At 39.2% G+C, this 117,621-nt stretch overlaps 6 protein-coding genes and 1 non-coding gene across 23 annotated transcripts in view; 2 read left to right on the top strand and 5 right to left on the bottom strand.

Moving 5' to 3' along the window:
• The window catches only part of LOC119897847 (carboxypeptidase Q-like), a 28,707-nt gene extending 28,381 nt beyond the window's left edge, over window positions 1-326 (bottom strand). Inside the window, exons 1-2 of one of the 4 annotated variants that reach the window (XM_038711839.1) lie at window positions 231-305; window positions 16-74 (exon numbers count right to left, since the gene is read on the bottom strand). The gene's annotated coding sequence lies outside the window, so the exon portion shown is untranslated. Of the gene's footprint in view, window positions 1-15; window positions 75-184 lie in introns of all 4 variants that reach the window. The other 3 variants (XM_038711838.1, XM_038711840.1, XM_038711842.1) reach the window with 3 other exon arrangements.
• A 1,742-nt stretch (window positions 327-2,068) lies between these two features.
• On the bottom strand, window positions 2,069-13,461 carry LOC119897849 (syndecan-2-like). Its single transcript, XM_038711843.1, has 5 exons — window positions 13,205-13,461; window positions 7,229-7,367; window positions 5,957-6,174; window positions 5,543-5,816; window positions 2,069-5,297 (listed from the first exon to the last, which is right to left on the bottom strand). Exons 1-5 carry the CDS (start codon window positions 13,262-13,264, stop codon window positions 5,134-5,136), a joined length of 855 nt encoding a protein of 284 aa, XP_038567771.1. The 5' UTR covers window positions 13,265-13,461; the 3' UTR covers window positions 2,069-5,133.
• A 3,263-nt stretch (window positions 13,462-16,724) lies between these two features.
• Window positions 16,725-26,194, bottom strand: LOC119897850 (magnesium transporter MRS2 homolog, mitochondrial-like). 2 transcript variants are annotated; one of them, XM_038711845.1, is made up of 13 exons: window positions 26,068-26,191; window positions 25,249-25,343; window positions 24,000-24,064; window positions 23,683-23,719; window positions 23,289-23,401; window positions 21,204-21,365; window positions 20,933-21,063; window positions 20,527-20,643; window positions 18,657-18,726; window positions 18,366-18,448; window positions 17,992-18,109; window positions 17,480-17,593; window positions 16,725-17,268 (listed from the first exon to the last, which is right to left on the bottom strand). In XM_038711845.1, the coding sequence occupies exons 4-13, from the start codon at window positions 23,717-23,719 to the stop codon at window positions 17,209-17,211; spliced, it is 1,005 nt and encodes a 334-aa protein (XP_038567773.1). In that variant the 5' UTR covers window positions 24,000-24,064; window positions 25,249-25,343; window positions 26,068-26,191; the 3' UTR covers window positions 16,725-17,208. The 2 variants fall into 2 exon arrangements, with proteins under 2 accessions (XP_038567773.1, XP_038567772.1); XM_038711844.1 differs by having other exon boundaries at window positions 25,249-26,194.
• On the top strand, window positions 19,926-19,998 carry trnar-ucg. Its single transcript has one exon. It is a non-coding gene; the product is annotated as a tRNA-Arg (tRNA).
• A 641-nt stretch (window positions 26,195-26,835) lies between the features above and the next one.
• On the top strand, window positions 26,836-33,261 carry LOC119897853 (cleft lip and palate transmembrane protein 1-like protein). The gene is made up of 17 exons (XM_038711860.1): window positions 26,836-27,250; window positions 27,765-27,856; window positions 28,116-28,293; window positions 28,408-28,535; window positions 29,028-29,106; window positions 29,211-29,328; window positions 30,034-30,128; window positions 30,317-30,401; window positions 30,601-30,701; window positions 30,786-30,845; window positions 30,949-30,999; window positions 31,089-31,171; window positions 31,521-31,555; window positions 31,710-31,765; window positions 31,935-31,979; window positions 32,271-32,404; window positions 32,612-33,261. The coding sequence occupies exons 1-17, from the start codon at window positions 27,050-27,052 to the stop codon at window positions 32,676-32,678; spliced, it is 1,608 nt and encodes a 535-aa protein (XP_038567788.1). The 5' UTR covers window positions 26,836-27,049; the 3' UTR covers window positions 32,679-33,261.
• A 4,130-nt stretch (window positions 33,262-37,391) lies between these two features.
• Window positions 37,392-102,364, bottom strand: LOC119897851 (focal adhesion kinase 1-like). 13 transcript variants are annotated; one of them, XM_038711857.1, is made up of 36 exons: window positions 88,533-89,330; window positions 81,423-81,709; window positions 81,162-81,328; window positions 77,122-77,209; window positions 76,728-76,807; window positions 76,472-76,534; window positions 76,304-76,358; window positions 75,748-75,888; window positions 75,431-75,508; window positions 74,614-74,721; window positions 73,757-73,874; window positions 73,399-73,429; window positions 72,837-72,907; window positions 72,417-72,434; window positions 71,666-71,722; window positions 70,037-70,057; window positions 68,230-68,327; window positions 67,890-67,974; window positions 67,648-67,748; window positions 66,731-66,846; window positions 66,152-66,252; window positions 65,922-66,011; window positions 65,524-65,728; window positions 57,823-57,934; window positions 55,626-56,522; window positions 52,263-52,340; window positions 51,438-51,626; window positions 50,881-51,006; window positions 48,204-48,266; window positions 46,241-46,280; window positions 45,279-45,382; window positions 44,996-45,004; window positions 43,425-43,580; window positions 42,778-42,858; window positions 42,509-42,594; window positions 37,392-42,172 (listed from the first exon to the last, which is right to left on the bottom strand). In XM_038711857.1, exons 1-36 carry the CDS (start codon window positions 88,603-88,605, stop codon window positions 42,046-42,048), a joined length of 4,320 nt encoding a protein of 1,439 aa, XP_038567785.1. In that variant the 5' UTR covers window positions 88,606-89,330; the 3' UTR covers window positions 37,392-42,045. The 13 variants fall into 13 exon arrangements, with proteins under 13 accessions (XP_038567785.1, XP_038567778.1, XP_038567776.1 ...); XM_038711850.1 differs by lacking the exon at window positions 55,626-56,522 and having other exon boundaries at window positions 50,893-51,006; window positions 88,533-88,605; XM_038711848.1 differs by lacking the exon at window positions 55,626-56,522 and having other exon boundaries at window positions 88,533-88,605.
• A 620-nt stretch (window positions 102,365-102,984) lies between these two features.
• On the bottom strand, window positions 102,985-110,571 carry LOC119897854 (protein NDRG1-A-like). Its single transcript, XM_038711861.1, has 10 exons — window positions 110,184-110,571; window positions 109,997-110,059; window positions 109,786-109,846; window positions 109,172-109,258; window positions 108,875-108,931; window positions 108,570-108,736; window positions 108,164-108,263; window positions 108,031-108,066; window positions 107,876-107,927; window positions 102,985-107,463 (listed from the first exon to the last, which is right to left on the bottom strand). Exons 1-10 carry the CDS (start codon window positions 110,399-110,401, stop codon window positions 107,231-107,233), a joined length of 1,074 nt encoding a protein of 357 aa, XP_038567789.1. The 5' UTR covers window positions 110,402-110,571; the 3' UTR covers window positions 102,985-107,230.
• Window positions 110,572-117,621: the final 7,050 nt, after the last annotated feature.

Genomic DNA, 117,621 nt, shown 5'->3' on the forward strand with positions numbered 1-117,621 from the left:
CAAATTCAAACTCACCGGGCTTTATCTTTTATTGACAACAAAACGCTCGACAGTCAGATTTTATTGCAGACAAACTGTGGAGAGAAACGTTACTATAGTTGAACCGTCTGAGAGTAACGTTAACAGTGAGCATAAAACTTAATTTTAAACGCTACATATACATAAACATAACACAAAAACAAACCCTTCAGGCCAAGTTAGTCGCTTTGTTATCGTTGATGTTACAATACCTCTTACTGTAATCATGGATGTATACATGAATACCGGAATACAAACACCGTTTCCGCGCTCGTGATTTCAGCGTGTCCAAGTAAAGGAAACTTCCGGTACGACTGTCACAATAAAAGCGCCATCTCTACAAATCTATTGCAGTAAAATAAAGAGTAAATGAATAAATTAACCTATTCAACAGATCAATGATGGAACCACAAATACTGACTTTTTACATGGTAAAATTTGTTTTGATCAGTTTGTTTCATTTAACCATAGAAGTACTATAATAACACACTGCTATTATGCATTTCGTTACTATACTACTACTCATTTCTATAATCATGCGAGCCAGTATTAGCAAAACACACAATGATTTAGCCCAAGGTAGTTTAGGGAAAACCATGACAGACTCTCAAAGCCAGATCTTTAACATTGATTATTATCTACTCATTTCACATTAGTCATTTGATGATTAGAATGAAGGTTCATACATGACACTCTTTTCAGCTGTTGTTTCATAAATAGATCATCCCTACCTTTAACTTAAATGCAGACAAATAACTAAATATAAAGGGCTAAATGTAATCGCAGCTCTAACATTTTTGTTATTTTTATTGAACTAGTCTGTGAAGATGTGATTTTACAAATGGAAGGAAACAACACAGCTGGAAATATGAACTGTATTAATTGCACTTTGAACATTACATTGCAGAAATGAACTCCCTATCAATGCTGCTTTTATTCTCAAATTATAGACAACAAATTATAGTGTTTGATGCGACACTATTATAGAACGTGTCTTCTTCTGACATTTCCATATTTCCTTGTCAACAACATTAGTTGCCAAAAAGGTGTCCTGTGCTTAAACTTTTGTGTATCTACGCTGTAGAAAACACAGCACTTCTCTGGCCACATCCCTATCCGTGGTTTCCATCCTCCATCCTTCTCTACCACTAATCTTCTGCGTTCCTCTGCAGTCATTGGCATTCACTGCCCCACCCTGTGAGGATGGTTACATTAATGTTTACTTATACTTTTCTTACACTCTACTACTACTTTAGTATATTACTTTTTTAAAACAGATTATGAATGTTCAGGCGTTAACACCTCTTTACTTTTACTATTTGCCTTTAACATAATGATATATAAGACATTCAGTATCTTTCTATCTTTCCCCAGTTTCTTTTTTCTTCTGCCATTTGTTTTCTCTTCTCTGCATCATCAGGTTTTGGAAAACCTGACCATTTGGCTCCATTCACATGGTGCTGGCTTGGTTTAACACAGCGGTATGAAAATATTTGTTTTCTGGCACCTACGTTTGTAAGAGGATGTTTGTTGAGGCTGGGAGGACGTTTTGCTGTGCTACTTTGCAAACAAGTGGAACAAAAACTTCAAATGAGTGCTTCTACCTGCAGCTCACCTTTCAAAATTGGCACATTTAAATGGCCTAACCAGTAGCTCGTTTTAAGTGTATCCAGTCAGAGCTTTCATCTATTGACACAGTGAATATCTGTAGCACAATTAGAAGACTTGCTAAATATTATAGTATTGGTCTTACACAACACTGACTACAAAACCGCATTTACAACACAGAGGTTGGAAAAATAAAATTATTGCCTCAGCAGCCAATAAGTAGACTACACATAGTTTGTGTTTGGGTCAGAGGAAAATGGATAGAAAGGAGGGGGGGGGAGAAAAAGGTCAATAAAAGGTCAGGACAGGGTGCTGTTGCTGTTGATTGAATACATCTGTCTTGTTGTGATGTCTGTGGATGTGTGTATGAGTGAAGAAAGAATGTATGCTGATATACTCCAACCAATCCCCAAAACCAAAAAAATGACAGACAATTTTAGAATTGCATTAAAGCCACATCTTTTACTCAGCAGTGAACCCACAGATACACCATTTCATGACACAGTTCTCTATTGGCCACCCCATATGCTTATGTCACCATTTTATCTCTAAGTTGGTTTTTGGTTGTCCCTTCCCCCATGTAGTCAATTCATATTCAAATATGATCAAAATGAAAATTAAAGCTGCAATATATTTACAAGGAACTTATTACTTACTTTCATTAAATGCATTCATATGAAAATGTATTTTAAAAAGGCTGGACAACCGATAATGAAATTGAATTAAACCAAGGCTTGTCAAATACACTAAAAACATAAATATCAAAACAAACTGAGAAGTAGGCACAAACAGGCTTTGACCATGAGTAAATACTGTACACTCCAAGTTTATCGCGGACATTGGATTATAGTATAAGCAAGTATAAATTACTACATATAAATTATAGTATCATCAACATACTGTATAAACCTACGGAGATCCTAGAAGAGAAAGGTTGTGGTGTGTCATCACCTGTTGGATTGCCAACAAGTGTTAACCCGTTGTCTTAACCCTCTATGGTTATGGTCTGTGTTGGACATTTGTCCAAATGTCAGTTTTTCCTAGCCCTGTCTAGCCCAGAACTATTACAGTTGTGTTTTTGTATAGCTTGATGGTCAAAACATGACACAGACACTGAAAGAGCACTGTAAATGAATGTATACGATGTTTTGTAAGGCACTGAAGAAGTGCCCAACAAATTTCCAACAAATCAACAGTAAGTCACAGTGTGTTAGTGATAAGATTGTCCTGTTTATTCTAGCCATAGCAAATAGGTAGTTTGCATTCAGATAATCTAGAATAGCTTTAAAATTATTTTCTATAATAGCAGAGAAAAGTATATCAAGTAAACACTATTAATTTGCTTCGATTAAAGGACAAAAGATAAATGCAGCCCCACAACTTTCACTGACTTCACGTTGCCTCATGAAGGGAATCAAACTGTTAACAGACAAAAAACTGTTTTGCAACAGATTTTTGAAGCAGATAGGGACAGTGCCCTTTGACACAGGATGAAACAGACAGAAATAGCCATTACAAATCTATACCAATTTAACGTTTGTTATGAGACATTAAACTCAAAGTCAAGAAAGTCAGAGCAAAAAAAAACCAAATAAACCAAATGAGACCAATGTAATTTCAATGAGAATGTGTAGACAGGGGGTAGGTCTACTCACAGTTTAACCACTTAACCCCACCTCTCTGTGTGTATCAATCACTGATCCCAGTTATCTTGATAACCAAAGCTCGTTAAAAAAAAAAAAAAAAAGACCTTTTCATAAAGATTGTAAGGCCATCAATAGATCTGCTTAAAGACAACATTCCCCCCATTTCAGTAAGAGGCTGATGTGAAAAACATTGTTCTTTGACATATAATAAGTTGGTAGCTAAAATTCATCAGACACCATCTAAAAAGACTATCTACATAGATAGTCATATATATATATATATAGTTTAAATCCCCAATATTTGCACAAAAATATAAATTTAACAGGGTGTATAAAAGTAAAATCCAATCAAAAGTGAATACTGCCCTATTGTCGTTGCTGCCTCCTGTATCCTTACTGAAACTCTAAGCCCCCAAAGGCTCCTTTGTTTGGCTGGTCGAGGTAAAGACTGATAGGAAACACTTTTAAAACCTGACATGCTTATGCTTTGATTAGCATTGTAACAAATTAAAAAGAATTTGCAATTAGTAAGTAAATTACTGATTTGGGATAATTCAGTCAGTCACATTGCTTATTACAGTTGACAGATAAACAGACATCTATAATTGATTGTATTTTTAACTTTCCAACCCTGCTGTGTGAACAAGCCCCAACTCTATAAATCTTAAGAAACACTAAATGCTTTCACTGTCCCTTATATTCAAACCCGTTATTACAGTTGACAGTCAGAAAAGAATGTGCTTTGGCTGTCGTCAGAAAGCGTTGGTCACTTTTCACTTTGGTTTCTGAATTATAGATGTTAGACTTGGCTCTACCTTAGCAAACCTGTCCTATGCTTGCTGCACACATTCACCAAATAAAATAGTCCTGAAAATATTACTAATGTTGGACCGATGCAAGGTTGAGGGACTACCACTGTATGAATACAATGAAATGACCAAAATCTCTTTTTAAAAATGGCTATAATCTCTTGACATCAAAACACATCAAAACAAAAAGCTTCAAAAAATAATTTTCCAAAAGACATCTAAAGCACATTTACATTTTGGTCAGTTATATAAGTGTGAAATATCTTTGAGAAAACAACAAAAACATGTACCTGCAGAGTAACAAAATCTCTCATATCAATACTGGACAGCAAGACAAAACATTAATTCCTCAAAACAACAAGAAAATCTTCAATTCAGCAAAGAAAGCGTACAAGAAATGAAATGTAACAATGACAAATGTTTACAAACAGCAAATTTTACCTCAAAGAAAAAAGGGTCTACATTTGTAATACTAATCCCATATGTGGTAACATTCCTATTGACAGCATTCAAAATGCGTTAAGGCTATTCATGTTTCTGTGAACTTCCTCAGTGTTGTTAAGATGAGCTGGGACAGTTCAGGCTGTAGCTCTGCTAAATGGGACAATCGATTTGTCTAAAGCAGCCCAAAGTCCAGTGTGTGGTTCACCTTAGAAAAAAGTAATGTGGGTGAAAAGGCACAGTGATATCAACCTGGACTAGAACAGTTCAGCTCTAGAAAAGATTCCTCTCTTAAAATGTAGGACGTGTATTTCATGTCTAACTCCTTCTGCAGAATGGAATGAGACAAATGTATTTTAATAGTCTTATTTGTTCTCGTATGACCTCTTCCTCACAAACACTGAACATTATATACAGAGATGTTAATGGGTAGCAGAGGAGGAAGGTAGAACAGAGAAAAAGAAAGGGAAAAAATGTAAGGAGCATTGCAGAAGAACAGAGGTGCTTGACTTCAGACTTCATTCAGAAGAATCATCTTCAGTTGTTTATCAATCGATTCTCAATTCTGATTGTGAGGAATCGATTTCCGTTCAAAGTCCCTTTCGGTCAGTTCAGGCATAGAACTCCTTGGTAGGCGCTTTGTGATAGATTGTTGAGGAAAGTTTGGTGTCTCCCAGGTCATAGCTACCTTCATCCTTTTTCTTCATACGGTAGACGAGGAGGAGGAGGAGGAAAACGGCGCAGAGAAATCCCACCACTCCACACGCTATCACCGCTGGAGAGGGCATAATGAAATATTAAAATATGTTTTCTTGATACTTGCTGCAAAAATTGAGACAAAAATAAAATTCCTGAAATTAAAATCTTAATATAACTCAAGAAATGTATGCTTCATCATAAAACCTTTGTGTTTAGTCTTCAGATACTGTTAATTGTCAAAATCTCAGTGAATTACCCCATTAAACCAGGCATGTGGGAACAATAAACATGCAGAAAAGCCTTGTAGAAATCTGTCCTTACCTGCCAGCACTTCCGTCCTCTCCCACAAGTTCTCCGAGGTCACCTCTTTGGGAGAGTCCATCTCATACATTCTGCTGCCTTGGCCATCTTTGGCCAGAATTTCATTTTCAAACTCTTTGATCTGGATGTCATCTCTGCCTTCTGTGGTCGCCGAGACATCCCACATATCCAGACTGTTGTCCTTGTCTGCATCTTTGGACACAATGATGTCTTTGCCGAATTTGGTTGCAGTAGTTTCACTGGGAGGCAAGCTGGTGGAGCGGAGGCCGGTACTCTGTGAAAATATTATTATTATTATTATTATTATTATATGTTGCAGGAAAAAAAGAATAGATCATTTTTAGGAGTCTCAATTCTTGCAAGGGCTTTGGTTCATGGCATAAGGATTTGTAGAAAAGGAAAAGCATAATCCACCTCCTCATCCTCTTTGTCCCCACCAGGGAGTATGAATGGTGTTGTCTCGGTGTCCTTCACTGTGGTTGATGGATCCTTGCTATCTGCTGCTGTGGTTGCTGGGTTGTCCCGAGAGTCTGCTGTGGGTTGAGGTTGACTTGGAACCATTTCTTTGGAGACTGTGGTCCTAGAGAAGTTGGAAATCCTCCTGAGCATGTTGTCTGTGAAGTCGTTGAAAGCTGAGATAGAGGAAACAATCAGCACACATTTGACCCGATTGCCCTTTCAACCTAGCACTATTTTAGACTTCATTTTTAAAACGGAGGTCAAAGAAATCTCAGATTTTGTTATTTTGATCCCCCCCCCAGATAAAATGGAGGATTAATTTTCACTTTATGGGTGGAAAATATTCTCCTACTTCATAAGATTAATCCATGAATATAAAAATGTATTTGATTATCTGAAAATCAAATTGTCACAGAGCTAAAAACAGGTCTGTTCTTCTCAGACATTTTGGAGATACATGTCTTTATGGGAAAGAAAAGAAAATGCTCTCAGCAGGTTTATCCGTTCCTTTTACGTACAGGAGGGATGCAACCTGTGAGTTTTACTACGTGGTGAAATGTCCCTAACCACATCATAGTTTAAACTGTGAGTGAATGTTCTGAATGAGCTAAATGTTCCAGCACATTATTCACTGCGGGCATAAAGGTGAGTCACTGACAATAAAAGCAGTCAGAGCGTGATCTGACATCTGCGCGCTCACCTGGTTAACTCCATATCACCTCAGGACAAACATCTGGTACACTGTGAGTGAGCGCTTCTGTGTCTGAATATACAAATACGTGTGTCTGCAGTGCACATATTGCTCATGTGTCTGACATGAGATGAGATGCATGTTTTGTCAAACTAACTGCCTGTAAGGACATTTTGAAGACATGATTGGAGATTACAGTACAGATGTACAGTAACTATACAAAGATTTGGGCCCATTTTCTCAAAAGCAGACGATCTCTGTCCCATTGTTAGTCTACAGATGCTTTCGGGAAACTGGGAATGGCAGAAATGGAAAACACATGATTTGAAAAATAAAAATCACAGTCCACATGATTATTATATACTGTTTGTTAATTTTACCCAACAAAAATAACAATGTATTTTTTTAAACCCCTCCATTTGTATCTTTTTTTAAACAGCTAAAACAAGTAATGTGAAGTTGCTATCAAAACCATATCCATTAATAAAAAATAACAGAGCAAAACAATTAGAAAACAAAGACGGCGGCCTCCTTACCGTAGTTTCCGGATCCAGAGCCTGAACCCTCGTCTTCACCATCATCATCATCATCATCTATAGGGAGGTTACCTGATGCTTGGCCCTCTAGGTACAGGTCATCTGCTGTGGAAAAGGATGGCTGGGAGGAGACCAAGAGCTGGAAGAGAGGAACAGATACTATTATTAAAGCAGAAGGGAAATACCATAGACAGTATATTACTTGACGAAGCCACCCCATTAGTTTGATTGGAGAGCAGTGAAACGCTACTATACGGCTACTTCCTGTTGGCACAAGTGTCTACTGCGCGTGATCGCTCAGCATAACTGTGGTTTAATGACAGAGAAACGGCAGAAACACCGTAATTCTGGTAGCTGCACAAACAAAAAGTTTCTTGGCTCAGTGCGTTTGTCTGACTTGGATCGTCACTGTTTAATCCGCCCACCTACGTGGCTCACCTGCCAAACACCAACGCATCGTCACTGATGGCCGAATAGTTGTTTTACATTCACTGAGAGTTTATAATCTAAGCAATACGGTTACATCTCATGTGCGACGGGATGTCACAGGATTTTGACGTCATTTTTGGGCCTACTAAGGACCGTCCATGCAGGCCTCACTGTTTCAACTGTGGCTTACCCCCTTGGGAAATACGAACAGACAGAGGAAGGGAGGATTTCTCCAACTAATTGAAAACATGTGAATGTCTCAGTTTGGGAGTAAGACAATACTTCTCACAACTGATGACCTATGGTGGCCAAATATGCCAGAGTGCTCACTGGTGTCCGTGAGTTTAACCAGAGCGTGTCTTGCATCCATACTGTAACATGGATAGTCAGATGGAGGCTGGCTTCTTGTTCATTTTACGTGTTGTGGCAGTAATTTGTGATGCTTCACAGAGCCAGACAGCAGAGATCTAAGTGTGTTTATGAGGAGGAGGGAGAGATAGAGCAGCTTCAAAGCCAAGTGGACACACACATTGAAGAAAAAAGAAATAAAAACAGGACAAACCTCTCATTAACCCAAACACTATGCAGGGGAGAGTGATGAAAACCAAAACCCAGCTTTGCTGGTCACCTGAAGCCTAGTCTAATTAAAAAAAAAAATCAATAAAATAAAAAATACTAGCCATAGAGACAAGGTACACCTGAGATTAAGTTAATCACTTGAAATATGACCGTCTCTATGTTTGAAGCGGAACAAAACAATAAAACAAACGCTGAGGCAGATTAGAAAACACACATGAATCAAAGACAGCAAGCTGATAATGAGTCAGAAATTCAAAAAGAAAGGAAAGGCTTAGCAGATGTTAGTGGTTGCGATGAGACACACAGACATGGATGAATATGGCCCATTGAGACCTGAAGTATGTCTGGTATGTATACTATGCTTCCACTAACACAGGTGCTGAGAGAGGAAGGAGGGAGACTGGAAAAGGGAAGGAATAGAAGGAGAGAGACAGGGACAGCACTGTATGTTTCTGGTAAAAACGGGTGCTGGTGAGATAGGAGAAGATGGGTGAGGAGGTGTATCTTTTAGTGCAATAAATATTCACACTTGAGGGATGTAAAGGTAGAAATCAAGTCTTAAAGTGTAAGTCTTCTCTACCAACACTAGCCTTTCATTTGGTAGTGTGCCTTTGTTTATCAGTAGGCAAGAAAGTTCCCTTTAAAAGGCAACAAACCAAGCCAAATCATGTTGATGGTAACTGCTTTGATTGATCAGGTTTTCTGCAAATGATGAACATAATGAGAGAGTCAAATAAGACATCAGAAATGATAAAGTGGTGTCCCGGAATATATTTTTTAATAATACATATGTATACCTATTTTTGTTATCAATAAACTTCTGTAGATGAAGGGCTAGGACAAATGTTTCAGCTCAATTTCCATGGTGACTTCTGGAGATATCAGATTTTGTTCAAGCTAACTGAGATGTAACAAGAGAAACCCCCAGTGTGAGATAAACCAGATGTTGTGTTCACATTCTGGGGAAAAAGGCCAAACAGAAAATCATTTACATTCATTTTCAAAAGACAGAAGAGTCTCACAGTGTCAGGGCTGACTAAAATAGCAGAAGGGACAGCCTTCAACCAGGGATTACAAAAGCAGATGCCGTGCTTGTCAAAACGAAACGCACACACACAAAAACATGGAACAGCAGCAGACATACAAATGTGATGTTCATAACGGCTTTGCTGTACATTTTGCTAATACTTTGTCTTTAATTTTTTTTTTTATTCAAGTGGATGACCAAAGAAGGTTTTTGGGCTTTCACTGGTCTTGGTGGTCTGGCCTCTTTGATAGCTTTGAAAAAGTCTCAGAACTGTACAAACTGAATTGTCCCAGTGAAGGAGAAACACAGTGTACACACTGAAAATGAGCAGGATTCCCATTTAAGGCCTCAACTAGCCCTACTGTGACCTCAGGTGCTGCTGAACTGATGGCTTGCAAAACACACCACCTCCACCTACCTTATACAAAATCACTCACATACATTGATATAGGCATTATGGTTGAGATCCATATCTCCATTAATAAAGATATATTCCTATATCAATAAATACAACAATATGGCAGATGGATACACAATCACATTAGGGCTGGGCAATAAATCAATAATGATAATTATTGCAATATAATTTTTCTCAATAACAATATAACAAAAGGTTCAATATATTGTCAATAAATGTTTAATTTAATTCATTTGAATCACGAACAAATTAGCAATTATTTTTTCTATTAAGATATTTATTTTGTTGAGAAAAAGGGACTGAAAAAAGATTTTCTAAATTTTACTCAAGTATATAATTAAAAAAAGGATTTTTATCTTCATTGTTTTGAATGTTCTTCTAACCATTAGATTTCTTCAAAAATCAGCCTTTTAACTTGACAGAAATAATAATTTGACATTTATCGTGATAATTATCGATATCAAATGGTATGAAATTTTTTAACGTGATAAAAGTTTTAGCCATATTGCCCAGCCCCAAATCACATCAAATAATCAACTGATGTTCAAAGCAAATAACTGTGATTCAATGATCTACATTACATCAGATGACACTCTGCAGAACTCTAACATAAATTTGTACAAAAGGACAAAAATTATCATATTTTCATTACACTCCCCTGAAGGTCTATGATCATATTGATCATAATTGAACTATTGCCCAGGGTTAGGGTTAGGCACTACTGTGATATGAGCATAATGAATCATTTAGTTAATAAAGTTTCAGGAAATACAGTCCAGAACCTGAACACATTCAGTTTACTATGAAAAAACAAACAGAGAAACACAGCAAATCCTCCAATATGAGAAGCTGCAAACAGAGAAAGTTTGACATTTAAATGACTTAAAAGAGGAATTAACTGTCTGAATCTGTTTTTCAAACACATGTACAGACAATGTAACATACTAAATCAGCTCATCACTTTCTCCCCGCTTGCCAGGAAGAAGTTATGCATGAGGCTTTTACTGGAAGACTTCCATCATTTGAGAGGTTACACACATCTGCAAAACATATATATGTGCATAGGTCACACACATACACACAGACCTTATATAACCATCTGTTGTCCCAGTGCTTTCTCAGAGTGAAGACAGCTCTCTGGAAACAACAAGGTTGCAGTGATAAAAACACTATAAACAGGCAGTAGGGGAAGGTGTATGAGTTTGTTTGTCGGAGTATTATGATTAAATCGTTTGATCAACAAATCCACATTTTGCGTGTCCTCTGGATTAACAGTTATTAAAGTAAGATATTTCCCCCAGTGAGCTGGAAGTCAACGATAATGAGAGAGCAGTTGGGCCAAGAGTGAGGTTGTGTAACAGCCAAAAGTACACAGCGGGCCTGTCATCACCATCTAGATAGCAGTAGCGGCGGCACAAAACGCTGTGTTTGAGTGGGCGTATGTTTGACCAAGGCTACGAGTCATAAAATGCCTGACCCCTCATCGTCGAATGTATCCGTTTAGTTGTTTAACAGCAGTTATAGTCTCCTACGGCTTCACAGAGGCAAACATTTATCTGACAGACAAAAGAAAAAAGAGCCAATTCAAGGTAAATAGAAATATTACAATTTTGTTTGGTAGGATTGTCCAAAAAGACAGTGGTATAAAAGATTTTTTTTCCCCAAATTCCTAAATGTGATACTAACATCCAGAAAGAGACACAATATACACTTTTGTCTACACATAGAGAGTATTATGATGCCCTTAATTCAGATACGTATCACAGTTATTTGAACTGCTGACCCCAACACTAAAAAGGTCTTAGTATACACTATTTGGCAAAAGATAAGATTTTAATCAGCTCTGTGGTGGAGCAAAGAGCAGCACAAAAGAGACTCCCCATCACCACCAATGTGTGTTTCAGAAGCACTGTGAGAATAATCAATAATAACGAGAGCAGGTGTCAAACTCTTCCTCCTTCTTACTCTGGTTGGGTGGAAAACTGCGTGCATCCCACGCACTTACATGCTTGTCAGGACTAGCCCGGTAGGACTCACCGTGAGTCACCATGCCAGATAATGACACTACTACCGGCTCACAAGCTGTCACACCGAAAGCCTGTTTCAACATTCATCTTTCAGATCTGTGCGACATCACCAACTGACTAACCAGTAATTCTACAGCCACACTCAGAGAAAGAGACAGTTTGAATATACACCGTAAACCATCACGCCCAGCAATTTAGGACTGAGGTCTGTGTATTAGTAGCATGAAGTAAAGTGGAATCAAAGGCTGTGTAGAGCAGAGTATGACCCACATTACAAGATGACAATCTTAAAAATGTTCTTTTTCAGTAATCACATCTGTTTATAATAGATCTTGTTCTCAGATTAAAACTCACAGGGCCTTACATGGTAAAGAAATTACAGTAAAGTGTAATTATTCCCTCTCTGTCTCCACAACTCTTTCAGTATTTAGTATAGATGCTGCCTTGCCAGTTCCTGCTACACATAACCTGCGGCACAGTCTCTGTTTCGGCTCTCTCCCTTTCACAATATACACTCAATAAATCATAAATATCACGATTTTCTGAAGAGGTGGCAAAATTCTCTGGCTCTCATTTGGGACTTTTTGCAGCCAATAAATCATGCAACTGGGATATTTTGACACTTGTGACAATGTACAGAGCTCTGCTTTAGCCTGTCATTTCCAGGTGTTATCCAGCTTTACAACAGACCGCACACACATGAGAGGAGGGGAGAGACTGTCATGGGATCAGGATGAGATTTTTCTAATTAGGGACAAGTTGGACTTGTCAGGTCAGGAAGAAGGATTGTGTCATTCTTACCATTTTCATCCCTGTTAAATATTCATTATTTTCTGATGCAACATTTCATTTTGCAAACTTGACCCAAGCCCTGTGTGGGAGAGAAATTCAGGTCAGGTCTGGAGGTTTGGGCTGAAATGTTAAAAGCTCTGAGGGAGAGGCTAAACAGACTTTGGCCCAGTGTGAACTCGAGACCGACTAGACCCGAACTTGGCTTGAATCCACAGTGTATGGATGAATATAGTAAATCCCGCATTAGTCCGCCAATGTACTTATCTCAAATGCTGTTGCTTTCTAGAAGATAAGATTCCCTTGTGCTTAAAAAACAGCTATGCTCCTTTTCACGTTGATCAATTTTAGCAACGACCAACATTAAATAAAGAGTCCAGGCTGAGCAATTAGGGATGTTGTGTTAAAAAAATAAACACTGAACAAGCTAGGAAATTATAACATTATATGTAACTTAGGGCATTTAAAAATACAATCCCGTTGATTTTAAGGGAACACAAACGGAGAGAAGGGGCAACTGAACAAAATTAAACAATGCGGAGGGTTGACTCTTCTAAACGTATCTTAACGGCTAATTAACGTTAGTGAATTTTCTCGAGATAAAAGAAAGACACATGGTCGACGTTATTGAGTCAAATAGCATTCAAGTTTCACATGCCGTTGGTTGCTCGATGCTTTAAATAAAACCGCAATTAAAAGCCACTTACTTTTTCGCTGATGAATCCAGCCGCCAGCCCGACGAGGAACAACAACCGCAGATTCCTCATCTTAACTTCAATAGCCTATAAGATGATAGTTTTAAGGGGGGGGGGGGACAAAATAAAAGGTGAGAAAACAAAATAAATTACTAAAAAGCCAGATTATGTCGTTCCGCTTATTCCTCGTCACGTTTTCGGCTACTTTGTTAAATCTCAGCACTTCGGTGAACGACGCGTTGCGATGTGGAGCTCCTCTGGAAAAGTTGTTTGGACTGGCAATCAGCGTGGATACGGGATGACGTCAGCACGGCGTGACGTTCACTGAGGGGCGTTTAGACAAACACACATACACACACACCTTACAGGGGTGTGACCTATATCAAAGGGAAGGGAAATAAAAAACATTTTAGGGGGAAAACCATGGGACTTTTATTTCGCTGCAAACCAAAAATAAGAAGATAATTTGACATGTTAAAGAGTCAAAGACATGTCTTGACAGGTTTTAAACCACTATCACCTCAAAAACTTATAAATGACTGATAAATATCATCTGTACTTTTTGTGGAGAATTAAACAAAATGCTGGTCCATTTATTTTGCCCTCACACCAAGAAACCTTGGAACAGATTGTCACATTTTGTTCCTGTCCACATTTACTCTCAATTTGCCATATGAGGAGATGAACTCTGCTAGGGCTGTTTACCCTTTGCTATACCAGGGGCATAGCACAATATTCTGGACCCTGTACATAGGCATTCTCTATGGGCCCCTCCCCGCATTTACAGCTATTAATTCCTAGTTCTAGTATCTTGTGGGTCCTCCTCACATGAGGGCCAAGCATACTCTGTCCCCTTCATCCCACCAGTCCTGCACCCCTGGCCCTTAACTACAGACAATTACCTGCCTTACTGTAGGTTACATTACTCTGAAAATGATGGGCGGATATTTCATGTCACTGTTGGTGGGGACAACAAAAACATCGCCCTCCAGTAGACCTTTAAAAACAAAGGACTGATCAAGGTAGGCCACGGACCAAACCACTGTGAGACTTACAAAACTTTAAAAAATCTTCGGATTTATAGTAGAGAATGAGAGTAACTGTTTATATACCAAATGCATTGACCAGACGCCAACAGAGGCCTACAGTTTTTTTTGGGCCGATTAGCAGAAAAAAGGAAAATAAAATCCCCCGAGCACTAACATGGCAAATTTTAACGTCTTAAGATGACAGAAAATAGCGTGTTAAAACCTCCATTTTGGGTGCTTTCTCTTCATTGTTCATCTTCTGGATAGGAATGAGAAACTGTAGAGGATGTAAAGTACAGCAGTTCTTAAGAGTACTTGAGGGTTTTTTGCCCCTTGAACTTTACTAAACTCTGAAATAATGTAAAGATGTTACATTATATTATAAAATTAACTCATTTTGCAGCACATAGATTAGATTTATTTGAAAAATAACAAGTGAGAACATTCTGACCCCACTTTCTCTTTCCCTCCAGAGTGGCTACTTTATACGGTAGGACTGCAGGATTATCATATAGACCTTGCCCAATTCTTGATTTTAGAATTGCGATTGTAATTTGATTTATAGAACAGCTATATACTTATTACATATTTAGTGCAGGCCTTTTTTTTACTCGGTGTGGACATTAAAAATCACCTACAGGATATCTAGTCTACCGAATTAATTTGATCAAAGGCGGATTTTTCATGTCAATGTTGGTGGGGACAATAACATCATCCCCAGCGGGAAATTTTTAAAGTCACTGAGGGTCTAAAAAAGGACTGAAACACTTTGGAAATTAAAAGTTGATAACCTACATAAAACTGTAAGCAGCAACTGTAAGCCAGTCATTTTTAAATACATACAATTCAATAACCTTTTTAGTATCCCATACGGTTTTTATTGTACTTTTTAAAGTAGGGAACTAAGGAGTGGGCTTCCACTGAAGTGTATAAGATAATTTTTTAACTATATGACAATATGACTCCCTCTAGTGCAAAAGAGCGGTTATGACAAAAAGTACACACAGCTCTACTGTTAAGTCACTTTGACACATAAACTGAAATATTAAAACAAAATAACTCTCTTTTGTACCAAACAGATTTACCGTGATGAAAGTTTCCTTTTTTAAAGTACTTTTCCATGAAAAAAAAAATAAAATATTAAAATATTCCACATCTATGAGAGAAAATGTCACTTTTCTTTGCTGCTTTTTGACATCATCTACTAACATCATTGATTCTATCCAGGCAGTCAGCACAAACGCACATTTTAGTGATCACTTGTTAATCAATAAAGAAATAAGATAGACATCAGCTGCTAGAACGGTTATGTAGTTCTTAATGATACGTTCAAAAAGTCCCCATCACAAATGAAACATATACTATAAACACTGATGATCTGGAATCTGAACATACATCACAGTTTAGGCTCTAATCATTGTGTATGTGACAATGATATATGTTTTTAGTTTTTATTCACAACCAAGTGGATGTAATTACACACTTGAAGACTCTTAAATGTCAAAGCTGAAACTGACAAAGGTGCCTTGAAACCACAGACTGTATAAAAAAGCCTGAAACGGGTGGATTCTTATAATAAAAAATAAAATAAAATTATAAATATTGGAAATAAAATATGTATGACTATAAATTATATTTGTACTAATTTGTTTTCATTTTGACACTTAAGAGCTTTTTGTAGTTTTGCAGTGTTAGAAAAGCTCAATAAAGAATGGAATATTCCACAAATATTTTTTATAGGCAATAAATAAAACACAGAGATACAACAAAAGTTTAAGTATTTGGCTGTGTTTGTTAGATAAAATACACAGTTCTATAATGCAGTGCTTTCCAACATTTTGGCTTGTGACCCCTGAAGAGAGCCAAATCTTCTGGTGATCCCTCGTCACTTGTTGCGTAAGTCTATCAGCTTCGACCAGTTCAACCAAAGACCCCTCCAATTTATTTGGCAATCTTGAGGATATCATGAAACCCAGTTTGGAAACCACTGCTGTAAGGCATATGTTGAATAGTACTTGCAGTAGTTTGCTGTGGTTTAAAGTACCCCAGAATGAAACAGAGTTTTCCTTTTAGTTTAAGTTTTAAGTCCTTTAAGTTTTTACATGTTGTCATTGAGTTTTGCCTTTAAGATTTAGAAAACTAATAGCTTTTTAACAATAGAAACGGGAGAAAGTCATTCAGACATATTTTTGAAAGTTCTTTATGAATAAAGACACTTAAATTTTGGGGCAAATGAATTTGAGACAATCAGTAAAGTTTAAACAAAACAAAACAACTGGCAACAAGTTTTTTTCAGACTAAGGAATAACTGCTGATGCAGCTCACCCATTGTTTTGCTAGAAATGCCTGAAAGTTATGTTGACAATCACATCAGATACCAGATTATCATCTGATAAATCCTTGTTTTTAAGAGCAGTAAATGTTTCAAGAGTTTAGACAATGTCCTCATTGTCTAACTGGTGTTACAATGTTGCTGTAAAACTCAGCTTAGCAAAGGCAGACATACTGGTGATAGAGGAAATAACGTGTCATAAACCTTAACAATAGACTTAATTTGGTTCACATTTATTTAAATCAAATTAATATGATGTAATCCTTTAAACACACTTTTTTAACCTATGAAATGAGGGAACATAACTGCATGTAAGGTGTTTATCATATTATTAGGGATATCTGTTTCACTCGCCCATATATCCATCCACTGCTTGAAAATCAGTGATGACAGAGCAGTACTCTGTGCCCACATGTTTTATCCACCAACACAGTAGAAGAAATGACGGGGACACAGAAGAACACATAACACATTGTTGTCTCCAGACATTTGGATGCAGTCTCAGCCTCTACTGTAAGCATGGGGGAGTAAAACAATGAGGTGTTTTTCCCACCTAAATACAGAATTCAGGATGTCCAGTGTGGTAAATCAATCGTTTTTAAAGCTGAAGAGAGAGTCTGTAGGTCTGTGGCTTTTTACAGAGCAGATGTATAGTTTCATCTGACTCCCGCCTTGATGTCTGATGCTTTGATGCTTCTCTTCCAAACTGGAGGGATCTGTATCACATTCAAAAGAAACGACACTTAGCATATTACACAATCTTTAACCACTGTTTCATCTGGCGTAATTAAAGAAAATGATGTCCAGTAATTTATATCAGCAATTTGAGGTAAGGAGTGGCCTTATAGAGATTAAAGACTGGTATTCACCATGTGAGGTGCCATGGTACCATATTAAGAATCTAATAAAAACCAAAATTTGTATTACTAGCGGGGGTACTGAAGGCTCTAGATGTCGTCCCAAGAATGACAGCAGTCGTCTCCATATCAGCCCGCTGCCCAAGAACATGAAGCCTGTTACCAGCCAGAAAACACGAGGGTCCTGATGGTAAACACAAACAGGCAAACACATTAAGGAAAAGTATAAAAACTCAGACGACACTGCAGCAACACTGGAAGGCTACAGAACAACAAAAGAGACAAGCACGTCTGCATGCACGTCCACAAACAAAATGTAATGATTTTAAATTTCTTTGAAATTCACACTGACATAACAATCAACCATTTTTAATTAAATCAATTTATTTTTTTTCTGTAAAATAAAATGACAAATGCTTATTAGAAACTATACGAAGCCAAAGTTTTGTTTTTCAGATGTCTGATTTTTAACAGTCCAAAACACACAAAGGCAAAGGCTTACGGGAATAAAAAAAAATTAAGGCAAGTTTTTAACGGCAAACTCTAGATGTGATGCAATTCTTTAGCAAGAAGCTGTCTCACCTCTTCGAAACACGACGTCAAATTCATTCCAAAGGCCACCCCTATCAGACCAAACAAGGAAAGGGAGAAGGAACCCATCGTCAGCTGCAGATTCAGGCGCATCATCACGTTACGATGGCTGGAAGAAAATAAAACCTTAAGAGACTTAAAATATATGTCTGTCATGGGTCAGCTTAAAGGACAGGTTCAGTTGTTCCAAGAAAAAAGTTAGGTGCTCATTTATACATTAAACATTTTGTTCACCTTAATCAGATTTAAATACACTTTTAAATCCAAATGAGGAACGTGTATATTGGCCCCCATCCCTGTCATTGAAAGTACATTAGGAAGCGATCGTTACTGTATATCCAGTATATGTGTGAGTTTGTGTGTACCTGTCCAGATTAATGAAAATGACACTTTCAGAGTCGTCTATCAGCCCTTTCAGCTCCCTGGTCTTGTTCCCCAGCTCCTCAGCCTGTATGGAGCAGTTCACAGTATGAACAGTCAACACAATCAACAGAACCACTCACTGTAAAAGGTACAGATAAGTGTAAATATTTACAAAAAGGTGTTTTCAGGTCTTGATATACAGACTAGTTTTTCTAATAATTAATAAGGAAAAGTGAAACATTTTTATATCTAACAGTTAGTCAACGGTTGGGGCTTTCCATACATAGCACTACCTGCATATAGTAATTTTCCAGTAACAGTTCCATCTCCTCAGCGTGGTCAATACCCAAACTGCTCTCCTCACTAGAAAGGCAGACAGACAGATATGAGAAAATTAAAAATACAAAAAATTGACCATTTTGTATTTTGGAACTACTCTAAAACTTTACCCCCTTCAAACATAAAAACAAAAAATACAACTGCATCTTTCTGCAGAACAAAAATGTTTTTATGCCATATACCATTTTAATACCTCAAATCACATGAACAAGTTTTAGTTGTCACACAGCAACAGTCCTCTTGAGCACCCAGACAATAAATATCAGTCCGAAAAAAATCCCCCAAATCATCAGACCTCATGCAAGAATATTTTCATATTGCCATCCTAAATCTCTCATGCTTTTTCCTCTAAAGTTTGCTTATGGGAGTATTTCAAACTGGGATTGACCACACACTTAAAAGCAGGAGCACTGGTCGTGAATTGCTCTTTGTAACCCGATACCACCTGCTGTTCTTGGGTCAGAGAGCAAAGGTGAGATTTGATCTATAGTGTCAGTTGAAATCAGAATGTGACCCAAGAGTGAAAAAAACAACAAAACACAACAAAAAAAGATGGGACACTCGTAAAAGCCTTGCTGAATCAGCTGATCGAAAACGTACAGAAAAAACTAAAACAACTGTATGCGACTATATATTACGGATCCCTTTTCCTTTTTATATATATAAAAAGGGCTTGACGTGAAGTTAGACGCCTAAAGACGTCTTGATATTCAAAGCGATACACAAATGCTTAGATGGGAGGCGTTAAAAGGCGATGTACAGTCACAAATATGGACGAGAGAATAATAATAGGTAATATCACACTCGGGTGTTACAACAGATGATGTTCACTCTGACAAAAGCTGCCATTTCAGGCCTTGATGCAGCTGAATGAGTTGACATGGTAAAAAGAAGTTGTCGGACCTTTCCGTAAAAGGCCGTGGCGGAGACGATGTTACGATGAACAGCGTATTCAAATAGTTTTATTATAACGTTAGTTATTTATTTGCATTTTAGTAAAGAAATTTAGATTTAGGCTAAACTATATTTGTACCTGCAAAGAAAGACTCGTGCAACTGGTCTGAACCGCTCGTAAATTATAAATACGAGGAAATGGCTGTTGTTAAATGACTCATGCGAGCCATTTCACAACAGACCTATTCACAAAATTAGTTCCGGGAAGAGGCCCATTGTGTGCGCATCCCATGCAACGCACGTGTACTTGTCTTACAAATATCTTATCTGACCGCGTGGCCTAATGGATAAGGCGTCTGACTTCGGATCAGAAGATTGAGGGTTCGAGTCCCTTCGTGGTCGTAAGTTTTTCACGTCTCCCTCATGTTCTATTTGGGGTGCTGCACACATTGCCTTGCTTTATCATCTCCACACTTAATGACTTTTCCTGATTCAATAGCTTATTGACATGATATTGAAATCATAAAATGTTTCATAAGTCTACAGAAAATTACATAAATGCTTGATATTTGTCACTTCTTAATCTGTAAAAGACTTTTCGGCAAACAAAAGGTTTAGTTTTTTAGAGGGAGAAAAATGGGAGGGTTGCATTCTTTGTTTTATAATTGGGTTTTAATGAGATCAGAAAAAATGGAAAGGAGTATTTAAATGGAAAAAATTCTGCTAACCAGTTACATCTGCGACGCCAAACCATAATCAGTTATTGAGGACAATGGGTACAAAAACACTATTTGTAGAGGGAAAAGATTTTGACACCTTGCGGGTCAGCAACATCTCAGACTTTCTTTTATTTTACTGCAGCCACTGACTGGGAGCTTTCACCTGCATTTAGCATTCATGTATGTGTATATGCGTGCACGTGAAACATACAAAACTCTTGGGTCCGTCCACTTCGTCAGACAGAGTTCTTCCATGAGCTCGTCCTCATCCAAAATTTTCAGCAAGGATTCCTTAAAAACCTTTATGTCCGTCTCCAACTCTGATAAGCTGTCAAGAGGAACAAGAGACAAGAAGGGAACTGAGAGAGATAGATGAAACTAAATATGTGAATATGATCGTTGAATGTTTAGGTCTAACACTGCCACAATGAGCCTTGAGGCATCCCACACGTGACTAATTAAGCTTTATAAAAGTAATCATCTAAACCAGTCCAGTCGCAGAGATGCTCACCCAGTTCCTCATATCCATAATTTAGAAAAGCATTGAAATCCTGATGCTATCTAACCTTATTTATAGTAGCATTTACAAATGATGTCAGTGTGGTTGTGTGCTTTACCTCTTGCTGTTCTGCAGCAGTACATGTAGTTTACTTCTATCAGCAGAAAGGATTTTAGGATCCACTAGGGATTCCAATGTGTCCAATATTACTGGCTCGACATCATTCAGCTGAGCTTGTAGAGTGTTTACCTGTTGACACAGACCCATTTATACAACACAAGCATGCTTCACCTCAACAGAGCCTCGTGGATGTCCTCAATTTACAGGCAGGTTTTTATCTTGGTGAGAACATGCTTAAATACACACAGTGTTTCTCTAATCTGTCTCACTTTGTGTTGCAGTATGGCCTCCAGTGCTCTGAACTCGAAGGGCAGGGTGTGCGTCTGTGATGCTAGCTGAGGGGCCAGGTCCAGTACCAACCAACGTTCCAATCCAAAGCCACGGAAATCCAACACCAACAGGGACTGAGGGGTCACGATGGCTTTCAAATACTGTGGAGAAACAGAGGGGTGTGGGTATATATATAAAAACAATGATGTAGATCATTAAAGTATAATTTATTTCTTTAATATTTTTTGGGGGACAGGTAAAAAGCCACAAAGTACAGATATTTTATTTTGCCAAATGTTTCCAACAAATTTCAATCTGTGATTTGTTGGATTTTTTTGGTCAATGTATTTTTGATATCCATGATTTTACAGAAGGTAACGGTGTGTTTCATTTGGTCGTCTGTCACTGGTGTCACATTCCCTTTGCATATGTATCAGCATTGTGGTTGTCTGCCAGAAGCTTTCATGAATTGATTCTTCCCTATCCAGTGTTAAGCTACAATTATACGATACATGTGTTTAGTCATGGGAAGTTATCAGAGACATAAGCTGAGAAAACATTAGCGCCAGCGTCCTATGTCCGCCGAAAATCATGGGAGAAACAGTGATTTTTAACATGAAACTGCTTTACTCAGTGTTTTAACCAGTTTTAATCACCGGGTCCATTTGTTTTGGAGAGGAGGAGACCTCTGCGGATAATTCAGGTCATGGTAAAAAACCTCCAGAACGAGGAACACTTAAGGAATCAACTTCCATGATCCCAAACTACTTCATATGACATACTATTTTTATGAAGAACTATGCCTAAAAGAAAAACTGTTCTTATTATCAATGGTTTCACTTTGACTTATGGTAACAAAACAATTCCTAATCAACAGCCAGATCAAAGGTGATATAGATTTGATTTAGAAGAGAAATGTGTCATTAATTACAAATTACTTAAAAGCAGTGTTGGGCAGTAACGCGTTACTGAATAATAATATTACAGTAACCCGTTACTTTTCCCAGTAACTAGTAGTAGTACTAGTAGTAACTAATTACTCTTCTAAAACAGTAATATTATTACTAGTTACTAACGCTGCGTTACTCGTTACTGAACGCACCATCCTTGATGTGAATCCACGACTGTGAGGCAGCTCAGCGGCACCAGACTTTGTTGTTCATGTCCACTGATAGCCAAAACTGAAGGAAGAAAGGAGAACGAGGGAGGAAAGGTGTTCTTTCCACAGCTGGAAGTAACTGCTGCCATTATTGTGTACAGTCTAAGATGGAAAGAACGTTGTCATCTATTGTAGATGAACAAAAAGCAAAAAGCTTTCAATAGTGAACATTTCTACATCTGATTTATTGACGCATCTGCTGAAGCAGCACAGCAACGTGAAACTTACAGCAAGAAACTCTGGCAGCTACTGTCACTGATGCTTGGACTCGTCGGGAGAGAGTGGTGTTGACATAAAAAAACGTTTTGTAACTACTCAATACTGCTCTTATAAACAGGCTACATGTGCAGTAAAACAGCTGTTTAAAAGTCGGGATTTACTTGCTTTATTTTTTTTATTTCAGCCGGTGGTGTTAAGAAACATTAGGCCTAGGCTATATGCTTTGTAACAACCACACTCCTTGCTGCTGTTATGAATATGATATTAGTTAATAAAGTAGGGGGAGAGAGGCTTTGTTTGGGGGTGAAGGGGGGTGGTAGTGAAAGCAGTGTTTCCCATAATTAGCCAATAATTAGGATAAATGTAAGTGCTGACCACCACATACTGATTTTAAAATTTTTTTACGAGCCGTATTTAAAATCATATTTGATTGAGGAGCATATATTCGTGTAGCACCTCCTTGCTCGCTCCCTCTCTCCTGAACACCGCTGCACAAACCTGTCCAAAGTTCGAATACACCCCCCACCCCACCCCCAAGGAAAGTAATATTGTAACATAACGAGTAACGTAACTAGTTGCTTTTATCACCCAGTAATAAGTAAAGTAATAATATCACTTTTTTAAGGAGTAATAAGTAACTAGTAATATATTACAATTTCTGAGTAACTTGCCCAACACTGCTTATAAGAGAGAAAGACAGCATTACCTCCATTCGTATGATAATGCAGTTATTTCTAGTAGTTAGGCTGGTACTGTGCTGAAAGCGAAGGTCTCTGGCCTGAAGACTTAACTCCTGGCAAAGCTCTGTTTTCTTCTTCTCTGTAAGAGAAAAATAAATGAGATGTAATAATATGGACATGACTGAATACTTAAACCAAAGGCAGAGGTGTAATACAAGATCTAGTGCTTTCAGCATCCGCCTCAGCATTGGTGGACGGTCACACCACAGGTCACAGCAATGGTGAGCAACACAGTGTTGATTACTGTACGTCCAAGTGTATATATTCAAAATAAGTAATCATTCATCTCAGTCACCACCTTAATTTTGCTCCTAAAATAAAAGACGGCAGGCAAGTTAATAAAAGATTAATAACACTTACCAAATGATGTCACATTCCCCTCTTGGTCAAACTTCATCTATGAAATAAATAAACACGAAACTGATTACTTACCTGTAGCAATCACAGTTATCAATGTATTTCAATAAATAACGTATGACAGTAGATTGGAGGTTGTTTGATAAGACATGTGGGAAAATCTGTATTAAATCCATCAGATAAAAGCTCTGAAATCAAACAGTCTGCATCTCCAAAAACATCTTGCCATTAGTTACATTTGACTTAGATCTGATAGTAGTAACTACTGCTCAGTAACCACAAAAAGGTTTCTGGCCGCCTGCCCTTGGTGGATCTCTTACCACCACAAAACTCGAAGGCACACTGGAAACAGGGGCGTCTGTCACTTTGTTGCGGATGAAGGACACTGTTCAAAGAAAACACTAAGTTAAACCACATGTAAAGGACATAATTCAAACATGAAGGCGGATAAAACTGAAACTACAGAATTTAAATATAGTCAGCTCTATAATTGTTGGGACCAGTGTTATTTCTATGGCTTGATACTCATCGTTGTAAAAGTTACATCGCTATGGTAATCAGCTACAATTTCAGAGGATTTTCAGGGATACTAGATTCAGTAGAAACCTACACATCCTGTGTACTTACTGCCCCATTTCAATGTGCCACAAGCATTTGGACAAATTAACATTTACAGAAGAGTAGCTTTTAAAAAAACGGCAAATTAACTGTATGATGAAAAAAACAATCCTGCAGTGGAACAACTTTTATTATCTTTATTATCTCTAGAAACACATATGCAGATGTCCTAATTACATATTTAACATGACTGATTCACTGATGAAGGTTAACATTTGATATGAGCTTCTGTTATTAACTGTTCTTCTAGGGTCTAATACTCTTCTCAGTTAGCTGAATGATTTTTGAGGCCGACAGAAATATCAATATTTTAGTGTTTAAAAAACTAATGAGACTTTGTTACTGATATTTTTTTTACATTAATATGACATAAAAACATGTTCGGTTATTTCAGAGTTGTGACCAAGTAAGGTATTACAGTTATATATTGTACACTAAAAGGAATAAATTTGTCAGTGCTCTCTGTTTTAGATAATCTCCAAATTATTGGCAAGTCTGTATAGAAAATTCCTGTTACTTATCCACCAACACTTACATCGATACCAATATATCTGTGATAAGCTAATAGCAGTCGATAAAATTGGCCTATAATAATGTAAACATGTATTTCAGAATCAGAAACACTTTTAATGGCCAGGTATGTGTACACATACGAGGAATTTGACTCCGGTGTTGTATTGTTCTCAATGTACATCCACAGAACAACAAGCTAGACACAAACCACAGTGTACAGTACACACACATACACACACACACAACCATAAAGAAAACAACATTTGTAGACGGCAAGATGTATGAAAAACATATCAAGAACTGCAATCAGGATAAATTGGTGTTTGGTTACGAAAAGACTGCCAAAAGTGAACAATGTAAAAGCGGCATATAACCCCAAAATATGAATTCAGCAGAGAAAGAAAGCATGTGTGCATACTGACAATCTTTCCTTCTTACCGGGCCATGTTGCACCTCCTTGCAGCAGGTTCTCCTTCCTCACCGCTGTAGCATGAGATGTTCTGGGTTGACATCTGGACACAGGCAGTGTTTGACTGCAGAGAGCATTTGAATCAGCATCACTGTGGCTCCTGCTGTACAATCCCACGTTTCTATTTCCAGGTGGAACAGTGTACTTCAGTGGGTAGCGCACTCTACGAGCACTACAGAGGAGGAGGGTTCGAGTCCCACCCATCGTGGAGACAAAGGGACTAAGACAACTGAAAAGGCGCTTTGGATAAACGTTCCCACCAAATGGCTGATACATCCCAGAGCAGTTCATACATCCAGCCAGCAGCAGCCTGTGTAGTGTCACCTCCACACCACCACAACACACAGCCCTCACACAGACTGCCATACTGGGTTTAGGTTTGGAGGGCGGATTTTTACCACTGCAGTAGCACGGAGATCATAACACATACAACAGCAGGTGGATAAAAGGAAGGCAAGACGTTGCCTCCATAAGAAATGACAGATGAAATTGTGTTTAATCCTTGGGTCATGTCATTGGTGGCCTCTCAGTGCCCTCGAGGTTACTGAGACAGTCCAGATCCGCAGGTACAACACGAATGAAAATATTATAACCACTTAACACTACACAAATACTGGTTAACGTAGCCTCAAATAACTTACAGCTCGGCTAATATTACTTACTAACTTTCTGTGCATGTTATGCTAGTTAACTTAGCATCGGGGGCAGCTTGAGCTCTCAGTAAATTTACGTTTAAAATTCGCAGTGACAGTAAACAAAGTCACAAGTAACACAAGTCAGTTACCTACCGCTAACTACAGACTTTTCCGAATCAACACATTATGCTCTGTTTAAGTCCGAAAACTACACAGGTGTCCGGGTTAGCATGAAGGAACTAGCAAACAGGAGGAGGACAGGGGCAAGAGCGCTGCGCCGGACCATGATGCACCGCGGCCACAAGGGCCAAAGATCGTCTCCAGGAAAGTAAATCACTCGGACCGCAAAATGAAAATTTGAGCTTAATTTAAGAAAGTCTCTAGCATTTTATTTAATGTATTCCTGTAGCGGTTCAATAACATTTTTCTCCCATGGAAAGTCCTTTAGAAATCAGCAAACAGATTACTATAAACTAAAGACAACAAATAAAATCCTGATTTAAAAAGCCTAATTGTGCCTCTAATAATAGGCCACAATTCACTGCAAGCAGCATTTCAATCTGACGTTGTTCTTCTTTATTTCCTTTTAGTTTATTTGAATTTGATGTTAACCGAGTAGGCTATAGGCTTAATTCCTTTTATTGATGTGTACTGGTGTAGCCTAGTATTGTGTAGGCTATTTGGATACACAATGGTATATATCCAAAGGGCTGTGTGTGTTGTGTTTTTGGAAAGCACTTTGGGTCAACTCTTGTTGTTTTTAAATGTTCCATACAGGCTAAATAAAGGGACTTGACTTGAGTCTGTGGATGTTATTAACAATAGGCTATTTCGGGCTTTTGTGGCACCCGGAACAAACCGTGATAGGATGCGTATTGATGTGGACTTGATGCTGTGGCTTGGCTAGGACACCGGGTTGGTGGAAACGGTGTAGGCGCAGCCGCGGAGGTGTTGTCAGCATCAGCATCTGTCCGCTGGATGCAGATAACCGGAAGGATGCTGATGCAGCGAGGAAGCGTGGGGATTTTATTGTGTTGACGCTGTCTCCGATTATAAACAGTTCCGTCGTCAAACCAGACCACGTCCATTTTTTATTTTATTCTTTCGCTGTTGTTTTTCTGTATCAGTAGCTGCCATGTTCCCATCGTGTTACACCAAACCCACGGACAGCGGCGGTAAAAGGAGCTCCATGGCTAAGTTGCTGCTCGGGGTTTTTGTGGTTTATTTGTTCCACACCGTCTGGCTGCTGTACGGCTTCCTCAACACTAAACCCTGTGATGGAGGCTCAGGGGAGCTCTGCATCACATCCTACCTGGCGGCGAGACCCAGACTACAGGTTAGCACAGGCCTTGTATCTTGATTCCTCACCCCTCATGGCAGATCAACAAATCTGGGACATCGAAACTCAGTTTCTGTGAGATCCAGCACAAGCCACCCCTTCATGGGCCTGATAATTTAGTTTGGGAGTAACTAAACCGAGTGCACCTTTTCATTTTAATGGAGATACTGCTCAGTATAATCCCCTGGCATGTGTTGTGTGCATGACAGTCAGTCAAGTAAAATAATGAGTTTTTTCAGATGAAAAGAGTTTAGAGCTCATTTATTTACATATAAAGAGATAGGTTAGTGTTTGTGTGCCTGAACAGTTAAATGTTCTGGTGATTTATTGGTCTGAACATGACCATGAATGAATGATGAATCATTTCTGAGATTTCATAATGTAGGTCTACTGTAGTCATGGTTTCCCTTTCATTTCTGCTGTTGCATTCAATTTGGAATTGGACTCAAAGCTTTTCTAAAAATGGAAAAGGCTGCATTGAATCTCTTCTTTTCTTCTTCTTTTTCCCCAGATGAGTGTCTTCACCTGCCTCCTGCCAGACAACAGCCAACTCAACCTTGCTGTAAAAATAGACCCGTTTGACCCACATTCTACATTTGAGAGGTGAGTTTTCACTTGTTGATACAGCTGGTAATCATGCACATTTTAATTAAGACTTCTTCCTCATTGCCAAGAGAAATCTTCATGGCATGAAATGTTGTTTTACATACCGGTAGCAGGTTGTTATATGGAAAATAAGTCATACATGTTTGTTAAATGTTTATTGAAAAGGAATTGTACATTACCAGACAACTGGTTGTTTTAACTTACTGTCTCTCTGTCTTTTGTCATTTATACATTACTGTCTCTCTCCTATATATAGAAAGGTGAATGTTTCTCTGCCACAGGAGACTCGAGCTAATGGCACTCTGTATGCAATCGTGTATGTTCACAAAGCCGGTGTTTCACCTCTGGAGGACCGCAGAGAAGTCCACCACGCAGCTCAGCTCACTACCTACATCCCTCCCACTCACACCGAGGGGCAGAGAGACACGCAGAAGGTGAAATGTAATTCAGTATCTGTCAGGGCCCACCGATCATATTTCAGCCACTGTTGCAGCAGATTTAGACATGTGGCCTTTGCTGCAAATGAGTTATTTTTGTGGCTCCATCAGAGGCTGAGTCCCAGATCAGAGAATCCTGTATCCCACTGGAGACCTCACCTGTCAATCACTATGATGTCAGAGGACTTCACCTTCAACAAGGCGGGGCTTCCTAGTGATGTGCGGCGCTACATGAGAGTGTAAGTTAGTCACATGAAGCTTTGGAGGTCACACAGCCCGGTGATCTATCAGAGTGCTGCTGACTCCTGCTTTATTGCTGCTTTTCTCTGCAGTACACTCAAGTTCTGGAGTGGGTGGACAGCGAACATACACAGACATTTTTTTCTGCTCTTTTTGAATACAGTTTACTAAAAATAGGAAATGTGTAAGTGGTTTTCTTAAGTAATATGAAAATATATAAAATGATGATACATGATATATGATATATAACATCAGCAAAAACATCTACAGTCACCAATCTGTGCAATATTAATTTCTCAAGGAAAGTTTTCAGCCAGAGATCTTCTTAAGGCATCTATACTATTTGTATACCCTTATCAGTGTTTAGGCAAATCTAGATCTTAAAGTAATATTTGTTTAGCTCCCTGCAGCTCCACAAGGTGTAAATAATGAATCTGCCCTGAGCCATTGTGTGTGTTAAAATGAAACTGTCGTCCTGTCTCTCCTTGTAGCTCTCAGGATGGCCGACAGATGGTCTACCTCCCTCTGCTGCTGGTTAATGAGCTCAGCTTCAGAGTCAGAGACCTCATGGTAGGACAATTTTACTCACTTTGTAAAAGCTAAGTCTAATAAATTCTGGGCTTTGAGTGAAATGACCAGCATGGCTGTACATGTGTCTGTCCACATATTCACAGGAGATCAGCAGCAGCACCGTTCAGCTCCCTCTGACTGTATCCTATGAGGGGATCTCTTTAAGGGGATTTCGGTTCTGGGTGCATCTGCAGGACGTGGTTTACTCCCTGCGACAGTTTGGTGAGCTAATGAGATGAGAACAGATATGTAATGATTTAAAGAGTTATGCTTTTTTAAAGGTATTAAATGGGTTCTCCTGCAGGATGTGGTGTCTACTCTGCAATATTATGGTGTATTAAGAAGTCTTTTGTAATAGTTCTGAGGTCAAATGAAAACTTTGTTTTTATTGTTGTAGAACCTCAATATGTTAGACCTAAATAACTAGCATGCAAATCAGCCTTTTACTTTTTATATCACATAGTCAAGAGATCAAACTAAACTAAGTCCTTTGATTGCATCTTTTGTCATAATGCAAGAACTTAAGGACTCAAAGCAGACTCGGAACAGTTTGAAGGGGTAACAAAGGGTTTTATTGAAAAGTGCAACGGAAGACTGGGTGGTAGGTTCCAACAGGGCAGAATGGAGAACACGGAGGAGGGGAGTTTGTCCAGGCAAGATGTGAGCAGAGTTCCCGGAGGTAGTGTGATCCACATGTGGTTAACTGATAATCTGGCAAAGAATGTGAGGAGGACTGGGGTTGAAATACTGCAGGAGCTTGATTAGTGGAATGAGGACCAGGTGCGCCGCTGGAGCCAGAGAGTGTAGCCACGCCCAGACAAACACAGACAGGGAGGACAGACAGAAAACACAGGGAAGGGGGGGAACGAAAGAACACAAGGTAGTGGGGAGATTCTGCAGTACCACAACATCTTTGTGTTTATCCAGGTTTCACAGAAGAGAACGTAGATGAGATTAAAGAAATTTTGGTGGGCTCCAACCTCTACCTGCTAGTGTTGACTGCTCTCATCACAGCTCTGCAAGTAAGATTATACACACCACAGAAAATACCGTACATATTAGAATCCACCAGATTCATAGTCTTATGAATTGTGAAATATTTTAACAATCCCATTCTCTGTATGTAGCACAGTGTGTCAGGCATAATGCAAGCATTGTAAAATTGAAAGTATGTTTTTTTCTCTCTCTCCACGTCTATCGTTTTCTACAGCTCATCTGTGAATTCTTGGCTCTTAAAAATGACATCAGCTCATGGAGAAAAAAGAAGACCATGGTGGGAATGTCCAGAAAGTCGGGTAAGAAAATCATCACATTATACAAGCGTGGCGTTTTAAACTAGTTTGCAGTACTAAAGGTTTTTTTGCACAGGGCTTACCAGCAATCATGAACAACATTTAATTATAGTTTTTCTGTAAATAATAAGACAGTACGGCCGTGCCTTGAAAACAGTTAGGGCCCAACTGTTCCTTCTGTCTCTCCCCTCTCTCTTTGTAGTACTGTGGCGTAGTCTGAGTACTTTGCTGATTTTCCTCCATCTGCTAGAGGAGACCAGTCTACTGGTGCTGCTTCCTGTTGGACTGGGAGCATGTGTAGAGGTATTTAGTATAATTACTCTCCTCTGACAGAAAGTCTCAAATATCAAAACTAAAAACACAAAACCATATCTGTCATCCCGTCAGGTATGGAAGGTGTTTAAAGTGTTTAACATCCAGTGGCAGTGGAAGAGCTCTAAGCTCCATGTAAGTACAGCGCCATTAAGCCACAGCAGTTTTAACATGTGATATAATTTGATTCTATAATATGTTTTTCTAACTTATGACAGCCTCCCCTCTTGCTGTGTAGGTAAATAAGCTGGATGAAGAAGAAAGGAAGACCGTGGAGTTTGATACACAGGTATCAGGAAAGTTCTATCTTGTTTGAATTTATATTCTGCCACTGGCTTGCCTTCATTTTAATATTTTGTCTGTGGGTCTGTGTGTCAGGCGTCCAGATACTTGTCCTACTTGGTCTATCCGCTGTGTATCAGTGGAACTATTTTCTCACTGGCCTACTTTCGCCAAAAGAGGTGAGCTCACCACTGCTTTCAATTCAGTTGTCTGCTCTGTCACGAATAGTTCAAATAACGTCTCATTACACTGCTGATAAATGTCACACACTCTTTTGCCCAGTCAACTTGTAACATTTCAATACAAACTCTTTCCTGGTGACATTGTAGTTCCTTTCCATGCATTGTACTGAAGTGTTTTAAGCAGTCAGATTCCATCAGATCAGAATGTTTCTTGAATAAAAGTAAGATTTTGTTTTTGGCTGTCACTATATACACTTGGCAGCAACTACACGTATATTACAAAGCTAGATACTAAATATGCACTTCTGATTATTAGATCAACATTAAAACTGTGTTATGTTGACAGTTACTACTCCTGGTTGATCAACAGCCTGGTGACTGGTGAGTTCACTTACATCCATTTGTACGAGTGAAACAAGCTCATCTGTACAATTCATCATTTAATTTATTAGGCTTTTCTTGAAATGATGCCTCAACTTTAATATTGACCCGTAGTGTGCTGTGTGTATTGACACTTTAACTGTTGTCCTCTCAGGAGTGTATGCCTTCGGCTTCCTGTCCATGGCCCCGCAGCTCTTCATTAACCACAAGGTCTGTCCTGCAACTTCACAAGAGGCATCAAAACCAATAACAAGTGTATTAATTAACTAGAGTGCTGAGTGAAATTAAATCATTTAAATACTGATATACTATGTGAACTGTCCTCTGCTGTCTGTGACACTCCCTCTTTGTGTTTCTCCACCCGCCCTCTCTGGATCAGTTAAAGTCTGTGAGCCACCTGCAGGGGACAGTGTTGATGTACAGAGTGAGTGTGACCATCTCTCCGGCTGAGACTTTGTACAACCAAGAGCAGATTAGCTTTGTGCTTTGGTTCTCAAACTTTGTCAAATCTTTGTATGAAAATGCTTCTACTTTGACTGTTGTTAATCCTCCTCTATTTTACAGTGAATTCATTGTTTTACTGTTGTCATATAACAGTTGGAAAACCTTTTTTAATTCCACTGGAATTGACTGCAAAAGCTGGCTAGAGTCTCTAGCTAGCTTTTGCCAGTCAATGAGTTAATTTCCTATTTTCTCCGTCCCCTCTCTCCACCAGGGAGTGAACACACTGATCTCAGATCTGTGCTCCTGTGCCTCCTTTTTCTCCTCTTCTGGATACTTCTCCTCCTCTCATCAACTTTCCTGCTTCAGAGATGAGCTCCTCTTCATCCTCTACCTCTACCAGCGAAGGTAGGACACTCAATGTTAACATACACTTTTACACAGAACATGTAAATACCATGGGACTCTGGTACCTGATAGTGTTTTCAGTCCCTCCACTTGTGTTGTTTTCTATTCACCGTCCACCTGAATGTCTGGATTTGTCTGGTTTAAAGTTGCTGAAATACCAACAACTGATTCTGATACAGTCCTACTTTTATCTCATATCTCCACCAGGCGTTACGCCCCCAAGGCCAGAAGGCGAGAGTCTGGGACCCACAGCAAGAAACTAAAGACTCAATGAGGAGAAGGCAAATTCTCCTCCTTCCTTTTTTCGGAAAGTGAATGCACAAACACACTAAAAGTCATCTTTGAAACAACACTGACGATGTGAAAGGGAGACTCAGGCAGGACACTCGGCCATGTGTGCCGCACAGCAGCTTCCAAATGATCCAAGATGAGCTGTTCTGCTTCTGGCTCTTCACTGCTCTACACTCCTGATGCTGCTGCTTTTTGTTTGGCATCAATGAATCTTCCCCTTTACTGCTACAGTGATTGAGCTCATCCATGTACAGACACTTTCGGCTGCACGTCACGCCGGCTACCTTTTAAGAAGAATATCGACAGCATCATATCAGCCACGTCGTAATGTGCATTTGCTTGATTCTGCTCGCAAACATAAGGGGGGGGGGGTGATGTATAAAGATATGGCTCATAAGCTTGAACCCTTTAAAATGTACTTTCAGAAAAAACATTTTAAGGATTTTTTGTACAGATTTATACACATACAGTATATTCTGTACTGTATGCTTGTTCCAGCATTTCTCTGAAGCTGGAACGCTCCCTAATAAAGGCATAAAATGCCCAATAAACAAGAAAAATAAGCATTTCAGTGAAGCTATATGAAACTTTATGTAACTAAAATATTACCAGAGACAACATCATTTTTACAGTTGCACCATTAGATTCACTGAAAAATAGTCTGGGAATTTAACATAATGTCCCGTGGTCTGAACATTGCATGGCTTTGCAACACAAGTGTGTGATGACAGAAACACAGGTGGGTCCTGCAGGGTTGTAGATAAGCAAGATGGCTGTGACGGGCGATGTAAACAAAGGGAAAGAGCACCCAGATTCAAGCCCTGGTCTACAGGGTACCAAAACATGCAACTTTACCTCAACGCCAAAGAGCCAGGCTCGTCAGTATGACAGTAAGAGTCATACTCAACTCTAGTGATGGTACTTACACTGTTCATCCATCTCTGGGGTCCCTCACACACAGGGGTTCACCTCATATATTTCCCACACTGGGCACGTCTCCGATGGCCTCACGGCAAGCCGCCCCACTTCTGACACCATGGGCCTTTCCGAAACAAGACCTTCACCACTTCCACTCCGTCACAGAGTGTACTCTGGTTCAACTTTCGGATGAACTTTCCTCTCCCTAGCGGAAATTGGATCTGACATTCACTCTCTACAATCACTACAATTTGAGAATTGATGTTGAGGAAAAGTGTTTTGCAACAACGAAACTGAAACCATTTGTCATTTATTTTATGATTGTTTATGTACCAATTTGTTTTGGTTAGATTTAGAATATTGCTTTTAGATGTTGACTGGTTCAGCTATAAATTTATGAAAAATACCTATTTATACATATATTATTTTGTGACAAGATTGGTTGTAAAACACCATATCGAACCTCTTTATATTATATGGAAAATATTACATGAACAAATGCAAATGGTCTAAAAAGAAACCACAAATACAATTTCAAAATAAAAATCAAACAATATATTCAAATGGTAAATTAAAACAGTTAAAATGTGTAAAGATGTAACTATGTTTCTTAAATGCTTTTGTTGCTTGTTAGGTGATCCCCCTACGTATCTAGTTGTGTCGTGTTCTATTATTCTTTCTGTGCATACTCAAATCTTCCTGAAGGGGAGGGCAGTGTGATGGAGTACCATCACTACTGTTGACTATGCGTTCTTCAGTGTTGCGGTCAAGTTGCATGTTTGGTACCCTGTAGACCCAGGTTTGAATCTGGGTGGGTAACTCTCTCCTTCGTTACATAGCACCAGACAGCAATGAGAAGTTGTTGCTCTTGATCCACCTGTTGTGTAGATTTAATGTTAGTCTTGTATATCTAAAATGTCAGTAGATAGTATTTTTTGTCATCCTTAATGTTCACCCTCATGTTTTACATACTGAGCTATCTCCACTGTCAATGTACTGTACTCCACTGCTAATTACTGTGTAATTATTTGACTGACTTCCAATGTTAACATTTAAATAGACAGTACTATTTTGCCAGCAAGTGGTCAGCTTACTGCAAATATCCTGATGGCCTGTGTCTATGATCTATCCCTGCAATGCATTTTGACTTACAGCATACAGTATAGCTGTTCATTTGAAGTATCAGTCTGTTCCCTTTCACTCTGCACACACAAATGCATCAGTTAGTATGAAAAACATTTATCTACGGAAGGCATAAACATGAAACTGTGAATGAACTTTCCAAATCTTATCAAGCCGTTTATTGTGCTTGTATTACATTGACCTCTGCACTAATTTCTGCTTCTTTGCTGAGTGAACTGCTTGAGCTAGAGAATAATTTACAAACTTAAAATGTTTAATTTTAAATTATTTAATTTTTTATTGTTTTGGCAATGCACCCTGCTTGTTGCATTTTTTAATGATATGGAATAGAAATAAAATTGTAACTGGCTTTAAGGTTTATGCAAATGGGATTTAAGGATTTATATATGTGCCAGTGTGTCTATCAGCATGTGCAATCGAGAGACAAATCATCACAGACACAACAAACTGGTAATTATGGCTTGACTGGTTTCTGTCCTGGAAGTTTCATACTTTGCTCACATGCTGTGTGTTTGTGTGTGTGTATGTTTTGTTGTTTTAGCCTTCTACTTAAGGACTCAATATCCTCACTGTGTGATATAAAGGTTCGGGTTTGGTGTCAGGAAATAAATGTCCATTGACAGAAGATCCAGTGGCAAAGAACTTACATTGTACCAAGCCATTTAATTCACTGGGAATGGTGTTTCCCTGATATGACTCAAATCTGTAGCTTTTCTCAATTAATCCTGCAGGCAAACTCTTCAGTTGCATTTTTAAATGGATTTTTTAAGCATTAGGCTACGTGCCAATATCACATTGTCATAATATATTACAAGTAGCCCTAAATAAAATATGTGCTAGTAACCACATTTAATTATTGGTCTCCAAACAGGTGGATTTTGGGCCCTTAGGCAAACCCAGGCACTTTTATGCTTATAAAGCACCACATGACCCAGCCACCAATAGTATGCAAAAAACATCTGTACCAGTATGTGTTCAGTATCAAACAGGTCAAACTAAATTTTAGTAAGTAGAGGAAATAAAATGATGACTATAATTAAATAAAACTGAGTGTATCTCATCAGTAAGTTATCCCTGCTGCAAAATGTTGCCTAACCCAAGCAATTCACACAGGAGAGAGAGAGAGGATCATTTACATTTACTCATTTAGCTGACGCTTTTATTCAAAGTGACTTACAATTGCTATATATGTCAGAGGTTGCACACCTCTGGAGCAACTAGGGGTTAAGTGCCTTGCTGTGGACATATGGGTGCGGGGGATGCGTCACAGTGGGAATCAAACCTAGGTCTCTTATCCACTGCTCCACTTGAACAGGATTAGTCATCTATAAGCTTGTCTGATGACCTTAGATTGAATGCACCTTTTAGTCAGCAGCCATTTACCACATGACCGGTATGTATTTCTTCTGCTGTTCTCAGGTTTCTTGCAAAATACATTTAGATCTCAATGAGACTACCTGATTAAACAGGGCTTTAACAGATTTTGGCCTCCCTATTCAGCACTGCCACCATGTGGACACACAAAGAGGTTGTTAAACAGTGGAAGCAAATCCTCCAAGGGCAATGTAGTTTGCCATTGAGAGCCTGAACAGATTATTGATATCTGTAACACAGGTTACAGTCAGAGATACATAACACCTGGAAATCTGTCTGTCTGTATTTTAGCTGTCTGTTCAGTGGTTGCTCCTCATCTAAACTTAGAGGGCTGTGACTAGGTGCGCCCTGCATGCGTAATAACATCTGCTGATCCTTCAGATTGGTAGATTTTGTTTTGTACCCATAAAACCTTTATCCCATAGAAATGTGCTCTGCTATATGTGATATTTTTGTGTATTTCTAGATTTAGTTTTTAGCATTTTTTCCCCAGTAAAATATTTATAAAAAGGAAGGAACGCATGTGACACACAATATCTATATTCACGCATGAATAGAACAACATTATAAATGATTGTTGCCTATAGAAGAATAACTTATTTTATATGCCAGATACTGATGACTGCAAAATATTGCTTAGCTGATTATAAAATCACTAATAATAGTTCCAACAGGAGTCTGGAGATTTTATTTATTAATTTCATTGTTAACCTGCTTTGATTTTGTTTGGGTCTGTTTTAATAGTAATAATTGGACCCTAAAGCCAGCGATTAAAAAAATCCCATCCCAGCTCATTTCCCCTGTTTTCACCCTACAACCTGTAATGGATTTAAACTGAGACATGCGATTACCCCAAACTCTATAAAAAACAAGACATGCCTAGGATAAAAGTTCAAAACACAGGATACAACCTGCAAGTAGGATTTGAGCAGAACAAGATATCATATATTGTTGGTTGCCACTGAGAGCCTGAACTAAACGGATTTTTAGGCTGTGATTCATTTGAATTGTATTATTCAGCTTTTATTCCATATGCTCTCCACTGCGCTACTTTGGAGTTATGGGGACACATTGGTATGTTTTGCATTTGAGAAGGACAGTTGTGTTGGACACCGAAATATTGTGTATATTTTATTAAATCTAATTATTTTGTATAGGCCTAGGCATTTCGGATTTTCATTAGCTCCTTTCTCTCTCTCTCTTCCGGGTTTTCTGCAACCACGGTGCATCCTGAATGTATGATGGTTTTACACTCCAAACGTGACGTCCTGAATTTATTGCTCTCTTTTATATCAGATGTGACAAAGGAACGCTGAGATTCAAAATGTGACATCACTTCCCCACATAACTTAAACACAGAATGTCAAAAAAAAGCTTCTTGTGAATGAGTTCATTAAGACAGCTGAATAGATATTGCACTTGATTTCAGTGGATATATTTAACCCTCAGATATGGGATCAGCAATAGCTAAACACCTAGAGGAAGAGAACCAGCGAAATAGAGATTTTCAGATAAGAAAAAATGACTATGTTTGACACTCATGTGGCTACATGATAGAGAAGCTGGGAGAGGGACGTTTTGGGAAAGCGGCCCAGTGCCGAAAACTGCACCTGGACGAGGAGAAGGTGGTCATTAAGACCAACATATTCCGGTATGGTAGACATGAGCTGGCCATGCTTAAAAAACTCGATGAGCTTGACCAAGACAAGACCAACCTGATCAGGTTAAACAGGCATTTTAAACATAGAGGTCACATTTGTCTGGAATTTCAACTGCTGGTTCAAGTCTGTCCGACTTCATGAAGCTGAGGCAATTCAGGCCATTGTGTTTGTTTGAGATCAGAGAAATCACACAGCAGCTGCTAGTGGCTCTGAATGTGCTCAAGAGCATTGGTCTGGCACATTCAGACATCAAGCCAGACAATTTAATGCTTGTAAATCATCAGCTGATGCCCTTCAAGGTGAAACTGATTGATTTTAGTTCAGCCACTCGTTTCCAGATTGCAGCGTGGCACCAACTGTCTGGTCATTGGTTACAGGGCCCCACAGGCCATCTTGGGCCTCCCAATGAACGATATGTGGGGGGGCTTGGTTTCACTTTCATGCACCTGGGACAGCACCTGTATCCAACAGAATCTGAATTTGAGGTCATGAGAGCCATCGTGCAGATGCAGGTTCAGCCTGATGATCACCTTCTGAAGCGTGGAAAAATGAAAAAAATATTTCACCTTTGAAAGTCGTCGTATAGTCTGAAGACATGAGATGAACACGACACAACAGCCGCAACACCCATTGCTCTACGGGTATTTTCAACCTCTTTACCAGTCTCAATGACATGGCGAAGACCCACCCAGAAGTGGAGAATTGTGTTGATCATAACACACAAGCCTTTTTAAGCCTCATCAAACAGATGCTGCAAGTGGATCCTGAAGAAAGAATCACCCCAGAGATACTTTAGGGCACCGTTTTGTCACAATGAAGCACTTTCGCAGTGGCACTAACAACCCTATTGTGACATCCGCCTGTTTGGCCATGAAAGACTGGAGCAGCCATCAGATGACTTCAAACCCACTGTAACATCCAGCGAAGTGACGACTTCGCGAATGGAATGGATCGTCCATTACTAGTTTTCAGCTGATGAAGAAACCACTTCTGGCACCGATAATCAACCCCTAACCACAGCTGCCTTACATGACTCCAACACTGCTGGGACAGATGACAGACCACCTGCCACAAATCTGGCAGCTTCACCTGCCTCTAGAAACACACACTTCGTTGAAGTCAAATGCTGGAAGAAGTGGCTCAAGAGTTTCCAGCAGTTAAGCTGCTGCACAGATGTTTCTGAATAAAGACAGTGGTTACCGCTGTTACTGCATAGAAGGCTCTTGTTTCAAACTTGATTTTTTTGTGTAGAGTTTACATTTTCTCCCTGTGTCTATGTGGGTTTACTCTGGGGTTACGGGTTTCTTCCCACGGTCCAAAGCAGTTTACATTAAATGACAGATTTAAAATTAAAAACACAGGACAGATAGACAGTTTAGCTGCAACACAGCACGAAGTCCGGGGGTTTGGACTCTGTTTGGATTTAGTTTTGTTTAATAGATTATAACCTTTGTTATAACTATCTGCCTGCATGCTAGAGTTTCTGTTAAAATAAGGGTTTCACTCTCATTGAATACAGATTTTTCAGCACTATTCTAGCACTTACATATCCTTTAAAATTCAGGAGTCCCATCCTTAGCTCTAAAATTCATACTGTACTGTGCTTGATTATTCAAATTCTAATTAAACTAGAACCCACTTTAGATGGTCTAAATGTATTTTAATATATATAGCAGTATGCCGTGCCTATATACACCTTTACATTTGTCAATGCGCTGAATTTTGTGGGAAGGCTGGTTCCAGTCGTCTCCCTCTTAAATCCTACACCTGCTAACACAATCATTGGACAACTAAAAACACTTAAAATAATTAACCTCAAATCATTTATATACCAGACACAACAGTAGTACTTTAAACCAGGAAAACAAAATTCTGACATTGTTATGTTTTTCAAATCTGTGCAACTCTTTTGAAAACAATAATAATTTAGCTCACAGATGAAAGTACTTGGCAGGAGGAGTAACACCTGGCAGGATTTTAATGAAGTGTCATTTTGTGTTCTGTATGTTTTTAAAACCAAATTAAAATGTATATGGACCCCAGCAGGCAGCCCCCACACAAACATTAAACAAACAAAAAAAAAAACTCTGTAACTCCAGATACCAGAGATTTAAATTGATGTATCTTCATCGTGGATAAGAATGTGGACGGCCTGATTTCCATTTCGTCATGATTTTATTTCATTGTTTTTTTCCTCTCCTATTTGACAAGATTTTGGGCTGATTAAGCCCAGAAGACAAAATAAAAACCAGTGTTTACTATTACGAGTTCTGTACAATTCACCAGTGATACACACCAGTATAGCTTACAATATACCAACATGAGCAGATTTACGCAACAACAAGGAGATAAAATAGACTGTGGGGTTTTTTGTGTTTGTTTTTTTTTTTTTTTACATTTTTATCCCTATAAAACCCAGAAGTGTGAAATTGTTGTTGCTGGCTAAACATGGAAATCCCATCTGGGTGAAATAGGGTTAAAAAAGTTAATTTTTTTGGTGCTGTGCAAATATGCTCTTCTCCATACCAGTATATCATGCTATACCAGTACAGTCACCAGTATACAGTATTTCATATAGCAGTATGTCATACTCCATGTGGGGTCAGTATTAACAAAGACACGCGTGATCTGCTGTATTTTCAGTTCAGTGTTTTGTGTCTGCAAGACAAGTACCAGTCATGTGGCTCCACATTTCATGTGTGTTTGTTTCCCCGTTGTTAGTAGGGACCTAATTAAAGAGTTACACCTGACAGGAACTGGGACTCAAAGCACAAAGATTCCAGTTTTGAGGTTCGTTTGTATGTCCAGTAAAAACACTGGTGGGTGAGGGGACAATTACAGGTGTGACACCAGTCTCATATGAGGAACAACTGAATAATATTGGGACTGTAAATGAGGAAAAAACATGGAGACGCTGTCCCCACAGAAATAGGTTATAAATCAAGCTCAGTGACCAGTCTGAGACATGACGTCCTCCTTGTCCTCCTTGACATATAGGAAGTATCCAGTCACTCAGACTGGATCCTCAAAATTCACTTTGTTTTTTTTCCTTTTTCCATTTTTGCTCATCAGAGTCAATGCTGGGATAGAATATCAGTTTAGAGGAAGAAGACTGTGAAAACAACACAAAAAAACATGGAGCCAGCCGATAAAAAAAGAGTAAACTAAACTGAGTGCGAGGAGGGAGTTTCCTGTCTGCGCCGTTTACCCAAACAGATTTGGATTCTTCACATTTGGAGTCTTTAAAACCTGCACAGAGACGAGCTGAGGAAGACATCAGGAAGGAGAGGAACAGTTAGGACAAAAGCAAAGAAAAGTGAGTGAAACACAGATGAAAGAGTAGGATAGTGTGTTCTTTGTTTAGACAGTAGACAGACGCTAGACTGTACTCAAGTTCTAATATCTTTTTCCCGTCTCTCCCTCCGTCTCCTCCTCTGCAATTTCTGTGTCTATAAATAAAACCTGGTGAGACGGAGGGAAGCCGGAAATGGATGGAAGAGAGAAACGGGAGGAGCAATTGAAGGTAGGAGGCTGTTTCTCCAAACCAAACTGAGACTGTGAATATCTTTGTCGAAGCATCCACTGAAAGCATTGCAACTGGAAACATCTGGTTTGATCTGCCCATTCAAACAAAGCCATGGTTACGTGGAGGTATTTCAGCTGAGGAGAAAGTTCACATCCAGGGGTCAAAACACATGAAATCAACAAATGCACTGACAAGTCCATTCCCACAGGGGGCAATTCATGCAGATATATCGCAGATCAAATGCAGTCCCATCAGGTTCTAAAGGCTTTGCTTGAGAGTTTTATTCCACTAAGAATAATCCACCAGATATTAGCGGTTCCAGACCAAATTGCGCCCATGACAGTGTTTGTCAGGTTTTTAAACCTGGGACCCCAGGAATCAGGCTCATCTCAGGTCCAGACCCCCAGGCGCACACAGTCACCCCTCTTCCTCCTCACTTTTCCTCCTCTCATCATTACTTGAAGCTGCCAAGTCCCTGATTCAGGAAGTGTTTCTGCTCTGTTCTTGTGTTAAGAAAGTCACAGTGGTGGAGAGTTTAATCCCAGATGATCTGATGATCTGACGACCTCAGCTTACACAGGGTCCAACATCTATTGATTCTTCACGGACTGTCAAATTATCAGAGCCATTGTTGATGTAAAGCAGTCAGCTCCAGGAGCTCTCCCATATCGTGATTGACGTCATTAATCCAGTAGTCTTTAGATCCCCGCTGCTCGGCTGACACGGGGCTAGTGTGGGCGGGAGTGGGCCATCATCTTGAGCCGTGACTGGTCGATGACATCCAGCAAGTTCTTGGCGTCAACTGCAAGAGCGTGAGCCGCTGTCAACATCTGCTTCTTATAATCCTGCTGGAGACTGGGACAGAGCAAAAACACAACACACATACATTACACAGATTGGTACTATTGAGTGAGATAAATAGTACAATATTAAAGCAACTATTCATACAATTTGTAAAAAAATGTTGGTTACAGTAACATTTTTCAGACACGGACTAAATTTCTTAGTCTTTAACCGAATGTATTAAGTGTCCTTAAATGTAAGAATGACTGACCACTAAATACAAGAAACTGTAATAAAATTGAGTGAAGAAGGCAGATGCCTCTTACATGGAAATTTCACAATGTCTTCCAACTTAAAGGAACTGAAATTAGATTCTTTATACATCGTAAAGTTAATATTTGAACCTACCTGGTCATCACATATTGTTGGGCTAACTTCATCTTCCCAATCAGCTCTGCCAAGTCAGAGTTTAAAAGTTTTTGTGCCATCTCTATCTGTTGAAGAAAACCAGAGCATTAAATATCAATCTGATACAAACCAACTCTACTGCAAATGTGGGACCTCTGATTTCAAATCAACATTTAATAGTATTAAGAATATGTGAGTAAAAGTCCACACTATTCAAGAAAGACGAGTGTGTGAGTATATGTTTGTGGTCAGTGAGTGTGTGTTGTTACCTCTCTGTGTGTACTGGCTGGAAGCTGTGGTAGAGTCTCATCCACTGTGGCCAATAACGTCCTCAGTGCCAGACCCACATCCTGAAACACACAGACAAAGAACATGAGGCTCAGAATAGTTTCAAAATTATACAAAACAGAAAGAAAATTAGGAACTAAATTTACAGTGTTTAAAACATATACTTCATGCTGTATATACATGTAGGTTTATAAAAAAAAAAAAGTAAAAGATAAACAGTGTGGGGGAATAAAGTAAAATAAAATGTTCTAACTTTAGCGAGTATTAGCCAAAAGGATTCATTAGCAGACTTCAATTCAATTAAAATCAATATCTAGCGAGGTTAAAAGGTCAGCTCTGTAGAGTCTGGTTAAGACATGAATCAGAAATTATTCATCTGGAAGTAGGAGTATTAAAATTCAGCCCTCTGTAGAGCTGCTCATTTAATTAAACAGCATGTCAGAGTGGTCAAGGCAAGATAACATAAAACTGTATAAAACAGGCCAGCGCTAATCTTTGTAATGCTTTCAAGTTATAAGGTCAAGGCTTGCTGCTCAAGAGAGAAAAAGTGAACATTCAGTGAGCCTAGAAAAAACAACGATGAGCTTAAAAGCTAAAGAAGAGAGAGATAAATTTGTGCTCCGGTTACCTTGACCATGGGAACGTATTCCTCTGGAGGAGCTGGCTGAATCTTGCTAGACATCTCGATCACAGCTTTGACCAATCCTGTCACGTTCTCGTACACCTTATCATTGGAGCGGTCCAGATTGGCGGTGGGCGGCGGGCTTATCTCTTGGGGCTGTAGCTGAACCACAGGAGCACAAAAATGAGTGATGAGCTGACTGAATAAACAAAGACCCACGGGTCAGTGTGGGGGCTGGGGCAGTGAGAATGATACACAGAGAACAAGGTGAGACAATGTCGAGGAAAAATAGGAGCCTTCTAGAATCAAAACATTTAAATAATTGTTCATGGTTCAGTGTACAAATCCTGTATAATTATAGAGATGTACATGAATCATGCCTTTGCTTAACTAAGGGCCCTCTGCACATCTGCTGGTAGAAAGTGAAATCAATTCAATTTATAAAACACTGCTTTTTTAATAGTTAAATAGATTAATAGTTTGAGATGAAGAAGAGTGCTGTAACTTTACAAAGAACAATCATTCATACGGGTCAATTAGTAGATTTATGAGTGAAAGAATAAAAAAATGAATGGAAGTAGGTTATTTAGATATATGACATGCTTTGAATGAAAAAAACCTAAATGTTGTTACATGTAGTTCTCTATTCTGGCCACTAGATGGCAGTAACATATCTTTACAACCAGATATAAACAATCATGTCAACTGAATCAAAAAACTGATACATCAGAAGTGATTTATCATAAAAATATCTTGTTCATCCCACAGTATATTTCTCATCTTAATCTACTCTCTACTAATTTAGCTTTTTAGCACTACAAAATGTAATCCTATGTACGTAACAGCATGAGTTTCTACATAGTTTAATCTCCTCTCAATCACCATCTACACACACCTCCCTGCATTGGGAAATCACACCAGTCACAGACACCCCCTGCTGTCAAATCAGTCTGAACACTTTACAGCAGCAAATGTTTTGTCTAAAAATAAATAAAAAACCTGATTCTTCTGACTGCAGGCCGAATGTGTTTGATATGTAAAATGTCAAAAGGAAGTCATCATAAAGACGAGGAAAAACTACCCCCAAAGCCCTTAAAGAGCAACAGGGAAGCGACCCCTCTTCTATGTATCAAATGTGGTTTGCACTCCATCCTCTGATCATATTCAGACGATAAAGAAAAACACCCTGGTCCCCTAGTTTTTCATTATAGCCCAGAAAACTTCATGATTAGTGCACAATTAGTTCAAAATGCTGTCTAGTTTGATTAAAGAAAAATAATTCTGAAGGATTTCCAGTGTGACAGACTGTTATATATTGTTACAACAAGAAAGCAAACACAACTATGTAGAGTTGGATGTTAGTTTGGAGGGGAAAAGACAGTAGAAAACGGAAACCTGACTGGAATCTGAACAACAAAGGGATTAAAATTGTTTATATGTTTATAGGACGACACTTTGATTTGTTGGATAGAGAAATCAAAATACAGATGGAAAAAAAAAGAAGAAAAATGAATCAGAGTGTGATCAGATAGCAGACAAGACGCACAGTAAACACACACAGACAGTGTGCTGCTTACCCGCCAGGGCTAGGGGTCAACAGTAAGGCAGAGTAGAGGAGGAGGAAGAGGAGGGGAGGGAGAGAGGGAGCAGCCAAATGGAAAAGAAGATAAAAAAGGAAAATATTAACGCTCTAAGCATTAAAAAAAACATGCAACCTGTATATTTGGTGAATGTATCTTGCCAGTTCTTGTAGGTGTTGGTTGTTATATTTTAAGTTTTCTTTTTTATTAGTATGTCTCTATGGTTAAGTGTAAGTATTTTTGTTTTGGTTTCTGTGTGTTACTGTATGTGTGTGTGTACCTTGACTCCATCGTTGTAACTGTCTCCAGTATTTAGACATGCCAGACTGCCCACTTGGCTCTGGGCCCCGGGCCGAGGGGGTTTCTTTGGGGGTGCTGCGTGCTCTGCAGGACACAACATGTAAAAGTGAAAATGATTTCCACACACACACACACACACACACACACACACACACACACACACACACACACACACACACACACACCCACCCACACCACCCACCCACACCCACACAACCACACACACCCCTTTAATGTACATCAGCAACTGATGTGGCAGTTCACACAGTGTGTACATCAGAATAGCGTTCCAGCTAAAGGTTATTTTAACTGATTAATCATTTAGTCTGAGAAAAAAGGTGACCTTATTTTAGTCTTGTTTTGTCTGTCCAACAGCCAACAACCCAAATATATTTCATTCAAAATTATATGAAACACAGAAAAGTTGCAACATTTTTGCATGATTAAACATCTGAAACAATTAGTTTATTATCAAAACATATCGCTATTTTCTCTAGATTGACTCATCTACTGTTAGTTTTCAGCTCTGCATGAGAATAAACAATTCAATGATGAAAACAGAAGGTTTTGAGTACACTGTGCTGTCTGTATTGGGCTGCTTGCAGGGTGGGCATATTCACGCTCTGAACACAGAACATACTGAACTTGATATGACTTGACATGTAAACGGGTTGGCTTGACGGCTGCAGAGTTCACAATCAGATTGGTCATATTGTGGCAACAGACTGTACACGCTGCAAGCAGACACTGACACACACAGACTGAGACTCTATCTGCTGGTAGTGGGAGATACAGAATCTGTACAAAGAGGGAGGGTGAAGCACTAAACAGAGCTATGAAATGCTGCATGCGTGAGCTACATACTTTGGGAGCTTAAGAGACAGAAAGAGAGAAATAAAACAATAGTGGTTGTGTAGCTTTAATTAAAGGCCAGTCCATTACCTGTTTTGCCAACGGGTTGGTAAATGTGCTGGTTTCCTGTCTGCACAAACAAACAACAACAAAGCATTGGATTAGCAAGTGCTCTGTCACACACATAACCAGGAGCTTCGCAGGAAATTAGAACTTCACAGGCAGAAACCACCAGCTGGTTGGTAAAAAAACGTTGGGAATCCAACTGAGTTTCCCCGTCACACGACACAGCGTCTCGATTTGTTCTTATAAAACAAAGCGAGTTCACAGTCGTCTCCACTCGAGGAGCTGTTTCTGTTTTCTGTGGTGTGTGGTCTAGTATTGTGTTACTTATGTTAACAAAAATAATCTGTCTGGCTACAAGGGGATAAAGCATTTCCTTTGTTAGTGCTACCCTTGAAAACCAGGGGAAAAAAATCCTGCAGCATGTCTTTATGATTTGATGGTTGTGAGCATAAAGTGATGCCACAAAACTCTCTAGTGGTGCCAGGCATGTTAGATATTTACTTTGTTGTATTATTACTAGAATCTTTGTTGTTTTCTTGGTGTGAAAAACAGTACAGAGGGCCTAGAAAAGCCTCTGTGCCATCAGTGTTGTGGTCTGACAACCACAAACACCCAAAAATACTACAGCATTTCTCACTCACACACGCACACACGGCAGAGATTTTCCCACCACAAACCATAGCCATTCAAATGGGAGGAGGACAAGCAGAGAGCTGAATTACAGAGACAGAAATATCACAGTGAGTGTTACAGCAACTTTCTTCTGCTGGTGTCAAGAACACAACAGACAACAACTTACAACTCTATGTTCAGCTCTTGAGATTCCAAATTTGGCATGAAGTTACACAAACGTTCTGATCAATATCATCATTTAGTTTCAGGAGAAGAAATTTAATTACAGAGAGGCTTCAAGAAAAACACGACGACCACAGTTTCTAGTGAAAAAACAACAACATTGCAGTAGGGAAAAAGTGATGAAGTTACCTTTTAATAATGAATAATATCTTTGTTAATAATGTGTGAGGTTTCGACAACATAAAACCACAGTTATTGTTTGCTAAGTGAAAATGTGCATCTGTCTCTGTGCAAATCATTTCGGAGTTACATCACAGCACGCAAATTAAAAAATGATGGGGTTAGCTCTCATAAATCACAAATCTAAAAAGCCGAGAATGATGTCCTCTTTCACAAACACTAATATTGCAGCATGATTGTACATATAGGGCAGCAGCCAATGATAATTTTCATTATCAATTTATCTGCTGATTAATTTCTCGATTAAATAGTTAATGGTTTGGTCTCTTAAACAGCAGGAGATGTTTAAAATTCCTGTTACAATGTCCTAAAAACCCAAGGTGAAGCTTCAAATTGCTTGTTTTGTCCGAAATCCAAAGATATTCAGTTTAAATGGCCCATAACTGTCAATGACAACACAGCCACCTTATTCTCCTCTCATGGTGCTTTTGACACTCTAAAGTGTGTAATTACTGATGGACAGACTTGAGCAGAGCACAGAGAACACAGTGAGTTACTGTGGGCAATACTGGGACATAGAGATAAATAACGATGGCCGCTTGTGTTCTTGTAATAGCGTTTCATTAGTAACTGGTGATGTTGTGGGAATCCACTGACCCCTCATTGCTGACCCAACCCCCCCAACAGGTCACTTCCTGTCCATGGTTCAATCCCCTCAGCTCTAATCAAAACAAACACGCACTGCAGCCAATTGCTGTGAGCCCAACCAGAATGTGGACTTCCGTCAACATTCATCTTAATCGTCCTCTCTTACAAACACAAACAGGTCAAGAAAATAACTTCCCCTTTTCTTATGCGGTGGGAGTGACAAATGGTCATGATTTTGACTGTGGAAATTAGAAAGAGACTACTGTAAGTGAAGTAGAGTTCATTTGGGAGAAATGCATCCACAGATCAACTTTCTGCGTGCATGAATAACACCAACTAACAGTGAGACGAGAACGTAACTTACCGGTGGTTGGAGTCCACCTTCTTCTCTGTCCAGACTCCCTCTAGAGCTTCTAGAGTCTGGTTTCTAAACACACACAAATAAACATAAAAAATATATCTCCATACACAGCATTTAAGTTCAAGGCTGGTTTTAAGTTTAATTTTGCTGTTAATTAGACTGGGACTGTTAAGACGTTCTGTATTTATTTAGTTATGCAAATGGTTTGTTTTTCCAATGAACACTAAGTTCATTGCTTTTCTGTCGTTGACTTTACAAGCAGTATTGGATTTTCATTCCCGAGATGTTCTCTGTTATGACTTGCTGTCAGCTCTTTATCCCATGCTGTTGTTAGACTGGTGCATTATATGTGTATACATGGTTACTAAAACTAGCAGACTTAATGATTCATTAAAGATGTACTGATCTGGCTAAGGTGAAATTCAAGTTTAATCTTAAGTCTTACAATGATCATGTGAATGAAGAAATGAATGAGTGAGTGAAGCTCACAGTGAAAAAAACTTGCATCAAACATGAGTCTCCTTGCACGAGACTTCAAATAAAAACAGGACCACACTGCACAAAGCTGCAAGATACAAAAGCGCAGGTCCTCCTACACACAAACAAACTTTTCTCAGCTTAAGCACAACTTTTGCGATTGACATTTAGCCACCCCGAAACACCCACAAACAAAGCCAAAATAAAGCCACATACAGACACCTCTAAGAAAACTAACTATCGCATCCCTCACACCCATCCTTTCCTACCAGTTTTCCAAGACAGGACTTGAAGACCAGCATTGCCAATGAGTTCATCAAAGTTGTCTGATGAACCGTTTGTGTCCGAGCTCAGGTGTTGAGTCTGCGTCGCTATCTGGTTCTGATCTTTTTGTATCTCTCTCTATACCTCTGTCTGCTCCTGTGAATGTTTTCCTGTCTGTCTGCCTGCCTGTTTCCTTGTCTGAACCAGCAGTTTCATCAAGACAAGAATTCAGATTCAACTCCGGCTTCCTGCCTCCGGCTCACTTATATCGGACTCTGACGTACGGAGAGAGGGAGGGATAGGAGGGAGGAGGGATGGAGCACACTGCCAACGAGCCATCAGTGTGCGAGCATGTCTAACCGTCTTTCCCAAACCATTCTCCCCCCCCTCTCGTCCCTCACTGAAGTGTGTTATACAAACCAGCCAGCGTACAACACACACACACACACACACACACACACACACACACACACACACACACACCTTTTCAGGAATCTTGTGTGTTGTCAGCTAGTGGTTGTGGGTCAAAGACAGACTGTTGACTGGGCTGTCAGATTCTCTAAGACTATCATTAGCCTGGAATTCAAACAGTCCACACTTGCCTACAAACTCTCTCTCAAACACACACGGAACAAACCCAAAACAGCTCCTTCAATCTGTGTTCGCAGAAATATGCATCCTATATAAAATCATCTCCCGTCTCTCCACACTGTCTTTGTAGTCAGAGGGTCTCTCCATCAGAAGAAAGTAAGTTTCTGACAGTGACAGACACTGCATTCATGTGTGTGTGTGGAAGTTGTACTGCCATAGTAAGTCAGTCATAATGAATTAACTGTTCAATAACCAGTTAGTAGTCCACTGCAACAATTAGCAGGAGAGATGGCAATGGTAGCCTGAAATAAATTCCCTAACAGAAAGTACATTCATTATTTAAAAATGACCAAAAAAAACAGTCACAAAAGGGCATTTTTCTTCATGACAGTATGTATTCAGCATACTGTACACTATGTTAAAAAGTCAAGGGAGAAACGCTATTGCTATTCAGAGCTAAAATCAAGTGTATTGAAACTCCCAATTCAATTTAAGAGTTTTTTTTTTTTTTTACAGTTTAACCAAATGTAGTTGATCTCTGTGGTCGCTAATTACCGAGTTGCTATGGCTCCAGTAGGAATTGAATGCTTCAGCTTAGGAGAAATTTGAAGCTGGTAAAAGCAGAGAAAGCAACTAGCTAAGCTAACAAGATTTAGATACTGTGCATAAAAGTGATTGACTTTGATCAAATCCAGTCGATGAAATAAAATAACTAACCCTAAGGTGATTTTAAAAACTAACTAATATTCTCAACTTTGTGGTTATTAAATTCCAAAAATGTTGTTTGTAAGAGACCGTTTCATTCATCATTAAAGGTCACCATGACAGTTGTTAATATCTTGCTCTAGTACACCTCAACAGGCTCCAAATATCATATGTTTCCCCAAAAGTATTGGTATCAGTTTGCTTCCCAAATACTGCAGCTAAGGGGGAATATCAGCATTGCTGCTTTCGCAAAACCAAATTATTTGAAAATATATATATTTTTACTTGTCCTTCATGAGAATGTGATAAATGTCAGAGAGCCCATTAACACATTTACAAAAAACACAACAACATGCATCATAGAACAAATAAATCCACACAACTGACAAGTCAAAGATGGCAAATAAACAAGAAAACTTTGCATTACAGGTGACGATAACACACTGTACCATGCACATCACACAATAAAACTGACTCTGGGGTCTAAAAATGTCATTCCCAGAATACAGAAGCAAAACCGCACTGCTAACAGAGTACAATATGTCAAATGAAATAAGTGAAATAATAAGTTAAATCTACTCTTGTATCCTTACGTCCTATTAACTGTGAGTGTATTTTCCAATGTGTGCGCTGTGTGTGTTACCAGCAGCCTTTCCTCCTCCTCCAGCCACCTCTGGTCCTCCTCCATCTGCTGTTGTTGTATCATCAGCTGTTCCTCCATTAACAGGCATTGCTGGCCTATACACTGCTGCATGTCTACTGCCCTGTCCTACACACACACACACACACACACACACAAATACAAACATGCAGCAAAAGACAAACATAGCAACAGACATACACACCAACACAGATGAAGAGAAACAAGCACACATACACAGGACAGACACATACACCAGACTGATGAGAGGCTGAACTTAGATGATGGAAACAAACTAAAAATAATGGGTGTCAATGGGCCGTTGATTTGTACCATTTCAACATTTGGATATTTAAGTAAATTTGGGGACTGGACTCATTATGCAGGTGGTACTTTTTTGTTCACAATACTTCTTCTCAGAGTGATCAGTCTCTTCAGCATGCCAGGCAACAAATGCTTTAACATACTGGCAGCATATGTGTTTCAGTTGACAGTCCTGTCTTGACTTAACCAAGTGTGCATATGTGTGTGAGCGTATGTATGTTAAACTGGTCTCCTACCTCCATCGCAGAGCCCCATAGTGCCATGTCGTGTCCATGTGGCTGAGGAAGAAGCTGTGCGTGAGAGTGTGTGTGGACGTGGTGGCGGGGGTGTGTATGCGCATGATGTGTGTCCAGCATGGCGGCCTGTGGGGGGTACAGGGCGCTGGGCACCGAGGGGAGGGTGTGAGGGCCGGGGTACCCTGCCATCTGAGCCAGGCAGGGAGGAGAGAGAGAAAGACACATTGTTAGTCTTTTATCAGTTCTCTTTTGATTACTACCCTTTAAGGTTGGGCGATATGACGGTAAAAACCGTGCAATGGTAGAGATTTGAACAGTTTCCACCGTCGGAGCTATCCCTTAGTGTCTATATATTCGGTGCAGGCTCTGTAGCATGTCAGGACTGGATTCTCACGTGATCTCACAAATCCAGTGGCCTCATGACTTAGGCAGAAGAACTGCTTACCATGTTCTCACGTGAAGTGAGAGAAATAGTTTGTGGCAGTAATGCACCTCTAAGCTGGTTTGTCAGCTTGACACAGTGACGTGGAAAAGGAGAGTTGAATTGTAAATAGAGCAGGAGGAGTTGTTTTTGTTTATATGGAAGTTTCAAATAAAAGAAAAAAATCCAATGCATTGAAGCACGGTACGGTATGGATATTTTAAACAATTTCTTAATTATAATTTACACAACAATTACTATAAACATTACATAATATAAAATTACATATATCGTGATAGAAGATTTTGGCCATATCGCCTACCCCTAAGGGGATAAGGATAAGATTACATCTTTACCTAGCAGTCGCAAAAGAGGATTTAGTCTTGTGCAGTTTGTCTGCATACCTGGTAGTGTCCAGGATGTTGGGTATTGGGGTAAAAACCTTCACTCGAGCGAGGACTGGGATAGCCTGGTCTACTTGGCTACAGATAAAGAGAGAGAGAGGGAGAGGGAGAGGGGGGGGATAAAGAGAATAAAGGATAAAAACACAGTTACAATGTATATTCATCTTTTTCCCAAACTGAAAGTTAGAAGACGGGACACCGGTTCATTCAGACAATTCAACACACAAACCCCTAGGAGCTGTTTGTGTGGCTGGGTTAGCTGTCAGTCAAAACAGGGAACACCCACTGGGCTGCAAGTCCAGCAAGCTGTTAGTTAGTGGTTACAAACATCAACACCCATGGAGTACCGGTATGAACTGTTATAGTCACGGACTAATGACCAGTAGAATCTCTGGTTAGATTTGATGCGGATGTGTATAGTCAAGTGTTACGGCTGCACGTTCACCAAAGACCTCTCTTTAAACCACTGGCCTTTTTTTATTTGGGAAAAAAAAGCATACTGCAGCTGAAAAGGTTAAAAGAAGTGTGGTGCAAAATATTTTCAACCTGCATACAAAAGGGAGTTTCTTCTGAGACTGTCTGATCCAAACCTCCGAATGAACACTGCTGGCTAAAGAAACAGAGCAGTGACTCCGCTTCTCGTCTCTATTCTATTCTTCTCTTTTCATTAGGTGGGCACCAGTAGCTAAAAACAGAAGTTCTTGGTGAACCCACAGCCTTGTTCCTTCTGTTGGTTTCTGGTGATTTGTTATGATGAAGCTGTTGAAAGTGTATGTTTCCCATCTTAGAATGACTGGAGACATTTTTCTTCATGATTTAAACTTCTCTAACACAGAGCTCATTTCGAGCACAACAGTGGTGTAACCTCTACCTTCCACAGCCTCTCATAGTAGCTTTCTCTGGACCACATCTCCGACAGCAAGACAGACACAAAGACACACAGGAAGGGGATACAGAGAGCAATGAAAGACGGGGAGGGACGGAGAGAGGGAGACAAGGAAGGAAAAAAGTAAAAGAAGAAGGACAAAGAGAAGCAGACAAGACAAAGAAACTGAGGACAAGACAAACAGGAGCTTACGAACTCTCAACAGGCAGACAGAGAGGGAAACATACAGCGTGTTGTGAACAAAATGAAATCTTGTGAGAAAATTTTACATCTGCCTCAAAACAGATTCATAGTCCTGTGGTAGTCAATCCATGTAGAGGGAGGTTTCCCTGAGAATACCCAGTTTAAAGATAGAAAAATAAACAGAGAGACAACAGACAGAAAGATTGGAAGGTGAGGTTAATGTGACAGGATAGTCACAGAAATTGGTTATAATCCGGAAACATTTGGATGAATATTTAAGAACAAACGACCACATAAATAGATATAGATCATCAAATTTCAGAGCTACGGTGCCAGGAGTTTCAGTCTAAGCTGCACTTACAGATGTGCTAATGTCCGTCATCTACTGGCAAGGTAAACAAGCTGAAGCAATTTTAACACTTGTGCCACCTGCAGGCCATTAGCATTACAACGGTTTGTGCTTTTTTTTTTTTTAGAGCTCTGTTTGGGCTCACACTAGTCGGAGAATCTGCAATCTCTTAAAAATAAATGTGCAAATCCATGGCTACAATCTACATTCATCAGGTGTTTTGCATCTGATATGTACACATGTATGGCTACACGTTAAAAAATTCTCAAGCCAAAAAGGTATTGTATTAGAAACATGAATCTTGAAAAACCTTCCAAAAAAACTGTAACTATACAGCTCAACTATATTGTGTATCTGTCATGTTTCCATTACTGATTTCTCACTTGTGCCACAAGTATCTCTGATAGTAGTAGCATTTCTTATATTCAAACGGAACTACACATCTCATGTTTTAAATACTTTCCCAGCATTGAAAGAGGTCGGGTGATGATACAGCTCAGCAGGAGGACTGAATATTCACTCCAAAAACAGGGTCACCTACCAAAACATGCTCATGTGTGGTACTACTGGCCAGCACTCAACAGTTAGGTCAAGGTGACAGAGAGCCAGCTGTGTATAAACAGGCTTAAGTAGAGACAGACCTTTGAGCTAGCTCTTTATGTATTTATAGTAACTGTCTCAATCCCAGGCTTCATACCATCTCACAAGCTTTAGTAGTAAATGCAGTAAATCAGTAAGACAGAATTCAGTACAGAATACCAGAGCGTATACCACAGCATTATATTGAATTATACTATATGTTGCAGTCGAAGCTCTTTCCTCTTGGACACGGCTGAGACCCAGAGCTGGGAGTGGAAAAGTTGTTGCATTGCATGGCAGTATTAGTTGTGGACTTTGGGTTCCACCTAGTGTAAAAATATTTTAACATTCGTTTTAAGCTTATTCCACTTCATTGAATTCCAGTGAAATTTGAAAACTGGCTGCAAGATTTAGTTTTTTTTCCAATTGTGAATATTACCTTTTCTGGCTTATCTGTGATATTCTGTATTTAAGTTCCACATCTGTCAATGAATTTAGGATATATGACAGGCATCCTAAACAGGCTAAAAATAGGGTGCAATAATCAGAGGACACATCGACACAATGCCTGCTGCAAACACATATATCTGTACTACATTCAATCATGACAGAGGTCATTCAACAGCATGTACAACATAGATCAAGCATGCCAATGGCCGAGGCATAAACATGCTAATTTACAGGCACTGGTGTTGGTAAGCATTGTATTAAAAATCACTGCACTCAGTTATAATCAGACTCAAAGATTAGAGTTTAGTCCTACATAATATTAAACCATACATCAAGAAACGTTGCAGCGTTGTTTTCTGAGGCAGTAAGTTGAATGTCATTGCTGGAAATAAACATGAATGTCATGTGCCAGAATTACTTCTTTTTTGAAAATTAAATTTTTGGTGAAAATTAGAACCACATCCGTTAATGTGTGGATGACACTGGGCTTATTTAACTTTGACTGTCATGAGGTGGACATTCAGAAAGAAAAGGGGTGCGAGTGTGAGTAAAGTCAAGGTATTGAATTCAGTGTTTTCTTATTACCATGACCGGCCACATGCAAACAACATGAGAACAAAATAAAACTAAAGTCGAAAACTTAAATTTTTTTTGTGGTTTTAGTGTCATTAGTCCGAGTCACCACTTTTACTACCAATGTTCAAAAATCACGCAGGTACAAAAGAGGCAGAAATACATCCACCATCACTAGCCTCAATAGATCAAGATTTAATTTAGTTATTTTTTGTGCAAGAGGTCTGACTGACCTTATCAGGTACCTTTTAAACCTCCTAGGACATTTATCAAAGAGGCTACACTTCTGAACATTGCAAATTTTTTTGATAAAAACAGTGCAGTTTAAAAGAACACCACCTGCCTTCAAGGGTCTGGACAGGGCTCTTTCAGAACAGGGGATGGGAAAGGGCGTGAGTGTAGTTACAGGGAGACCTGGTGTTCGACTGGATGGATGGGGGTTAATGGAAAACAGAGTGCAAGTACACGGTACTGGGAAGTTTCTTTCTGAGTGCGGAAGACTGAGGGGGGCAGGAGAGACCAGCGGGGGCCCCCCACATGACTGCCCAGGAGGGAGTTGTTGCTGGGGGTCAGAGTCCGGTTGTAGTGGGGTACTGGGATTAGTGTGGCGGCCAGGGTGAAAGCTGGGCAACAGCAGGGTATCAAGATAAGAATTTGGCTTGGGCTGGATGTTTTGGAGGGTGTGGGGACAATCATTTGATACACAGCGGGGCAGAGAGTTAAGTTTAGGACTGGATGGGGAAAGAAGAGGGGAGAAGTGCCTGGGATGGGAGTGTGAGTTGTATGACTTTGGCTGGGATGAACAGAGCAGGGGATTAAGGGGATTTGTCTTTTGGGAGCAGCTGCCATTGGACAGACTATCTGAAGTGGTGTCAGGCAAAGAACAGAAGTAAGCATGAGATTGTAGCAACAAGCTGGAATGAGCTCTTGATTCAGGATTCAATTTGGTGTTGTGCTCAGAGACTGAGTGACTGTGGTAAGTGGTGTTTTGAAGAGGTGACTGGGACGGAGGGTCAGGAGAGGAGGAAAAGTGATGGGGAAATGACGAGTAGAATGGAGGAGTGGGAAGTGGGAGGAGTGGGTGGTGAGAAGAGGTGCAAGGAGATGAAGGATGAGGGTTTCCAAGGCAGAGGGAAAGCTGTGAGGCAAAGCGCTGGTTTGGATGACAATAGTGGTGGGGAGAAGGAGCAGACAGATAATCCAGACTGAAGGTGGGCTGCAGGGAGGGACGACAGCTGGGCTGCAAACAGAAAGACAAAGGTAGAGGAGGGACAAATGGAAATAAAAAAAATATCGTACAGAGACAGAGACATGTAGGGACAGGTGAGACAGATAGGGATGAACCGAAGCACAGGCAGAAATATGCAAGACTGAAACCAAAGCCATACAGGACCTGAAGGAAATAAGATGTTTTTAAAACCTCACCGAAATAATTTTAATTCCTTTTGTTGTTAAGTGAAATTAAACAAATGCAGCAGCCACTAAATCCTGCAACAAAATTTAGATTGGGGAAAAGACAACTTTCACTAAAGTGTTATTTCAATCTTATGAACTACAGTTCAAGACATAAGGCTGTAGCTGAAACCAAAAGAAGCAGTTAACAGATGCTACACAGCAGGGGCATGGGGGCAGCCAGCAGCTGGGACAACAAGCTGCGAGGTGGGAGAGTACAAGTGGAGGTGGGTGTAGGGGGTTAATTATTCAGCAATTATTCAGTGTGGGGAGGAGGAGGAGGAACAAAATCGTTCTAATCATACATCTTGTTCCAGTTCTTGATAATTTTCAATAGCTTAATTAGCTGTGGTCAAGTGCTTTTATGTGCACATTACACAAACCCAGCAAGTGTCCTTTGCTATAATCTATGAGACTGTAATATCAACTTTAACCCACCCACACAGGATGATTTAGAGTATGTAAAAACAAGCTGCTTTTCAGACACAAAAAATAATTTATTACATATTGCGCTAAAGCTGACAGAAAGTGTGAAAATGTAACAAAGGTCACAGGGTCAGTGGTCTTTCTTGCCACTGTTTGTACAGTTTTGCCTCTGAAGAGCCTCTTCTTTTTGTGTGAGGGGATTTTTTTCCTGTAATATGGGACTTAAGTAAACACACCTGACACTTGAAAAGCCTGGATTCAAGAGCTCAAACCCATTCACCTTGATTATCACAGTGAGAAAACCCCACTTGACAACTGACTTCAGCAGCAGTTTTTATTAAGCATGTCACCAAGGTCCTGCAGAAACCTTGTTTGTTCAAACTGTCAAACTTGTACAAATACAGGAGACATTAAATAAAATGAGTTACGGGATGAATTATTTCAATGCCTTAATATTTAATGCTGGAATCATGTGTGATGCAACAACAGAAAATATGACACTAAGCATAGAGGCTGTAATCCCTAACTAAAGAGTGTATGGGACTTGCAGTGATAAGAGTGTCTCACTGCAAACAGCACAAACAGATACCCGTTATTGTTACACCTGTTGCACTCAGACAAACACACAAAAACAGACAGAGACACATATAGTGTAGTAATACCTTTGGTGGTGCGTCGTCAGACCCTCCGGAGTCCCAAGAAACTGTGACCTGTCTCCTCATCTCCATCCTGCTCCTCTCCTTCTGCTGGAGCTTCTCCTCCTCTAATATAGTGCTGTAAACAAGGGGAGAAAACAAGATGATGTAACACAAAAGGGTACTGGTGTTTTTATTTGTCTCTGCTGGACTTTTAATCCAGCACTGGAAAGTGGCAAAAAGGAATGTGACAGGTGATATTAGATTAGATAGATATTGCAGCTTTGGCAATATTGTTGCTATACATTCTTGCCAATAAAGCTAATTTGAATTTGAAATTACAAATTAAAGTATGAGATTAAACACTTAACACTTAAGTTATTATCAAATACACTATTGTGATACAGCAATTCCTGGTATGTTGTTAGGCCAGGTATAAAGTGAATGAAAGCTGAAGTCAACCAGCCAGATGAGAAACTTCCTTGTCCTTATCCTGATTTTAGAACAGGTGCTAAATGTCTGCTTAACATCTAAGCACATAGTATAATGCTACTCCCAAGCCCAACAACCACATATCCCACTTGCTATAGAGAATATGAGATACTAGGTTTTGCATTTAGTACTTTAAAATTTGAGCTCCTAATATATACATGTAGGTAAACTCATGCAAACACGTGTACCTACGCATACGTACACTCAGCAACGCTTTCCTCAACAGAGAAATCATTCGTCAGCTTAAGTGTTTTTCTACCTCCTGCTGGAAATATGATAACTCATTGGCAAACCCATAAAACACACACAAACACACATCAGAGCTGTAACACCCACACACTCAGTGCAATGCATACAGAGCATTCCTCATAATGTCTGTACGGAGCATCAAAACACAAACTACTATAGTCATAAGAAAACTAATTCCATTTTGTTATGAAATTGCTCAGCCTCTTGCTACCATTACAAGACATCCCAGAATGCTCAAGTAACTCCCCATAATATTCAGAGAGTCAATACAGTAATACAATTTAAGCCAATGTCAACAACTTGAGCTTCAGATATTTTGGAAACCAACATTTGAATCTCCCTGCTTTGCATTAGTGCTGGTCAGCAGTTACAAAGCCACATCAAGTTCAGTTTCAATTTGATGTCTTAAGAGAGACTACATTTGGTCAAAAAGTTAATGTTTCAACTTTTATCCTTCATTGTAAATTCACACCAACTACTGAAGCCATCTCTTTGCTGTGTCAGCAATGCAATAAATCACTTGGAGGCTGAGCAATGTCCCACGCCCCAAACCCAAAATTTTTTTAGGTCTAATGCAGCCAAAAATACCACACTGAATTTACCCGCTAAAATTATCCTCACTGACCTGTTCCCTGGGAAACTGCTGCTAAACCAAACGCAGATTCCCAGAGGAAGGAGCTGCGGCTGAAGAGTTGATGGTTCCACAAAACTGCAAACTGAATGAACAATCCAACACACAGTCCCACACTATTTCTACCCTCCTTTCCTCAACAGGGGTAAGAGCTATTTCTAGTACACCATTGCCCTCCTGTGCTGTTGTCTCCTGCCGTGTGTGTGTGTCCTTGCACCTGTCGAGGTCAGTCTCCTGTCAGGTCCCATCCTTCTTTTTCATCATAACACTCATTCACACACATTTGTACAACAATATTAGTACTGAAATAACAGTTTTCTATTAAGCTGTAAAAACAGATCCAATTCACTGAACAAACACTGGTTTAAATGCCTAAAAAAAGATGTATCAAATTTCATCACTTCTGGAGGGATTCATTTGCATTACAGAAGGCCGTCGTTCAATATTTGTAATTATTAACAATATGATTTTTTTTTTTTTTTTACGTGTTCCTGAATTGCTCTGTAGAGAAACCATTGGCGGGTATTAGTAGTAGAGTGTGTGTTTTATGTTTATATCATTATAAACTGTATGGACAACACTGTAATCTAATGGTTGTAAGTACTACGAGTACACTCAGCCTCACAGTGATGATAAAAAAGTCAGAAATTTATTTTGTAATATATCAGTTTTGAAGTTCTGTTTATTCTTCCAGTTTAGCTACACATTTTTAAATAACGTTTTTTAGCTCACTTTAGTTTCTTTGTCTTGATTAGACCAGTTACACAGATCCTATAAATGTGTTTCTCTCCTTTTTTAAATAATGTAATCCTTAAAAACAGGTAGTCTCATTACAATCATTATATCTTTTCCAAGATAGGCCTGTGTAAAAAAATAAACACATACTGTTTCTCTTAAATGTTGCTGTCTACAGGAACACCTTTTGTTTTTATGCTGAACAACAGATCTGATGAGTTAAACAAAGGAATACAACATTTACAAGAACACAAGTAACAAGAAGAGCCTCTAACTGCTTGTAAATGCCTTTTCTACCAGGAGCAGTGTTTTAACAACTGCATTGTAACTTTGTGTCCTTAGCCTTTTTATTTAATATCAATTTAACAGTAACTGGAAAGTCATCTAAATGTAGTAAGTCGATCATTAAACCTGCCAACCTTGCCTCACAGTTCAACAGTAAATGACATCACGTATGAATAAGTGTGATGACGATTACATCAGCACCTGGCAACATCCACACCGACTGTCTCCTCCCCGACCTACACCACATGACCACCTGGAACAACAAGGCCGGTGTAGTTTATTTACTCAGGCTGGACTGACTGCACAATCTTGGACTTTTCAGCAACGCCCCGATTTACTCTCACGTACTTCTCACCTGAGAGCTGCCCGCTACTGATGGAAAGTGAGGAGCAGGATTTAGGTCCCTGGGTTTAAGTGCACTGAGATGAAAACCGGACACCTTGGGACTAATAATTTCTCTCACTTGTACGCTAAAGCTGTTCACTGTTTATGATAAACAGAACAATGTTGTTTTTAGTGTTTAGCGTTCATCAAAATCTCACCAGTAATGCCAGAATGACTGAAGCCGATTCCTTGTCCATCCTCTCTGATTTCATGAAGGGACAACAAAAAAAGTTTTGTCACTGCTGAAAGCAACTTGAATTTTGTCTCTTACCAAGTTTGACATGAAGAAAGATTATCTATTAGTTTGTTTTTTCAAAAGGATGCACAAAATATAATTTTCAATCCTCCACAATTGTGAAATAATGGACCAATAGTTGGCGCAAATGTATGCATGTCTTCAAAAATAAAAATATCTGCATCTAAAATATGTATAAAAGATGCAACTGAAAAACTGACACACAAACATTTCATGTTTACAACTAAAGATGGCAGCAAGCAGCTACCTTGCTGACGTGATCATGAGCAAGACATTAAATTCCTCCAAACTACAGATCTCAGGCATCCTTGTTAAAGGATAAAGGATTTCTTATTTGTGTAACCACGGCCACACTGTAACAAGGAAACACTGAGTGGCAAAACTTTAATTTTGGAAGATCCCCACTTTATTTGTCTAATTAAAATAGATGAAAGCTCATTTAAGCTTCAGCTGAACTTCAGAAAGCATTTTACCTATGCTTTAAGTAGGACATGCAAAGAAACAGATTTCTTCCACAGGATAAGTGGAGGACACGCAAATAAGCCACAATGAATCATATTTAAGAGGCACTGTACCATCCACTGAAAGCAGCACAACATTTAGAAAACCTGAAGAGACAATACTTTACCTTAAGAACAGGCCAATCCAATAGCACTGGAGGATATCCAGTTAAGCCCTTCTAAAGAAAAATGTAGCCACTAAAATGCTGATGGGCCACTGGCAGGCAGCACTGTCATGTTACAGAGGGTCAACATGAATAAGTGCAAAGATCCCAAGGACAAAACCTACTACTCCTGGCAGGATGAATCAAAAATGCTCCTTTCAGCTGAACAAACCCCCCCTAGACTACCGCCCAAAGTCCTCCACCACAGATACACTTCACTATCAGAAGAGTTAAAAGCCTTAGTCTGTTAACTTTAACCAGAGGCATACAGAGCTGCAGTAGTTCTGCTTGCGTTTTTCCTTCCTTCTTTCATTCTTCTTTTCTGTTCTTTGGAAAGCTGTATGTCCTGGCAGCTGCCCACTGTGTAAATACACACACACACACAGACACACACACACACACATACACGGTCTAGGAAAACTATAGTAGTAGCTGAGAGCTGCATATTTGGCAGGAGAGACCTATAATTGATATTAAGATATAAAAGCCAGCTAGACTGAAAGTAAACCAAATTGTGTAACCTTATATGGCATGATTTTCCCCTATTAATAGCCAGTGACCACAGTTAACATGGTCAATATTGACTTGGTTTCCAAGTTACTGCATGAGTACTTTGAAGGTCCCTCTTATGCCAGCACACACACAGTCAATTAAAATAAATGTTCTTAATTTTGTCAGACTAGCACTCTAATGCAGTTCACATGTACTTTTCCACACTGGGCCCATTTAAAAACATACAGCCATAAACATACTGTACATGTGTCAGACTAATGAACGGACCTCCACAATTTGGGGGCCAGCACTCGTTTTGGGGCCAAAATAACAAAGTGAGAAGAGGAAAAAAGGAGGAAAAGGGAGCGTAAAAGGATAAGGTGGCGAGAGAGGAAAGCTGACGTGGAGAGAATTGGAAGTGTAATCGAGGGGGGAATTTAAGGTGTGAGTCATGCTGGTTTTAAGCAAACTCATAAAACCACAGGAGATAAAAATGCACTCTTGTTTTCCCGTTTCTGTGTGATTGAGAGAAAAAGAGAATGGGCATGTTGGAGGAAACGATGATGGCATCTTGCGGTGCTGCTGAAACTTGCATTGTTCTACATGCATGTATGAGTAGAAAATGTTTCACTAACACTAACAATATGATATAAAATGTAAAAACACAAATCACATACATCTTGTTTTGTCCAGGTGAATTCAGTTTTGAGTGATAAAACAAGATTTTACCAAATCATGATATCCTGCACAACATTAAAACTTCTGGCATGTAGATGATGAGCGTTCTAACATTTAGCCCTTGTCATTAATTCGTGTAAAATCTGCGTTACAAATAAGCTTCATCAGTTATTTCTACTGTAGAGTTTCAGTTTGCACTCTGCTAGATGTACTTCTACAGCAACTCATAGTTTTTTTATTACCATGAGTAATCCTACTGTTATTACAAACTATCCATCAGAAGCGATACTGAAACATCACTTCCGAAAAACTACAGGTCTGTTCATGTCTGAATGATTATGAAACGTAGAGTCATGGTGACCGGGAAGAGCTCTATTCATACTCTACCCCTACCAGCTCCTGCTGTATGCCATAAGAAAGAAAGGAAATGAGCCTTGAAATAGTAGTACTCATTCAATTCTCTCTTTGAGAATTGCTTTACCCACTTAAGTTTTGCTGGTTGTCGGAAGGGTCTTAATTTTAAGAGGATACTGTGTATCTGTCCCAGCGGTCCAAATTCCGTTACACAAAGCAGAGCAAAAAGTTTTATCAAGCATTACAGTGCTTGAACATATCTTTAATAGCTTGCTCGTGTGCCTGTTTTTATGCATGTGTGCAAGAACAAACTTGTGATCAAGTGCTGGTGATTAGCACCTACTATGGAGTCAATCTCTTTCTTTATTCGCTTAGTGATAGCATCTTGATTTCCTCCCTTCTTGGCACCCAATGACGACTGACAACGTGCCAAATGTTATTAGAAATTACAAATGGTTAACTCTCTTTCCCAGTTACTAGTATAGTAGACATTATATGACTTAATTATAGGTTTGAACCGTTCTTGTAATAAGGGAAATATCACAGCAATGATGTACACTGAGGATTACTCGGCCAGTTTTGAAACTGCGTCCAGTGTTGTCTAGCTCTGGCTTATCTGATCACAACATGCCCGGGATATTGTCTCTTGAAAGATAAGACCTGTAACAAGACAGTGATGTATCATTTAACAAGAAGGCAAGGCGTGACCAAGAATTCTCATTTAATCTACCTCTGTCATTATCACATCACTCTTACCATTGCAATCATGCTGTCATCAGCCCAAACAGGATGTAAGGTGCAGTCTGTCTAGAATTTGGAGAGTTTTTCTTTGGCTCTGTACTCCCCCACATTGGATTTGAAAATTTGAAAACAATCACTATGAGATTAAAGTGCGGACTTTCAGTTTAATTTCAGGGTGTTGAACCACCATCCTTTACACACACTACGGGAGAAACAATTAGCTAGGAAACCTATATTATTTGTCCACTATGGATGTGTATAAAACCAAACACCATTGAATGTGATTAAAGTTTAGTTCCAGAGTGCTGCAATAGAGCAAAACAATGAAAATCTCAGCACTTTATAGTGCAGGGCGGCACTGTATATGGGTGCATTCACTGCATATGTTATGCACTGCATAATACTTCACATCAGTAACTGTTGTCAGAGTCAAAAATCCGCTTCATGTTTGGGATATTAATAATATGTGTATATTATAATATTATTATAATATCCCGCTTTTACCAGAGTTTGTAGCATGGACAATCTGCATTTACAGTGACGACTGTATCTAAGGAATAAGGGTTAGAGTCCCTAAGTGTAAAAAAGAAAGGGGGGATAGATTGGGAGATGGGGAATCAAAGGTGTAAATAAGCAAAAGTGAGAGACCTGCCTGTTTTTATTTTCTATTGAACTTTTAAAACTTTTTATATTTCCCTGTAGCTTTTATGTTTTATGTAAAGCACTTTGAATTACCTTATTGTTGAAATGTGCTATACAAATAAACTTGCCTTGCCTTAAAATTACAATTATACATTGTTATCCATATAATTGAGATCCTTTTGAGATTGAGATTGAGATTTCCCTGTTGCCTCAAAGTCTGTTAATTTTTTTTTTAATGAATGTGGTATTTTAAACTGGATCACATCAGTGCAGACAAAAAGCACCTCCCTGCCAAGACATTGACATGGTCAATTCTGCCACCTCAATGAACATAAAATGCATGTAAATGTGACTTCAGATGTCTTCTGCTTACCCGTACCTGTATTCACTGTCCACATAAATTTCATCTGCTTGCATGTGCATCTTCAATTGTTCATTCTGGTGTGATGTTTAACTAGCTGCCAAAGAAAAAAGCCAATGTATGTTGCTGAACCTTTAAAGTTGTAATATTTGCTGTAGCTCATTGTCTGTATTAATCAAGGTAATCTAACAAGATGAATGGACCAGACAGACAGTGACACCTGCTGTTAGGAAAGTGTAAGGAAAGACTTCTGGAAAATCTAATTTACTTTCATAATTTACATTCCTTTAACTACCACTGAGAAGAAATAGAAAACAACAACATGCAGATGTACTGAAAGGCTATATATCTAAAAATATTTTTAAATTTTTAATTCGATACATGTAATGTAATAAAAGTGTCACTCGTTCTTTTTCCACAATTCATATTCTTCGAGCTTCTTTTACTCAATGCATTACTTCCAAAGCCTACAATGCGGGACAAAGCATGCCTGGTACAGATGGACAAAGAGTAGAGCAACAATACCAGCAGATATTAACTCCTAACACTTGGAACATACATGTTATGGATCTTCAGCTGAGGTAAAGCATATATAGAAAGGATAATTTAACATTCTTGGACGCTCAAAAAGTAGGGTGTTGATGGTTTGATCCTCAGCCCCTCCTGTCTAAATTTCAGATTTTTCTTGACACTGACACTGAACCCCAAACGGCTCACGCAAAGAGACTTGTGTACACACTCTCAAACCATACTCCATTAAGTACCTCAGTTGTGTTTTGAGTTCAGTGAAGCGTGGCCTCTTGCTGGGATCATACGACCAACACTTTGTCATCAAGCTGTAGAGTGTAGGAGGGCACTGAGGGGGCATAGCCAGCCGCTCGCCGTTCTCTATCCTGCCGATGACATCATTGTTCTTCACACCCTGGAAAGGCTTGATGCCGAACATTAGTATCTCCCACATACAGACGCCTATGGAAAGACAACAAAACAAGAAAACTCACTCACAATGAGACAGCCACCTTCTGGCTCTTCAATGTTGCAAAGGCAGAGACTGAAGAGTAAAACAGTAAAAGCTAAAACCCTGCTGCTACAGCACAAAACATCAGGACAAAACTGACACAGAAATGAAGAAAGGTAGAAAACAACGCAGACTTAAACTTACCAAACATCCAGACGTCACTAGCTGTGGTAAATCGTCTGAAGTTGATGGATTCTGGAGCCATCCATTTAATAGGCAGTTTACCCTTAGATGCTGAAAAACAGGGAGCAGGAGATGTGTTGCACTACGAATAATAATGGTGTTTTCCTCCACGTGTTATGACAGACCAAAGAAGGTTTAAAGGAGACGGTGAATTGTGCATTTATGCGAACGCTTTGCGAGGTGTTATTTACCTTTGTAATAAGAGCTATCTTCCATGTATCGTGACAAACCAAAGTCCCCCAGCTTTACACAGTCGACTGTGGACACCAACACGTTCCGCGCTGCAATGTCCCTGAGGTAGACCAAACCAAAATTAGAGGAAGTCCTAGATACTTTGGCATTCATTCTGTAAATCTACTTTAACTGGACCCTTTTAACAAAAGGTAATCATTTACATATCTCATGTAGCTTTTGGAAAAAACAACATGATAAGATGCTTAGCATCCCTAACTCAGCCCTTCAGATCAGCCAGCATGTTTAGGAAATGTTTTGAGCATCCACATGCAGGGAAGTTAGTGAGAATATTTTTTACCATGTCACAAAATGTCTCCTCCCCCCCACATATATTTTTTTTTATTGTAACGCCTCCAGTAGGTGGCAACCCTAGACTGCAGTTTACAGAAAATGTTATTTGCCATAAAATAATATTCTTTCCCATCCGACTGATCAACATATACAATCATTTTAAAACAATAATATTATTTTGCTCAGTCCACTTAGCACTACTAATTATTATGCAGTGGAAGATGAAAAATAATAATACTGCATACCTGTGTACAAACCGCTTGCTCTCCAGATATGCCAGTGCTGTGCTGAGCTGGTATGAGTACAAGATGAGACTGGCCAAGTCCAGACTGTACTTCCTCACCTGGAGAAATGACCGTAACTGTGGAGAACAGAGAGAGAAAAAAAAACACAGATAAAGGGATATGAGAGAGAGTGAGAAAGCAACAAGTTTGAGAAATGGTGAGAGAAATCAGAAAAGGCAGAGGAGGTAGAAAGAGATATGAGTGAGACAAGGAGAAAGAGTGAGAGAGAGGAACAGAGTGTGAAAATAACTATAGTTACTTAAAATGGTTTTCAAAACAAGCTGTGCCATTACAACAGAAAGACAGAAATTATGTGAGGAGAAATGAACAAGGAAATATTCATTCTATGTGCGACGTAAAGCATGCATGTAGGTATATTTAACTTAGGGAGTAGATGGCTAGTTATCTACTATTCTGCTGCCTTACATACATGTACTGTATGTGCTGCATTTTCAGTTCAGATAACCAAGTGCTTTGAAAAAACAATATCACCAACCAAAGCAAACACAATACTTGTACAATAATAAATTATTTCAAACCAAAGTCAATGCAATTTATTACTAAGTAAGGGTTTAAAGTATCATAGATTCAGATTTATCTCCTGGATTTTTGTCCCCATGGATCCAAACGTTGTGTTTCAAGCTACAAAAAGATAAGGTTTTACCAAGTTTACAGTCAACACAGATCTGAATGCTTCACTAATACATAATGAGCTACTGATTATGTGCCGTGCAAAAAGCAAACAGTTAGTGTTTTTATCTGATTTATAGCCACTCCTATTTCCACATACTGTAAAATAGTCCCCGTGATGACTTTGATAACCTTTTTAACACATGTACTTGTACTTACACTTATACAAATTCTTATTAGTGTCCTACCTCTCCGAGTGTGCAGAGCTCCATGATGATCCAGACCGGATTCTCAGTGATGACTCCCATCAACTTCACAATGTGTGGGTGATCAAACTGACGCATGGTCACTGCAGGGAAAGAAGAGGAATGCAAATGTCAGTTCACAAACAGCTTGCAAATTTTTCCTATACTTAAAGGGCAGGTCTGCAATGTCCTGAGAACAAATCATTGTTAGCAGGTAACATTTGAGAAACCCACGAGGAACTTACATGCTTCTTGGAGAAACTTTTCCCTAACGCTGTCTGACGTTGAGTTCTTACAAGTCTTCACTGCCACAGACAGGGCTGGGTTTTCCTGCGAGAAACAGAACCAGGCAAATAACCTAATCAGCATTACAGAAGCATCTACATTCAGCACGTTCACTGACTGGCAGCCAGCACAGTGAGTGAATGGTTTAATGCTACAAAATGTGCATGGACTGTCATTGCCTTATAGGTAAAGGACCATGTACAGTAGGATATATTAATCAAATTATTCAGATCAAAAGCTTTTATAAATCAACAGCTACAGATATTAAAAGCTCCCGTGTGCAAGATAGAGATTACATACCGAGCTGATGTAGACTCCTTGGTGGACGTCTCCAAACTGACCCTCACCTATGCAGCGTCCCAACTCAATGCAATCCCGCTGAATCTCATAGTCCCGTGCTAGATACACAATATACACACACATGAACACACAGGTACGGACACACAAAAGAGGACAAACGCACAGATTCAGATCAAGCACACACATCAGTGCCCACACATACACTTCTCCTCTTAGTCAGGCCTTTCATTTACCAAGCTTGTCAGAGTGCTTTACAGTGTGTAGGGGTTTGTTTAAATCTGCCTTTAATAGCAGAAAATGACTGGTTCAACGTCAAATAACTGTTAAAACAATTCTTTCGGAAAATTTATTTTAAAAAAGTAACACAGTAACTATTAAAGGAGATGGCGTTATAGACACATTTTAGACCCGACCACAGCGTGTAAAACAAACTCATGTGCAACGTTATGTGCTGCCATCTTTACTATAATATATAAGTATTCAAAGGAAATTATCCTGAATTTCTTAATTAATAAAGTACATCTACTTTCCTATTCTGACAAGCTTAGCTTTATAGCAATCAGCATTATCTCAATGTCAACAGCATGCAACAACAGCACCAGCAAACCACAGCCAGACATGCCATGTAACACAGACGAACAACAGCCAGCAACACTCAATGTATATATGAACATGAATTTCTTCATTAAATCAAATTTTATATGGATAAAGTCAGGCTGATTGTATAATAATGACACAACTTGAAGGAATTCAAAGATTACAGGCTGATATAAGGCCACTGTTTTGCACATTTTCTCATTTTCTTGTCTAAAAGGAATTTGTATCTGTAGCTATTAGTCAGTCAGTTTTCTTCTGTATTTATTGTCAAGTGAGGCTACTGAAAATGCACCATTTTTATATAGCTTTTTTTTAAGAAAATAGGAATCAAAAAGTCTGTGAAACGTTGGCTGTTGAGAGGCTGGTGGTTTGCTTTGCCTGACAGGCATGGCACTGTTGACCTGACTTTGTCCATGTAATCAGCATCTAAATACAGCATACATGGCGCACACAGGTTTTGAAAAAAACTCTGACTTCTCTTTCATACTGTTCACGGTTGTGAAATGGCCAGCATATGTGAGATATTTAGAGCCAACTTTTAGAAAATGCCTGTAGTGGAGATGTTACTAAATGTGGAAAAGGGCTGCAATGTACATTAACAAAAATTACAATTGCCCATAATTAATGCATGTGTGCTCTGCCTCTAAATGTCACCCATGTAACCTGATCTTAAAGAAGTAAATCATTATGGTTAAACAATGGAGTGGGACTACGCTGTTTATTAGTGGTTTGGGTTTAAAATGTTACAGTAACCCTTCGCTCACACTGCACTTCCTCCTCCAGGCCAAATTTGTAACTAGGAACAAGCTCTGAGTCAGCTTGTTTGGTTAAATAATATATAAAATATTTTTGAACTGCTGCCAAGTAGTCGTTACCCCGAGCAGTAAATGGGTTAAACAGTTTGCAATTATTCTGGAAGTTAAATGGTATTGATCTCATCAATCATGTAACTGAGCAGCTAAAATACACAACATGATGCATTGTCCAACACCTGGGACTCAGTTCTGAAGATACCGTCAATTTAGCCCAAAGCTGGCAGCACAACAAACATCAACACAGGGGGTTCAACTCAACAGGGTACAGGGTAGAGAAATGTATTCGGAAATTTTATTTTACAGTTGCAAGCAAACGTAAAATAAGGGTCACAACAACCACCAAACCAAAGTGCCATCACAATAAAACCAGACTTATGGTATGTTCCAATCGTTACCTTGATCTAGTCCATAGTATTCTGGGAAAATGGGTTAGTGATAGGAGACAGAAATAACTAGCTGTGAGTACAGATATCCATAATTGTTACTGCAGTCTTCACTATATTCACTATATATGTCAATGTTACTTTATTTGCCATGATTGTGGGTGTGACTGTGATGCAGCCAAGTTACAGACACTGTGTGTTAAAGACTAGGCTATGTATCACCAAGTCTATATAAGTCTAAATATCTTGTTTTGGGATATTTAGAGCCTTTTGCTGTGTTTTGTCTGACAAAGGTTATTTTTTTGTTGTGTACACACAAAGAGCAAAAGAAAGAAACAAGCACATACACCTTTGGTCACCACTAGCTGGCACAAACAATTCGTAAAAGGTGTGTTTTAAACAGCAAAAACAACTTGTACACTAAAATGGACCCCTATGATTTGCTTGGACACCCGCTGTTTAAAAAAAAACAAAAGAGACGCTGAAACTGCTCAGACACAAACAGCTACGTGTGACCTTGGCTGGCACATGTCAGTGTATTCATCTGACTAGATAACTTCTAACTAAATCTGTCATTTACATCTTAGAAAGTTGTGCAACACGTTTTACAGACTAGTAAATAGCATGGATACAGCAATGACATTTCATTTTGGTAATTTACTGGACAGTGTGGACATCTAGCGATCTCTGTATGCGGTTTGACTTGCTTGTTCTCTTTGTTTGTGCTTGTGTCCTTACAAACGTCCACTGGCCTATGGGGAAAGCTATAATTTATGAATGGTCAAAAAGCGAAGCTTTGTTGATTGACTGAATGGAACAACATGTGCTTATGACCCCCGGACAACATTTTGAGGCTGTTTAAATGGGTCATTTTGTCAGTAAAAAATATTTCACTTAACGTCCTGGCTCCATTGCCCATCATACGTTAAGGAGATATCACCCATGTCAACTGCCTCTAAATGTTGCATAGCATCTCTGCTTATTGTAGCAGCAGGCACTACTCAGCAGCACAGGAGGCCCCTCTACATGTTTACAGGTAATAACGCAGAGACATCCTACAGGTCAGATAACAATTACATGAATGTAGAGGTTTAAGATAAACACTCATCAAAATGGTGATCAGCAGCAAAAATGTTTACTGTAATATAAACATTGTGGCGAGATAATGTTTTAAAGCAGCCCCAGGAAGCGCCAATTCTCATTAAATCTTGTGACAACCCTCTAAAGCGACTATAAATTGCAGGCCTATTAATATTCAGGCAGGATGTGGTTCAAGTGTCTGAATTTATGGAACAGTTCTGGTTTTGAGCTTAAAATTGATGTCAGAAAGAAAATAGTTATAAAATCTTTTTTAAAATGTGAATCCGGTTTTGCATGTGACTTTATTAAGATTATCTATTATCTGGTAGACCAAAGACCATAGATAAGACTACGGCAGATCAGAACAAAGTCAAATATTATAATATAACAGGAGTCTCCTCACTCTGAATTGAACCTAACTTAACTCCAAGGACACAAAAATTATCTATAGTTAAGTCTCCTTAAGATCTTCAATCTTCTCTCCATCACACCTTCCCACCTGAGCACATACAAAACCTACAATGTTTGAGTGCATGTGTGTGTCTGCAGGCGTCTACTTACTTGAAGGCATGGTATAGGTGTCCTCCTCGTCTATAATCTCAGCATAGTCGTCCGTTTCTGCCGAGCCACAGCCAAGTAGGGAGGGGAAAAAGAGCCAAGAAACATTATTAAGTCTCAGTTGGTGACACAAAAGAAAGACAAATGAAAGTTACTTAGAAGTTAAGTTTCTTTGACATAACACAAATCAAAAGTTCACACAAAATTATTGGTATAATCTGGATTTGTTGTTTTTTTAAATGCAGCAATCATTACCCTTGTCACTGTTAAACACTTAGATACACAATGACCAATACAAGAATTACACAAATAAAATCACTGCGTGCAATTTAAGAAGTTCTGTGAACACACCCGCAGGCAAAAAAAGAAAAGGAGCAACAGAAACACACCATCATCAGACAGATGTACCTTTCCAAAAGACCATCACCATATCCGATTCCAAACACATGCACAACAATTTAAATTTTCATGTACTACAACAGCTCACACACGCACCAGAGGAATTTAAGACAGAAGAGTACAATAGAGAGACAGAAAAAGAGAGACAGAGAAGAGAGGAAAGGGGAGGGATGGAAAGGTTCGTTCTTTCCACAGAAACAAGTTAAAAAAATAACGGGTTGAGTCACAGATAAGACCGAAACAGTTACAGGCAGATACAAAGAGAGATACTGTACACACATACGGTATCGCTAAAACAGCAGGAATTCCACTGAGGTACTAATTTAGGACGGTTAATAGAAAGAATGTTGTTTACCATCGCCACTAGTTTGACCTGCAGAAGCCACATGCAGCATGAAACACACACGCAGAGTGGGAAAGAAGGATTAGTTTAACTATTATATGTTTAACAAATATTTAATGTCTTGATACTATATTCACGGGTCATTTTCATTTAATTCTGTGTGAGTTAGTCAGAGGTTAGTAGACAGTCAGGGCAGAGGCATAGTGACAGTGACTAAAGCTCTCCATAGAGACATCTGGCAAGACAAGGACTCTTCACTGCATACACAGATGACACTTTATAGGGGAAAGAGAGTACGCACAAATATCTATGAACCCTTTATCTAACTCTTAGCAGTCATTCATTGACAATTAGAGCACCAGACAGAGAGGCACATAAGGAGGGGAGAAACAGACCAACAAGGCAAAGAGAAAGTGAGACAGGGATTTATACCTGAGACACAAACAGCTCTGGCCCGTACTCCGTCCATCCGTTTTTCCATCCGCCTCTCATGATTTGAAACTCTGGGCCAGAGACGAGACGAGAAAATGATTTTTGGCTCACGTTAACCTAAATCAATGTATTCTGAAGGAGCTTCCAATTGCAGCTATAAAGAGATTCATTCCACATCTTGTCACGTGTGCTGCTTTACAATGCGGAACATTATAGAATTAGGAACACAGTGAGTGTCTACATCTTATAAAGAATATTATATTCTCTATATGGGCAATTCAAGAACTTTTCTATCATCAAAATCAAGATGTTGCTCTGGATTCAAGCTGTGGAATAAAAAAATTACTTACACAAAATTCTCTTTTAAATGAGTTAAACCACTAAATAATTTTTTTTATGTCAACAAACAAAGTTGTGCTGCAAAAAGGGAAGAAACTGGATTTTTTTAATGCATCACTAGAACCTTGGCTATGGTCTTCTTCTTCTGTGTCTCACAGGGAAATGACACCTTGCTTTTACTTGATAAAGCAACTAATGAGGCAAAACGAGCCTGTAGACTTACTTGGGGATGGAAGGCAGAGCTCTGTCCCCCTCTGCGGAGATGAAATGAACACATGAATTAGACACAGACCAGCCTGGCCTCATGTTAGAGCTACATCACTATTGCCTTGTCTTTGTAGCAATAGTTATTTTTAGAGAAGACTAGCTAAACACAGGCTGGTTATTCAAAGTGACAAGCTTAAAGCCTCATCAGCCATGATCAGACTTGACTACTGTTTGAAAGATGGCTGAAAGCAATTTCAACCCTGAGTGCTATTAATAGTGTAAGAACATTCATGACCAAATCATTCAGCTGTATTTAACTACACACAATGCTATAGTGAACACAAAATAAATATAAGAGTAGTTGTGCGTCCTACCTTTTTGGACTCTGACAATAAAGGAGTGAGTAGCCGAGGAGACGAGCCGACAGTAACCGTCAATCAAGTCAGCCATGTTTTCTGCCGTAGTCAGCAATGCTGTGGTGACTGTGAGGGGCTACACACACACACACACACACACACACACACACACACACACACACAACAACGATTAGTGTAACAGTGGGACAGAGAGTTGATTCACAGTAACACAATGAGGGCTTTATTAGGGATAACGTCTTCTACCAGTGCACCAATACCACATTCAATCCTCCACACACACACCCCCACACCGCTACACAGATACTCCAGCGCTGATGCACACATGCTTTTTCCACTAGTAAGGCCTGCTGCGGACACACACCCACTCTCGACAGACTACACTCATGCTGACACACCAGTGCAGATGGCAACACCCACGTTCATCCTCCCGTGTGCCGATTCCCTCTTTCTCTACATCATTATATTTTGAGTTATAGTAACATAAAGTCTGCAGGAAAAACAGGCAATGTTCAACAAGCAGAAGCTTTTTCATGTGTGGATGAAATCAGACAATTTTGATGTGACGAGCCAACACAAACCCAACATACACAACATTTTGGTTCACAGTCATTTTTAAATGTGTGTGTTTTGGATGAGAATTTAGGCATTGTGTTGCAGCTTGAAATGCCTCAACTCCATGTGAATCAATGTTTTAACTCTTATTTGACGGGAAATTCTAATTCAACATGAGGTATGACTCCAAACTTAACATCCAAACAATATCATAAATACTGTTTCCCAAAGAACCAACCTACAATGGAAAAGCCAAAGGAACAGTGTGAAAGTCATGTGCATGTGTGTGTGTGTGTTTTCACCTCCGGAGCTCCTGCCACATTGAGCTGCAGCATGCCTTTCCTGTCCTTCTCTTCCAAAGCGGAGTACTGTATAGACTGAACCTGGTTAAAGTTAGCTAAGTGCGTTGGCTGCAGAGACAAAGATAGAGAGAAATATTAAACATCACATATGACGCACAACATGTGTTGCAGCCCTTTATTCAGCTCAGTGGAAATTATCTTTCCTAAGAACTGTATGTCATTCACGCAAGAATGCACAAGGTTGAGATATATTTTTTCCATAGTAACAGTTTGTCATGTATTTCTATTTTTACATACAACAATGCACAGTAATCCTAGTCTTTCCACACTGAGCATGTCATCAAGAGTGAATTTGAGTGCGTTTATGAAGGCCAAACAGGACAAGTTATGATTCATTTTCATGCAATGATCAACTTATTAAATTAATGACATCTTTCCTCAGTAAGTTGAAATTTAATAACTCAATTTAATCCCCTGGTGATCACACGTGTTTTTTTTCACTCATATGATCTGTGTTTTAACTAGATCTGGCCACTGGTGTTTCATCTTGTGCAAGTGAGGAGAAAAGAGAAAATCTGGCAAACGAAGAGGCAAACCAGAGAGGGCAGTATGGCTGATTGCCACTCCGACCTTCCAATTAACAGCATGCAGTATACAGTAGTGATTAAAGCCTTCTGAAGTTCACGAAGAAATACTGAACTGGATCATGTGTTAGTTGGAATAGATACATGAATCAGACGATATCTGAAAGAAAGAAAATTTTGTCACACTTTTACTGAACCCTGAAAGTTGTGAGATGAGCTATGTGCAAACTCACCGTTAAACCCTTATCCGTGAGGTAGCTGATTCCTTCCTCTGGTCCGATAGCTAACTCTACTGCTATTACCCAACTAGACTAGAGAGGGAGAGAGACGGACAGTGGAAGACATACAGCATTAAAATAGATGTCACATTCATCATATCATCTGTTTTATTAATTGAACACTGGCAAAGATGCAATATTGATAGCATAAAACAAGTTCCATCTGTTTTCTCTACTTTCAACATTAAATACCCTCTATGACAGAGGTTGGTTTCATTCTGTAGATGTCAGTGACAGTGTTTTTCATCTTTATCAACTGAGTGTTGCCCTACCCCCAAAGCGCACTTGAAGCACTCTTTGTCGAAGCGGTAGATGGGAGAGAGTATTTCAAAGAACTTGTGGATGCTCTGCTCGTCATTGAGGTTAGCAAACTGCTTAAAGGTCTGCTGGATCTGCTTACGAAGAGTCTTCGCCTGATAGAGAGAGGCGGAGGAGGGAGGAAAAACATTTCCAGGGCTTAAGTCTTTCTGTGAGAAAGATGTTTTAGAGCCAAGAAAACACACGAGACAACTGACAAGGCACACTGCGAGTGACAACAGGAGGTTTAACTTAATTCCAGGCAATCGGATTATCAGACATTCAGCCAGGAATCTATTCAGTCATCAAGTTGGTCTCCCTGCAAGTCAGCCGGTCGTCAATCAAATAGCCATTAGCTCATTCAGCTGAATAAGCCTCAGCTCATCCAGCTGACTAGGATCCCCAAAGAAATTTCTGCCTCTGTCACTTCCATTATCTGGTAGTGATCTTAAACTGAAGACCCTTGCCAGTTAGTCAGGAAGATGAAAGTGGCTGACTTGTGTTTTTACATTAACAGCGGTTTAGCCTCACCTTGAGCGAGTCGAGCAGGCTTTTGGGGAAGAACCTTCTCAAGCCAACGTCTTTCCTAAGAATAACAACATTTATCTTTGAATCCTTGAAATATATTTGTTAAAATATATTACATTTATATTCGAGGCAATATGGTTTACAGTGTGGACCAACTAAAATCAATCTTACTCCAGTAGTTCGTAATTGGATTTCTTATCCAGGGCGTTTCCTGGCATCTCTCTGAAGAACCTCCTGCATAATTCAAAGAGAAGGAGATACAGTTTGTAGGCACAGTATTAAATGTTAATCACTAGATTTCTTTAGTTCAGATGAACTCTGAAATAAGCATAGACTAATGGTGAAGAACCTGTTTGAGCAAACAGCTTACTTTTGGTGATTTTTGTCATTGTTGATGCATAAGAAATAATGTGCGTTTGTTTCTCACCTAATTTCCAAACAGCCCAGTTTCAAAGCAACATCTTGATCCACCTGATCAGCTATATGTTGCATGTAGTCACTCTTGACCTGGAAAAACACAGGGTAACTTTTTATGACAACTCTGCTGTAAAAAGTAAAAGCAGCTAACAGTGAAAGTGTTACATGTAAAATGTATAGTCTTGTACAGTAAGAGCAGAGTCTTTATCTGTTAAAGGTATGTTTGCATTATTAAACAAAAACACAACAGGAAGGACGTCACAGAGCATATGGTGTATGAGAGAAGATGTTCAAGAAAATTACAGATATTTAGAACAAAATTTAAAAAGTGTATTTAGTATTTTTTCACAAGGAGGAACCCTTTCTGTCTCCTGTTTTCATGCAATGCTGTTGTGTTGCCTCACCTGGTGATAGAGGTAGTTGAGAGAGGGTTTGTCTTCAGAGAAATGGCTCAAGTAACCTTTAGGAAGGTACCGAATCCGCAACTCATACCTGAGAATGACAAGAGACGATTTGGCCGAATAACCATACGGTCAGTGCGCACACACATCCAGACCGACAATGAAATACCACATCCAAAGTCAATGCCCGTCTGAGGCACTGAGACAGAGACAGAAGGAGCATGCTTACTCATACTTACAGATGCCGGATACACAGACCTCAGTACATTTTTAAAGACCCCACTCAACCCAGTTTGAGGTGTACTAGATAATCAAAAGCACTTCAATCTCAATATTCACAAATAGATCTGTGTTTAACCTAAAAATATGGTTTTGGTCTGAAAAACCTGTATACAACAAGTTGGATACAACTTCTCAAAAATGTTATTACTATTACATTGTGAAACATGAAAATTCTCCACAAAATAAAGGTACACCTGGAGAATTTATTGAGAAGTTGAACCTCTTAAAGTTAAAATATTTGTGCATCTCACTGGTCAATGTCAAATACTTGACAAACCACAGAATCCTGCTGCTTTTGGACGAATGTTTGCTGATTCACAATTTTGGCAGAGCACATGGCATTTTCCCAATATGAAAACCCCACATCTATCTTAGAGATAATGAAAAAGATCTATAAATGTTTTTAGCTTAACAATGCAATGCTACACACAAGTTTTGCTGCATAGAGCTAGAAACTGAGAAATTTGTGCTTGTTCCTTGCAGATGTTTCTATATTCTTCTTGCTCTAAAGTACATGTTAGCTACAAGATAGCCCCCATGGCGTAGTATATTCTATGCCTTGCTCAGAGTCACCTTACCAGGGTGGCTTTAAACCAAGTGTTGAAGTTGAAAGATCCCCTTTCTAATCACTAAATTACTGTCCTGGTGGCACATTAAAATGTGACTTCATATTTGCTTACAGTATACTAACTGAGTGTGATAACCTTGTAATACCATAAAGCCTAATGAGATTCCTGCTGTTACACTTGCCAGTTAACTGTGAGGTACCCAGATGGGCTGTCATTGTTTCTAGTGACATATTATTTTATGACTGACATATTGCAGCAACTACAGTGAAGGGAAATGGGTCAGGAGAGTGGTGAGCGCCAAGCTGCTGTGATGCTACAGGACTGTAGTTAGATAACAAAGGAAATCAAGGCCAAAGACAAAATGAATAAAACATTGTCGTTCTATAATGAATGAAGAGAGCGTGAGAAGAGAGAAAATGACGTGTGTTTGAGAGATAAGAAAGAAAACACAGAGGGAGGAGAGAAAAAAGGATGCAGAGAAAGATCAAAGTGAAAAAGAGTGACTGCGAGCGCACGAGACGAAATGAGGGAAAACACACAAGGGAGCGGGAGAGGAGCGAGATGGAGTCAGTCCATCCCCTGGGCTACTTCTGCTGCTCTAACAATAGCTTGGCAGCAGCAGAAGCTCCTGTGGGCTTGCAGCTCTGCTGCCCTCCGAGGCAACAACTGGCAGAGCTGCGCGGCTGCATGTTAGCAGTGTGAACAATTCGTTCATGCTGAATTCATTTCAATTTTAATGACTTTGGGTGTAACCCATCAACTGCAGGACAATGGACTATATTGTGAGGAGCGCTGTTAACAATATCAACTGCAAATGGCAAAAGTGCCAGCAGAGCAGACTGAAAATGGACAGAGATGCTTTCAGATAAGACAGATAGATAAGATAAACGCTTTCATCAGACAAAGCAAATCATCCCTTACAGCATATTGGGTGACTGTGTCAAATAAGTGGAAAGAATAAGGCTGTATAAATTATAGTTTATTAATAGGGAAGAAATAAGAACCACTCATTCCCTGCAAGTCACATACTGAATGAAGTCACCTTGTCCAGTTGAATTTAGGTAAACACCAAACTGTAAATCCTTCATTTATTTTAGCTATTTTAGCCATTAATGCTAAACTGTATTCACAATAAGAAGATATGGATGAATGAGGAAACACATTTTATGAGAAAATCAAAACAGGGACAGTGGTAAAAGGGAGCAACTCAATATTAAATACTTGTAATATTTTTTACTGCTTGTACACAGTAGTTCACATAGGTATGTTTCAGGTCTTGGTCTGTGGTTTATTGACAGCATTAAATGGTTTCATTGGGACCATATGTTATGTAGATGTAACCTGTAAGGCAGGCTTCATTAAATACTAGCAGGTGTGTAGCATAAACAAGTGTTGCATCTGTACATTCAAATAGTGCATTTTTAAAGATGACATGTTTGTTGTAATGATCAGCCTCTTGTCTTCCCCTGAGGAGAATAAAGTAAAGTTACGTTGCTGGCCTGCTATTTGATTTCAGCACAACATTAATGAACCCAGAAATATCAACCTGCAGCTACCTAAACTACAGACAGAGGCGTCATCAGCTACAATTGACCCTTCGCTAAGCCCCGCCCCCCTTAGTTACTGTTGCTAAGTCCGACAAACTACCAGTGCTGCCACTGTCTATTACTGCACTCCCCGGCGAAATGTTGTCAAATTTGTTAGAAAGTGTCTTGCTCAGGGACACATTGATGTCTCAGTGGATTCGAACCTGGGTCTCTCACACCCAAGGCGTGTGTCTTATCCACTGTTTCATCACCACCCATATTCTGGATTTATTTTAGGTTTTGGAAAGAGAATAAATCGTACTTCTCCTATCAATACAGCCCAAAAAAGCTAGAGAGCAACTCTTTTTGCATTAGAGTGAATGGAGCACATCCATGAAAGTGTCGGACCTCAGTTAGAGAGAGTTCTATACTGCGCTGTTATTGGCCAGCTGTGTATTCGGGGCGTGGCTTAGTGAAGGGTGAATTTGTCAACAATTTTAACACCCAGACCTGCTCACTGACCTGGGGCCTCATTTCTAAATGTTGTATATGCCCCTTTCTACGCAAACTTTGGGATTTTAAAAAACAATATTAACGGGAAAGCCATGCGTACACATTAAATGGAGAAATCAAAAACTGTGATTCAGATGGCACAACGATGAAACAGTTTGAAATGGATGCCATTGCGTAAAGTAAATCAAAATATTACCTCTGAGTATTATATAAAACTTAACATGAGTTAATTTGCAAAAACAGATAAAAGCAAACAAACACTTGTTTGATTAATATTTCCCTAAGAGTGCAATACAAAAAAAAAAAAGATTTAAGATAATTTATTTCATATGAGATATATTATCGACTGATAGTCCCTGGACTGCACACAAAAAGAACCATGATTACAGATAATAAACACAAACGGAGATATCAGTTGCAACAAAAACCCGCCTCAAATTTGCTGTACATTTCAATCGAAAATCATATTTAATTTGATCTGTAATTAATACTGGCGTGCAATGAAATTTATTCTCAGAAATAAGGTGAACAGCAGGACAAATTACATTTAAACTGATGCCTTTTTTTGATGCCTCAGTTGAGCAATGTTACTTGTTAATAAAGTTAATTGAGCGGAGTGTTTGTGTAAATAAATGTTTAAACACAACTTCGTTCGTTTCAAACAAGGGACTACAAATTATGTTCCTAGGTCATTCAGTGCGTCTTGCATTTCTGCGTCCCCCTCCGTCACTACTCAGGAGGGATTAGCTTTCCTGCAAGTGGCTCATCAAAGGGGTCGAGCTCCGGTGTCCTCTTTCCTCCGGGGCATTTCACTGGCAACTATGGCCGTAAAAAGGGTGGGACAAGAACCTCGCTTAAGTGCACCAACATTCGAGTTGATTGTGATTTATAAATGGAAATTGCATGGGAGGTACATGAGTGCTGTGGTATAAATCAGAATAATTTTGTGCTTTGGCACTTTCGGTGTTTTGTACGTATGCAGCCTTTTGACATGAATCCTACACAGTTTTATAAATGAGGCCCCTGAGCTCACTGTCCATGCAAACATGAACAAAATCTCTAGTACCCATCATGTAAAAAGGCAAATAAGGGAATACACAAGGAGTGGGAGCAGAGTGAAAGTGTGAAACGCTGAATCTTGTTGTTATTCTACCTCCACTCCTCCTGGGGGTGCTGTTTCTCATATCTCTCCCTGACGTGGGACACGCCCAAATCAGGGTGTAACCAATGGAGTGCATCAGAGTGCAGATGGGTCAGACGGAGGCCCAGAGAGGACACACAGCGCAACTTGTGGATTTCTGCTATCTTCTGTATAACACCCTGTTGAAAAGTGGAAGGATGAACAAAAAAAAAGTGAGAATCAGGGAAATATTTGGGGATAATGCAATGCAAGAAATGTTTGTGTGTGTCTTACCCTGACATCTGTGGCATCTCCATGCCTGATATTACTAGCCCAGGTACATGGTTCACTGTTTGTCTCAAAGTAATGGAAGATCTTCAGAATCCGGTCCATGGAGCCCAGGGGGCGCTCAAGGCCTCCTGCAGAGCTGCTGGTACCAACACTGGTACCACCGGGGATGCCAGACCGGGATTTAACCCCACAACCACCCGATGAGGAGTGATTGTGGTTGGACTCCAAGTAGGACGACGACGCCATGGCCGACTCAGGTGCTCCTGCTGGGGCTAACTGGGCGTCATATTCTGTAAAAGAGAGCAGGACAAACAGAGAGGTCAAAATGTGATTCATAATGAAGAGATAATTAATGTGTTGTATCCTCAGTTGGAAATATGTTGTGAAATCAGAACTACATAGTAGAGGAGAATAAAAATCCATGGGATAAAAAAAAGGTGATTAGGATTTGAAACACTGCTGAAAAGATAAGCTGAGACATTAAAACGCCCACTCAAGCAACCTCTCAGTCACCACCAGTCTGCCATTCATACTGCACTTTATACATTTATCAGATGTAAATAACTGTAGAAAGAAAGCGGGGAAATACGCATGTTTTTGTTTAAACACACATGCACAATTGTACTACATGCCGATGATTGAGCTTGTGTCTGTGCATGTGTGATGGGGAGGGGTTACATGTTTCAGTAAGGCTACCAACCAGTCAGGCAGTAAAGAGACAATACAAAATAGCAAAACACTGACACAAGGTCTTTAGATGGACCTAATGGACTCACATAAATCAGATGAGTTGAAATAAATACATTCTCAGCCAGGGGGGAAAACTGCTAAATCAACCAGGCGGTCAGTCTCGTCCAGAACTAGTTTTTAACAGCAAGCCGCTCAAACACCAGTCAGTAAACTCAGCAAACTGGTCATTCTGTACTAACTGAGTAGAGTGGAAGTGGCCAACAGGTCCAAGCCATACCAGAGTGTCTGTGGATAACATTTTACTGTTCTCCACCAGTTGCATGGCTGCTAGGCTTGCAATCTGGTGGTTTCTAAACTCTGGCTTGACACACTTAGGTCTGATTTGGGAGCATTAGTAAATTGTTCTGGTCATACTGGTGTTCAATGTAGTGGGTAGTAACTTGAATAGTAGTGGATGTGTGTTGTACGTGCCGCTCTTGAGCTACAGAGTGATGCATCTTACTTGTACAAAATCTTTGTTGGGAGTTGCACATGCGCAGTTCCTAGGTAAGGACTACTAGCCAATCAGAAGTAGGGAAGGGCGGGTCGTAAGAAACAAGGAAGTGTGATCCAAATCAAAGCCGCTTCAGACTGTGACCGTGACCTAGCAGATGGTGTAAGTTACTCAAGTCCACAACATCATTGTTCCACATCTTACCATAAACCACTACAAAAATTATATATTTCAACTAAATTTTTCATAAAAATTGGCCAAACAATTTGAACGTTTGCTCAGTAGCTTTCACATCAGGTGTAACATTAGCATTATATTTATAACTTTAGCTGTGTGCCAACATTTACAACAACTCCGCACTTGAACAGTCTGTGAGTTAGTTTTCCATTGCAGACAGTACCCAGACATAGTACGAAGGTTGTCATCATAGAGACGCCACACACAACTGCCCCGACGTAATGTATAATGCGACACACACCAGCGACCCACACAGCTTTCTCTTTTCTAAGTTAAAACGTTTCAACATTCCTCAGAATGTAAAGACAGATAAGCGGTATGAAAACCTTCCAGCTGTGTTTTCCTCTGCCGTTGTTGCTGCAGCGGTCTGTGTGACGGCGGGAGCAGAGGGCTCTGTGAGCGGGCGGTTGGCCGGCCTCGCAAGCTCCTCCCACGGGTTGGCACAGGCTTCCCCCGCAGCCACTTGCGGAGCTCCTCAACTCCGAAAATATTCAAGCACATTTTTTTCCTGCCATCACTTCTCGTAAAACTGTCAATATTCAAAATCTACACAGCTGATTTCTCACCTTAAAACTTCTCAGAAGTGGATTTAGTGATGGAATTCCATACAAAAATATAAAACTTTCTGGTGCTGGCCTCTGTCTGGTACAGCAATGATGATGCAGTGAATAGTGAATATTCTCTCTGACCAATCAGCAGTCTGTCACGTTACATTTTAGTATCCCTCAGCTCGCTTAGAACCTTGATGGAGGTGAGGTGATACGAGGAAAAGTACCTGGAAGCAGGTACAGGTACAACATTTCTACAATGCAAAACCAAACAAAGGCGAGTCGAGCCAAAGGGCCTCCACTCAGACTAGCTTGGTTTGAGGGCATGCCAGACCCTGCTAGCCGCTTGGCAAGCTTTATGACGCGTTTTCATTGTGACGTCACAAGTAAAGGAAGTGAAGGGCTGGACTACAAACGAGCTGTTTCCAAGCAGTTCAGAACAGTGCCTTTGTGGGAGATGGGTACTCCCTTTGGCCTGGATTTTGGGCTTTTTCACATGCACTAAAAGGATATATAACTCAATAAAGTAGAGGGGAAAAGCCAAAAAGCATAATACCACCTCTTTAAGGTTGTTTCTGTACCTCCACCTTTCTACTGCAGCTTCGTCTTCACACCTCTTATCCTTGTGCGATACAAACACACTCTACTGCTTCCTGTGTGATACGTCCTGGATATCCCTGCAGGCTTTGTTGAGTCATCATCACTACAGTGACGGGTTTCAGCTGACTGTGGATTCTGGCAACCACGTGGGGACAAGAAAAACACAAGTGAAACAAATCAGACTGACTGAATAATTTCATGGCTAATTTCTAGTATTGGGCATGTAATCAAAAACTAAATACATTTCCAAAAGACCTGTCTAAAATTGTGATCTGCATCATCAACTACCATGTTAAAAAGGGACTCAAAGATCTTCTTACTTTTGCTAGATGACTTATTTAATCCACTAAATATGGAGACAATAAAATAAACAGACAAACTGTGCTTCAGTCACCATTAGTGTCAACGCTGGTTGTTTCACTATTGTTCTGAACAGCCTGTAGCAAGCAACAAAATCACTGCTGTTAATGTCACATCACCACATTGAAGCATTTTTCTGTCACAGTCAGATCACTTCATACTGATAAAAAAAAAAGAATCAAAGAGACTGACATGGAGACTGATACGGGATAAGTAGCTTCAGCACTTTTAACAGCATGACCTGCAGTTCCTCTTCAAAGACAGCAAGTGAAATACATGACTGCATGTGCACAGTGACTGCAACAGTGCAACCCTTTACGCAGTCTTTACTGTAGTTATTGTTATGGCATGAAAGCCTCTCACTTATTCATGTCACATTATTACACTTTTTCTTAGGATTATTAACATTTTTGTTACTTTTGTTTTATTTGTCTACAATCCATCTTAAATTGCAATTTTCCTTAATCTGCAATTGAGATACATGTATGTGTAACTCAATTGCCTAAATAGAAGATATTTACCTGCCAAAAAATGTTTTACTGGTCCAAGTATTTAATCTTAAATACCATTTAATGTACATGTATTTCAGAGACTAAGGGCAAGAAGTCCCTGAAACATGTAGAAAGTGAAAAAGCTGCCTGTAGGTTGTATTATGCTGTATTATGTTTTCATAGATTATTTATTACCTTTCTGTCTAAGAAACAAAAATGGACATTAGTTGGGAAGTAGCCAAAATAAAAACAGTGGAGACAAAATTAAATCTGACATTTTTGTTTTCAGCAGTTGAAGTAGTGTTTTGTTTGCATCTGTGTGTACTATTATTAAAAGTCAACTCATACTGCAGATGTGATAAAAAGAGGTGTAATAGAAGTGTATAATGGTCACAGGCATGACCACCTACTCAACAGACCCTCTAGTCTTTGATACAACAGATTAGTCAAGAGCAGATTACAAATGTCCCTCTTACAGTACTAATATCATCATCCAATTAAAATGATACCACGGTGGATATGATCCCTAAAGACTGTACAACTGCTGCTATAATACCACTATATCATCTCATAACAACAATACCAGTTGCTACAGAAAACTACCACCATGATAAACACATTAACAAGGTACAACATTTAATATTATTACTAATATTATTATTATTATTAAAAGAGTTACAATGCACCATGCTACACACTACACTAGTGTCTAAGCTTCTGGCCCTGTGTTTGTTTACCTGGATCGAGTTTTGTTCTTTTTGTAATGACTATGCAAATATACATATATTGCTTTTCAATTTAATATACAATTCTAATACAACAGGAACATTTCAGTTAACTGAAAGCAGATATCAGGTTTTGGGTTTGGTGGATATCAGAGTAATAACATCAGTCTATTTTTATAGTTTTTTTTGTAAATATTGTATATAAAAAATTGACCACATATTATCCACTAAAAATCATGTTGCCTCAAAAACAAAATGTCACAGCGTATTGTTTTGAAACGCAGTACACCAGCGTTTGCTGTGTCTGGGGATTCATGATAAATTTATATCAAAACACACTCTGTGGCAAACCATGTCCACAGTGTACACAAGCTGTGATACAGTTGCACAACATAACTTCAGTTCTTATAACAGCTACTCTCTTAGTTTCTATCCGGACTTCATGCATCGTCTCAGAGGGGCACGCTAAAAAATGTATTGGGGGCATTATTTTGACTGCAACTCATTTTTAAATAGAAGCGGTTGCACCAGAGGAGCTATAGAGTCACAAACCGCCATCAGCCATCTGCTGCTGCTCCCTCACCCAGTCACTAATCAGATTAGATATTAAGAAGTAAATGTTGTAACACCGCTACATTCACCAACACAAAACACAATAGTCACAAACACATGTAACCGTAACCTAAATGCTACATGCAGCTTGATGAAATCCTATTAGAGAAGTAGGGATACCTACATTTGCCAAGGCGCATGCATTCAGCTACGTTACGCTGTAAATACACATCACACATAACTAATGAATAGAGTATGTTCACTTGTTTTTTTTAGTAGTATTCATCATAAGATGTGTTAGCATAGCCCCTAAACACTGAAGCCACCACCCAGTTAAATACTACAGTAAAATATTTAAAATCTAAGGAGGTAATGATTTATACACACACACAATAAACACCTTTATAATCACAAAAGGCTGTCCATTGGTTCCCTGACTCTATAGCTTGCAAAATCAGATTTGGGGCACTAGAAAATACAGATCTCACAGCACATAAATTATTGCTTTAAAATAGATGTACTATACAGCACAGGACAAATGAAACGATTTCTCACTGCACCAATTTCTACTCAACATAACTGCACTAAATCCCCACGTGCATGCCCTCACACACTCACACAGAGAAAAGGACATGAATCAAATCAACTAGGCCATGCAGGCAACCAGGAGGGGAGCAGGCAGCTGCCAGGCCCACCACCCCCTCTCTCAGCGGGGGTCCAAGTGAATGACAGTCAGCCTTTTTAACCACAGTCGGCTAGAGTTGAGCTCTGTCCCATAGCAGCAGCAGAAGGACGTCTGACTGGTATCTGGGTTACTGGGGTTAGCACAATCCTGGGGGAGCCTAGGCCTCTTCTTCACCATCCTATTCTTTTCCTCTTTTCCTCAGTTGCTCATTCTTCTCATTTATCTCTGTCTTTTTGTTGTTCTTTCCAAAGCCCTCATCCTTTTACTTTCCATTTCACTGATCAAACGCCAAATCTCCTGTATCCTTCTTCCTCCATCCTTCCCCCCTTCATCTGCAACTCTTCTCTTCTTCCCCTCCCTTAATCTCTCCCTCGCTCATCTCACAGGCCTTTTAGTTTCTGCCTTCACGTCTCCATTTGATCCCCCTGTCCTATTGAACCACCTCTCTTCCTTCCTCCCTCTCATCTTTCTCTCATCCTCAAACAATTTCCTCTGCCCTCCCCCTTCCCCCACACCACTACACTTTCTTTTCCGTTTTCGGCCAAGGATGCGCATTATCTGTACCAAGGGAGAGAGACAAAAAAAAGAAGAAGCTTGGCCTAAACACTGGTTGTAAATCAATATACATAAATCTGTGACTGTTCATTACTGGTCTGAATGTCACTTCTATATTAATACAATTTGTTTCAATGCTGTGCCAACTACATAAAAGAACCAAAGGACCAGCAGTAAGAGTGTGTGAGCTGCTCCTCTGACATCAGAGCTACCAGGGTAACTTATAACCGCCATCTCCCCAAACGCTCTTATTCAACAACCTAATTACAGCTCTGTACAACTGTAACTTAAATGGCAAATCAACTGTTACCAGATCACAACTGTAGCTCAGTGGGTTTTTCAGACAAATGCTTGAACCAAAGCAAAAAAAGATAAAGAAACAATTGAGTTCAGTATGTCTCATCTTTACGCTGCTCTATAACAAAAAAGTGCTGTGAAAATGAAGCTATACATGGACTACATGGACTAAGGTTTTGGTGACCTGTCATTCAGCAACGCTGCATAGACCTGCTGAGAAAAAATAAAAAGAACAAAAGTTTGTTCTTGTGACTGACAGCTGGTCATGCAGCATTTCTCTGTGCCTTGGGCAGCTTTTTTTCCATCGTCCTGTGTTTACAAAGAGCTCATGCAGTTACAGGTAGTTATGACTTCTAAGTCAAGAATGCAACAGGAACTCATCTGTAACAAATAATGATAGACAACTGAAACAGATGACAGAATTAAGTGTCTTGTAACGCAATGTGATAATGTTACAATCCATCTCTCTCCCAAAGCCCAAGGTGTAATAACAAATCACTTTTACCACTACCTGATTTAGACCTCACAAAGAAGAAAACATAGCTCAGATAAATGATATCCAACCAGCCTGATGAAATACTGAACGTTTAGCAGAATAAGATGCTTCCAAGCAGAGTGAGAGATGAACAAGCATGAAGATGAACTGACTTCATTGTAAATAAGGATACAGTGGAGGAGAAAGGTCCATTGTCTAAAAGTATATTTCATATACAAAGATATAAATCTTATACTATGTAGTTGTGAATCATAATGATTTAGTCAAACTCAGCACAGACAGTAAACACGAACATATTGAATTTTGTGCTGTATTTATCAGAACACAAGTTTAAACTCAGTTTATAAATGGTGTGTTACTATTGATACACTTATTAGTACATACTTGGTAGGGGGTGCTGTGCGTAGATGCAGGCCCCCTTGCTCCAGCAGAGAGGGATGCAGCCGCTGTTCTCCATTTGTTTTGTAGGGGGGTCTGTTCAAGGTCTGGCCACAGGGCCCAGACAACGCAGGTCTGTCTCAAAAAGAGCATAGAGCCTAGGACTAGGATTGGCTCCTAACCGGCTTTTGCAAACAAAAACTCCTGGTAAATAAATCTGAATAAGCCAAGGAAAAGCAAATTGAGATATCCTAAAATGACCCCCCAAAACGTTAGAAATTGAGACCTGCTGTGCTGGTAACTGGGCTGTCACTGCTTCCAGGGGTGATAATATCCATTGTGCAACTTTTAGCCAGCTCACAAGAAAGATGCAGGAAGGATCTATCAAAGCCAGTGTCCCAGGGCTGTCCAGTAACGCAAAGAGCCCAGTAAAAGGAAACAGAGGATGTCAAATATCCTTTGTACTGTAAAATCTGATGACACAGCAAGTATCCCCACAGGAGGTAGAAAATATACCAGTCTATGACTGTCTATGGTTTAACAGCTACTACACTCTCATCTATCATCATAGTTCAGGTCCAGCTGATAAAGGTAAAAACATTGGGAGCATCTCTAAGTAAAACAGTGGCAAAGGTCTGACTCTGTGGCCCAGCATGCAGTATCTGTCCAAGTTCATTTGGAATTCAGACCTTCTTCTGCAACAACAAAAAATCTAATGCTCAAAGAACTATAATGAAGTGGAAGTATAATATCTGATATAATATCTGACAGTAATCCAAGCTACTGATCACAAGACTGCAGGTCACTTCCTTAAAGCTTGCTGAAACACCATGTTACTTCAGAACGTGAGGAAGGCTTGGGGTCCAGGTCTCAGTAATCAATCTGCCCAATACATGGCATGACGCAGCAAAAATACCTTTACCATTATTCAGTTTTATATGTAATGGTCCCTGTGAGGAAGCCCCTGTGGGTGGAGAGGATTCTGTAAGTTGCTTGAAGACACTTCAGCAGAGTGTAGGCTTCCAAAAACAGACATTCAAGCCTGGCTTCTGTGGTTGGGTGATGGTTTCTCTACCCACTAGGCCATCTTGCAGTCCAATAAATCCATATGAAATATCAAATTCAGGTCTTCGGTGCAGCACTGCTGATCTAATTAATCAATCCTTGATGTGAAATTCAAAGAAGGCGGCTTCCCTGCAGCCATAAATCTTAAGTCACAGGGTTTGGTAATGTACGTCAAACATCCAGGTTACAAAATAACACTGACATCGCTCGTTGGCAAAGTAAGACTCCATATAATCACACCATATAAGTATAATTTTCAAAGAAAGGCATTAGTTCTGTTCTTAAAATCCACAATTTTGTCCAAAGGAGATGGCAGGATGGATGGTAAAAGGAGGAAAAAAACTGGCATCAAAAAAGAAAGAGACAAAAATGTAGGGCAAGGAGAGACATAGAGAAATGGAGCATAGTGAGGGAGAGGTGGATGAGAGTGACCAATGCAGGAGGGAAAAGGGAGAGCAAGACAGGAAAATAAGGATCAAGACAGAAGAAGACAGACGAGACAGGAAGAGACTAAAACAAGATGCATGAGAACGGATTGATCTATAAAAAAGGAAAATGTGAATAAGAAAGAAGAAGAAATAAAGAGAGCAGGATGAAGAGAAAGCAGAGAAATCCCAGGGAGAAGCTCAGCCTCACATCCTCCAAAGCTTTTCCACAGCGCTCTGACTCTGCAGGAGTTAACCAGGTCAAAGCAGGTGTCTGATGTCAGAGAAAGACATAAAGTGACAGAGACCTGGAGGGAAAGAAAAAGTCCGCAACAACAAAAAAAAGCTGGAAAAGCAGGCAGGATGGCAGCGGGACTTTGAAGAGAAAATGATCACTGCCGCAGCCAAACACAAAAACACACTGTATATCCAGCACAGTCCTTGAGCAGTCGAAATGAGTGCACCAAAGAGACTGTAGAGTGAGAGAGTATGTGTGGAAGCCAGGGAGAGGAAGTACGTATACATGCGGCTAAGCAGGTAGGCGACGGCGTGCGTGCATGTGAGTGTGGGGAGAAAAGTGTGCATGAGTGTCAGCAATGCAAATGGAGTGTGTGTGTGCAAAATACTCAAAGTGAATATGTCCAAGTGTTTCTTCTCTGCTGTGCTTTTGGTATAGGCTGCTGTATGACCGCCACGCTGCGAAAAAAAGCTCACTAACAGGCAGAAGCAGGGAGGGAGGGTGTGTGTGTGTGTGTGTGTGTGTACGGCTGAGAAGGCGAAAGGCGACAGGAGGAGGAAGAAAAAAAAGAGAGCGAGAAATATTATAATTGAGACGCCATGCAGTCAAAAGTAGGTGAGCTGATTGCACAGCACTATATATGTTAACAGGAACTCTCAATCAACACTCACAAGTTTAATAAACACACAAACACACACACGGCTTTACCAGGATTAGAGTTTAACTGAAAACATACATTCCACCCTTTGAGCCCTTACAACACTTTATCTGCCGCCCTTGTCTGTCTCTACTGCCCTCTGTCGTCTCTCCTCCTCTCCAAACATATTTCACCTGCTCCTGCAGCATGCCAACTCTTCATTGGCAATAAAGCACTCTTGACATTCAATCCTTCGGATGTACCCAAAGGACAAGTTGATCGTGACCACTTTCTAGCTAAGCTTCCAACTGCAAAACACTGACGACATCACAAACTGATGGAGCGTTCAGGTGTATTTTCAATCTTTTTTAGAACAAGAATTCCTCCAAATTAAAGACAAAATATGTCTGTTGTAACTGCCCTTTAGTACAACACACAGAAGCGTTTTCTGACCTGACGTCCCCATTGACAGGACTACATCCTTTATTAATGCCGTCCAAAACCGTTACAAAATTGTAAACACAGTTGAAAAATTAGCCTATTTTTTACAACGCAGACTTTGTCACCCTATGAAACGCCACTTGACTTGCTCCTTTGTCATAACTACAACCAGTAGAGGGCTTTGTCCATTGAATGTAAAAATACAGCATGTATTTGCAAATATTTGCAGACACTTGCTGAATCAAATGATGCCGTCGTTTTTCTTGGGAGGACAGTCTCGACAAGAAACATGTTTAATTAAAGGTTCAGTGTGTAATATTTCTGAGGATCTATTGACAAGAAATGCAATATAAGATCCATAACTATGTTTCAGATATTCAGATTCAGATATATGAACCATTATGTTTTTATTACCTTAGAATGACCGTCCGAATCACCTCCTTGGAGCCATGGAGGTCACTATATTTTGTCGTCATGTTTCTACTGTAGCCGACAACGAACAAACAGCGATACAGAGCGCGTTTCATTGTCATAGCGTTCTTCTTCTGCTTGTATAATTCCAGCAGTGTAGATGCCCCTCACTACATTAAATACATACATAGAAGAAGAGGGAATAATAATAATAATAATAATAATAATAATAATATGCAGTCTCTGAGTAGTCTTCTGATTTATTAGAAGTAAGAAGAGAAGTGACATTTGGACAAATTAACGAAATTAACAAATTAACACGTTATTTAGCACCAGAGCCGACAGCCTGTGGATCTTTATACCATGAAGCCAGAGGAGTCCGGAAAGATACAAACAGCTGACGGCAGAAATTACGGATGTTGTGGATTTTCCCAGATGGAAGGCTATAATGTGGGACAGATGTTTTCAAAGCAGTGCTGAAGTTGTCTGTTTTCTGCTGGACAGGTAATTAACTTAAGTTGTCAGACTTCAGCGATGCAAATGAAGGCTATTGTTTGAAAGCTTCAGCTTGAAGCTGGCCATAATCACCGAGAGACGTGAGATGTTCCCCCTGTCAGTAGTGTGAAATATGTAGTTGCATTAATTTCATGTCGCCTACTTATTCTCCAGCCTGTGGGTTGGCTTTGCCGGTTACAGCGAGACAATCAGCTGATCAGTAACGTTAATTGGGAATAAACAAACAGATGATGAATATTATTGGTAATGAAACGGTAACAGCAGGGAAGCTCAGATCAGCAGCTAAACTTCACATTTTACTGCCCTGGTGGAAATCATGCATTTCCTTTTACTGCTAATGGTCATTTATAACAAGACCGGGTGCCTATCATATACTTTCTGAATTTGCATTAATTTGTTTTTTGGATATTGCTTCCTCACTGTGCGATGGATTGGCGACCTGTCCAGGGTGTACCCCGCCTTTTGCCCCATGTTAGCTGGGACTGGCTCCAGCCCCGCACGACCCTGTATGCAGGATAAGCGGTTGACAATGGATGGATGGATGGATGATGGACTGTGGTGCAGAAACAGTGAGGCTTTTTGTCGTGTTATCTGTCAGTGGTCATTGTTTTAAGTGTACTATATAAATAAAATTGATATTGATAAACCTCTCTCTCTCTCTCCCTGTTTCTGTCTGTTCTGCTGACTTTATATGTCAGCAGTTTTATACTGACAGCTCGCGTTATGAAAATCGGATAATTGACACTGTTTAGCCCAGTCACCGGTCATGGCTGATTAAGTTATTATATATAGCTATATAGTTAGCCCATTAATCGATTAATTGTATAAGAAGTACTTTTGCTTGGCGGCGTGGACCCCCCCAAAGTTACTGTTACTGTCCACTACATGGACTTGATGCTAGACCGGGTGCTTTCTGAACAGAGACTGAAGCCTTTCCGTCGTCCTGTTGCGGTAGGCTACATTAGTTTTGTTTTACGTTGACAGACTGTAACATTACAGAGTTGTTGTTTTATTTTATCTTGAAATAATCCCATACTTTGGACACTTTCCTCTTTGTCAAGAAATGTAAATTATGTTTCCAACAAGTTCTCAGCTCCAAATATATAACATCCAGCTTGAAATATTAGGATCAACAGTTACCTAGCAATAGCCATAGAGGGAGACTGGACCTAATGGCCATAAAGTCTCTTATCTATACCTATGAAATGATTCAGCCCTACCTCCATCCACTCCATGACACACAAAACACAGGCAGACCAAAGAACATGCCTTGTGGAAAATAAAGCAGAAGGGTGGATCTCTCTTTATTATCACGAAAAAACAAACTGAAAGTCTACTGTCATTAAGTGACATTATGTCTTTTCATATGAAAAATGGCATCAAATTCTGAAAAAAACAAAGCCATATGCAATAAGGGTGCAAAGGAAATCTTTAAAATTTAAGTTTGATACGATATCTCAAACACACTGCACACACAAACTCACACATATCCTTTGTGCACTAGTCATCTAGTGATTTTTTTTTAACATATTTTTTAAAATAGAAAGCTATATAAATTGAATTTCTACTAGTAGTTGATAGGTAGTTTATCAATACCTGACTCCATTACTCACCAGCGTAGTATGATATTCTGGAAATATCTGGGGAAAAAGAGAAAAGAGATTTTACTTTGATAAATATATTATTCAACATACTTCATCAGAGTATCTTCATGTAATGGATAAAGCCACTGTACTGCAGCATGATTAGCGAATGATACTTCAGTAGCATGTAAGCACAGATTTGTCTTACATGCATGCACAGATAAACTGTATCTATTTGAATGTATGGCAATGAGTTATGGTTTTTCAAATACTGTATTCTACATAAAGCTTTTGCTTTATTATCAATAAAGAAAAAAGTAGAAAACTAGTGGTGGAGAGGGTTAGAAAAGATGATAAACAGGAGGGAACCAAATCACAGGATCATTAGGAAATGTAGCCATTGATGGGGAAGAGCACTGCCATTAGTTATAAATTACTTAAAACCATTTATCAGTATGAGCAGTTCATTTTTTGTTTACTGAAAGACAAATCATTTAAGCGCTACATCTAAACAACACATCAAAGAGGACATTCCCACTGTTGTTGTTACAATGCTTAATTTATTTGACTGACAGGAGTCAATTTCTAACCACACCAAGCAGTTTACATGACCAAGCTCTAATGAATCAGGAGGATTTCATATGAGCTACACTCCTGACAGTCGGCGCGAGGCAAAAATCATTACTTGGCAGAATATATCTGCTCTGTCATGCTGTAATCACCTCACCCAGTGGCCTCATTGAACACTCTCTGTCTAAATTCTGTCTCATGACCCCACCAATCCTCTAACCCATCTTGTCGCTCACTCTTCACTGCGATCTCATGAACAAAAATGACACCAAAATGAGCAACTTGATGAAATGATGAATACTCTGAAGCAACGCTGACATCTGTTACTAAGCAACAGACACGAAGTAGGACTGTAGTGCCAATTAAGATGCCAAGGCTTTGTCTTACTTTATATGTGAGATAAAAAAGCCGTGTCCCAAATCCACACAAGCTGCTACTACTGCACAATCTGTGCCATATACCAAAGTTCAAAGTGTGCTGTTGTTACAGATACAAGAAATTAATATAGTTTTCTTTACTTATTGTAAGGGGAACTGATAGGAGGCAAACAAACACATCACCAACATTGCAAATAAACTTAAGAAAGATGTTTCTGCATTCATCATTTATTTCATGCTGCAGCTGTGTGCCGACTCTGTGCTACATATTAGGGCTGCATGATATTATATATATAAAAACTAACATTGCAATATTTTTCTTTTCTGCGATATATACTGCGATATGACAAAATACAGGAAGTTTCACCAGATTACTTCAGTTGCTCTATTTGAAAATAATTGAGCATCCTAAAAGAACTGATCAACTGATCGAGAATAATATTGGGATTGCCAGTTCACTGTGCATGCAGAGCCTGCTCGTCACTCACTAGTTACAAACTGTTAAATCGGAGTAAATGATGTTACATCAGACAAACTTGAAATGAGAACTGTCCAAGTTTTGCTTTTCAATCAAGCAGCAAAAAAGTTGAGCTGGTTGAGTTAATTTGACTTGCTTGATATTGCACTGTTCTGCGATGTGACTATTGCGCAAGAGCACATTGCGATGACGATGCTCCGGCGATATATTGTGCAGCCCTACTACATATGAATTTTCAAATCGCAGCTTAACTGCAAATTGTGTGTCAAAATACTATTACTATTGTTGTGCTGCAGATATGTCCTGGTCTACACATCATATTCTACAGACTTTAGAGAACATCTTTGTCTGGTACAGATCTTGTAAAAATCACACCATAATCAAACAAGAATGTTTTTCAATGAAAATGAGAATCCTTATGTAATAATGATCATTCCCTCTAATATCGCAAATCATATCGCAACATCAAATTCAGTTTACTTATTTTACTTACTTTTCCAGTTTTTACATGGGTTGATTCACTGCTGCTCAGTGTGTGTTCTGCCACTTCACATCATGTCCTCTAATCACATAAAGCAATTTGTTCCTGGCAGAGTTGTGCCCAAGAAATTGGCTACAAGTAGGCTGCTATGAACAAAAGCAAAACACCACCAATGCTGGCATTGTTCTCCCCCGAGTCTAAAATGCACTTGTGAGAAAAGAAAGGCATCGATATAATAACCAATTTTGAGCCAGGACTGTGTAGTGTTGCAAAGAAGGCTTGATCATGAATTGAAATGTTTCATGGTGTTAAAAAAGCACTATTACCCTTGAAAACTGCCCTATAGAGATGCCTTTAGTTAATACAATTGCTGTATATTCAAATGTTTCAGATACCTAACAGAAGGACGACAACAATGCACGTCAGCATACAAACATATTGTGGTAAAGATAATTTTCTTTTTTGGTTTCAACAAACCTCTAAGCAGAGATATTTTCTCAATGTCACCAGAAATCACATTCACTTTCACATCCACAAAATTATGACCCAAAAACTAGAACCTGTTATTAAAGCAGTACTGAAACATCTGTCAGTAGAACTGCTTATAACATTTTTCACTTGCATAAATATTCCTCAGAGCTTCTCCCTCCTACTCGATCACAATTCCCCTCCTCACGCTCACAGCCTTTTTTTCCCCTCTTTCTCTCTCCCACTCAGTAGTAGAAAACTATTGCTTCTGGCTGTAAACTACAGAGGCTACGCTACAGCTGACACCACGCTAAAGGCATTGCACAACTCCATTCTCATCAAGAAAACAACAACAGCCGAGCAGCAGCACCTCCGCACTAATCAGCCTGTTAGAATAGAGTACAACAGAGCATCGTGGCGCAGGACTGAGTGCAACATAAGAGGCAACAGCTTAAATGAGGTAGCAGTAAGAAGCAGCTATAAAAACATTATTGTAGTATTGGGACTACTGCAGAGTTAAGGAAGTAAGAGAGTGGTCTGATTGACCCCAGGGCCTTTTTTTCACATTTGTATTTTTTATATTTGGCAGAAGAAGCTCTTACATGTGCTGACGTCACTGTTGTCTGTTGAAACGCATGTGTTAATAACCTTCATCTGCCAGCTACAGCACACAACCCAGGAGTGGCTATCCTGTAGGTCCAATTGCTTGTGTACACACAATCACATGAAGTTTCACACTCAATTTGTTGAACAGTGTGCCAATAATGCGCGAGCATAATGCACTACTACATCTTCCAGTGCACCCCTAATAATTCAGGGAGTCCAGCAGTGCACCGTACAAAACCTTCTACGAAGTCTGCAACATCCCACACATCTGTTCAGCCCATTATCACTTACTTTTGCAAATTACTTTCCTCCTAACAACAAATACACAGAACAGGCTCTTCTTTTAATTAAATCTATTGCATCTGTCTTTGGTGCAATATAACATTAGATTAATTAAACTCACTAAATAAAAAAAATAAATATAATAATAAATTAATAAAATTATGTCAGATTGAATAGATTCTTTTTTGCTATTCATCTAAACTACTACCTGACTGTTTTCAGAAAAGATTTATTAGAAACTAAACTTAACAAATCCAGGTATTTTAACAACTTGGAACCAGCTATCGGATCCTAACCCTATTATTTATCCTATTTCAAGTTATTCTAGGATTAGTTTGCTCAAGTCAATGATGATGTTTAAGAGGTTTATCCGTTTATGAAGGGGATTAAATCAATGATGTGACCGAATGACAATGATTCATTTGTGGGTGACATTATTTGAAAAGTAAATGTTTTTGCCTCTATATAAAGTCAACTGTTACAGGGCAGGATTGCAGCTTGCACTCTTATATCCCCCCTTTATTACCTCATATTCGGTTTTTCCCCGAAATCACAAATTTATAGTTTGACAGCTTTTTTTTTATTTTTATTTTTTTTTACAAGTCGTTTTATGGCTCTACCTCAGCGTGAAGTGCACTACACCAAAATTAACATTCACAAATACATTAATCCAAACCACCCCGTCTCAGGGATCCCACAGAAGCTTCACATCTCTAAACTCCTTCAGGAAGTGACATTAAAGGGTTTTGCTATTAGACACGTTAGACGTTTTTTGGTATTCTGCTGTTTGTTTTTATGAACTGTGATATGACATTTCAGAGCCAGAGCTGTCCAGCCATGGATTAATGTATCTGTTTCTACTTTCAAAACACTTGAGGTGCAACATATTTAAACAACCACATGAGTGGAAACATTAGTCAAATGTAAAAATTAATTAACACAGCGCTGCTTGTGTTTATTCGTACTGTGTATACAGTTTATATTTTTTTTATACATATGTGACAGCTACTTTGTTCCTCTGGCTGCTGCTCTAATCACAATTTGTTGATGCATTTCTGTAGAAAATTCAAACTACAGAAAAGTGTTTATGCCTTACTGACCTGAAACATTATGGAGGAAAAAGGACATTAGATCTGGACAATATATCAATTATTGCCTGTCATTGTAAACTCACGATATAGCACTAGCAATTGTTGCTATGTCAGATTTCTCCCATAATGATTTCTGAAATGCTCAGTTTGACTTCCCATTACCATGCATGCAGTCCAATGTGATGAATATCAACTAGAAAACATGACGTGAGATTTTCCATACCCAGACAGATGGATGGATTTTAGGACCAGGTGTTCCAATTACTGCGATATTACTTTTCCCCATATTGCCCAGCCTAAAGGTAATGCCAGATACAGGGGAGATATACAAATATGTCAACCAAAATTGCATCTAAACCTAAACAGCAAATGTATATTTTGATGAGGTATAATACAAGTCATTTGACTATCACAGTATACAGAAAATGGAAGTTAAACAAAACAGCGAGCTATGGATGCTGATGATGATGCTACAGGTACTACAGGAGCACATAATTTCCAGTCTTACTTTCACAGGTCTTAACAGATAGCCTGCTGCTGTACGGTCCCAAAAAAAGTACAGCCCCAACGTACAGGAACGCAACAGGCATTAATAAGTTCAAGATGTAGCTTTTTTTTTTTTATGTAATTACTAATCTGACTACTAATCGGGCATATTCATGGACGCATCAACTAAATTACTGAAGTGTAAATGTAACTGCATTATGTTGCTTTACTATTCACTTAGGCATTAACTGAATCCCACAGTGTATATCTAGGCTATATGTTGTCTATATGTCTGTATCTATGTGTGCATCTAAGTGGAAAGAATATGACACAACCAATCAGGTATCTCAGGTATAGCTGTGTGATGTGCAACAGCAGAAAACATGGCCCAGGGCACAGGATGGGTGTTGGAGGTAGAACTGTCCTGGAATTCAATACGACACAATAAAGTAACCACAAGTGAGGCGAGATACGAGACAACACAACTCAACTGACATTATAAGGCAGACTTGTACATCCTTTTTAGATGAAGAGGGTGCGTGTGTTTTTATATACTAACTATTGCAGATACAAACACACAAAGGATGTATTTCTATAGGTCTGGATCATCTGTATTCAACTGCGTAGGAGTGTATGTGGGTTTGTTAATAAAGGCAAATAGCTCTATAATAACAAAAACAAAACTGTTCACCATTTGCTTTTTAACATTTCTCATCCTTGTCATATGTTTCATGTTTGTTTTTCTTGACTTGTTCACTAACCCCTCTGTACACGGCTGTCAGTTGTGTGGACAAGGCAAGTGACATTTGATAGCAGTGGCCTGAGGTTGTTTAGCTGCATTTATACACAAACACAAATTGGATGATTAACTCTTTGTTGTACAGGTCTGACCAGACATGGCAGTCCTGAAAGAGTAAGATCGGATTCCATGCAGTTTCTCTCCACAGTAAAACAACGACAAAGAAAATAAGGTGTGAGCCACATATAAGGGTTAAAAATATAAAGCTTTTTTGCTTGTGTGAATGCAGGTTTAGATCACAGGATGACTAAAGAATAACTGGTCACAGAAAATCACAACAGAGGCCTATATAGGTGATAAATTTAAAGTTTGTCTTACAGTTAGACAGACTCTTATGAATAAGCAGGTTGTTAAATTACAGCTGTCAATCTTTTGTCTTTTTATTGTCATAGGTGCCAGTACAGCATTTTCTGGGAACTGTAGTTGCAGTCACAGTAAGAATAGCACTGACAGGAACAGCTGGAGAAGTAGTAATAAGTGTTGTGGGTAGCAGTGGTTGTTTGCATATTCCATCTTTAGGTTTGTAAGAATTTTAAATGGTTTACTGACCATATAATAGAAACATAAGCGAGCAAGAAAAATGTTAAAAACATTTAGGGCAACAGATGCAAACAATCACTTAATTTGTGCCAATTTATTCATTTGATGAATCTGTTGTCAGAAGCAAGCAAGCGGGTTTATCAAAGGGAAACAGAGGTGGCTGACAGAGTTATCAGAGCCTTCAGCGTCTTTGTTTGTGCTCCACACTCTACCTGTCTTTGAGGTTTTCACATGCAACTGCTTGCACGGCAGTAAGCAGCACAAATTCCTTTCCAGCCCACAACCTGCCAGACCCCTCTTTACCTGCCTAGCACAGAGCACCCATACACCAGTCCAATCACAGCCGAACACATTCCCCGGGCCCTTGGTATGGCCGCACACGTTCGTACCTCCACTGGTGCAGCCTAGGAAATCCCAGAATTGCATCCTGGCAGTCGGCACACAGAGGACCGAACCTCCGCTAAATCACAGACGCCTGAATATATCCCTGTTCTGTCTCTCCACTTCCTAGTTGTACTGTATGCTGTCACTTATAGGAGAAGGGAAAAACCCGCCCACTAGCTGTTTCAGACACACCTGGGGGCTGCGCTTCATTTCCAAAACTGCCTCCTTCTCCTAAGCTCTCGTTCCCTTCGCTTGCCATCTTACCCACTACTCTGCCTCCCATCTTTATCTTTTCCTGACTGAAAACAGACAGGTGTAAAAATCGATCGAACATAGTTAATGTTGCTTTCCTGACCATGCCTCTTCATATTAGGGGAAGTAATGGGAGAGGAGGCTTAGGAAAACAGACGGGCAGAAGAGAAAGCCAAAGCAGAAGGCAAGCCCTTCTATTCATCTCTTGTATAAATAAAATGTATATATGATTTCTGCTAACAAATGCAGTTTAAGTGAGAACACAATAAAATTTGGACCACACATGTTAGGGCAGATGGCAAAGAAGTGATTGCTATGCACACGTCAGGTTTTTATTTATCTGACTGCAGATCTGTGTACAACAGCGGAACAAAGCCTTGAATCTCAGCACTTGCAATGGACTGGACATGCAATGTGGCAAACATTAACTAGGCTTTCAATAATATCTACACAGTTAGCTTGTGTTTATTTATTGGAAGAGATGTGACTTCATGACAATGCAAGGAAGTGAAATTTCTTAACAATTCACTGATCAAAAAATGCAGTCATATCCCTTTTTCAGGAACAGCGGGAAGTAGTAAAAAAAAAATTAAATTATATTTTCATTTTATTTACAGAAAAGTGAGCTAAGCCGTGCCAGGCTTGTATTCAAGTAGAAAAGACTACAATGTGTTCTCAGCTAGTTGTCGTCATTCATAATCAAATGTTCTTTTTTTGTTTACCAACTTGTCAAAATATCTGAGGATACACTTTTGGGGTCCTGACCCTCCAGTTTAGCTGCTAGGGAGGATGCGTATGGGGTTGTGATCGTGGGGCATCAGTCACATAAAGGCAGGAAACAATATGTGGAAAGGGGCAGGAAAACAGAAATCTGCAAGACATGACAGGGCAGCTTTGAATCAAAAACTCCTGAACCCCAAAATAGAAACAGACAATTCACACCCAGGGAGCTGCTGAGCACCAGGCTGCACACGATGTTTAGTTCTGGACATTTTAGCATATTGCGCCTAAAATTAGTTTAATCCCACCAAGCATGATAAAGGAGCGATTTGTGGTCCTAAAACCAGGCCTGGTTCAATTGTTAATACAGTTCACTCGGCCTAACACATCAATAAGTGTACAGTTGACAAAGCAGAACCCAAAACATTGAGACGCACAGGTTAAATAAGAACTGCCCTCCTTTTGTCTGAAAACCCACTGCTTGCAACAATAAAGTCTGAATCTGGGCAACTCGTTATTCATCAAAACACATTTGTTTTGCCACGGCGTTGTTACTCTGCATGACAGAAATCCTCCTTGGTTTAGACCTTTGCACCTATAAGCGGAGAAACAGAGAGGAGTGGTTTCGGCCACTGCACCACTGTCTGTCTGTTAGGAATACAAATTACATAGCGGTGTCTAAATGACCAGCATTTCACAACATTCAGTCCACGATATTTTACCATAAATCCTAACACAAGCTCATAACAACACCACCCTCACGCAATGCATTCGCGTTAACCCCATTGTGTTACCCCCTTTAATGCTAAGCTAGCTCGGCTAACGGTGGGCTATTCCCATTTAATCCGCCCCCCAGAGGGATCAATACTCACCCGCTTTAGACCGGGAGCCCGACCGCAACTACTCCCCGCAACCGGCCCCCTCTTCCAGCCAGTAAGTTTTAATTTTTTTATATATATACCCGTTAATATCAGAGCCGGCTTGGTGGCTGTACCTCTCCGTTATGAGTCCCTCTCCCTGTCTGTTTTTGTCCACAACAGCGCCGTGCCCGGTGGTCGGCGTCCACTGACGCGAGCTGCTAGCACTGCTGCTGCTGGAGCCTCTTCCAACATGGCTGCAGCTGGCGGGGCTCACTGACAGGAGGAGAGGGGCCCTACGTTTTCGACAGGTACTACTGCAAGGGTCCCCGAGTGGTTTTTATGTAACACCCCCAGTTTCACAATATCCTCCATTTATTTTATATTAGGCAGTTACTGAGGGCAAAGCAATCAAATTTCAGTTCATTACTTTACACTGTATAGTGCGTTGTCAAATTGATGATTGTGTTTAGGGTGCTTGTAGTGGTTAAACAGGAAATAATGCTTTTATGAAACGATGGATATTTATTGTTAGGCTACTGTTCCATCACTTTTTGCTTGAATATTAAATTATTGCTATCAACTCTAACAGTTTTTGGGGTCCCCAAGAGAAAGGTCCATTCGCCAGAAATGTCAAGGCTCAATTTATTTATCCATAAAATCATGGATGTTTCAGTGTTCACATAATAATGAACCAAATAAACCAATGCTGACTACAGAACAAAAAGAAATAAATTGCCATGAAATCCAAAACATTGATAAAAACAGAAGAAGAAAAAAATTAAATTTACTATTTATAAAAAAGAGGACAGAAGTTGTAAAAGAACAATTTAAAGAATAGCATAACAAAGTACAATTTAAATGAATGCCTGTCAACCCACAGTGGCTTACATGACAAATTAGCATGATATATATACCAGATATAAACATAAATTAAACATACAGTGCTTTCAAACATTGACGGTAAGCCCTTAAAAACAAATACTGAAGTGTACATGTATTGAGCTTTTATTTTTCAAGAGCCATATGTGTGCAAAATGAGCAGTGTTCTTTCACAACAGACTGCGCAGTGTGAAAGTAAAACTGGCATCGCCACTGTCAAACTACCAATTTTTTTGTCTATAATAATGGCCTTTTGCCTCACTGGTGATGGAGTTGAATAAAACGTTGTGTAAACTAAGTTGCAGTCAGTGATTAAAAACTTCCTTGCTGTAGGTAAGAAGATAATTGTAGTGAGGGGTGGCAGTAACATCTATGAACAAAATAGTCATTATTTCACTGTGCAGAACTGAGTGAAGCTGAAATTGAATTGCCCTCCGCTTTGTCAGCCACACTGGGCTAGTAAGCATCCATCAAATCCACTTTATAGGACATATAAAGAAAGGATGAAAATGGATGAAAATGTGCAGGATTTAGTGTTTTATGAAGTAGCCCAATCTGCCAAAGCACAGTGAAATGAAGGATACCGGAGATAAGAACCCACTGTCGTGCTGGAGCTGATGTCTCATGTTTAAATGAAATCTTCAGAGATTTCTATCATAAATTATTCATCATAGCATCATAATGTAAGCCAAACAAAAGAAGCTTTGAATAGATGCACGCCTAACACACACACACACACACACACACACACACAAACATACACACACACACACACACACACACAAACACAATTATTGTGATGTTGATGGTGGCTGCCATTATGCTGCCTTGGATCTGTGTGTCTCCAATGTCTCGCAGTCACTGGCCAAAATAATCCATCTAGTAATGGGCCTTCACTCACAGTCCCACCTACACGTACAGTGCATTCATTGCATGTAGCTAATATCCATGCTCACACGAATGCAGACACACACTCAGTTCAAAGATTTTATCCACACAGCAGAGTGATGCAAATTGTGGTGCAACAGAGGGTGATTAAAACTCATGACATCATAGTTTCATGGTATCCGCTGGGCCACCAGTATACCCTACATTTACATATTTGGCCGTCACACAGCTTGGCAGCTTTTGGGAAAAACCTATTATGTTATGTGTAAAATGAATCTGTCCTATATAATTAAACAGTATGGGTGAGAAAGGAGAGGATATATCAACCTTGAGCCAACTGAAGATCACAGGTCCCCTTACAGTCTAAACTGCATGCAGTAAAACCCCACAGAGATTAATGTTGTGGTCAAAGACCTGTTTTGCAGGAGAAAATATATGTAATAAATATGTCTAACTATTTTGTGCTAAAGTCTGAAAATTCTTGAAACAAATAGAGGCTCAGGCAAATCATAATAATTTGAAATCAGTTGCCAGATTTTAAAAGGGGAGGCATGTTTATAGTATTGAAGTCATTTGGAGGGATTCCTGTTTTCAAGCACTTAGATTTTTTCCCAACACTCCCACTTTTATTTGCTGAAGACTTACACATTTTTTGTTTTACTCTCTCTTAACCTGTTAATGCCACATTAGATCTGTTTCAAACAATGAAACATATCTTAAACAGGATTAATAATTTCAAACAAAACTAAAAAAATGTAAACGAGTGTGCTCGTCAAGGTCCATGAGCAAGGATGTAAAAAAACAAGGATTTGAAACAAACTATTATACAAAGAGCTTTGATCCAGTCCTCTGGGAAAGGACACGGCTAAATATGAAACATAAAGAGATATTAAAAAGATCCATAATGCTGTGCAGGGTGAGTGATATTAAAAACTGAGCTGGGCACAAATTGGATTTCTATGTGATTTGAATTTAGTAGTCACAACAATCTGTACAAACATTACGGATTGAGCACAGTGGTGCCTTGACTACATAACCTGACTATTAAGAGAGGTTATAGACCTCCATCTAGTGGACAGATTGGAGAGGTACATTATGGTTTGTCAACACAGATTAAGTCAGCCTATTTCAAAATTACTTAACAAAATGGTATTTAGGATTTAATACAATGCGGTTGAGAACATACACATATCATCAGTTGTGATGGCAAGCAAATAGTCTGGTGGTTTTCTCATTGTAGCAGCAATAATTGGCAAGTGGTGAATTGAATCACAGAAAGAGACAAAAACAATGTTGATGGACAATACTGACCTTTGGCATGACAAATGTGAAGATTGATGTTACAACAATTAGATTACCCTTTTCTTTGAAAACAAAGCACTAAAAGTTTGCATGTTTGGGATGCCGCTCTTGAAGAAACTCTGTCTATCTATAAGACCTATATCTAGGCACTTTAATCGCAAATATCTTCTTTGTCACTTAAAACAGTACTCCACCAAGCACTGCACACAAGCATTGCACATACAATTACCAAAAAAACGAACAAATAGTTTTTAAGAAAGGGACAGAACAACATATCATAATAATTATTCCGCTCATTCTTCTTGTCAAAACCTCAGCCCAGTTGTTCAAAACGTTTAACCTGGATCAGAATGATCCGACTTTGGAAATCCCTTGTTCTGCTATGCAGGATCAAGTAATCCCTCTTACCTTTGTGACGTTTTTTCAAAGCAACATTGGATTGGATCACCCTGATCCAGATCCAAACTTTTCAAGGTTACCAAATCCGGATTACCAGTGCTTTAAATTGGACTACATATCACAATTTACAGGCTACTAGCTATATAAAGTACAACAGGTAGAGTAGCCAGCGCGGAGTCACTTTACGTCTGACCCACAACAATTAAATTATTTGTGAATGTGGAACACTTGTTTTAAGTCTAAATAGTTAACAAATAAATGTTGAGACTTCTTCTTCATTTGTGAAGATACCAGCTTTTTGACGCCTTGCTTTTAGTAGGCAGATCTCAGAATCAGGGGCCGACTGGACATGCAAAAAAGGATACAAATTTAAGAAACTACTTTTAACTGGTTCACCTCTGATGATTGTGTCATTCTTATTAATGTACAGTGATAAGTGAGAGTTAAATACAGTATTTTAGTTTGATATTAATGGTAATTTGGGGATTACTTTATGTGGAGAATTTTTTTCTACTACTTTTTTTTTTTTCTGTCTACTTTATCTATGTTATCACTGTAATGTTTAAACTACCCACAATGCAAGTTGATGTTGTATGACAGTTGCTAATGTAGTCTCGAGCTACTAGCCCCAAGCAGAGATCAGGAGAGTGCTACAGAGGTCTGGTAAGTTCACTTTTCCACAACCCCAGATGTGTTTGATGTCCAAACATTTTTTTCTTTTTTACATATGTATTTTTATTTATACGTAGATTATTTACAGTAAAATGTTTATCACTGAATGTACAAGATATACTTACACGTAATCATCTGTTTTAATGATCTAATTAAAGAATTCCCAAAGTTGAAAATATTTTGCAAACTAAAATGTATGTCATAACACATTCCTGCAGTTAATAGCATGCAGCTGCCACAGTTGCACATGATCAATTCACATTCCTACAGTCATGAACATTCCATTTTTACACTTTGAAATACTTTATCTTTACATCTTAATCATACCTTATACATTATACAATTATACATGAGTACATACCTGAGTTTTACATAAACACATAATAGCTTAAGTGCTCTTGAAATGTATATTATGATAAATATCAGAGAATATCAGATGGGAGAAAGGGAGAAGAAAACAAAAGAAAGTAGTAAGAGACATGGACAGGGAGAAAAAACACATAGTAAAGACGGATACAGAGGTAGAGACATACAGTAACAGTTCAGGGCAGGGTACAGAGAGGTGAGGAAACAAAGAGCAGTTGGATGAAGAGACTATGAAGAATGCCAAGGAGAAGACACACACAAGGATTGTTAAATTGATGAAAGAATAAGGAGAGTTAGAGAGGATACAGAAGGATAGAGCAAAGTCACATGGATGTATGACCTGGATCAGCTAGACATAGTGCAGATGAAAGGGCATGGCAGACTGATGAATGAAAGAGACAGAAAGTTAAAGAGGAGGGAAGCTATCTGGGTGGATATAATGAGGTATGATTTGATTTAAGTGCATGGGATTTAGGGCAGAGTGCACTCTAGCATGCCACCTGAGTGGACTTTGAGGTGAGCTGGTCCATTTTACTGCTGGAAATACTCTCCATAGTGACATCAGTGTGCGAGCGCCCACGCTTCTCCTCTGTGCCGTGCGAGTGCGCTCGGCCGCGCTGCAACTCGTTGGTGTGTGCGCGGTTCCGAGAGCCATCGAAGGACGAGATGCTGGAGCTGGAGGTTGTCCGTGAGCGAAGTCTGGTCATGCTGGAACTGGACACTGAAGAAAGAGGAGAGACAGGTTTGTTTTACTTTGCGTCGGCCTCCAGTGGTCACTAGAGTTTATTCTGGATTTTACAGTGTTTCATGTTAATATTTTTTTTTAATTTCACTTACATAAATCAAGGCATAGCACAATATCGATTCAACCTACATTAAATCCACTTACTGTAATAAGTGCCTTTATCATTTTCTGTTATAAACACCCATGTGCTGTTACAATAACCCTCATATTTACAGGAAGTTATGTTTAACCGTAGGTTTTGTTTTTCAAAATATACAGAGGAAGATTTGTTTAGCTGCCATAACTTAATAAGGAGTGACACTTTCAGAGAAATTTGAGGAGAAAACTTTCAGTCCAGATCTGAGATGTAATAGTTAAGATACTTTAGGATTAAGTAATAGTGACTCACAGTATCCCATGCCTTGGATAAAATATTTGAGGGCTTCAATCACTTTGGCTGGCTGTGGAGAGAAAGATAAAAGTATTAAATACATTCCCAGCCAATCAGGAGTGCATATTCTACATTATTGCCAGCGGTTTAGCCAATGAAATGTCACAGCCTACCTGATCCACCTGAGGAAGTCCTCCACAGTCCGCCATCTGGAAGAGCAATCAATTATTATTAGCATCAAATATTATATGGAAATATCTATTTAAAAAGAAACATTTAGTTGTTTGCATTTTGTTGTTAGGTTACCTTGAGCAGTGTGGTCTTTGTGGGGTTGAGTTTAGAGTTGCATTCGACCACAGCCTCCACAGCTGGGGAATTATCTCCTACAACCAGCAGAGTGGAGCACCTGTAAACCAACAGACAGGCAGGTGAAATTGGCCGAAATACTAAGACGAATAGTAAGGATTGACCGAGCCTGATGAGTGAGTAGTAATGAGCAGCTTAAGGTCCGAGGCTCCAGGTAAGTTCAACTGTCTTAATTACAAAACGACCACAGTGATTGAATTAGCGTTCTAATTACATTTCAGCTTTTACAAACAATACAATTTCTACCATGAATAAGGACCATTATAATACATAAAAAACATCACACTATTCATTTTCAAGACCCTTTCAAGATATACCCTCTTTAAAGGTCAATGGTTGTACTAACTTGAGGGTCCTGGCATTGATGGTTCCTCCAGGAACAGGCCTCTCCACCTCCAGAACAGTGCGGTTGTTGTAGGAGCGGAAAAACTGACTGACGTTGGACTGGTTCATCGTTGCTGTGATGTGGTGACGGTACGTAGCTATGAGGTCATGGTTGGTCTGGATCTCATCCTGGAAAATCAGTTTGAAGGTAAGACAGAGATATTCTTGTATTCTACAGTATGGAAGACACACTTGATATTTGACTGATCACTTTTATTGGTATGGTAAATGAAGCCAATCATTGTTGAGGAAGCCTGAAAAACTTACCTTTCCAAACAAGTGTGTGATGATTGTGTCCGGTAGAGTGTGGGTCCATTCAGTAATCTATAACACACACAAAACATACACACAATTACATGCAGCTACATTCAGAAAATAGCCTATAATGTATTTACATTACAGACACTCTCACTACTCTTTTTGTGGTAAAACAGGGACAAATGCTATATCAGTATCAATCAATACAGGTGGTTATATATACTGAAAGGAAAACAAAATTTGAAATATTTTTTGATCTTATTCAGTTTAAATGGTGGGAGATCAACACACACACGTGCTGCTGACCTTGTTTGCAACACTATCTATTATTCCTTCAGCGCAGGGATTGATGTTGATCAAAACCAATCCGTCCACCAGTTCAGGGTGATTCAGCTACAAATCACACACACGCACACACACACACACACACGCACAAGAGCAGTTAGTGATATGACTTCAACATTGCATTTACACTTATTACCATGTTTTTTGAATGTTCTCTAATTTCTTTCTTTGTTACAAGTATGCGTGTGTTTACAACATATTGTCATGTTACTCTTTTTTCTGCAGCCAAAGATTGTGCTCAGTTTTTCTGTTCCCTATCTAGAGATTTTATGGACTACATGGCTGCTGCTAGAGACTACAAAGACTAAAGTTTATCTGTGATTGTTGTATATGAGTGTTATAAACAATCTTCTGGGAGACATGTGTAATTGTATCTTGTGTAGCTTTGTATAGAAAAGCTCTGATCCATAACTCTGACATATCTGGTTTACAAATGCCAGTGAACCACAACCAAGTGAAGATCTGTGCTGAAAAAAGTGCTTATATAAACTTTATATTTTTCAAAGTAGGTGACAAATTATGTTCTCTCTCTGTCTCAAGTTCAAATGCGATTTAGAAATGAGATTTGAACTCACAGCGAATCTAGCCAGGATGTAGGCTCCTGCTCCAACTCCCAGTCCAATCACAGTACGCAACCTGCGGAGTACACAGCCAGAAGGTCAAAAATGAGATAAACCCTAGTATCCCGTGTAATTATGTGTGTTGAAAATAGCCTAACATTTAATGAAAGGACAACATGTGTTTGTTAAGTATCGGATTAACTGAGGAGTTTCAGGTCTGTCTTACCCAAAGTGTTTGAGGACAGCGGGCAGTGCTTCAGAGAGCTGGTCCATGGAAGGGTAGGCAAACCTGAGGGATCAGAAGTCAACGTATGCATCAGCAGATGTGGGATTCATTCACTTATAACTATCTAACTAACTCATATTAACAAATGGTATATTTATAGTGAGAGTAATAAATGCACTGTACTGACGCAGTAGGCAGAGTTTTGGCTCCTTCATGTTGTCCCGGGGCTTCCACGTGACAAACAGGCAAATGTCTGGTGATTTCATGCATGTCCTCGTGGTTGAACAGTGAGTCAAAACAGGATTTATCTATAAGAAGAAAGAAATTATAATAAGTCATTTCCTGTTTTATTTTGTAAGAGTCCTTCCTCATGTGTCTTTTTTTTTGTCGTTTTTTTTTTCCCATCTTCGTGTCAGCAGTTCAGCCCGTTCTCAGTGTTTTGCTGTTTCCTTAGAGGTTCTGCCTTATTTGTTGGACTTCTTGGATTTTATATAGGCAGGCCCTTCTGTTCAGTTCTCTGTTTCAGTTTCTTCTCTCACTTTAATTTTTTCATTCATGTATTCCAATAAACGTACATGCTGTAAACTCTTCTCCTGGTATTGGGTCCATTGTTATGTTGCACGTTTCAGCCAGCCGTAACACTGATATATGCTAATCTTAACTTGGATATCAGGGTCTTTATACAACTTATATTAACTTATTTTATATTTTGTTTGATTGGTTTTAATACAGGTATCTTCAATATCTATTTGCAGGATATATACATAACACTGTGCTATTGTGGGGCTAAGATTTGGGACTTACGGTTCAGTCCAACATCGTGAAATGTCAGGATGACAGGCCGGTGTGCCCGTGGAGTTCCTGTCATGATGCAGTGGACATTCCCATACGGAGTCTCTACGTGCTCCTCCTAAAACAAACACACTGATTCAGTCACACTTTCAGATAATCAATACATGCTGCTGTTTGTGTGATTGGCTGAAGATATACCTTTGACAAATACAATATTATTTTTTTTTTTTTTGAAGATTGGAGCAGTGTTTAAAAGCAGGGTGGCGCTGTATATCTCTTTGCTTTTGCACGAATATGTATTGAAGAGGATAATTGATTGCTGATTTAGCACCAAATCAGACGTATCAAGTCACTATAAACCATACCTCAGTCTCAGTTTTGCAATTTTGGTGTCAAACTTATTTCATATCATAAACTATCTTTTCTTGTCAACAAATGAAATTGATAGTCAAGATACAATTGTTTTGTTTTGATTTGACATTTTTTAAATGCAGAACACTAAACTATATACTGAACAAAAGTTTTTTTAAGGCCATTTTAATAGTGTTTCTTTATATGTTTTAATGTGAACTGAAACCAGATACTGATGTTTATAATATTACACCCAACTGACTCTGGGCTGTACATGTAGCCATACAGAATAAACCCTGGTGATATTGAAGTTAAAAGTCATTTAAGTTTGCACAAGGATTAGGTACAGCTGTAATAGTGAATCTAACCTCAAGATTAGCTTAAGCTTTGTGATAAGATACTCACAGTGATTTGGGGCTCAAAGACAGAGTCACACTCGTTGTCCTCCAGGACCATGGCTGCTGATACAGAGAAGACCACAACAGAAAAAAGATGTGCACTAGATGCAGAACAAATGTCCTGTGTGTATCTTTGAATCTTAATTTCCTTTTAAATTTTAAAGCAAATTAATTTGTATTTCAGGACACTGCCAGTCCTGCAGTAAGAAACAACCCGAGAGCAACAGTGCTTTATGTGTGTGACAGACTATTTGTTTGAGCTGGTTTATATATCCTCCCGACACTGATCTGTCTCTAAGCCCTAACTCCAAAATGGCTCACACATGGCCAACTGACCCCTTCCTGTTTTAATCTGACCTCAGGCTGCTGCATTCCCACAGAGACAACGCTGGATTTCTACAGGGAATTAACCTGAAAATCTACTCTGAAAAAGCATCTTAAGCAAAATATCCAGATGTAATGAATCACAATTATATCATTTCCCTTCTGGATTACTCGAGTTATGCTTATTAAATTTGTTTCTAGACATTTATTAAATTCAGATTTTTCTTTCAGCCTTAAATCATGTGTTTCTGTGTCTCATGCAGAACAACTGAAATGTATTCAAACCGATCATAAATTTCAGCTTGATTGGTAGGAATTGAAGTTAAAATCACAAGTAGCTTGTTACTTTTTGCTGTGAGATCGTCAGGGAAATAACAAGACCTTCAGCCAAGCCATGATCAGGTCAGCTGTCTAATCTCAGTATGCCATCTGCTCCTCACAGTGAAACATTCACCTCCCTGCAGTTCAGTGACCTTGGCCCTCCTGCTAATTTTGTATTAACTTAAGTTCATTTAGATAGCTGCTCTGATCTCTTGGTAAGTCATGTTGCTCTTTTTACAGCATTACAGATCAAATGAACTCAGATATTTCAAAAGTAAAGACTTAAGCTTCAAGACATCATTAAAAAAGTTCATTAGGTTAGTCTCACCTTGAAACATTGTTCAAACTTTATTTTAAAAGCACTTTTTAAAAATGGACCCGTGCATAAGCAAGCTAATGTCATTACTGATTCATCATACAACTTCCGAAGTGGTTCATGAAATAGCTGTCATTCTTCAATGTGAATAATTGTCTGATTGTAGCATTTAATTTCATAGCTGACAACCAAAAACTATTTGGTGATTGTTTTTGTATATTTCTCAGGGTTTAAAATTGTATTTTGTTTACAAATTCCAACAAAGTAAGAACATTGGCAGAAATGGAGGTCATGTGGACCTTTCATAGCAGTTTAAGGATTTCTGATTAAACCTTTCGAGGACATCCAGTTATCACTTCTCTGGGTGTAGCAATTCTTCAGAAGTTATAGAAAGTTAATAAAAGTTAATGAAGAAAAAACACTTTGGTTTTCAGTTCTATATATCTGTACAGATATATTAAAAGAGTGCGGTGCTTTTAAAGTGTGTATGATTAGACACACATCTGCAAAGTGCATCCTCAAAGGTAATGTTATTACTCTTAAATGATATTGTGTTTCCCTCAATGATGGCAAAAGGTCAAAGTTTTATGGATTAGCTGCAGAAAATCAGGGTGGGTAAATTAATGAGTGCTCTCCGATCAGTCACGTAGCCCTGAGCAAAACACTGAACCTTCAACACCGTGATGTCTGCATGTACAACAGTAATTGTCACTGGCATACGGGTTATTCCCCAGATTGATGCAATAGAGGTCTGGCAGGTGGATTACACTGCAGACAGTAACAGCTGGCTGAACGGAAACACAGCAGACCTTGCACCTTCTTTAAGACATAATGCCACCACTGTCTTGAACACAAATACACACAGCTAGATGAGAGCTGCGAGCAGCAGCTTTAATCCATTTAGTGGTGGCTGAACAGGAGAGGTCAGCAGATGGGTCTTACTCAGCCTCACGTCAGTCTGAAGCCATTTTAACATCACACTAACCCTTTCTAAGCTTTGGCCTGCTATTCTACTTCACCATTCACTGCTGTCCTATACTTTGTGCCACATGTTGTGTGATCAATGTATCACCTATTGTACAGAGATATTTGACAATGCCAACAACACAAACCTTTTTCTTGCTTTTATAGTGTGTTAGAGAGTTAGTGACGCCATTAATACTAAAACACCAGAATAGAAATACATGTCTAATACAACAACAATTTATTGAACGAAACATGATTCTTATACCTCTAAACATTTCGTCCCATATTTAGTATTTCTGCAGCTGGAATTTTTCCTGCTGTTTGCCTGTTGTTTTGATTTAAGACAGACTGTCTCTTGATCCAATAGCACAGTGAGCTTGTAAAACAGATTACGAGAAACACATTCAACCATGCACAATGACCTTGCCCCGTTGATGCCAAACCAACATTTTGGTTAGTTTATAGAGTCATATTTTGATATGAATAACTCCTCAGTCGGTGAAATGCATTTAAGCAGTTGTTAAGGGTCAAGGTTAAGTTACACTAGTTCAAACTTCAAAGAATAAAGTCATAAAAAATAAAGAGCAGATAATAACACTTAAAATAAAGTTATAAAGGCCTTCATCCCAGCTGACATTTTGAATTGTCATAGTACCAAAAGTACAGGTATTACTAATAGCATTAATGACAGTTCTGTTCAATTCAAGTGTGGTATTTTAACATTTCCATTTTGGGTGCTACGACTTCATCAATTTCTGAGGGGAAACCCTACATGCAATAATTGCAAGAAAGAACCTAATTCCCCACTCAACCTGCCTTGTATGAAATTATGTTAAGAAGTAATATTGATTGAATTAGGCTTAAGAAACAATTTTGATTCAATAATAAATACTGACATTGAGAAAGAAATGTAGCTTGTTTACAATATCATACTTGACATATTCATTTATTTATTAAATATAATTTAACTTTTGTCCTTTCATGAACCGACTTGAAATGGAATCACAATCATCTTTAAATTTAATTTAAAACACCACATTTGTGTTTCGAAAGAAATTCATGTAAACTGAGTCGTGATGAAAACACACATATGTTCTGTTGTTCACCTTCTGGATAGAAACAAGCACCTCTAGAGGATGTAGTGTACATTTGCTATCATGAGTACATGAGATAAAAAGTTTTTGCTCCATTAACTGATTTTTGGGAGATTTACTAAAATCTGAAATAATGTATAATTGTTACATCATATTGTACAACACTCAATTTGCGGCACAAAGATTATTTTTATTTAAAAAATAACAAGTGAGAAAAGCAAACAGCTCTGTTTAAATCTGACCCGCTCCCTGTCATGCTGATGCCGCAATTTCCCTCCATCAACTGTTACGCTGGTTTTTCAAGAGAGAAAGAGAGACCCACAACTGTCAGAACCCGCTTCTGTATGGCTGGTTTATATTAGGACTGCAGGATTATCATATAGGCCATGCCCAATTCTTGATTTTATAATTGGGATTGAAATTTAGATTTAATAGAACTACTATTGAGCTAAATGGACATTAAAAATCACCTACTGGCTGTCCATTTTATTGAAATAATTTGACATGTCACTTAGGATAATTAAGCCTACATTAGATATCACCCAAAAAACTCGCAAATGATGCAAAATGCATGGATATTTTTTTATGGGTATTCAAATCTAGTATATTACTTAAAGTAAATATTTACAAACTTTAGTCATAAATTAGCAATTTGAAGCAGCAATTAATCTAAAAAGTTACTGCTGCTTCCAACCAGTAAAGACAATCTAGAACAAACCTTTCATTTGTAGTGGGGGTGGGGGAAAATCGAAACAGCATTTTTCCAGGGCAATACTGCATCGATACAATTATTACGCCAATTATCGATCTTTTATTATTTAAATTGCACATTAGACATTTTCAGGCCACTAGAAAACTCAACAGGACCATATAGTGAACTGAAAAAGTGATATGAACAAACAGAGAATTTATCTATAAGTTTTACTTTGGGGACCTAATTTGAAGTTGGAAAAAAGGTAATAAATTGCAATATATCTCAATATATTTAAAGTCGCAGTAAAATCGAATCGCAACACAAGTATCGTGATAATATCGTATCGTGGGGCCTCTGGTGATTCCCACCTGTAATTTGTAGATAGTCAGATTCCAGTGTCACCCAAGCTTTGTGTCATTTCCAAGTAGAGTCCACTAGATGGAGTTCCATGCATGAAGAAGGTCAGGATGTCATAATACTGCTTTCTTTTTTACCTGACAAACAGAGTTTTTTTAAAATGACTATTATTTACTATAATTGTTTTGTGTGTTTGTTGATGTATTTTATTTCTGCTATGTGCGTGCGCACACACACACACACACACACACACACACACACACACAAACTGTTACAGCTTACAAAACTATGCATGTTCTTGGTAAATGTGAAATCTGAGTTTAATCCTCGTGTTGATTTATCCTTTCACATAGTTTGAATTTGACATATAATAGAGCATTGAATATATTCAACAGGATATTTAAGGAGCTCATTTGGATTTGTCTTGATATCCCATGTGGACGTGTCTCTTCTGAAACAGAAGGGATGGACGGTGAGATGGAAAGTGAGTTTTGAGAGTCAGAATTCTCAGCATATGGTGCAGTGATCGTCGAGTTAAAAGTATTGATATGTAAACTAATAGCCTATAGCACCTGCTGCACATGTGCACCCGGCATGCATATACGTTTATAATGTAGCTGGCATAGCAACTTTTTAATGTCATGCTGTCAGTTGGTTGTCATGGTAACTCTGTAGTCTGCAGGTGAACGTCCTGCTTATCAACTCTCAGCTTTCAAAACTTTCTAATTATACACACAGCAGCTGCTGCCGCTTACCACATGCTTGACTGCGTGTGTGTGTGTGTGTTAGTATGTATGTGTAGGATTTTTCTCTGAACCTCGCTCTGTGATTGTGTGTATGAGGATGTGTGTGAGTTCTCCTGTTAGTATGTTTCTGAGGGTGTGTGCATGTTAATGTGCTAAAACACACCGGCCCTTTCTACAGTTCCTTGTATAGATTAGCTATAAGGGTACAGCACGTAGCGGCATTGTCATGACCTATAAAAGGAGATTTCAGTACACTCTTTACACTGAAAGTTTGGTTCCTGAAAACTGTTATTATTATGAAAACAATTAAATTGTACTTATGAAACAATATCTAGCCTACAAGTTTATGGTTGTGTTTACGTGTTTCAAACAAAGAGTGATATACTTTCCTGTTTTATTTGAAATAGTTTCAGAAGCCTGAAAATGTAACTCTATCCAGTTATAAACAAGTGAAAAAAGCAAAGATTAAGGAAACATTTGATTTATATAAATAAGTAAATTTGTGTAGGATAAATGTTGTTTTCTGCGTTCCTATCTTGGCAATCTTCTTGCAACCCTTCAAATTCATTTTGCTAGCCCTTGAGGGTCCTGGCCCCTTGGTTGGGAAGCACTGCAATAAGTTATCATATACCTCTTTGCACTGTATTACATGTTATCATATTCACCAGAACTCCAACAAGTTGTAGCTAGCGCAGTCAAGTGTAAACTGATATCTCGTGGATAACCCTGACACACATAATCATTTGTTTCCTCAAGTAATCTAGATGATCTTGAAATCAGCATGGCTTAAAACAGGAAGCCCCCTGAGCTATCATTTGATCCAACACAGAGCATACTGGTGTTTCTCCGCCATCCACTCCTGGCCAATGAGGGGTTTGGATTTCAGCATGGTGTTGCACCAGCTGCTGCGTCACATCGCCTAAACACAGGTATAAACCTGAAATCTGACATTTTAGATGTCATTAACATTTACCCGTGTGTGCGAAACAGAAATGGCAGCTTATAGCTTAAAAAGAAATGACCCTTGGGAGAATCTATGCTTCCTTTTCATATCTAGTTTCTTCTTATTGCTCTGGGAATTACATAGTATTTCACACTGCTGCATGAGTAGTAAGCCTGAGGGACAGAATTACAAACTAGACCAGGGGAGGGGACACACTGTGTAATTAAATATATCAACATGATAAATCAGTGTAAATGTTGAGCTCGCCTGCACTCCCACTTCAGCCATTCATTAGGAGGGAATGACACAGACCAGACTTATAT

Source organism: Micropterus salmoides, unplaced genomic scaffold (assembly GCF_014851395.1).
Source record: "Micropterus salmoides isolate LMB-PRFRI ecotype aquatic unplaced genomic scaffold, ASM1485139v1 Ms_hic_scaffold_11, whole genome shotgun sequence".
NCBI classification, from domain to species: domain Eukaryota; kingdom Metazoa; phylum Chordata; class Actinopteri; order Centrarchiformes; family Centrarchidae; genus Micropterus; species Micropterus salmoides.

Coding starts and splice junctions, on each gene's coding strand:
- LOC119897849 (XM_038711843.1), bottom strand. CDS start 13,264: ATGAGGAATCTGCGGTTGTTGTTCCTCGTCGGGCTGGCGGCTGGATTC. Junction 6,175..7,228: donor CTCTGGATCCGGAAACTACG/GTAAGGAGGCCG, acceptor CCTCTATCTCAG/CTTTCAACGACTTCACAGAC. Junction 5,817..5,956: donor GGGACAAAGAGGATGAGGAG/GTGGATTATGCT, acceptor ATATTTTCACAG/AGTACCGGCCTCCGCTCCAC.
- LOC119897850 (XM_038711844.1), bottom strand. CDS start 25,645: ATGGCAGTCTGTGTGAGGGCTGTGTGTTGTGGTGGTGTGGAGGTGACA. Junction 21,366..23,288: donor GCATTATCATACGAATGGAG/GTAATGCTGTCT, acceptor GTTTCTCCACAG/TATTTGAAAGCCATCGTGAC. Junction 20,644..20,932: donor CTGCTGCAGAACAGCAAGAG/GTAAAGCACACA, acceptor TCCTCTTGACAG/CTTATCAGAGTTGGAGACGG.
- LOC119897853 (XM_038711860.1), top strand. CDS start 27,050: ATGTTCCCATCGTGTTACACCAAACCCACGGACAGCGGCGGTAAAAGG. Junction 31,172..31,520: donor GCCTACTTTCGCCAAAAGAG/GTGAGCTCACCA, acceptor TTATGTTGACAG/TTACTACTCCTGGTTGATCA. Junction 32,405..32,611: donor CTCTACCTCTACCAGCGAAG/GTAGGACACTCA, acceptor TATCTCCACCAG/GCGTTACGCCCCCAAGGCCA.
- LOC119897851 (XM_038711857.1), bottom strand. CDS start 88,605: ATGGAGAACAGCGGCTGCATCCCTCTCTGCTGGAGCAAGGGGGCCTGC. Junction 68,328..70,036: donor ATACTATGGACTAGATCAAG/GTAACGATTGGA, acceptor TTGTGTATCTAG/CACGGGACTATGAGATTCAG. Junction 42,595..42,777: donor CAGCCAGTACACACAGAGAG/GTAACAACACAC, acceptor TTTCTTCAACAG/ATAGAGATGGCACAAAAACT.
- LOC119897854 (XM_038711861.1), bottom strand. CDS start 110,401: ATGGGAAAAAAAAAACGACAAAAAAAAAGACACATGAGGAAGGACTCT. Junction 109,259..109,785: donor ACATCCTGGCTAGATTCGCT/GTGAGTTCAAAT, acceptor TGTGATTTGTAG/CTGAATCACCCTGAACTGGT. Junction 108,932..109,171: donor TAGATAGTGTTGCAAACAAG/GTCAGCAGCACG, acceptor TGTGTGTTATAG/ATTACTGAATGGACCCACAC.